Here is a 144,179-nt window from a genome sequence, read left to right on the forward strand (position 1 = left end):
GGGAGAACTTTATAGCGCGGAACGAGCCAAGCTTGATGTACAAAGTGTACAGACATTTGCTGTGATCATACTCATGAGAATGATCTATGCTTTGATATATGAACTGGACCTGATTCAATGTCCATGTTTTCGCGTATTCAGTAATTCTAATTCTAATCTAATTTGGACAAAACTATGTAGCTGTAATTATAATTTTAATCAAATTTTGAAAACAATGTGTAGTTATAATTTGGAAAGCTGAAACTTTTCTAGCTGTCCAATTCTGTCAGAAACTACTAGAGAATTGGAATGAATGACTTTAGAACTATGTGTTAGGAACCCATCAAACAGTATATTCATATTGAAATATATTCAATTGTATATTGAAGTTCTGTACCTCCAAGAAACTCTATAAACCCATTAATGAACTGACCATACAGGAAGTTCCGTGCTTCTAATCTAACATCAGCAAAGCGACGCCTTTCATCAAAGTCGGCAAATTACAGCAAGAAGGAGGGCGTGAAATTATCCGCGACCAGCGACAGCACGGAACCCCGAAATTCGCACTAAACGCCGGGAGCGTACCCTAGTAATAATCTCAAATTCAATAATGACTCATCGTAATGCGCAGTGCAATATCGAAGCTATATATTATCGAGTCTTCAGCAATTCGCTTCGCAGCGTGAATAAGGATCGGTCCCGCTGTGCCGGTGTTATGAAAACCGTGGACTCCCGCCGGTATCACGGACGGTCACATTTGGGTTAATCGCCGCTGCATCCGTAATGAGGTATTTTTCATAGTCGTGAACGCTGGTTGGGGCGTTCACACGGAGTTAAGTCACACATTGGAACACCAACGTTACATTATAATTTTTAAGTATATACGATTGAAGAATATATTGAAATAAACCCTAATCTTTTCGACTGTCAGGGATAATCGTCAGCAACTAGTATAGAATTGAAAATAACTTTGTATATTAAGTGGCAATATGGATTAATTTCTGGTTTATTCGGTATTTTAGGGTATATTTGCATCTATTTTTCAAGTCATCTAAATCGACATGTTACCATAACCAACCTGATAAAATGATATTCCTGTGTAGAGCGATTGTAACTATGACACCTTTGATATACAATTGAATAATATATTCATATTCATATTGAAATTACCCAGTATATTTTCGGCTGACACTCGTCAAGGGTAGTCATCAGCAGCAATAGTATGTATAGGAAAGAAAATTGCATATCAACAATCGTATCACCAAATTTAGTTTGATTCTTACTTGTAAGGCATTATTTATACTGCTGTTACTTGAGTAGGAATGATTTTTGCTTGTAATCTACGGACACTTAGATCTGAATTTAACTTTTGACCGAAACTTGCAATGGTCAGCGACTACCGTAATTACCGATATATTTACGAAACCGCGTATGTCAACACCTCCCGGCCCAGCACTCCCTACGGGATGCCTATTTGAAACAAACGGTCGATCGTCCATTGATTCTCCACAGCAGTAAACTGGGAGAAGATGCGAAGAATGCGGATAGTTCGGGTCATGAAACTACCTCTGAGAGTTTTCCACGATTTTTCCATGAAGTCTGTCAATAGTTATTCATGAGTTCGAAAATAAGTAATCTATTGGGATCGCATATCAATCTTCGATTGGGTGATTACGTCATTAATTGCATGCATTCAAGTCTGTCATCGACCAGGCAAGGGCTTTTGGAAGGACGAATTTATTATCACCGTGACTTGTGGGTCAAAACCATATTTCTATTGCAAATTCGTACTTAAACACCTTCATACTTGTATTTTATAGAGTAATAATAAACTGCAAAGTCAATAGCAATGTCACAAGGCTCAAGGGATATCAATGCTCTATCAAAGATCAGTGATATCGTCTGCTACCACGTTGTGAAGTCACATAACAACTGACGATTAGATCCATTGAGTACGATACTTTATATCAGGGCCGGCCAACCCGTGGCCCGCGAGAAGGTTTTGAGTGGCCCGCGAGGTAAGTTCCGAAATTAGTAATATTATCAAAAATGGACTGCACAGATTGTGGTGTGAACTTACAAGGCCAACCAAAACTCTGATTAGTCTGGCTGCAACACTTGAGATGTGATGACTAAAATATCAGATCCAACGCATTGGCAGATCCATGAGCCAGTCACATTTTGGTTTATCTTCGTACACTACAATAAAGCAGAATAATTTGCGATAGATTTATCAAAAGTAAAAATTTTCTACACACTTCGCGCAACATGTTGTCACTCGATTTCTTGCTTTTAATATTGTTACCCCTTTGTGAAGATGAAAGAACGCCTAATGTATCAAATTGAGTCTTACTTTATTCCCGATTACGACACAAAGTGTCGTTTAGCATATGCGACCTGCGTTTGCGCTCGCAGAAAGACCGTCGACTATATGAAACCTAGGCACAAAATGATTGACCCGTGTTGGTCGAAGCTTTCGATATCGATATGTCCAGGCGCCGAATAGTCCTTCCCTTGCAAGCCTAGCGATATACAGCAGACCCACATTATATTCAAGTGACGATATTATTGACCTATGGACTTCGAAAAATTTTCGCGCTTGGTGCGGCTTGTGGCCCGCGCAGTAATTTGTCAATCAAATGTGGCCCTTTGGCTGAAAAGGTTGGCCACCCCTGCTTTATATATTTGCAAGGTTAGCCGCCAAATTTTCCTAGCAGTAGTCTTCAGCTAACGGATGCAAACACTACGCTATTTATGAGCAAATATTGATTGAAGAGTCATTAGGAAGTGTCCATAGCCTACTCCGGAGATCAAACTGTGCCATAAATAAAAAGTCAGTCATATTGCGACCAACGTCCGTTTGCCAATGAATAATAGTTTTATTTGCACGGACATGCCGGAATATTAAACAGTCACACGTAAGTGCAGCACTTCGCGTTTCGTATCCTACACTCAACTGGCATTCTCACTAGGCGTGGACTTGTGAATCACTAGTCCTGTAGAAACTACGCTGGAGGTACGTCCTACATTCCGACATGTTGATTTTGACCGCACTTGACTCTTCCGCTATTCCGGAATTGGTTTTGATTCTATAGAAGTTCGGTCGTAGAAATATAAATGGCGCCAGCACGATTAACAAATTGTAGACTGTATTGTGACACTATCCCGACGATTTTCACAAAATATATAATAGCTCCGCTGTATATGTACGATTATTTGAGCTTATTTGGGATTAGAAGCTTTGTCAATGACACTTGACTATGTTATGGGACACATACTAGTGTAACGACATGCCGGTGTCCTTCTGTTACAAAAGTAACGTAACGGCCACACACGCCGGTAGTTGCCCCCTGCACTGCTCATAACTTGTTTAAGCTTATGCTAAGCGAAATACCGTACGATATTATTGAAGTCACTGATAAATCCAACGCATGGTGGATAGAACAAGCTAAAAGTACTCATATTAATGTGACAATCCCTCGTCACTAAATAATAAATGTCTCCGAACATACATCTCTCATAGTGACATTTATCCTTAGGTAAACATACATGCGAATAGATACATAAATATGTATAACTTATACAAAACGTCACTCTTTAGTTATGCAACTGGCACAAAGTTTCTATCAAGTCTGAATTACAGTCTTCACCAAGATGTCAGTTCTTGTGAGAGTTTCGGAAAATAGTTACCGTTCGCTAGGATTTTATCTCTCCAGTAGCGAACGGTAACAGGACTAAATAGGATCCAACCCGTTACGATTAAAAAGCTTCAGCCGCGGAATTCCATTTACACTCACTTGCGAATCAGCGTAACATCATTTATGCACCGCATTTTCGATATACAGTAAACCGCAAAACGTAGAACGCATATGCGAGGTTATTCGACATTCGATGTTAAAATATTTACCAGTATAGAGTGCAACAAATTTATGTAAATGATATGGGGTGAGGCATTAGCGGGCAATGGGCATTGTGCGTATATGGAGATTCATTGGTAGAGCATCTTCTGAATATCCACACTTTTTTACATGTTGGTGTCAAAATCGCAACTTGTTGATGGGACTTAATTACTTGATGGAAATCCTTCTCAGCGGACGAAGCGTTTCACGGGTTTCAGCACATCCTTTCTGGTCTCATCATGCATTAAAATATTTTTTGTATTTCGGCAATATGGTTGACTATTCAATGTGCAACAGATTATGTAATGTATGGATATAAAAATTATCTACAAGCAGGTTCGCACACGCATAATCAAGAAGGGTCTGTTCAAGTGTGGGGTGTCCAACAGAAATACATCCTAATCTAAATATAACAAAGATTACCTTTACACTCCATCGATAAGTCTGCGGTAAACTATGTAATTATAATCTAACTGCCTTCACATAATCCATTGGCATGCTTGAAGTTTTTTTTTCATGCTGCACTGTCGAGATATCCCTCAGTTGCCTGCCTGTACCCGGGCTTTGTACCTCCGCTTTCACAAGCCGAAATGTCGACCTTACACAATGATACTTTTGCGCCTACTGAATAACTCGTCATTTTGCCCGAGTAACGTGAAACCAGTGCGAGAGTTGGATACATTTACATTGCGAGAGAATGATACGAGACACCGACCCACGTACTATTGACTGAGATGCTTTGGCATCAACAACAAAATTGATACAATACAAGACGTACCGCTGCTGTTTCATCGCGACACGCTCGTAACAAATCAATCAAATACAGTACACCAGCCTGACCAACGAAACAGTAGTCATATCTGACGAATACAACATACAATCATAAAATTTTTTAATTATATTATGTACATTGCACATGCTCCAATCTAATAATATACTGTACAAGTTCCGTATGAGACTGGACACTGGACAGTGTATTCTAATCCTTAGGTAACGATGTCATGCAATCTATTCGCCAATAACCTGTTCTCGTGGTCAGACAGACAATTCCAGTGGTATATTTAGACTAATTAGAGCGATATGGTTATTATATACGACAATGTATGGTGATGCGATTGTTGGTACACAATGCTTTTTCCAATTCTCTACAAGTTACCGACGATGACCCCTGACGAGTGATAGCCAAAAATAGTCGGTTTTATTTCCATATGACTATATTATCCAATTGTGTATCGAAGTATGGTATCGCCAAGAAGCCCTACAATATTTGTTACCAAATGAAACTTTTATTTCAAAATTCGCAGACGTAGGTATTAACCTGTACTCTCAGTATGCATCTCTGCACTGTGCAGTGTGCATTCGTCGCCAGACACCTCAACACGCATCAGCACTATACATAAAACTACGAATGACATGCTCCATGGCTCCCTGTAGAATTTCACTGCACCCACAACATCGACTGTATACTGAATCAATGTTTGTCTGATTTTATAACAACATATATGAAGCAGGGCGTATCCACTTCCGTCGGCATGGTTATTGGTCACTTTGATTAAATTATAATTCCGCGATGTCACTGTTCTGTGCACGACAAACGCGCCTTTGCTCGGTAAATCTTTCACATTTCACGCGTCTCGCATGTATTTCATGTTATCCCTTTCTGGTCGTTACGCCAGGTTGCAATCAAATGAATCTTACATACCGTGTCTTGTTAGATTTAGGTTTGTGGAAGTGGGCGGAAATCCAACATACTCTTTAGAAAAGCAACGAGTATGTTATACTAGTCGATAATGGTAGCGGAATCATTCTTGTGCGGTATTGATGCCAACTGTTTCATTACCGAATTTGCAGGATGTATATGTTTCTGATGAAAGTCAGCCGTGACCACATTTTCAATTAGCAAACCTATCGAGAACACAGCAAAGCTAGAAATCGTAGCGAGGCGGTTCTTAGATTTTCGGTCACTTCGGTGTCATACCAATTGCCAAGTTCAAGGTGCCATGGTTATATACTAGGGAAGGTGTGAACCCCTGAAAGGTTCAGGTTCGTGTGAACGCGAACCTTTTTGAAATGTTCTGTGTGAACGCGAACGTGACGTCATATTGCTAATTTCAACCCTACATTTCAGTGAAATGACATATTATTGTGCACGATACCTAGCGACGACTCAGGTCACATTATGCCACAATGCTGAAGCACATGCTGACTTCGCCAAATGTATCAACTGGAGCAATCAAATACTATATTAATTCCATAAAATCAATATCTTCCATCCCTTTGCCAACAATTACGACGAGGACTTGTGAGGGAATAAAAGCTATCGCCATAACGGTCTAGGCCAGACCGGACAATGTATTTGCCGTCTGACTATTCCTACATAGATATTGAGCAGAGTGTAAAACTGGTTTCTATAGCAGCTACCGATATTACCCCATTGACAAGTTATACAGTATAGCCAACACCCCAATCGCACGGATTTGATTTCTATGATGCAATCGACATATCAAATCAAGATGGATCCCGTACGCCTTCTAATTTTTTACATTAGACGACGATGTATTATTTATATCAATTCTATTGATTGGTTGAGAGAGAGAGAGAGAGAGATTTATTGATTTGTCCAGCCGTAAAGAAAACAGCATTGGCACATGAAACAACAATAAATGAACTTAACGGTATAGGACAGGGTGTGGCCGATATGACTTTGGGTAGGGTCAACTGGTCTGATCACACCCCGCATTAACAAATACAGATATTGTGTCATAAATTTGGATGCATTTGGTTGGTATCACTCAATTCAGTTCAGCATAATAATAAAATACTAAAGAAACTACTTGGTGTGAGACAAGCGGATCATTGGTAATGGGAGATGAGGTGACTCAATAATTCCTTTCTGAAGGAGTGGTAAGGGAGGTCCCGTATTGATGAAAGTATAGCAATCCATATGACAGGATCGGCATAGTCGATCTATTTCTTTGTGAGAATACTGGTGGGTCGATGAAAATAGATATTGCGCTGGGAAGAAAATCTGGTATTGTGTGAGTGAACAGTTTGAGCAAGGACGAAGAAATCATTTAACACAGGAGGCAATTCATTTGAAAAATATTGATGCATAAATTTAGCTACTTCAAATGTAAGAATAATGTAAAATTTTAGAATTTTGTATTTGCGGTAGTACAGGGATAGTCTTGTTCGATGGGGCACGCCAGCCATCAAACGCATCGCTCGGTTTTGCAGGGTACGAATTTTAGAACAATGTGAAGTACAAGCATTCCCCACACAATTCTGCCATACTGTAGATACGAGTAAAACAGCGAAAAGTAAATTGTCCTAAGCACAGATCTAGGAACTATGTGCTTGAGTTTTGTCATTACACCTACACATTTAGAAAGCTGTGTTGTGGTTCACACCATCCCTATTTTATACAGACGCCGGTGTTTCTATGTGCGTCTTGAAATATAGCTAAATGACCCTGGTTTTAGAAAATGTGTGATTGAAAACATAAGCCCCTATAATTCCGAATCACATTATACACTATGCAATTGATTATTATAATCGTATTGAAATATACACGAATGTTTTCGACTGACTTTTGTCAGGGGTAATCGTCACTCGTCAGCAATTACTATAGATTTCTAGTAGAGATTTCTGCTAGTTGCTGACGATTACCCCTGACGAGTTTCAATCGAAAACAAGCGGTTTAATTTCGATATGATTATTGGAGGTACGGAAGTTCAATCTATGATTGAATAATAGATTCATATTGAAATAACCCTAATATTTTCGGCTCACACTCGCCAGCGATAATCTTCAACAACTATTAAAGAATTCAAGAGAGATTTGTGCATCAACAATCGTATCACCAATTGTATGTTGAAGGTCTGTGTCTCAAAGAGTCTCTTTGTGTAACGCTGGGCAGGCAAATATGTAAGTTGCAAATCTGTAGTGCCCGTGATTTTCATCCACGTAACACGAAATCCACCTATTCATGAGATCTCTTTCCCGGCAACTACTTCCGGAACAAAAAAGGCAGAGGTCCATCCGGTTTAGACAACATTAGAATATATTTCATTTTCAGGAGGTTAATGTAATCACTAATGCAAAATTCATACCTCTAAAAGCGCGACTATACTGTAAAATGGAATGTATGAACTTTGTTTGTATCTGAAACGCCGCCTTCATCACAAGGCATCGTCACAGAGATTAATTCTAATTTAGTGAAATCCAACAACCTCCACCCCCCTACAAAAGCCGAGCGCATTATCTCCGCCGATGGCGGTCTGGCACAAATTTTCGCTTGAGTAACGAAATTATACCGGGTTGACCCGAATGAAAGTGATAAAAAATACGGTCTAATAAGCCACGTAAGAATGACGAATAACGGCGAATTATGCGAGACAGAACAGCTTGATGCAGTAGAACTTTTGTCCAATGTACAGTTATGTAAAGAACTAAAATGACTTCCACGAGAGTCATCGTGTGAATTCCATATGCTTAATGAATTTCCCGTTCAAGTGTATGATCATTGTATTTATGCAATAATTGGAACATGCCGGGTTACTAAAACAGTAGCAGCCTAGTAGAAGAAATGCTTTATTTAGTTTGAAAAACGAAGTTAAACTATGTTGCGTTTTCGAACCTCATTCAACTCGCTGTAGTTTTGAATAATTCATTATTGCTGCAACATCCGTATCACCAGTATTTCTCAAAGACGTCAATTATAGGCTGTGGTGCGCCATGAATAAGTACCCGGTGTTACCAAGAGAAGGCTTCCATTTCCTGCATGATGTTAAAGATTAGCGATGGGGCGCTGGAAAGTCTTACTTTGCTATAGTTTGTCATTTGGAGAGCTTCTTGGAGGTACAGAACTTCAATATACAATTGAATAGTATATTCATATTGAAATGAACCCGGATATTTTCGGCTGACACTCGTCAGGGGTAATCTTCAGTAACTAGGAAAATATGAATATACTATTCAATTTGTCATTTGAAGTCAAAACGCATGAGAAATCAAAATATCCATTGAGCAACCGCATAGTAACCGCTTCTTTGGCCTTACTTCTGTTGGTATATCTTTGCTCGCGTTGCTATATGTGTCTGCAACCTAGTCAAGACTCAAAGGCGTCCATATTTTGTAAAACTAGATTGCAAAACAGCAAGATTATCGTATCGCACATAGATAGATTCTATAATATGCTCCGGACTATAGTATATTCATAGCAGGCCTTGATATTTAACACAACGCGATCGCCTCTGACTAATGTCAATATCAACAACTTAGAAGCACATTAAAACCATCTCGTCACTAAAGCTGTATTTTGTAATTGAAATACACCTACGAATTTCAACAGCACATTAGAATGGAAAACGTGATCATTCCGATTGTGATGTCATCATAGGAATAAGACTTTGTGATTACAAGCAGATAAAGCTCATCCCCCTCCTACACTTCGTCTTCATTACCCATCCATATTCCCATATACAACAAGTTTATAATTTCGGCATCGGTAAAACCTTACAAACAACAACCTAATGAGGCCTATCTGGTTAGAAAAACAAAAAACTTTCCCCAAATTCACCAGTCCGTATAATTGGGGGAATATTACCATTAATTGCCTATGTCGGCATATGTACACGAATGGAATGTCCATTAATCCTTTCTGACACGTTACAACAAAACCTGGCTTTAAAGCTACTCCGGGGCAAATCCATCTGGCTTAAAAGTGGTCTACTTATCTTCATTACACACACATGCTATAAACAGTCTTGGGGTGACTCAGACACACCGCCGTCGACTGCCCCTTCCCTGAATGATAACTCACCAGACGAGATATAAAACCGGCCAAACTTCCCTGCTCGTTGATAATCGTACATCACATTGCAGAGCCTGTAAATACCACCGCACATGCATACACAACGCGATTGCATGTGCATCGCGACGGGACAGTATTGCCAACTACTGGAGCCTGGCGAATGCCTAATCCAGGATAAAATAGTACCAATTTGACTACGATACTTTACATTGTTACAATATGTATATGAAAGAATAAGGTCCAAACGTTCCTATTAAACAATATCGTCTATGAAATGATGATTCATTTTCATCCATTCATTCGTTTATTATTTAAAAAAATCATCTAATCAATATACCACAAGATTGCGATACAATGAAAAGATACTAAAGCGTCGCAACGACTTTGAGTGGTCTTTGAAAACAGACACCCACCTGGGCCTAGGCGATGTAAAGAATAGGCATGCACATTGCACATTGCACGCACATCGAATGAAAGGTATTAGCAGATAGCAATAAACACAAGCGACAAAATGAGGTGACGGAAGAAAACTTTTTTATGTTCAAATTCTGAATATTGCAACGGAAAATACACGCATATTTGTGAATTTAGTCACACTAAGCTTTTCAAATTACTCTCGTCAGGAGCGACCATCCATAAACGCGGTAATCAGATTTCGAAATTGAAGACTGAAACATAGGCATTGTGACGTTGCAGAAAAACAATAATAAGAGTGATTCACAAAACGAGAGTGAGTACTAAGTCAGATACAAATCATGACCAAAATGTACGTAACACCCAAAGACAAAACACTAATGAAGTACTCGGAGACGTGAAGAGTATAGAGGTCGTCCTTTTGTCGATAGAGAATCGATTGTTGAGGTTTTATGATACTAACTATGATATGATACTAACAAACTATGTGAACTCAATCATTCAAACTCCCACGCTAGCCTAAATATACAGGGAAAATGGAAAACGTGTTAACCCACAATGCACATTTACAGTTCACACTTGATGTGAAGTAGCCTAAATAATTATCAAAATTTGGCAGTTGATGTAGAGCAGGGGTGGGCAATTATTTTTCTCCGCGGGCCAAAGGAGAAGCAGAAATTTCGTTGGCGGGCCGAGTCAAAATATTTAGCCGTGTTCTCCAGCACATTAATTTTATTTCTAAATTGAAAGTAGTGAATTACACTGTTAATAAATGCTGCTCAGTGGATGTGTTGATTGATAATAGAGAATAAAAGTCACCCTCCCTTGACCGAGTGTATGTCTTCGTGTTTTTGTCATCCGACCGACTTGAATTATACTCTTTAAACAAGGTGATCAGATCGGCACTAACCACTAAAAAGACCGGATTACCCTTGAATTCAGTAAACAAATATTCAGTGCTCCAAACCTTCACTGAATTTCAGCTTTCGGCTTTCTATTTTGACATGCCTGTTCAGTGTTCACCCTTTATGGGTGACGATGACTCATAGTAATCACGGGCACCGATTGGCTTGTTTTACGAATGAGGGATTTTGAAACGTATCACGCAACAATTAGAAGTACAGACCGTGAAAAAATTGCGCACCCCTTTATCGTCAAATGACAAAATCAAACTAGAATGCTGGCAATCCCAACGGATAGTTTGATGGCAAGGAAGGTTATGACTGTTGATGAGAGAATTCTCAAATATGAAATTCGGACTATACACTGAGCAACAACAACCATGAATTTAAGAAAAATCGCGCCTAGCGCGAAAATTTTTTTCAGCTGACCGCAGCTTCGCGCCCCCTTCAGGTGCTTACACTTCCCCCAAGGCGGGCGCGCACCAACTTTTGACAACCACTGGTGTAATGCGTAATGTGACAATGCCAACGAAGAAGATTGGTGAATTCTTGTGACTTTCATTGTAACAGCATAATTTGCCACATTGCCAAAGCCCCACGGGGGCCTGGATGTGCAACTGATAAATCGCTTCTCGAAAGATTTGGTGTTCTAAATTTAGAAGATATGAGGAAGCTAGAAATTGCCACGTTTATGTATCAGTTCTATTACGGTCAATGTCACTCAAATTTCAACGCCTACTTCACCTCGGAGACAAAAGCGCACAAGTACAGCACACGCGCGACAACGAAGAACAACTACCATATGATCAGAACTGAATACTAGAAAACGCATTGCTCTATCAAGTATGCCGGACCCCAATTGTGGAACAGCATCTCGCCGGCGATCCGACAGTCGTCGAGCATGTCCGCATTCAAGTCGAAATACAAGCAATTTCTTCTAAATCAATACCAGCCAGTCTTCAGAATTACCGGACCACGACCTAACATCGACCTCGCCCCCTGCCACATGCCACCTCATTTTGTCGCTTGCGTCTTATATTCTCTGCATTACTTTTCATTCAGTGTGCATGCCTCTTCTTTACTTCGCCTAGGCTACGGTGGGTGTCTGATCTTAAAGGCTACTCCAAGTTGTTTCGACACCTTCCTATCTTTTCATTGTATCGCAGTCTTGTGATGTTTTGACTCGAAAGACTTGAAAGTATAAACGATTTTTCAGTTCAGTTTATACAGCCCATGGTTTTAGTTTAGGCAGCAACATTAAAAAGTAGGTTTTATGTTTAGAATTCCCAGGAACTTTTCGCGGGCCGCACAGAATAGCTCCGCGGGCCGCACTTTGCCCAGGTCTGGTAGAGGCATGTTACAAAACACGGGTATGTCGAAATCGCTGTCCGGTCAATACCGAGAAAACCATTACCGAGAATGCCATTACCGAGAAAGCTACCGAGAATGGACATATATATTCCAATAACCTAACGTGCATCACGGCGTTGTCACATTCGCTGTCGATTCGCAGGTATAAATTTCTCGATAAAGTCCGTCTCAGTAAGTTAGATACTTGGCGTTAGCCATTCTCGGTAATGTCCATTCTCGGTAATAGTTTTCTCGGTATTCGTACAGAACCATTGTTTCGTTCCATTGATAACCATTTCCGTTTACGCCCTCCATATGGTTGTTTCCATCCGCAATAACATCACAAAACAAAACACCTTCGGCACGTCATTACCTTCAATCATAATGGCTTTGACTGACATTATAATATCATTACTACCGCGCGTAAATATATCCAATCAGTTAGCATCATGGTGCTGGCTTCGCAATTTTTACGAAATTTGGTAACAATCTTCTACAATATACACGTTCAAAGATTATTTCTACTGGGTCTATAGTGTGAGTTGAGTATTGATATTGTTGGATCGATCTTGACGGTTCTATACCAATATCGAGAAAATCATTACCGAGAATGGACATTACCGAGACGGACGTAAACGGAAATGGTTATTATCAATGGAACGAAACAATTTCCATCCTGTGCCTCAAAACACTTTTGTGTCAAATCTAGAAGGCGCAGAGTTCTATTTGCTGTGAGGCAGTTCTTGTCAAATATTCTTTACGCTGGATGAAATAACAAATTCATGATTCGTATTAAGCGTTCATATTGAGCATACTTGTTATTTGTTTTCAAATTTCCAAGTTGACTTCAAATAAAATTACTGCACGAATGAACAGGTCTGCAATCTGCACTGGGGAATTGGGATAGAGGTAATCAGAACTCGCAAGATATTCATTCTAAGCTAATGATAGCGCAAACCAACAATGACCAGAGTCCATGTTATTATTACTATAGTCGCGTAGAAAATACAGCAGCATTCTAGTAAGCAGCGTCAAGTAATGCTTGCTAAATATTCAAAGAACTAAATGTGGTATTGGCAACAGACATATAATACGACGCGATGCGACACAGTTTTGTGAATAATACTTCATGCGAGACCGCCGATAGCCGTTGGTCCCATGGTGTAATGGTTAGCACTCAGGACTCTGAATCCTGCGATCCGAGTTCAAATCTCGGTGGGACCTGGTTTTAATTTTACATATTTATTTCAATGTGAGTAAACTATTGCATACAATACGTATTACGTATAATTGTTGTCGTTCTCCTAATGTTGTTTTTACCCTTTATAATTTGTATGTTCGATTATATCAATCCCTCTGTTGGCTCTGTATATCGTGTATGCTAGACAGAAGGCCTGTATGGAATCGGTGTCCTGTGCTCACACTATGTTCTATTTTTTAATTATTTTTTATTAAATTACTTTAACTTGGAAAATCATCGCTGCTCACCTGATATATCAGGCAAAAAGGCCAGCGATTCCAATCGGGACAGAAGGAAATTCTCTGTCCTCGTATTGCGTGTTTAACTCACCAGATATTTTTAGTTTACGGTTCGCTGTCTAAACAGAATCCAATATTTTTAATCTGGGAATTATAGAGATTGCAGATTTATATAAAATGATATCCTTCGTGTTTTTACTGCCCGCCCTTGCAACTAAGCAAATTCCCGTTCACTGCTACTTATCAAAAAGCAGCGGCCAGCTCCGCATTAACGAAATTGTAGAGTTTGTTAAAGCAAAAGGGAAAGATCATTGGATATTCCCAGTCATATTATCTATAAGCTCCTATTCTGCCATATAAATTCAAAGCAATTTCTTATATTATTGAAACTTAGAGAATTTTATCAATACCAATACCGAGCGTGTCGTATGGCCCCATGGTGTAATGGTCAGCACTCAGGACTTTGAATCCTGCGATCCGAGTTCAAATCTCGGTGGGACCTCGTTTCTTTTATAGTTTTGTTTACTAGTTGACCTAAAATTTACGTCATGACGAATAATATTGAGCAGCATGAATGATTCTATGGTTCGATGACATTTCTAATAAATAGCCGTCTTTATTCTTCCATGTCCGCTTTTCCCATTGTAACAAACTGTAACTGAATGCAAATATCATTTTACACGACGGTTCCATTAGTAACGTCAATTCCGGTGCTACTCCGTGATCAAGATATAGAATTACATCATCAAACCGATTGACTTTAAGTTAGGATCGTTAACGTACGGTAACACATGCTAAGCAAAATGAATGGAGGGGTATTCCGAGTGCCATTTGAGTCACCACTGCTGTGTGACATCGTTATTTATTTTCAGTATCTCGTAGTGCCATCATCCCATTGAAGTACTGATTCGCATCACCTTGAAAGTTCGGTGAGTAGAGTAATTCTGCTCTAACACACGGGTTCATAACGTGGGGTCCGTGGACTAGGCACCAAGTTTGACTCTATTCCAACAGGTAGATGAGAACGCACAGGAGTTTGAAAATTTCTAATCCATTAAAAATATTCATCATGCTTTTCAAATTTTGCTGTCAACCCCATGAAATTGTGAAGTTGTCTAAAAGAACGATGCTAAACAATTTTTGCTCACTTCCAACCGATAGAAATGAAGTTCTGGCACTTGAAATTTTGGATTCGCAAAAGTTGCCTTGGATGGTGGAACTCCAGAATAATCAATGAAAAACTCAAATAACTTTGCTTCTACTGTTTGGAATTGCGTCCGATTTGTTTTGCATCTTTTTTGTAGACAACACAACAAACAATTTTATAGGGTTGACAGTAAAATTTAACATAGTTTTTTACATTTTTTTAAATACAAATTTTTCAAACTTCTGTGCGTTCACATACTTCTACTAGTTGGAATCGAGCAAAATTGGGTGTGAAGCGTTTTTTTGGCAGCCTAATAATTTAATAAGTGAATCCGAGGAATCCGGAACAAAAAGTTATTGTTTGAAAACGATCTGAGGCGGCTGGTCAAAAAATAGGTATAGGCCTACCTTGATATTATTACTATAGGTGTTTTGGAATATTTTTCGACTAGGAATATCAAGGCAATCCAGCGTAAGCTTGATCTGAAAATATCGAATAAAGAATATGCAAGTATCGAATGTAAACATTTACATTTGAAAATGCAAGCATGTAAGTAAATTTCATGTGTAGATTGTCTTTCTCCTCGTTATTTTCCTTGGCATGTGTTTGGTCAGATATGATAGTGGGTTGCACAACAAAACTTGCATTGAAATGGGTCGCGCATTGAAAAGGGTTGGGAAACACTGCTATTCTATAAATATGACACACTTATAATACAGTGACCTGTCCACTGTATGGCAAACAATGACTGTTATGTTTTTGACCTTACGACGAGGTTTCAATATGAAATCAGTATATCATCAGGAGAACAACAACGTAGCAGAGGCGACACGGTCCAGAGTGCAGTTAAACGATAGACGATAAAGAACAGAACACCAGGGTATAAATACGAAGCACGACACACGAGGAAATAATGATTGGCGGTAATTACTAATCCTAGACAAACAGAGACAAACGATAACAACGTAAAATGCACGAACATAACAAAACAATGACATTTGAAGATGAGGCGATAACCCGAATGAAGATTTGGAGACATGTGTTGAATACCATTAGTAATTTTCAACGTGAATCTAGTGAGCATGTGTTATTGATCGTAAACCGCCACGAAAGAAATATGATTCCCAGGACTGCCTTATCGACGGTTGGAGTTGAACGCGACGAAGCGGTCACAGTGTGAATTACGTATAGCTGGCTGCGAAGAAAAGATCGCACGTGTATCGTAAACAACAAGCGAATTCGAGGCACTGCCGTACGCAGATCTGTTTCATTTCGCGGGTCGAATTTCGAACGTAACCATTCCGGGATTTGACGGTATCTTTGTAAACAACAGATTCGTTACTTTGATCCGCATAGGATTACAAGAACACTTCATTGTCTCGCCACATTCCCAAGTAACTACTTGCGCAAAACGAACAGGAAATGATACATTTTCAAAAGAGACATTCAAGAATTATTGTCACGTGGCCCTGTAATTAACTCAAGTGTGTGCTGTGTGATTCGTGTGCGATTGTGATTCACAACTGCTCCCAGGCAGTCGCCTTACGGATCCTAGATCCATTTTTCTTAGCCGGTATTCAATGGAACACTGGGTCTTCAGTGAGCCATCAGTCTCAGGCGTGCCATGGAAGTCAAGACACACAGTCAACTCATACATGACGGTGTTTTAAAACACTTTGTTTATAAATACTTTCCAAAAACATGTTGGGATGGTTGGAAACCTCAAAAAGTCGGTTCAACATCTATAGTACGTACTACGTAGGTATTTCCTCAAAGGAGCTATATTTACCTTATGCCAATGTCAATCCACTATAACGTCACAATTGAATATTTATGACGCCGTGGCTTTAAAAGAAAAACAGTAAAACATGTTTTAAATAAGGTCATTTAAACAAGTTTGTTTTTAATCGATTTTTGTTTTAAATACAACCCTAGATACACCCGTCTAGGTCATCAATGATTGCAGGAATGTAGGTAACAGGCCAGATAAGTAATGGCGTACGCAGGAGAGTTTGATGTTCGAAATCGAAAACCCGACCTTCTGAAATGCCAATTCTATCTCCAATATTTATAAGATCGTTTGTAATTAGGCAATTTGTATCACGCTGTTGCGTTCGGCCGAACAATACGATCACAATTTCCAAAGCGAAGCCTCGCGTTTCTGAACTGATATCTGAAAGGGAGCATCTAAATTCACACTGATTTGAACTAAATATTCATTGGAACGTGTTCGTTTGTGTGAACATTACATTTTAGTGGTTTTGTTAGTTGAATACTCTGTTGATGCGCATTGCGCAGTTCATTTTGTGCGCCAGTCAACTATAGTAATATATTAGATGTGTAGGTGTAGGCCTAGGTCAGGGGGCCTATGGCCATAATTGATATAGACCTCGGATACCCGATATTCTCAGCTATAGCTATACAGTTGCATTTAAATTCCATGGTGCTCGAGAGCTGTTGTCATCCACGCCAAGCCGATTTACGGCCAGCATCCACTGAAACACTGCAGTAGAGCAGTATGTACGGAGAGCAGACCCTCCTTTCGCATCTCATATTATTATCTATCTTTCACCACGGTAAGGTTCGGTCAGGTGCTGGATTTGGCCATGTCTATTATTGCATGTGTGCAAGGATAGACTACATCAAAACTAAGTAATTCTACCGCATGCAGAGACATGGAGATTATCGGGATACGGGACTATTCTAACAAATGCAGAGATTTGATGATGATTGACGCATCTGTACGGAATCATTTTCTTGCTTAGTACACGGATTTTCATGTTCATTTGTTATTATCCTTGAAAAAAGCGCATCATCCAAATAGGGGGGCCCTTCGACCAGGGAGGGGCCCGGGCGACCGCCCACCTCGCCCACCCCAAAAGTCACCGCTGCTGATACCGAATACTGTGCAGGCATATTTTCTGTACCGCCATCATTTCCGTAAGTTTGTTATGTATTTTGATTGAATAAGAAAATAGATACTCTCTCTCCCTCTAGTGATGTATTTCTATTTCTCTCTTACGAGAGCTAGCGGTGATAATGTTTTGATGACCACGAGCACGTCGAGCACGTTGAGCAGTTTGTTCAACGAAGGGTGCAAACTGAACCAGGTAACAAACTTAATATATAGCTCCACATAACGAATATAACTGTGTCTCTATTCTGAGGGATGCAAATGAAATGTGATGAGTACGAATATCATGTCTAAATACGCTTATAGTGTAGCATCATTCCCATTCAATAAATCTGTCACGTCAAAGAAAAGATACAGATACAATACCTGATCAAATCCACAACCAATGAAATTTAATATCAATTTACACGGCATAATAAACCGGAACAATACAATGGTGATGAAACGAATAACAATATTTCATACATTACTTCGTTTCAATAATCTCGAGTATAGTTCCCCTTCCACCAAACCTTTTTTAATCCTGAATTTTCATCTTGACTACTCCCATGCCTTTGTGTGTATATAGCCTATATGGTTCTTGTGTAAGCGGTGTCTTTTACAAAAGCCTAGAAGTGGGCCGTGCTTTAATTCGACAATAACGGAAACATAATAAAGAATATCGACCTGATGTAAATGACCATTGGAATCCAAAAACACCATGAATACCACAAACAGCAACAACAATTGAGCACGCTACACTCCGGCATGTGGTTTGGTGTAGGGTTCGACCAGGTGTCGGGTATCTTTGGGGTTAAAGGTCGCGTGCGGGTTCGTTTTGTAGTATTATTGTCACATGTTCAAGAGTCGCATGCTCAAATGTCGTACAACTATGGGACACATATAGCAAGCACCGAAATAGCTATTCCATATACACCGCGAACATCGTGGCAGCGCAGAATATAGACCCGTTTTGGAAATTAGCCGCGACATAGTTATCAGTGGTTTTATCCCATGCTGATTCGCTGCTGACTGAGATACCCTGATCCTTCATTTCGCCAAGCACCACGTACACGACGCATTTATATCTCGGCGGCAGCAGTCCGGCTTTCTTGATGCGCGTTTTGATGGTCTCCGACATCTCGCACGACAGCTCTCTGCACGTCTCCGGGTCGTATCTGGCGTTGTTCAGCGTTTCCGACAGGTAGCTGTCGATGACTGACTCGCATTTTCTCAGTTGCAGTTTCAGCGGAGGATTCATCCTGTACGTGGGCTCGTATTGAATTTCAGGGATGTCGTTTCCGCTGCGGGACGATGTTGATCTGTCCAGCTGTACGTAGAGAGGGATAAATTTACATGATGTGGCGACGGATATCTTACTGCACCTTGGTTGTCATTGTTGGATAGGGTCTGTTTGGCGATTTTGACACGATGGTTTTGTTCGCCATATTCACTTTAGGTAATTATGGCAGCATTTGTTGACGGAGTGCACTCGACGACACCCGTAATGAGGCATCGGTCTGATAGTAAGACTTCCAGTTTCATTGATCATTTATGGCGCATTATTGGTATATTTGCTAAACAGTTATCGCGATAGACCTGCAAAAACGTGGTCTATCATCATAGGACTTGAGTAGGAAATGTGCTTGAGTACTACAAAACAGTACTTCGTTGCTGACCATCTCTGGCTGTACGAGTGTACGTTAGTATATTTGCTGAACATGCTTCGCAATAGCAATACATAGCTACGAGATGAACAACTGCAAACATCATGATAGAATTTATATGTCGTTTTCAACCGATATACGTTTTACGATGTGTCATACGAACCCAGCAAAAGGTTCTGCGTTCCGCCCGTCTGTCAGCAACTCTCTGTCTCAATGTACGAGCGAATCGCCTGTATATCATGATATCGCCAAGATTCATTCTTCTGTGTTCTGACACCGGAGGTAACGAACTTCGACTGCTGTCGCTTGGCAAACGCTCGGTGCCAACTCTCGTTCCACCTGATGAAAGTTGAAAGCATCAAGTCAAGTGTGGGCTATATTACAGTGTTGTGATGACTCGAGTCATGTTTGAAATGATATGATATGACTTGAATCGAGTCAGTACCCTGAGATGACTTAATTCTGACCGCTGTGCTCTTACCTACATGTAACACAATCTAATGCCTCTACCTACATGCCATACGTCTTAGGCTGCGTTCATAAAAGAGTCTCTGTTGTATATATGCAAGTCATCACGCAAGTTTCATAAAGGAGTAGTGTTGTTGTGGCCAGACATCTTTGCCCCCAGACACACCTCCATTACCTATTGGCGCTATAAATCACGCCCTCGCTCTCTCATTAGTCCCACCAAGACACATTGTCACAAGACACAGCCAACGACCTATATGCATCCTACCAGGGATATCTAGGGATATCTAGATATCAGAGATGAGCGGATTTGAAATTTCTATGTCCTAATCCAATCCAAATCCGAACCTTCAAATCCAAATCCAAATCCTAATCCATAACTTTTTCATATTCAAGTCCATGTCCAATCCTAATCCGATTCCAACTGGAAATTCAGAAAAAAAACTAATTTATGCAATGGTGGGATTCGAAAATTTTCTTTCACAACCAACGATTCACTTAATTCAAGATAACCTAGTAACCATAAGTACATTAATAACTGATCTGAATAAAGTTTGTTGCCATTCGCCACAGGACATTTCAATCTCCCAGAAAAAATATAAATCCAATCCAAATCCTAATCCGTTCTGAAAAAAATGTCTAATCCAAATCCAATCCAAATCCGACAAAATTTCACAAATCCTGTTTTTTCAAAACCTAATCCTAATCCATGCTCATTTCTGCTAGATATCCCTGCATCTTACGAACCAATCGCATCACGCAGTGTACGTACAATTATGGCATCATATTTAAAAAAAAACGATGACTATTTGGAAACACACCGAACGACAATATTTATTTGTCGAAATAAACTCAGTTTCAATTTTTGTTGGAGAGATAGATTATACATCAGTGATAAAAAAAAACTTGCGGAATAAAATTTGTCAGAACATAGCGAAATAATTTTCGAAAATCCGCTGCGCATGAATAATGGCTGTAGTTCGTAAATTTCGAATTCCTCTCTTGGAATATATTTGATGGATTTTCAGTTAGGTATGCCTATTTCCACAACGGCAGACATCAGATTTGGATAAAATGGCTAGTTCAAGATGGAAACTATGCTATCCAAATCACTTTGTTTTTGAATTTGCTATCAGGAATATCGAAATAGACGCGACGATTTGTATCCATGACTGAGTAGTGAGCACAAGGCGTAGTGGGAAGCTTAAATCTTTGCAGTTCTTCATGAATTTATATATTGCAACTTATTATTGTAGGGTTACGTCCTTCTTTACGAGGATTTGTCCTCTATTCTGACTTTTTTGAAAGTGTCCTCGGAGGACGCCCAACTGTCCTCTTTTTTGAGATTTTGTCCTCTTTTTTAAGAATTTTGGTTAAATATAGGGCAAAAATCGACTGAGTTACAGTAAATCAGCACTGAAGTAACGATCCGACTGCAATTTCGGCAGCTGAGCCAGAAAGTTGACCTTTTCATTAGTCAACCGATCACGACGTGCTAAAAATTTACCATTTTTTCAGGACTTTCCTCCGATATTGCAGGTCTGAAAATTTTGAAAAGTGTCCTCTTTTCAGATTTCCAAAATATCATAAATTTCAATGTCCATGGACGTGGGCTTGACGCGGAATGATTAGGATAGCTGGAACTACAAATAAATTTCCCGACATTGCTGCAGGCAGGATCACTGAATTCATATAGCCATGATACATAGCCTAATTGACGTGCGGACGACCGCTGACTGCATAATTTCGTGTGGCGATTGGCACAACTGAAGTTAAACATGTAGCCCTACGTTATATAGGCTACACTTAACAGCATGGTTCTCATCGACATCATTCGTTGTCCATGAAGTTATCGCCCGAAATAAGGGTGGAACTTATTGAATCAACACATCCCTGATGCCGTTTTTATGTGCTTACGGCGCCTCCTTAGCAACGCACCTGCATTATCTTGCATTGCGCTCCTCGTAGTTCGTACACAAGTGCTTTTTGAACAATGAAATGATAGAGTCCTCCTTGAAAATGACACTGACCGCCTCGTTTGAGTAGATAACTTAATACGACGCTGTCGGTCGAGCCAAGCTCGAATATTATTTGTGAAACTGTTTTGATACTAAGATATTCATACTTAGACTCGATCAGGGGGTATCGTATGAAAAGGTTTTCGCTTTTACGTACAATACGGATTGTTTGGATAGATGAACAAAGTCAACTTAAATCCCACAATGAGTTGTGCGTAGCCCAACGTTACTAGGCCTACCTGCGGTTTAAAGTGTACGAGCGATTATTATTCTCGAGGATCATGCGCTGACAACTGACATCCATCACCCGATATTTTTGTTTTCCGAGCAAGGGTTTGCAGTTTGCATCAAACCAAATGACATAGTTGAAGATATAACTATGTGATGAAGTGCATAGCGTGTTCTAGCCAGGGTGGAAATGAATTTCTGAATTGAGTTCTCCTTTAGTCAAGACATAAAAAATCCACATAGTGCTGGAAGGGTTCGATTGCCCTTTCTGCAGCAAAGGTGACGACGGTTATTTGACCGTCACTATTAGTGTAATGAAGTCATAATATGTGGTACTTTACATCTAATTCCTGGGTAATCGATTTTGCCTAGCATATGGTCACTTACAGATAGTGTGACTCCATGAGTGCAGTATAAGATTATAATCAACACACACTAGCGGCCGCTCTGTCGACCTTCGATAGCTCAGTTGGTAGAGCGGTGGACTGTAGAAATCAATCGGCTGTCATCCATAGGTCGCTGGTTCGAATCCGGCTCGAAGGACGTTTTGTAGAATATTGGCAAAAGATAGGCTATATCGCATCAAACTCTTTTGACTATATGCCCTTTCGATTTACATGCATGTATGTCGTACCCCTTACAGAAAATATGAATCCAATTTGTTTGTGAAGTATTGGGATTCCATGATAGTCGACTCTCGGATTGTCGTTCCACAGTTCCGGTCAAGTCAAAGCGTTCTAACGAATCGGTCACTTGTGCATGTGCAATTGGGCATTGTGCATGTATTATTATCGATACGTCCTGACCTGATGATAAAACTATCCAGTATCCACCCACCCGCAAAATGAGAGAAATTTTTCGAAATTCTTCTTTGATTTCCATGATCGCTAGTTGGTGAAGTCAAAGCGTTATTGCTCCCTGTCAAACTCATGCTGGATGAACTCCTGCGAAATCGAAACGACATATGTTATTATTCTAGGTGTCACATGAGATATATTTATTCAAGTCGAACGTAAACGCCATTAGTGAATCGTGAAAGCTAACCTGCTTAGTTTTCTCGACCTCCCGAACGGCATCGCGCCAAAATCAGCGTCCAAGGAGGATTTCCGCGAAGAATGGTCTTTCAGCGCCACTGATGACTTTCTGCGAGACATTACTTCCGCGGACGCCATGTTCGGATTTTGTAAACAGCAAATTAAGACAGTAGATCGTTTAATATTTAAAACTGTAATAGATTTAGTCGCATGTCGATGTCATTGATTCAAGTACAGCTATTGTAACCAGACTTGGTTTATATGGAAATTAATATAGGCCTGCTATGCAAAAGCATAACTACTTGTTTGTTGTTTGTTTATTATTTTCATGGAAAAAAGTGGAGCTTATCACCGTAAATCTGGACTTTTTGCAACACTACTGTTGCAGTTAGGTTTGCGATGAGGAGTCCAGCTAAACCTCCAACAAATAGAAACGTGGCAGAGTCGAGACTCGAGCGAACAAACATTGGTGTCGTGAAGGTTTCGCTTAGCACACTGCGCCACTCGCTTCCCTGTCTAAATATTTCGTAGAATAAATTAGGTGCTATGATAGCAAACATTAAAAAACTCCTTCGAGCCGGATTCGAACCAGCGACCTATGGATGACTGCCCCATAAACACTACAGTCCACCGCTCTACCAACTGAGCTATCGAAGGGGCGCTAGTGGCGTTGAAACAACGATCCTCAGTCACTGAACGATACCTCAGTCCAGACACGAAACAACCAGAGAGCGGAATGCCGGTTATCTGATGCTACTCTGATTTTTACAATGTTTATATGCTCTCATGTTAATTACAATCTAATCTTGGCGCTATTGCAAATACCACAGGAGCACTACATCGTGCGTAAAGAGGAACACCAGGCGTACATATATTTGTCAATCTCGCCCTTATGAGGATGGACTTTGATTTGGTAGGAGCCGAGCTTGATTTTTGTGGTATTTCTTTCAAATTAGGAATTCAATTCAATTTCCAAGTTTTTGTGGATTCAGTAATTCTAATTCTGATCTAATTCTGAAAAGAAACTGTGTAGCTATAATTATAATTGTAAAATTTGTTCATAATGTTCATTGTCCAACCATAATGATCGTAACTATTCTATCCCCAGCTCCGATTTCTCTTGCAACAATATATCGACAACATAAGTGATCATATGGATGTGATGTCCCCTTCCACGCGGAGCCCACGCCACGGGTTTTCAAGGATTGATGCTCATTGCTCATCATTCAGGATATATCTAACTACTCACAAGGAAATCGAAGATACAACGAAAATATGAGTACTTGAGCACGAAGTAAATCACAGAACAAAACAATAACATGAATGTTCCACCATAAATACGTAACAATGAATTTCTTTGGTCCATCCATAGTGTCCTATATGGTGTCGACACAAGCAAATCTCACGGCTCAGTGAAATTGTATCACGTCACAATTTCCATTTGGCTACATGCAATTTGACGGTCATTTTTGACCGGCTTGCCGATAATTAAATTTGGTAAAACGGGTATCAATCGAAAGCTGACTCTGCACTGATGACGAAAATATAAATTTTATTCCGCTTGCGGCCCTGCAGCCCCCACAATCAGCCTCGAATTTTTCATTGTTATGGAGGTTGGCATTGGGACGCAACAATGCTTTTTGGACCTTTTTCTCTTGAGCTACACTCTCGTTTCGCCAGACAGCATTGTTGCGTCATGAGATTCTCTCTCGTTTCGCCAGACAGCATTGTTGCGTCCCAATGCCAATATCCATAACAATGAAAAATTCGAGGCTGATTGTGGGAGTTCCAGGGCCACGAGCGGAGTAAAATTTATATTTTCGTAATCAGTGCAGAGTCAGCTTTCGATTGATACCCGTTTTACCAAATTTAATGCTCGGCAAGCCGGTCAAAAATGACCGTCAAATTGCCTGTAGCCAAATGGAAATTGTGACGTGATACAATTTCACTGAGCCGTGAGATTTGCTTGTGTCGACACCATATAGGACACTATAGTCCATCTACGGTACTATTTGTACGATAGCTTAGGCCTAAAGCTACAGCATGAAATGAATGGGCTGGTAACTAATGTTAGGAAAACTGTTCTGTAGCCTGCATACGATACAATCATACTTTGCGAGCCCTGTCATTCACGGTTAATGGATTTCACCGCCTCGCGAGTGCACAGAAGCGATATTACTTTCCAGCTTCTATGTACCTACCAATACATAGCATGTAGGATGCATTGATGTGAATAAATCACCCTGACAGGCTTGGCTAGATACAATTTATGAGATTTCTCATTATCGAGAAATGATAAATCATAGCAATGTAAATGTTTGATGATGGCCCGCAAGGTGTTAAGCAAATAACTATTGTACTCGAATAGTAACGACTTTAACCGCACGAATCAGATAAATTGATTCGGCGGGGATTTATTCATATAATAGTGGTAGCAATGTCACGTAGTAAACATATATAATATCGCAGGCTCGAAGGAAAAACATTTGACAAACATGTTTTTATGTAGCCGATAAAGCTACGTCTTGCCTAATAAACATTACAAGACAATCATATACTACAGGGTCGGTCGGCAAACCCCGTCACGCGTGCCATTTGTGGCACGCGAGATGATTTTTCATGTTATGCCAAATGATTTCACGCGAACGACATATTGAGAGCATGTTTTTGCAAAAAACAGAAGTTTTCAAAATGTACAAAGCTCCTAGGCGACCCAAAATTATTCCATAAATCAACATAAAATAGAGTTTTTTAGGGCAGATTTTACTTATCTTGGAATTTTTTCCGCGCTTCGCGCGATTTATTGGGACCTGTTGTCTTGATTATAATGTGGGAACCCGCGATGAATAAATAAATATATATGCATAATATACATATAAAACATGCCAATAAAATCCATGCATAATGTACAGAAATGGGTCAACCGTATTAGCAGCTATGAAAGAGGGTCAACCGAATATCGCATGTAACATTTTGGATGCTTCCGTCTAGGAGTGTTCACTGTGCACGTGTGGGGCCTACGAGAGCGCAACTTATGAACCGGCATTCCGGCGCTGGGCATTTTCGCGCTTTAGAAGACTTGAACTAGACATAAATTTTCGGACAACATGCGACCATATGACTTCCGTGCAGTGTATGCGTTGCGAAAATGATTGGTGTCAATAAAACCTAGAAACAAAATAATCGCCGCAGGCTGGCCAAAATGTTCGACATTGATATGTCCACTGTCGAGGCGCCGAAGTAACCAGCGCCGAATAGTACAGTGCCCGCAGCTTGAGCCGCACGTATCAAATGAGACCCGCCGAGGAAAATAATGAGCCCCGTGTCGAAATGGGAATTCGGAATTGTGTTCGTCTCTCGGAAGGAGATATTCTTCTAGTTTCATCTGGTGTGCAAGCGATTCCAATATACCTGGAGCAACGACAATATTTACCGCGTAACTGCAATCTTTGCAGACAAATCTAGTGACACCATGGCGACTTGAATCATACACGGATGGACACATTTTCATCGTCATCCATCATACCATACCATCGTAACAACACTGATTGGCCTGTCACTTATTGGACATGATACCGCACACAGCGGACTTGGAAACGACCAAATCAACCACAGAAGATCGCTCATTGCGCGACTGATGTAATATTACGTACATCAAGCGATAGGTCGGGTGCGGTAGCGACCAAAATTTACTCCCTTCGCGACCAATAATTCAAGATTCACTGGCGTAACGGATGCCATTGACAGCTGCAGAAAAACGTTTGGTTGTATTCCTTGCTTGAAACGTTAAATATTATTAAATCAAACGTTTGGCACGCAAGCTGGTAAAATTTGACATTTTTTACATTTTGGCACGCTGCATACCAAAAGGTTGCCGGCCCCTGTACTACAGCGACAGCCAATTCAATAAAGACAGACACGACTAGCTCTCTGAAAATACTTCAATTGTACTCGTCAATATCAAGTAGGGGAGATGTGGTACCGATGGATCACTGGGACCGAAAATACTTTGAAAATTCTCTATGATAATTCCATGATTACACTCCGTGAACTTGTCTACAATTGCATGCTGGCAAAATCTTTCATCACATACAAATAAATTCTACGAGCGCGAGCTATGGGGTCTCTCACAGATGATTTTTGTTTTGGGGGGTCTAAACTAAATTTAGATCGACATATACATTTTTCTTTGTAACCTTCAACACGAACAAACCAGCAATCATTTTTATTGTGAAGTGTAGGGCTTGTATCAGGCTATATAATGGCACCTATTATTTTTTTCAGTAGTTTCCTTGAGTGGACTTTTTTTCGATTCATGTATAAAATTCGTAGGGTGGGGACCGATGATACAATAGCCAAATCAAGCAAAATAATCAAGCATACTAATCATGAAACAAATGAAACATGCCTACGTACAGAAAATCTTTGTCTAATAATTGCATATGATGTTTTATCGCTATAACGAGGTATTTGGAAGTCACACTGTCGATTTTCGGGCAATATGTATGTACCCACAAATTTATAAGTTCGAGCCTAAATCGAAACGTGATTTTATGACAACATTTGAGTTAATATTCATTCTATTTTTGGACAGTTGCGATCAAACATTCTTCTTTGGCTTGCTGCAGCTTAGATTATAATACTGAGCAAGAAAAGTAGTCACATTTGAGTTTTTTAGGGTATATGTGTCGTAGGTCCCCGGGTCGTGTGCCATTGGACCCACCGGGTGGGGACCGATGACACGTTCGAGCAACAAATTTTGAACGTCCATAAATATTTTTTGAAAAGACGGATATTCATGTATATGTGCGCGATAGGTAGAGCTTGTATCAAAGTGCTGAGCCAGCAAAAGATCTGCTGTTTTCGGCTGAAGATTAGAGGGTCAGAGATCATTTACCAATTTTTGATCCATCGGTACCACATCTCCCCTACTATTGTGTACGCACGTCCCCGGACGACCCTTTTCATATTTCAAGTCTGCGGCAATATCGATGAACAATTTGAACATACAATCGCCGCTAGAAACGGAAACGCGAAATGCCCGTAACCTAATTCTAGTCTAATCTGCGAAATGCTTCCTTGCCCTAATTTTAATTCTAATCTAATTTCGGATTTTACTGAAAATGCTACGGAAGAATTAAATAGCGCGAAACGAGTCTAGCTTGCTGCACAAACATTTGCTAATCTCATGCTTATGAGAATGGACTCTAATTATATACGAACTGAAATTCCTTTAATGCCCAAGCTTTCGCGAATTCAGAAATTCTAATTCTAATCTAATTTGGAAAATATCGTGTAGCTATAATTCAAATTCTAATCTAATTGGAAAGCTGAAAATTATCTAGTTGTCCAAGTCTGCTTGAGAGCCACTTTACGAATAACCTATACTTCCGCGTTGAAGTCCATATTTGCACTATTTATATCAATTCATTCAATTTTAAATCAATTAAGTCCCGCATAACCTATGGTGTCTCGACAGGAAACCGGACTCACCTCAAGAACACAAAACCAGCCCATAAACCTGGCATCATTTGAGTAACTGTAACTGAAATGTGCACCAATCGCCGCTGCATCACCGACAACAACAAATGGCTTAATAACATCGAAACCAGCCTTTTTGTTGAAATCACAAGTCTCTCAGAGGTCGTTTACCCCGCGCGGAGGATCAACTCAGGTGTCGCAAAGAAAACGAAATTTCTATTATCGACGCAAGCAAAGCTGTGCTATCTTCTAAAACACACAAATCAGGAACAAAACGACCCTGGCAAGCTTTTAAGAGGGAATAAGAAGGCGACCAATACAGCTAACATCAGCACGGTGACCACAATACAGGATTAGGCTTCTGTGCCTTTTAAATGCTAATAAATGATATCCATTTCAAGCCTCTCCGTGAATTTGAGACTCAGTATAATCAATCATACCTTCACCTATTTCATATAGCCGTAGCGAACCGGCGAAATCATGTTATCTTCACTTTGTAATCAGTGACATTGAACGACCATGTATGCTCTATTTTCCATACACTCAGCCTGTGTAATAAAGTCAGATCACGTATTGCTACTTCAGTACATCTCAGGTACACGGTGCGGAGGAATAACAAGTGACAATGAAAACAAACTTTTCGCTCAGAGGATGTTTATTCGATCTCTAAAAGTAACAGTCGATTAATCATCCTACATTTTCGCTACGATCAATGTTTGTATGGTAAGAGCCTTCTAAGTTATATAGTAAAGTATAGGATCCGTACGTAAAATGAAACCCAATGGACACTTGATGTATGCACAATTGCACATGCACATTGCACACTGCACAGTGCACACGGCTGCTTCAACACCATATGTGCGAACAGATTATCAGCGCCTGGGTTTACAAGCAAATATGTCGGATGTGGATAATATTGCAACATCTTACTGTAAATTCAATTCAATCGCAAATTACTATTAGGTAAAACATGACTATCACAGTTGAATCAATTTTCCCAATTCCCGTCAATCACATGTACAAAGGCCAATGAAGTCCAATTACGTATATTCAATAGCAAATACTCCAACTCTGATGACTACATACCATTGTTCTCATAAGGCACTCATAAATGTCACTGTTGATGACTTTTGCTACTCATTTTGCGTTGATAATTGTTTTCATTCTCATTATTATTGGGGATTTCTTAAGCATGATGTGATGTTCATTTTTGAACGCAACAACCTGATTGAGAAATGCCCTGATGAAAAAATTGACACAGTTCGGAACTTAGCAGGCCATCCACACGATTCCTGTTTGTAATCTCCTGCTACGTATAAATAATACTATCCAGTGTCGGTATAAAGCTGTTGTCCGGGAGAAGCTGTAATCATTGATATTCTCTTGCGCCTCAAAAAGCATTCATTGAGTTACGAACCATAATATCTAATCTTATCTGTCAACTGACTGTATCTATTCAATATATAAGTGGCCAAGTCGGATATTACTGTAATACCATATCTATAGGAAGAATAGCCTTTTGGTAATGGTTGGCAACGATCGCTATGTATCGTACAGGATGATGGAATTATAGTACGAAAGTATGCTATGCATAGGCCGGTCATCCTCGTTTACTTTAGGATTAAATATAATATAGTTCAATTCATTTGAAGCAAATACAATTTATTACTTTGGGCCTATCTTTTGAGCCTTGCTTTATTACATGGACCAAACATTCGCATGACAGGATAAAGGGAGCAAGTTACGTTTAATATTTGCTGATTTGAATCAGCTTTGACTGATCTGTCATTTCATCAATCATTAGGTTTGCGTTGTTACACATAGCAATGGCATGAACGATTGCCTGGCATTTGAGTTATATACCGTACATCAACATTACAGTACTATCAATATGTCTGTTCGTAGTCGTGTAGTTCCGAGGATTTTTTCCAGAATCATAACGTGGCCTTTTGATAAAACAGGTCAGCATATGTGTAACGGGTAACGCCTCCTAAAATTTATAAGTTAACCAATTTGAGCCTGGCCATCTGAGTTTTATCATTTCTCCTAACGTTTATCCGGAATCGAAGTGAAATATGTGATTCCGCACATACTCCATTTATTTACTATCGTGACCGCTGGACAAGGCCGCCGTAGTTCAAATACGAGAAACAATATTTTACCGGTTCGGTTTCTAACTTTTTGATGACTTGCGAACCGGATCTTCAAACAATGCTAAGATGTTACTTTTGATGGCCATATACCCTTGTTTTTCAGTGGGATGCTTCAGTTTCAAGTATATTCTAGCAACACCTTTCTTTCTAAAATAGTGGAATTGTCCAAAATGCAATGATTAGCATTAGCCGATTGAATACAGCTATTAATCACCACAGCGACCCATAGGGCAACTGTCGTAGTCTTCTACCAGTAATTTTGTACTATAGAATAACAATAATAAGATCAATCTATTATTATTTACAGATGCATAGCATTCGATAATGAGCGAAATTCCGGCGAAAATCAAGCTATTTTCATTTGTATATGCCCAAACCTAGGCATAGTTTGCCTCATGTGTTTGAAAACTTTTTCGTTCGATACCATTCTAAAAATGTCCACTCCCATTACACGAGATCCTCCTAATAAATATCTAGGCTACTTACCCCCACCCAATAGTAACCTAACTAAGAGATCTGTCGACTACTCAGGACTAGGGCTGGTCACAATGATTCGAGTACTCGAATCTGAATCGAGTATAAATTTTAATGATTCGAGTCGAGTAGTAAAAGACGATTTTTTGAGTACTGAAATTATCCGCTTCTCGCCACTGAAAGTTAATTTATCAACAAGAATTATAGTTTCGATACTAATTTTCACTGTTGAAGCCTTGAAACCTTGATTGGCGGTATCGTAGTATACGAAACATATAATACGAAGCTAAGAAGGTTACTGGACGTAGCACATTTCCGAAGTCGGGCTTATCCCCCAACATTGTCACCGAGTGCAATGAAATCGGCAGGGTTGTAACCAAGTCACATGGCTCCGAGTCACAAGTCAATCTCACTTTTATAGTATTGCATTCTGTTATGACGTCATAATGGGAGATACTCGATTATTCGACTCGAAGCATATTACGTGATTCAGAATCGATGAATCACTCAGGTACTCGATTTTGCCCAGCCCTTCAGGACCCATCATCTGGAATGAACTACCACAAAATATCCGTGAATTGCCTTATAATAGATTCAAAAAGACTTACTTAATCACCTCTTGTCGTTATATTAACACTGTTGTCCTACCTACCCCAGACATTGCTTCATTGATCATATGCTACCATCGTTTTTCCTTATTATTTTTCTTTTTCAAACTAACATTTTTTACAGCGAGACTGTATAGAGTCAAGTGTACCTATGTTTGATGCGGGTGTGATCAGACTAGTTGACCCTCAAGTTCGTATCGATCATTCCTATCTAATACTGAATACTGTGGAGTGTACATGCATATCTTCTGTACCACTATTTATTTTATGTATTTTGGTTGGATGAAAATAAAAACTCTCTCTCTCCCTCTCACAGCCTACATATTCCTGCCCGGTTGCTTTAGTTATACATTCTCCCAATGCCGCTCACAATAAACGGCAACGTCTCTGTGTCTATCGGTGCCAAAAGGCCCAGATGAAGGGAGGAATCAATGAATCGAATGAAAGAAGAGCTATCTAAGAAATTTCAGATGCCAAAAAATAGACCGAAAGCAATGTTACATCGGGCATTCGGCAGATGCCAGATTGAGAGTCAATTGTAACTGGTCGTTTTGGCAGTCGACTAGTGTTCGTTACATCGCATTGTACGCGTCTTGATCGGAAGAATATATTGGCCTAATTTGACGATTATTATTATCTTTCTCGGCGAAATTAATGAGACTTCGATCCGCCGCACTGCCACTTCGTAACGATGGTGTCCGCGTCTGAACTCTATAATATTATCTTGAGTGCAGGACCGTAACTGTCGCACCCCAAAAACCCCAATTGGGGGGGGCGAGCTCGAAGGGGGCCCAAAATTATTTCGTGAATTAGCATAAATTATAGAGTATTTTTTGAAAATTCATGCAACTTTTTCAAAAGTTTTTCGCGCTACGCGCGATTTCAAGTTGCCAAATGTGTTGAATTTTGAGTACTCTTCCCCCAAGAAAAAATACGCAAGATTTATAGAAATGGGCATGTCGGCATTGGCCATTACCGCGCCACGATTTACCAAGACATATAAAGTTATAGGCAATGTAGCATGTGACTCCAAGAAGTGGGCCAGGACGATCGGCAGCGAGAAAACCTTGGCCGAAAACGACCGCCCTTATGTTGACCGAAAACTTCGTTATGTATACAAAATACAAATAGGTTTAATTGGAAAAATTACATGCCAGTGAAGAAATACCAATTTGAAATCGTGTGCGTCTTTTAGTTTAGTAGCCTACGTTTGGGCGATTCTATATATTTTAATATAGCAGACAGGAGGTCACTAAATAACATCATGTTACGGAGTCATATCAAAGGGCCCTACAGTTTCCAAGACAGACCTCACCCAAGTCTACCGGTAAATCGGATTACGTGAGCAGAGAGGACATGAAATTGATAGCAATAGATATGAAATTCCCTATCTTTTTGACCGATTTTATCATGATTTATCGAAAATTTTCGCGCTTCGCGCTGCCTCGCTGCACAGTACGGCTAATTTCGTGGCAAAAGCGAACAACGTGATTGGGTGTAGGTTTACCACCCTATGGTAGTCCAAGACTAGGCTTACCATACGTCCTCTTTTAAGAGGATTTGTCCTCTTTTTTGACTTTTTTGAAAGTGTCCTCGGAGGACGCCCTTTTGTCCTCTTATTTGAAAATTTAGGTCAGATTTAGAGGAAATTGCGAGTGATATGCCGCAAATTAGCGCAGAAGTGAAGCTCCGGCGGGTATTTCGGAGGGAAAAGCGGTGATTTTAGCTCTGAGCGAAAAGAAGACCTTTTTTTTTTTTTTAGTCATCCACCTGGCAATGTGGAGAGAAAAACGTTATTTTGAGCTCTGAGCAGAAGTGATGACCTTTTTTTTAGTCAACCGATCACGAAATGGGAAAAATTTACCGGTTTTTGAGAATTCTTCTCCAGTTTTGCATGTTTTGCAGTTTTGCATTCATCATTAAGTGGGGGCCCAAGACCAACCAAAACGGGCCTGACGAAGTGCTGTTACGACCCTGCAAGCAGAATACTGGTGCAACAATTTACTAAATCATGATCAGCGTGACCTCTGCTCGATGCCGATGAGTGCCTTCACCTCCTCCAATACCCCGAGACTGACTCAGCAAACCCTTGTCGCCACCAATATCCTTGAAAACCAGGGTTGTGGAGTCGGTAAATATTACCTACCCCCCCCCCTACCGAGAGAGATAGTGTAATGGTTATGCGTCCGGCTTCTCGAGCGGTAGGTCGTGGGTTCGATCCCCGGTCGGGTCATACCAAAGACTCGAAAATTGGTATCCGCAGCTATCCTGCTAGGCGCTCAGCAATCACGGATAGCGTGGAGGAGAAAAAAACGGGGGCGCAGACTCGATGACCTCATGGGGCCGTATCGCAACTCCGTCGTCAAAGCATCTCGATGGTGCAGGCGAAAAAGAATATCACATCTCTCTCTCTCCAGATATTTTCAATGTACAGACTCCAAATCCCGGAGTCTTTTTAAACGTACCGACTCCGACTATTTTCTTGAGAGAACTCCGACAGTATTACCATAGTGTCCTATATGGTGTCGACACAAGCAAATCGCACGGTTCAATGAAATTGCATCATCATTGTTATGGAGATTGGCATTGGGACGCAACAATGCTGTCTGGCGAAACGACAGACGCAACAATACTGTCTGGCTCCCTTTTTCTCGAGCACCTGTCTCGTTTCGCTAGACAGCATTGTTGCGTCCCAATGCCAATCTCCATAACAATGATGATGCAATTTCATTGAACCGTGCGATTTGCTTGTGTCGACACCATATAGGACACTATGGTATTACCAATTCACTTCAAAATTATACGCCACAGTGACTTTCTTATAACCAATAAACATATGGCATGCAAAATTGTTTCATGGCGGCACAGTTCGAATTATACACTATGTAATTACCACGGAAAAATGCAAAAATATCCTTCCTTTTTGCATGTTTTTATAACACGAACTCTCTCATACAGTAATATGTACGAATCATGCAAACATGACATATATCCAATCATGCAAAATTAGTCTTCGTGTTGTTAACGCTGCGAAATCCGAATTGTTGGCCGTGAACTCCTTTTACAAAACATGACGATGCGTTTAATCTGTCACAGCATCATTCCAAAAATTGCATCAATTGGTGACTCTATCGGGAAGATGAAATTTGCGATTTTTTTTACTCTATGCAACTGATGTCCAATTTAATCAGTATTGTTTTTAACAACAGTGATTGATGGCAGAGAAAAATCGTATTCTAGTCATTCTCAGTAATTTAAAGATGCCTTTGAAAGCAACTGTTTTCATAATAACGAAGTTGGAGTCAGGGTCAATTTTTCAAACTCCAACCCCGACTCCAGTCAGTATTTTTTCCACGACTCCGAATGCATTAAGCGAAAAATTAGCTAAACTCTGACTCCACAGGCCCGTCGAAAACACGCTAATAGAGACTCGTGATATAGTCTTAATCGATTCCCATATGCTGTTCTTCTGGCAATACGTCGACAAGATAGCGTCATGGTGAAGCGTCCGGCCTGTTCAGACCAAGGACCTGATTAGTAACAGTGGTATTCATTACTTCCCTGCTTGGCGCTCATGCATTACTGGGATAGCATGGAGGGGTGGTGCAAGACTTAGAAAGCCGCAAAGGCTATATCTGCACCTTAATGGTACAGCAGCATATGTAGATCATGCTCTCATGGTACGCATATGCACAGATCGTGTGTATGTGCATCACACATGCCGCAAAAACATCAAGGACAAAAATAAAATATGTCCTTCCTTCATCCACAACGTCAAAAACCACACCAGCACAGCTAATCACACGACACAACCTTCATGAACAAGGTTTATTTTACAATGAAAATACTGTCGGGCAACCGATCCCACTCGCCACCAGCATAAGCAACTGGCATTTTCCCTACAACGCACTAGAAACCGACCAGTCGCGCCGAATCCCAGACCAATCCATCCCATATGAAAACTCGGCGCTATATATGCTCTTCGTCACATGATCGCGTCCAACAACTGCACAAATCTGAAACCCTTCCCGCATTTCCACACGTAATAAAGGTCAAATCATTTGTATCGCGCAATCCTGCAGTCGTAAAAAATTGATGTTGGAAAGCAAGTTACTCGGCGGTTTCGCCATTAGCGACCACAGCCTCCGGCTGTTGGCTGGTCCCGTTGGTGCCGGATTCGGGTTTTTGGTCTTCCTTTTCGCCGTTGGCAGTGGGGCTCGGGGACTTGTCCCTTTTTTCGTTTTCAGCTTTCTCAGTCTGGGACAAAAGGACAGTGCAAGTCAGATTATGTAACAGGATAAAGCGGGCTGATATCGTCATCGTTGGTTCTCAGGCAGACGCAGCGCCTTAAATTTATACTCGAGTAAAAGTACAAGTAGCAATTTCGAAGTATGTAAAAAAGAAGTATTCTGAGACTAGTTTTAGCAAAAAATCTTAAAACGGGAAGTAGAAGTAGTCTAAAACACAACCCGAAAGGTGCTCCGAAAAGGTAGAAATACTTCATTACTTCATTACCGACCACCTCCGACACAGTTGGACGAATAGACAATTTTTAACTCTTCCAAATTATAAATAAATACAACGGTAAGCAAGCACACTTCGTATCAAATAATTCAACATAAGCGGCAATGGCAAACGTATGTACAGTACACCAAGTTCCACTGTAGCGATTTCAGTAAAACAATAAATTAAATTTATCATAGGAACGAGTCAACGAGTCAAAAATTCGACGGGAATTAGAACTGCAGCAAAGAAACATTTCATAAATTAGATTTAGAATCAGATTATCAGCGTTTCACTCTGTTTAGTCTAATAAGACCTGTGGTTCACCTCTAACTTGTAGTTATTGCTCCGTGTCTAGCACAGAATTTCATATTCTTAAATTCTCTCATCAACAGTCATATAGGGTTTTTGCAACTTCTTATCACAGCTTCCGGCATCTTTCTAAATATTCAGTAATTATGTAGAATAGTGTTTCAAGCCGTATGGAGGAACCTTTCATAACACCTTCTCTTAATTTTTCGATTTTCCATGAAACTTTTTGCAAGTTTTTCCAATTTTTTATGCAACTAACTTTTTACTGGAAACATTTGGCACTGTATGTAAATAGACAGCTCGATTATTTCACTGCCGTTTAAATTCGAGGTCCTTTCTGATTTGACCTACATTCAGGCTAGACCGCCGAAAATTACATTTTCATTGGGTCAATATGATTTTGTAGAAGTCGCCGACATCCAGTTTTGCTACAGCGCCTTGGATACGGAACGATTTGAGTTTCTAATACCCGAATAATTCCAAGGAACTAGTCCATAAAACTATCGTTAGGATCGCTAGAATTCTTGTTGCATTTTGTGACATGACGATAAGGGGAGCGCGAAATTTTTCACTATCGTAAAGCAGGGGCGCATCTGAAAAAGGTTAAGAACCAACGAATTAGGCCAATAGAATTATCGTAAGGCAAACCTTTTCCTTCTTCTTTGGCTTTTCTCGCGAGCTGCTTCGCGATTTTGACTTCCTCCGCCGTTTCTTGTCGCGGTCTCGATGATCGCGTTTGCGGTCTCGCTTGTGTCGTGAGCTTTACGCAAAAACAGACGCCAACCGTTATTCCGAGTTGCGACCAGAGGCGCTTGGTTAGGGTTACCGTATTCGGGATTCCGGTAAAGAGGACACTTTTACAAATCACTGAAGTCATGACTCGAGACTAGGACGGCCAAGACGGACATTTCATTGTAACCTCGAAGAATAGTAAGTCACCATATTATTGTTATTTCGTCTATCGGTTCTGATGCTTGATAAATCGGGCTAGTAACTGTTAAGACTGAGGAAAATTATTATATTACGAATGCCAGCCATTCTATATCACCCGGGCAGAGTTGGAAAAGTGGGTTGAACGGAATTGAACTCAAAACTGAACGGTGAACAGGACTTGACTCGGTGGTGAATTGAAAGCAGGGTTGTGACCAAGTCACAAGTGAATCTCACTTTTATAGTTTTGACTCGAGTCAAGTCGAGCCATTTTTAACTCACCCCGAGAGCAGAGGGTCGAGTCCGAGTCACGCCGATATGACTCGAGTTCGAGTCCAAGCCACCGTGTTGACTGCTCAATTTCCAGTAAAAGTCTTGTAAACCCACTTTTTATAACTCCGTTTGACGACATCGAATGGTTCGCATTTATAATATACTGATTTTCTCAAATTTTAGCAGTTTCTGGTGGCATTTTCAAGTGCCAGTACCAATATGGATGAAATCCCAATCGTATGGTCAAGTCATCAGAAAATCGTGACTCGTGTCATTACAACGCTGATTGAAAGTAACTTAACACGAGTCAAAAATATAAAAGCGGGATTGATTTGTGACTCGGTTACAACCCTGGTACAACCACACCAAAAACAACAAACCTTTTCCCATGCGGCGACTTCGACCTGGACCTGGACCTCGACTTTGACTTCTTCTTCCTCGAAGCCGACCTCTCTCTCTTCCGGCTGCGACTTCTCTTCCGGCTCCTGCTGCGTTTGCGGCTGCGGCTCCTCGACTTCCTGCGCCGCCTCGATTTCGAACGCGACCTGGACCGCCGCGAACGGGACCTCCGCGGAGACCTGGACTTGGACCGACGGCGCCGGCGTTCGCGGGACCGGCTTCGTCTCCGTCGGCTGCCGCTGCCCGAACGGCGCCTGCGGTGACGCGACCTGGACCGTGACCTTTTCCGGTCTAAAAACGAGAGACGCTCGAGTCAGAGGTTTCAGACCGACAAGCGTCTGAATCTAGTAAAATTTCAAATCAAGTAAAAAAGCAAGCATTTTACAGTTCATTTTGTCATAGTGTCGAAAGTACAATTATGACCGACAAACCAATGATAGTATCAATGGGGGATGAAATTTCAGTGCTGGACGAACTCCTATTTTACCACCATTAAAATTAATGCTCGATTTATATTCGAGCACTCAAATCATAGTGATTAGCGGAGGGGAGCAAACTCAAATTGCATCGCCTGCCGGATTCAGGCCCTCAAATCATCCGCGGGCTGGACCAGTCAACCGATTTCAAAATGCTGCCTCCTGCCCTTGCTTTACACGGCTTAAAGAGACTTGTTAAGCTGACTTCAAAGACGATGCAAAACAAATTTGAGTCAATTCCAACCAGTAGAAGCAGAGTTATTCGACAATTTCGTTGATAATCCTCAGATTATCCTCGATCGTTGGATTATCAACGAAAAACTCAAAATAACTTCGCTTCTACTAGCTGGAATTGACTCAAATTTGTTTTGCATCGTCTTTGAAGACAGCTCAACAATTTCGTGGGGTCAAAAGAAAAATTTGAAATTTTTTTTCAAAATTTTTCCTAATAAATTAAAAATTTTAATTGGATCTGCGGAGTCGTACACTTGTTATGCTCGACATTTGCTGTCTTGAGGGAATATTAAATTAGAGTATTTCCAGCAAAAATCTTAACACTTGTTACAAACGTGCTAGATAATAACAAGAATTTTTCAATCTATTAAGAATTGCATCGCGGGCCGGATTTAATCGTCTGGCGGGCCGGAAGCGGCCCGTATGTTTGACACCCCTGGTTTAGCCATAGTCACGACTGCATTAGAATTGACAATTACCAATTCATCCGGTTCTGTTAGCTTCATAAACAATGTATTGATTAACGATCAACGCATTATCGACAGACAATGGTAATGGTAGCTCTACAATGTAAAAAACCCGGCGATAGAACAGTCCCGATCGAGTCGAAGACATTCTGCGAATGGTTTCAAATCAATGTCGCACATTTGATATTCTTCCCCCACATCGCCGCACGGTAAGGCAGGAACGTGGTCTGCTGATGTGCAAAATCATATAATTGAACAGCTGATGTAAAACAAACGGGTCAGTGAGAGCCAAGTTTGAATCCGAGGGAAATTTGTAGTTATCAATTACTGCCAAGTACCGTAATTTTCCATGTATAATGCGCAAAATTTTACCGATTTTTTGCCCTAAAATAGGGGGGGGTGCGTATTATGCATGGGTACAGCTACTCAGCTAGCCTTGAAAAAAATATCCCTCGATCAAAAACTTGAAATCACACCCTTCTTCGTGTTTATTTCCAATCGCGCATCACCTATAGCCTTCGTGCCCGTAATTTGTATTATAGAGTGTAACTCGTGCCAAATAGAGAAGGGTGTTGCCAATTAACGAAAAGCATTTTGCCAATTAACGAGAGTCGTCTGCACAGCACGCGATCTCTTGCTGAGTTAGTTTGCCATTTGTACTCGAGCGAAATTAGGTCGCTGATTGCTACAAGCGTGGGCGGCAATCCTTGCTGATCCATCGCGTCAACGACATGCCGTAACAATCGCATACACAAGAGGCCATGTGCGCAAGATATAATCGCTTGCGCAATCAGTCGCATCTCAAACAGGACTGGTGCGCCCGACATAACCGTTGGCCTGAGCAATCGCATCTATAATTGTAATAGGGCTCGTGCGCAAGATGTCGTGTGTCACTAGCCTGAACTATCGCGTCGCCGACCTCGCAGGCTCTGGCTACTATCTATTCTCGTTTAGAGACAATGCCGTTAATTGTATTTTGATTAGCGATCGTCATGTTATGATTGTTCGACAGTGACATCGCAGAACAGATCAACATGTACTAAAACACACATTTATGTACTGCGAACGCAGGGTGCGTACTGTACATGGGTATAGGCTTTTTCCCAGAATTTACACGCCATTTTAAAGGTGCGTATTATACATGGGGCCGCACTATATTCGGAAAATTACGGTATATACTTCTGTTCTCGTATCTAATAGAGTCGGGGTGCGGAATTTCTTTTTCCCAGCGGGCCAAATATGAAGCAATAAAAAACGTTGGCTGAGACTGAAGTTCAGACTATATTCTGCAACTAATTTCTGAATTGAAAGCTGTGAACTACATTGTTAACACATGCTGCCAAGCGGGTGTGTTTATATTTGGTTGCGCCCCGAGCTCTGCGAGGCTTAGTAAGATAGCCTAGCCTGGCTGCTTTAATAGCTTCTCTGGCAGGTCTGATGCGTACGTATTCCACTGCGTGATTTTTCTCATAACGCCGACTCAAATTATATCGATGCAGGCCTGCTCGGTGCTCAAGACAGGTTCACGGCTGACTTCAATAAACAAATATTTAGTGCCCGAAATCTTGTTGACATGTCGGCCTTCAGCCGCCCTTTCATTGCTCGACATAACGTTGTTTGCGAGTGAGGACGACCGCTAATCACGTGCATTGATTGCATTATTTTACGAATTAGGATTTGGAAACGTATGACACAACAGTTTGAAGCAGAGACATTGTTATTCCTGATGTAAAAATGGCAAAAAGCGCGATTTGAACTCGAATATGAAAACATTAACTTGTAACTTAAATTTTCAAGGCATACTCTGCTCTGCTGTATTGGTTTTATTTTGAACCTGTATGACACATAGGACGTAAACAAACAAACTTGACTTCAAAGTACCAGAATACGGAATTCCGGTTCAGTTTACACATCCTATAGCTTTAGTCCACGGATTAACATTACGAATAGATTCTATAGTCTGAATTCCAAGGAACTTTCGGTGGGCCAATTTCAGACAACAAATCAGACAACAGCGAATTAGCCACGAAAACCTTACCTCTCGGGTCAGGTTCTAACGCTTTGGAAATGAGCGACTGGGCTTCCCGGACTCTCCGCATAGCCTCCTCGATTTCTTTCGCCGTGGTCTCTTGAGTCTTGTTTTGCGGCTTGACGATCGCGTTGTTCGAATGATTGACCCTGCAACGCGGTCGAAAGGTTGAAAATACTGATACGGAAGGCCCACCGGCAAGTAAGGGTGGTCAATAGGGATCTTCAAAAGAATTGAACTAAATTTGATGTGTAGGCTTAAATTATGTAACCAGTGGCGTATCCAGGGGGGGGTTTTAGGGGGTCGGAACCCCCCCCTTTTCAAAATCCCAAAAATTGATGTCAAATATAGCCTCTAATATTTGCTAATTTATCAGTTCAACATATTCGTTTTCTCGTATGATAAGGCAAATATGGTGTCTTAATGTTATTTAGGGGGTCTAAAACCCCTACAAAATATTGGAATTATGCGCCGAATCAGTCGCAGGGATGAAAAAAGGTCATTATATATCACTAATTCCGTACGAATTCTGCGCTTGTTCAGCTACATTTTAGCTATGGCAGTTGCCGACGTTCTCAACTTTCTTCCCTCGATTTCTCTCTCGCCTTGCTAAAACGAGAGACGCATTTTAGGAAAATCTAATCTATTGGTCGACGCGATACGTAATTGCAAAGACGACGTTGTCGGCAATCAACATCGCCCGCGAATTCGTTGCACCTGCTCGCCTTGAAATCCTAATTAGGAATTGCACGGCGGCGTGTTGATTGATCAGCCAGACGTAGACAAGGCGGCACCAGTACGACAATGCTGTTCTCAAATCCACATTGTCTTCGTGGTTATCGGCGAGCAATGGCCTGCGATTGAATTCACTTTTCAAAATACAAGCCTAGCAATCCGCGTTCTCGATTGTTAGGTGGCTTGCTGTCGTTGAAATACAGGCCTATGTTGCCGGTGAACGGGAGAATTGCGTAGGCCTAGTAGTAAAGTTAACCTAATTATATCGACTGACAAGTTTCTCTGCCGCTCAAGTTATTATCCCAGTGTGTACTCAGTATTAATTGACTGACTTGCGTGCTTGCAATTAAGGTCTAATTATCTTCGCGCGTACTACGCGCTCAGCCGTACGGCTAGTAAAGCCATCGAAAAGCACATATTCGTGTACACTTTTCACACCACACCTCTGTGTGGTGATCGCGATCGCCCTCGTTTATGCAATCGCCCTATTCCGCGATTGTTCGTCCGCTGCGATACTACCGGCCGTGCGCATAATATCGTCAAAACCTAACAAAATCGCGCATCTCTGGCCGGAACTAGGCGCTTGGAGACGGGCGGCGTTTGCCGGCTCATGACTAAATGTGAGCATTTACGAATGTCTTTCAATCATACCATGAAAAAGCGCAATTTCAGGCATCGTCTGTATCGTATTCGTACATCTCCCACTCACCGCAAATCTCTTTTTATTATTAAACTATAATTTATCGTAAATAGTCGTTTTGGCGATTAGACGAGTGATCGTATTGATGACGTCATAATAGCCAATTTCGGAACGCCAAAACCCCCCCTTTTTTCGCGCTCTGGATACGCCCCTGTATGTAACCTAACAATTTTATCAACTAGCCAGTACGATTTGAGAAAAAAAAATCATTTTTGAAGAGCCCTAGTGGTCTGAAAGTAGCCAGCTTTGATGCCAAGTAGACGTAACACCGTAAATTTCTGCTGAATTATATGTACAATTAGGAATTATAAGTAGCCAAGTATCAATACAAGAATTACATGTACTACATTACTTATCGCTAGGGTTGTTCAACTTTTCCCTTCAAATTTTGCTGGCTGTTCGATAAAATTGGAAGGTTGGCTGAAAAAATGCTTGCGCGCCAAATTCGGCTCAATTCCAACCTGTAGAAGTGAGGCTACTAGAATTTTATTCAAATTTTACTGGAAACTCCGTGAAACTTGGCTTCTATCGGTCGGTTTAATTTGAAGATTAATGCAACAACCCTACTGATCACATCTACCGATAAGAGACAAATCTCCGGCATCAGTACTCACTTGATAGGCCTGTCTCCGAAAAGCATCCCGTTTAACTGCAAGGCGTTGTGGACCGACGCGGTGTCGGCGAATTCCACAAAAGCAAACCTGGTCGGCTGCGTTTCGTCGCCCGCCATTCGAACGAACCTCACTTCTCCGCAGGTGGAGAAAAACTGCAAGAGCTGCTCTGCGGTGGCAGTCTGGAACAACGGCAAGTAAAGTCATCGCTCCGTGTTATAAATGTCTGAGATCGGAGAACCTACCTTCGAATCGAGATTACCGACGTATATCGTTCTCTTGATCTCTTCGACCTTGGTGGGATCGACGTTCCCGGGAATTTGCTGTAAAAATTACGACGCCACATTTAGTTTATCCGTGTTAAATATCACAACAACCATATTGCAAAATTTCAGTAAAAAGAAAGCTTCAGAAAGAATAAATTTGGCAATATGAGCATATCGCTTGACGCGATATTGGAGTTCTGTACGTTTAGAAGCCTATGTTACACAGAATCCAAGGTTGTAATGACTCGAGTCATTGCGTGTGACTCGAACCAAGTCGTATGATACCAGACGGCCAAGACCGACAGTTCATTGTAATTTCGAAGAATAGTAACGTAACCACACTATTGGGATTTCTTCTATTGCGACAAGAAACTGCTATAAGTGAGGAAAATCAGTATATTATAAATGTGAACCATTCGATATCACCCAACAGAGTTGCAGAAAGTGGGTTTAACAAGACTTTATCTGGAAACTGAGCAATCAACGCAATGACTTGGACTCGAGTCATAATACCACGACTCGGACTCGAACCTCTGCTTGCTGACTTGATCTCAACTCGAGTTTAAACTATAAAAGCGAGATTGACTTGTGACCTGGTCACAACCCTGCATTCAAGTACTCTATTACTGTAACACCAAGCACTAGTTATCGAAAGTTCAAAAGATTCGCGGCTACTCACGGAGCTCTCATCTGCTTCAGTTGTAGCGGGAGCGACATATTGCATGGCAGTAGTTTCATCCGGAATTCTTCCTGAAATGCAACCAAAATTAATGCGGGGAAACGGCACATGCCGGCTCGGCAACTTATCTATCCAATTACACACGAGGAGATAATTCATTTACGCTACATTTGACCAGAACCGTCTCGCTACACGTTAAGAGCTTACACTTGCTAAAAAGTCGCTATGGCGACCAAGAGACATCCAGCTCGATGAATTGTTTCACGTGATGACTTTTTCGTTGTGAAGCGACTGAATCGTGCACAGATAAAAGCATAGCATGAAGCCATGTATCTTAAAAGCTACTCGATACAAAGAGGGGGGGGGGGCATGAATGTAAGCGAAAATTCACTTCAAGTAAATATGAAGGTAACAAAGGTGATCGCGTTTGGGATATGAAACTAGAGCTGGGCACATCGACTCCAACGATCAAATCTGAACCCAGCAGGCCTACTCGTGATTGGGGTCTACTAGTAACGGATGATTTTTCAAGTCTTAAAATTACACGAATCTTGCCACTAGAACACAATTAATCCACGAGAATTGTAGTTTCGATATCATTTTTCACTGTAGAAGGCTGTAAACCTTGTTGGGTCATATCACGGTGTACGAAACATGTAGTACACGTGTTAGTAGAAATGAAATGTCTGTAAGTCAATTTATTCTGTTCTGTTTACTTCATGAACAATGTACTGATGGCAATCAATGCATTATCGACAGACAATGGTAATGGTAACTCTACAATGTATGAAACCCGGGCGATAGAACAGTCACGATCGAGTCAAAGTTATTCTGCGAATGTTTTCAAAACAATATCGCACATTCGGTATTCTTCCCCCACATTGCCGCACGGTAAGGCAGGAACGTGGTCTGCTGATGTGCGGAATCATGTGATTGAACAGTTTACGCCCAGCAACAGATCGCAAGCTGGCTAATTGACACGATTCTTACGAGTAGCCTATCCAATTCACTTCCTGAAGACGTTTGTCGCATATCGTCAATGTGCGATAAAACTAGTTTATGTGCAATTTAGAGCTGTTAATAAATAACGTAGAAGCGAAATTATTGGAGTGCAAAATTTTGGATTCGAAAAATGTAGTATTTATGGTGGAAAATTCTGTAATTATTTATTACAGATCCACCCACAGTAAACACTATTAGAAATCCTACAGTTTAAACATGAATAACTTCGCTTCTACAGATTGGAATCGAGCCGAATTTGTCGTGCATCGTTTTTCGGACAACTCAACAATTTCATAGAGGGCACTGTATTTGAATTTTCCATATCATTCATACTAGTACGACGTGATACGTTTACGCGAGTATGCGACATATTGTGTTATACCCCAATAATCGATTCGGAATCAAATGACCAGGTACTCGCTTTGCCCAACACTAATCTTAACACTTCAAGCGCAATATCCAAGCAAAAATGACTATGTCCACAATGAATAATGTGTAAGGATCATAGGATTTGTAGAGCCTCAATGTATGAGCCGGAACACATCCTGAAAAGACAATAAGGGATGTCGTTACACCGGCGTAGTGTCGCGTTCATAATCGCAAACTATGAAGGAATATCTGAAAAACAGAACATCGCCATCGCCGTGTTCTTCGACAGATCTCCGTCGCGACTGAAACGCTGCGTCTTGCAGGACCTCCGGTGGTTGTTGGGTATTAACAATGCACACAAACAAAAAAGATTTCGTGACTTGATGACGAGACAAGCTACAGGTTGTAATTACGCGTGGCATGATTCGGGCCAGATCAGTATATGATAAAATGGTAATGCGGCTAACAACGATATCTACTACCATCGGAAAAGCTGCTTCGAAAAGGAGTATCTATACAATCTTAGATTGCATGGTCACCCTCAGACATTTTAAATAAGTTTTTATCGGAAGCAGCTTTATACTGGAATATTATATTCATATCGAAAGAATCCAGAATACTTTCAGCAACTAGTATAGAATCGGAAATGTATTCAAATTATCAACATTACCACTGAAAAATATATTCATATCGAAATAAACATGATTATTCTCGGACGACACACGCCAGGGCTAACTTTCAGCAACTAGTAGAGAATTGGAAAGAACATTGTAGATTTAATCAGAAGTAGTAAGTACAATGATTTACAAGGAAGTACAAAAGTAAGTATTCTAGGTCTAAAATAGAAGTACTAGTTGCTGACAACGTCTGGATTTAACCCGATTTGAATAAATATGAGGGTGGCCACACAATTTGATTGCCAGCATCTATCAAAGATCGAGGGTATCGGGTATATTCATGTAATTTCAATACAGTTGGACCATTCCGTCAACCTCAACCGCTATCAAACTTACCATTTCTAATAACATCACTTTGCTGACTTCTTTCAAAACTATCCAGTACAACAATAAGAGGATATAAAGTATATTATGGGCGCATGCCCATGTCAAAGCTATAGGTAAAGGATCTCACCTTCGGCATACGCTACACAGACCAAAGCTTTGTCGATGAAAACCGTATTACTTAAATGTTGTCCCGTTTCCACTGGCGATTTGCTTTGGTATCTTACGAAAGCAACCTTCGAGCTTACCGGGACCGTGTTTCTGTGTAAATAAATATTTCCATTCAATTATATCATACTGCACCACTCACCAATATACAAGCTAGACCTGTGTGGGCTCAGGCTATATTACTAAGTAAGTACATACAGTCATAACATTGCAGAAGAGTCTAGCAACAGCAAGATTGCATTTCTTTCAAAAGAAACGGCAAATAAAACTATACTTAGTAGGCTTAATTTTCAACAGTACTCGAGTACTTCACCTTGCAAAAACATCAATAGAACCACTATAACACGGCAAATATCGAAAGGCAGCATTGAATGAAGTCTTCAATATTTACTTTTTAGGTGCATACCTTTGACTATTGACGTTACTTGCAATTTGGGTTATCAGAAATTCCATATATGGATTGTTATTTAATGTTCACATTTATTAAGACGTTTTACCGGTTCACAAGGTCCAAGCGGTAGGAACCGCTGAGCTATAGAAAACAGTAGGATGTATTAGTAGCAGGCCTAGTCAATGTCATTAATACTCAGAAAATGTGTTTCGAATTCAAATTTTGCATCATCAGATCAGATTAACACAAATTTGTGGTCTCGTGATCATGCTGATCGGTCAATATGCAAGCTATAATAGTTCATTCCAAAGGCAGAACATACCTTGCGTAAGATTGTCTAAATTACTTACGTCTTGGGGAAGACTTGCATCTCGTCTATGGTTCCGAGAAAGCCGAACAAAGTCTCGAGCTGATCCATCGTGACAGATGGCGATATATTCGTCACCTGCAGAACTTTTGAATCAGAGGCCGTCATTGCTGCACGTCTGCGAGTAAACCGCGCAACTGTACCAAATACCGACAGCGAAACTCGCAACTACCTGATCCGTAACTATATATAATTATATTTTATGATCGCGATTACAACCACGGCCCGAGAAACGGCGAGGGATATCTAGACTGCGCAGAACTGCGCATGCGCAAAATTACTTCGTGAGCTTTCTTCGGGAAAGAAAAACGTCAAGTGGGTCCTTACCACTGAGTTATATAAATAGAAGATCTGAAACTTATTTGATCGACTGGTTTCAAAATGAAATAGTTTTCGCTTACCGGTCCACGAGAAATAGCAATGTTTAGTATTGAAAATTTATTTCAGCCCATTCACTATAGGAGCGTAGCAATTTACAACGTTTGTGGTCATATGTATGAAGATCTACGAAAATGTGACTGGCCCCTAAGCTGATGCGTCGGAACTTATGTTAGCCATCAACATCCCAAATTTCACGGTAAGGCTAATCAAACTTTTGGTTGGCCTTGGAAGTTCACAATTAATTACCTGGGCAATTATTTTTTTGATAATAGAACTATGCTGTTTCACAATTGGGGTCCGGCATCAGGGCTTTGGAGCCGGAGCCGGAGCCCGGAGCCGGAGCCCCGGAGCCGTGCATTTTCACCGGAGCTGGAGCCGGAGCCGGAGCTCTACATAAAATTCAGCCGGAGCCGGAGCCGGAGCTGGAGCCCGTTATTTGAGGAGTAGCTCCGGCTCCGACCTATTTCATAAGATGCCATTATATATATGCAACAACCACATCTGCTGATTTCTCATAATTGAACAGCAGGCCTGAATTTTAATGCTGTGCACAGCAATGGCATGGAGTAAAGTGCGTTCTAGTGCAACTACGATGTTGTCGACGATTGACAAGTATGCAGTATAACGTCACAAACCGGCACGGTGGCACCTATATGTCTTCGTTGCTACATCGGATGTTACTGATGGCTGACAGACTCTAGATGACTATAGATAACTAACATATGGGTAGATTAGTGATCTATATAGACCAGGAATGGCCAACCTTTTCGGCTAAAGGGACACATGCAATTGACGAACGAGTGTGCGGTCCACTAGCTGCGCCAAGCGGGTAAAATTTCGTAAGTTTATTAATGAACTAGGTCAATAATAATATTACTTGAGTATTGCGGTCTATTGTATACCGCCCGCTAGGCTCAGTTTGCAAGGACACGACTATTCGGCGTCTGGTCACATCGATATCGAAGGTATCCGATAATATGCGACAATCATGTTGCGCCTACATTTCACGTCGACGATCTTTATGCGAGCGCAAACGCGAAAAGACTTTCTCCCGTAATTGCGAATACAGTTAGACTGAATCGGGTTAATTAGGCGTTTTTTTTTTCATTTTCAGTAGGGGGTAGGCTACCAAGCAAGAAAGCGTGCGACAATTAAACATGCGAAGCGTGAAGAAAAATTTCGCTACTATTTTAGTTTATTGTAATGTACGACGATTTACTGAAAATGTGACTGGACCCTGGTTCTGCCAATGCGTCGGAACTGATATTTTAGTCATCAACACCCCAAGGGTCGCAGCCAGAATTGTAATTTTTGGTTGGCATTGTAAGTTCACAATCTGAGCAATTCATTTTCGATAACATAATAGGAAATTACCTCGCGGGTCACGCAAAACCCTCTCGCGGGCCACATTTGACCCGCGGGTTGGGTACCCCTGATATAGACATGACCATTCGACGATAATTTCAGAGCCGGAGCCGGAGCTGGAGCCGGAGCAGTGGTAATAATGCAGCTCCGGAGCTGGAGCCGGAGCTAATGTATGATAAAAGAGAGCTCCGGAGCCGGAGCCGGAGCAGTTTAAATTTACGGCTGCTCCAAAGCCCTGTCCGGCATACGTGATAGAGCAATCATGCGTTTTCTAGTATTCCGTTCTGACATCATATTACAGTTGTTCTTCGTTGACGCGCATCTTCATCGCATAAATTGTTGTTTTGTGCTGTCTTCTGTTGCCTATGTCCCACCTCAAGTGTAGAACAGCATCTCGTCGGCTATCCGACAGTCGTCATGCATGTCCAATGTCCATTTGTCCAATGTGCATGTCCATTGTCCATGTCTGAGGGCTATCAAAAAAAAAATTTTCCTGAATCTTGCTGACTAGGTGATTAAATCATTAGGTTGCCTTAAAAAATCACGCACACCAAATTTCAACTCATTCCAACCGGTAATTGCGGATTTCTTACAGTTTGAAAATTTTGAATTGAATAAAAAATGCCCGATTGTTTTTCAATTTTTTCTGTCAACCCCATGAAATTGTTGAGCTGTATTCAAACACGACGCAAAACAAATTTGAATCAATTCCAACCCGTAGAAGCGGAGGTATTTGAGTTTTCGATGATAATTCATGGATTATCCACCGATCAAGGATAATCCCAGAATTATCAAATAAAAACTATACAATCCACGATTACCGGTTGGAAATGAAATTTGGTGTGCGTCGTTTTTTAAGGCAACCTAACGATTTAATCAACTAATCAGCAAGATTTACGAAAAAAAGTTTTTTTTTGAACAGCCCTTTATTGTCCAATGTCCAGTGTTCACATTCAAACCATTTCTACTTAGCCTAATGAATACTAGTCACGGCTATGTCCCCCGCCGTACTTGTCTGATCACACCATGCAGCATCAAACAGCAGGTACGCTCTATACAGTCTGGCTGTAAAAAATGGTAGTTTAAACAGGAAAAGAAAAAAGAAAAAGTAAACGATGGTAGCATAGATGATTAATGAAGCAATGCCTGGGCCAGATAGGACATTAGTGTTAATATAACGACAAGAGGTAATGAGAAATATAAAAATATAACTCAACGATTATTATATAACTCAACGATTATTATTAAGCAGGTATTTTTTGAATCTATTGCAAGGCAATTCACGGATATCTTGTGGTGATGCATTCCAGATTATAGGTCCTGAGTAGTCGATAGATATATTAGTTAGGTTGCTATTGGATGGGGGCAAGTAGATATTTCCATTTGATTTGATGAGGATGTCGTGTAATGGGAGTGGACATATTTAGCAGGTACGAAAAAGTCATCAAACATATGAGGCAAACTATTGGAAAAATATTTTTGTATAACTTTTGATACTTCGATGCATAAAGTTTGTCAATACTTTCATATTAGAGCTTCACAATTTCACTTTCAGAGTAGAAGCTCTCTGCGGGCCCGATCCGGCCCGCGGGCCGTATGCTGCCCGCCCCTGGCTTTGGCCTGGTGGGTAACTAATTTCAAGGACGATACTGTTGGCCCGCAAGGAGCAGACAGAGAGCTTATCCGGCCGGTTTTCCTTCCCGGAGAGTTGCTTGGTTACGAGCGTTGGCGTACTGTTTGGCGAATTGCGGGTATTTGAAACGACATATATTACGTAGATTAGTGGTACAGTGCAGCAAGAATTTTTGAAATATGTTACTTTGAGATTTTAGTACAAATATGCTACGGAATGCAAAGCGATTATAAAACCTGTAATGCTAACGATGGTCACGGTACCCTGCTAAGGCAACAGTCAGGCTGAAGCTGTTGTGCATTATTTAGATCAATCACCAAGGCAAAGGAATGAAGGTGAATAAGAAATGAATGCACCAAAACTGAAGTGGTTCATCAAATATTCAAATATGGCCCCACGACCCCCTTCTGCGAGATAGCGGATAGTGTCCAGCTCCCAGCTGGGTTCGTGAGTTCACTTCCCTGCAGCGGCTGCAGGGTCCAACCAGAGACTTTGATGCCTTTTCATGGCAAAATGAATATATGCCGCTTCCCCAGTAGGCGCTCAGTACGCCCAACCCTAAACATGCCCTAATGTCCCTAACACAACTCTAATATTCCTTTCGCAAACCCTAATGTCGCCAATCCCAACCTTACCCTAATCAATGTCTCGAACCCCCCAACCGAGGCCCACCCTAATGTCCGTCACCCCAGCCTAACCCTAATCCCGAGAGCAACCTTACCCTGATGTCCCTAATTTCTCGCGCTTACACCCAGCATGGCCACATGATATATGCATCCTCTGATCTCCGTACAATGATTGACACTTTGCTTCATAAAAATACCACCTAATACATTTATAATAAGCATAGTTAATATATTTGTACTGCCGAGTTCACTGGCAACCGTTCAGAACACTAAAAAAACTAGTTGTAACATAATTTATGGAAAAACAACTATTTTGTGATACGATTGTTGATATGCAATGTTCCTTCCAGTTGTTGGCGATTACCCCTGACAAGTTTCAGCCAAAAATATTCAGGTTTATTTCAGTATGAATATACTATTCAATTGCATATTGAAGTTCTGTACCTCCAAGAAGCTCTTCAATCAACTACCATATTCTTTTGTGTATAGAGTGTTAAAGAACTATTTCTTGTGTGATGTAATGGTTTTGTTATAGTTCTACAATTGCATGCCACAGTTGAACGAAAATGCGGACTTTGCTGCAGTATGATGCAAAATGAAATGAGAATTCCGCAACATGTCGGGATGTACGAATCGTCGCCTAACAAAGACAAGCCTTTCGGAACGTTAAGAATGAGCACGTGCGTCTCCAATCCTCGCGTGAACTCCGGACATATTTCAAGGAGTCCTATCAAAAAGAATACAGATACGAAAACGGTGATGAGACCGACCGGATCGCCGTCTACAAAGAATAACTCAAACGGTGTTTCAGCCGGAAACGCAAATCTTGACGCTTTAGAACTTCTATCGCGAAAAGTCTCAGATAAGAGCGTTTTTCAAAGATTCCAAAGCGCCGACACTGCTTTTATGTTAGCTACGGGTGATATTTTCATGAAATCAAGTGACGTACTGCATAACGGGACATCTGATGTAAATGATCTGTCAAATTTGGCAAAATCTTACACAACATCGGAGACAAGGTTGCATGATTCGTTGATAGGGTCACCGCAACGCGGCGTGAATTTATCTAACGTTTTGCAAGATATCGCAGTTACAAATGGGCTTCCGCGAGCGAAACAACTTGTCACCACCGAAATCAATGCTCTCGATTCTACAGACAAAGTTCAGTATCGCGGCACTCTTGTCCGAAATTACCCGTCCCAAAAGAGTAATTTTACACGGCCGCTTTTGTCGAGCCGCGAAGACGAACACACAAGTAAGGCGTATTTCCCGAGTCAAAGAACATCGCCGCCTTCAAAACAACCAGTCGCTTTCAAAAACAGATCGAAACTGATGTACCCTGATGATGCAGGGTACGGTAGATTTAAAGGATCTTTACGCAGGCCGCCTTCAAGAAACCGTAACACCACATCCGTTTTCGGCAAAACACAAACAAACGATCTACACGAACGCACCAGACCTGTGTTTGATAACCAAAGCGAAAATGACCACAAATCATCGATCGCTTCCAAGTCTAGTTCTAAATTAGTCGGTAACCCGATGTTGGGAGTGTCGAGAGCGATACAGCAATTGGCTCTCGCTGAAAAAAGGGCAGTCGATAATGACCCGATGGTTAAAATGCGAGGGGCGGAAGTCACGGGCGTTTCGTATCAAAATATGTCTAAAAAGGAATCATTGGACAACTTCATCGCCCATGACAGACGAGCTGAGGACGTGTCGCAATATTATGGAGGGTGAGCGATGTTACGTTTCTATATTAGTGTGAATCTAAATACAGTTGAATCTGGTTAATTCGGACACCGGATAACTCGGAGTCTCGGACGACTGCTTCATTTGGCTCGGAATGGAGGAAAAACTCGCGTTAATTTGAAGGAATATCCGCTAAATTCGGAGAAAGTTTAGCAATTCCTGGCGTTGGGTTATGATGCGATATACAGTAGCCTAGGCTACTTTGCAAACTTGGACAACTAGAAAATTCTCAGCCGTAACGGTATCAGTTTAATAGTAGGCCTATATTCATAACGAAATGAACCCGAATATTTTCGGCTGACACTCGTCAGGGGTAATCTTCAACAACTAATAGAGAATAAGAAAGAACATTGTATATCAACAATCGTATCACGAAATATGAGTTGTTCTTTCCAATTCTCTACTGGTTGCTGACGATTGCCCCTGACGAGTGTCAGCCGAAAATATTCGGGTTCATTTCAATACGAATATACTATTCAATTGTGTATTGAAGTTCTGTACCTCTAAGAAGCTCTTCAGTATCAGTTTATTAATATTTTCATCATTTCAAAACACTGCAAAACTGCGATACAATGAACAGATAGGAAGGTGTCGAAAATTTCCAAATTTCATTAGAGTTAGAATTATAGCTACACATTTTTTCCAAGTTAGTTTAGAATTAGAATTAAACTGAATTCGTGAAAATGTGGGCATTGCATGAACTTCAATTTCTATCAAATCTGAGGTTATCCTCATTAGTACAAGAATGACAAATGTCTGCGCGGCAAGCTTGGCTCTTTTTGCATTGTATAATTCACCTGTATAGCATTTACAGGAAATCCAGAAATTACATCAGAATTAAAATGAGACCTTAGAGACATTTCGTAAACTAGATTAGAATTAGAACGAAGGAACATTTCACAAATTAGATTACGGTATCAGCATTTCAGTGAAGTTATTCTAATCACACAAAACTAGAATTACCGTATCTAGTTGTCCAGGTCCGTTGCTTTGCTCGTTTCAACACAAGATGGGTGATTTGGGTGAAACAGCGCACATCCACGCAATAACAATGGAAATTCCACTCATCCAACGCCATGTTAGATTCATAGACACTCAACTTTGACTTTGGTATGATGGCATCCATCTTGTAGAACAAAATGGTAAGTTAAGCAGAATAAATCAAATTGTTGAGGTAAAAATGCTTCCTTGCCAATTACTGCAGTATAGCACATCTGCAATTCATTTATTGCACTAAAATACAGTCTTTTTAATGCGCTGCACACCAAATTTGGCTCAATTCCAACTAGTAGAAGTGAAGATATTAGAGCTTGGAAATTTCTAATTTATAGAAAAAATTTGAAAAATGTTTAAAAATTATTTATTGGCTAACCCATGAAATTGGTAAGTTGTCTACACGAACTCTGCAAAGCAAATTTGACTCAATTCCAGTTTCCCATTAATAATACTTGGGCTACCCACAGTAAATATATAGTCCTACTATTTTTTCAAATCCACGATTTTTAACCCCGATAACTTAGCTTCTAAACAATTCCATGGGGGTAGGCAGTAAAATTAAAAAAAAACAAATTTATGATAAATTCAAAGTTTTACAACTCTGATAGCTTCATTTCTGCCAGTCGGAATTGAGTGTGATTTGGTGTGCAACGTTTTTTAACCAACCGAACGATTTTAGCTAATATCCGCGAAAATCTGAATAAAAAAGTTAATTTTGAACAACCCTACTGCTCACATATGATACCTCAATCTTCATAAATTTCAAAATCATCGTGAGTTGTGGTCCGAGTCGAGGCCTGAAATCTCCTCAACATGCAAAGTAAATATACCCGCCCCTCTTGTCAGCTAGATTTGAACTTCTTCATTGGGAGAAATCATGTCTTGAAGTAGAATTTTCAACAATAGACTTTATTGTTGGGAGAGGTTTAGATTATTTTGCTTACGTGCACCTACATTTCCCATCCCAGACAGAGCAGACAGGGTGCCAGCACAGTGTGGTGGTTAAGTAATAGTGTATGTTTTTTGGATCTGAATTCTCTGAAGTTTTTTGTAACGTTGATGTCAAATAGTTTGATTGCTGATTGTTGATATGATCGTTACCGCCATTTCTACGCTCCAACCACAATAGTCTCGGTATGAGACTCTGCCAGTGATAAGATGTAGGCCATAGGCCAATTTGGTACTAGATTTCGGAAAAACTTGTAACGTAAGAATAGCTTCTTTTAGGTACACAACTTCAATATACAAATGTAAGAATATTTTGGAAAACAAAAAGTAAATTATTGAGACGGCAAGTTTCATGTCGTCACGAGAGTTTGTGTACCATCTAAAAATAGTAGGCCTACTTCGAGCTCAAGCGATCTTCTCGCTTCGATTAATCGAAATGTCATGCCAGTGACGTCATAATTGATGATGCGATTGTTGATATGCAGTGTTGTTTCCAATCCTCTACTAGCTCCTGACGATTGTCAGCCGAAAATATTCGGGTTTATTTCAGTGTGAATATGATTTTAAATTGTATATATATTGAAGTTCTGTAGAAGCAATTCTGTGTTTGTGTGATTAAAATGTGTCGTATTAAGAAATTGATGTGACACAGGGGAAATGCATCCTATATTTTATCAAATTTCTAGGTCTCGTTTTTCTGAGATGGATCGTTCCACCGGTACCTCCGATACATGTCAGGATGACGAGAGCGTCTCCGTACTTACGCAAGACACGGGAGTCTACGACGATGAATTAGAGGCATGCGCGGAAGGTGAAATGGTATGTCACCGAATCAGGAACTTAACCTTTAATTAACATCCTCATAACGCGCTATTGTTCCCACCGGATACCTTACTTCGATGTTATTGTGTTGAAATATGATTATCTAACAAAGGTCCCTCGCCTTCAATACTTCGTGAAACCTTATCCAATCAAAGATTTGTTTTAGACCTTTGTCTGCTCTCGCCGGTACGGATTAGTATCAGATTGCCAGCAGTTATCCGGCGTTTGTTACCAAACAGAGTAACTCAAGCGTTTTAACAATCGCAATAACTTTCTGTTCCCTACAGATTGATAAATGACATGTTATTAACATTGTAGCATTGGTTTCATCATTTATCACATTCACAGTGTGACTTTTAGTAAACATGATTAAATAATACTGGTAACGTCAACTCTTCTACTAGATTTGCCACAATCGTCAATAAACATGATGGTATTTACTATAATTTTACTATGACAGCCTTGCTCTCTGATATCATATATTTTCAAACTTATTTCTAAGACTTTAAGGACTCATTTCGTGACTTGCTGTAAATAACTCAATAACTGTTTATGCTATCGCCCCTTTCTGCAATGATTGGCCAATTTTCATTTGTAAAAATTGAATATGTGAGTCATCAGGCCTATGTTGAGGGAGCATTTACATTCGCGCGAAAATTAACAGGATCGAATGGACAAATTCAGCACTATTATCGATTAGTTGGTTAGTAGATTACATTGAGATGTAGGCTACCACATTATTACTAGGGCACTCACTCCTAATTACATATTATTGGATTAGGCCTACTCTTAGCCTGTGTCTAGTACTTACTATAATGATAGTCGATTTGTACTGTATTATCAATTTGTATTGTATTAGCAAATAGCAACAGACAATACTTCTTCCAAGTCTCGTCGCCTGCTTTATAGATATTTATGGAACCTTCAATTTACTTTCCCATCTCCGGCATCAATAAATCTCAAACTTCAAACAGCAAGAGCTTATTCAGCCGGCAACGATATGAAGCATTAAACTCCGGTGTATTTGCTTTGCTTATGCCTATTCGATGTAATGATAAGTTTCAGGCAGTATTGGACAACTACATAATTCTAGCTCTCTGGTTAGACCAACTAGAGTGAAATGCCATTTATCTAATTATAATTTAATTGCTGCTTTTTTAAATGATACAGCAGAGCTGTATCGTGCGCAACGAGCCAGGCTCACTGTACATTTGGGGTATTCAAAAATGACTTTTTTTCTCAAATCGTACTGGCTACTTGATAAAATTGTTAGGTTACCTAATTTAAGCCTACGCAACAAATTTGGTTCAATTCCAACCAGTAGCCGCATTGCTACAGGAGAAGAAAGTTTCTATTTATTATATAAAAATAAATAACAAAAAAATTTGAAAATTTTCTGTTCACCCCATGAAAGTTTATATGGAAACGATGTTCACTAAATTTGGTTGAATTTCAACCAGTACAAGCGAAGTTATCGCCTTCGAAAAATTTGGATTTGAATAAATAATTAAAGAATTGGTCACCGTAAATACTATTTTATTTATAATGGTAATTTTTCGACGGCGATAACTCCACTTCCACTGGTTGGAATTGAGCCAAATTTGGTGTGTAGGCTTAAACTAGGTAACCTAACAATTTTATCAAGTAGCCAGTGCGATTTAAGGAAAAAAGTCATTTTTGAAGAGCCCTAATGTACATACATTTACCATCCTCATTTCGTGTGGTTCTTAACATTCTTGTGTTGTGTGGGCATCTTTTTTTCCCTTTACTATACTTTCTTGAAGGATCATTAAGTACGATAGGCTACTGTATCCATGTTTCATCCACCATGATTAATCAGACTGGCCGTATTTTCCAATTAACATCAGATCATTGCTCATCGCTTTTTGAAGGGCCATTGAGAACGCGTAGTCCGCTTCAAGGATGTTGATGACCGCCTATCGGCCTTTGTAATTGAGACCTTCTGAATGGTTCTTATTTGGGCTTAGCCGGTATTATGTAGGATTTTCTACTGTACAGGGAGCAGTATAGCAAAGCTGATCATTAATTGGACTATCGAACACAATGTCAACTTGAATTTTGTTCAACGGAAATTTACGGAAATTGAAAAAATACATAGGCTAGATCAGATTTTGAGAATGATTTCAGACCGGTATTCCTAGTTCGTTTTTTTCAAAACTTTATACATATATCACCATCACCAAATATCTCAAAAATTTGATAATACGGTTGTTGATATACGGCACAATGTTCTTTTCAATTCGCTACTAGTTGCTGACGATTATCCCTGACGAGTGTCAGCCGAAAATATTCGGGTTTATCTCAATGTAAATATATTATTCAGTCGTATATTGAAGTTCTGTACCTCCAAGAAGCTCTGCAAAAAGAATCTAGTAGATATTGTCGAATTTTCGTAATGGAGTGTTTTAAAACCGGCATTTACCATGAATAATAACAAACAACGAACACAGAAGCATAATGATAAGGCGTAGCGGCCGATCATAAACAAATTACAAAGGTAGTCCCTAGAATTCAAAGCTTTTCACACTAATGCGGAGAAGTTCTTTCACACTAAAGAATTGAATTGACTCACAATAAATATACTGCCTTTGGTGATGCTTTATGGGCGAGACCGGCGGCTTTATAGTCTGTAGTGTCCACTGCCACGGTTTTATTGTTATTGCAAACTATTGATAGATGTAGTATGTATAGTGTCCTCTAAACTTAACCCAGCCTGTCATCACCCCAAAGGTTTTATAGTTGATCGACACACCTTGTGTATAATACACTAATACAGTAACATCCCTTAACGCCTCCCGTGAGTCTGTCAGTAGGTATTGTGTAGTTGTCTTACTAGGACCGCCTTGAGTTTGTTGACATAGTTAAGAGTGAGCCTTTGTTGCTAGCACGAAGACATTGGCGGCAGTCAAGGTGACTTTTGTCTGGACGATAATGACATTGATTGCGTGGACGACACGGCCATCGCTAATTTGGAAGATGATGACAATTTACTGGAGTCGGAAGGTTTGTTCATATGCTGTTGAACTTTGTTAATTGACTGAGCTTGGCTTGTTCAAAAATACATTTTTAGATTCCAGGGATTCACTGCTTAAATTGTTAGGTTGCCAACGCTGCAGACCAAATTTGGCTTGATTCCAACTGGTAGATATAAAGGCACAGCGGTTTGAAAATTTTTAATTTATTTTGAAAAAATATTTCAAATATTACTGTCAACCCAATGAATTTGTTGAGCTGTTTACAAAAACAATGCAAAACAAATTTGACACAATTGCAACCCATAGAAGCGAAGTTATTTGAGTTTTTCATTAATAATTCTGGAATTACCCACCTTCCAGGCTATTTTTGCTCATCCAAAATTGTCAACTGCAGTAACTTCGCTTCTATCGGTTTGAAGTGAGAAAAAATTGTTCCCGCATCGTTCTTTTAAACAACTTAACCATTTCATAGGTTATATATTATATTATATAAATAAATTCAAAATTTTCAAACTCAAGTGCGTTTACATCTACCAGTTGGAATCGAGCCAAATTTGGTATGCAGGGAATCAGCGAATCCCCAGAATCCGGAAAAAAAGTCATTGCAGTCACTGAAACAAATAACACCTACAATCTACATATTTCAAGGTCGTGAATTTTTGGAATTTGTTCTTAAAGTGTTAATATGCATAAAAAAAACTTGGGAACGTCACTACAACTGATTTTTACATGTCATAAACAGAAGTAAGTCATTTAAGAAAGAGAATTTATGATAAAAATAAACATTTATGTTGATTACCACAATTCGTCACAGTGGTATTAAAGTGACTTATGTCCCATTTACAAATCTTGAGTAAATTAACTTTATGTAAAGTTTTCATTCTCGTTCGAACATATATTGGCCTTGTAAGATTTTTTCTTAGTTTTAGCAGTTTTCAGTGGCATTGAGGTAACTTTGTTATGTTGACTGCAATGTGTGAAGCTGATTTTAATATCGAAGAGCCACTATACCCAAAAAATTATCCCTACTGGGAATACACCTAGAAGTGAATAATAGTCAATAAATTTTAAAAGTTTTAAAGTCTCAACTTTGGATCAGGGTAAATATCCGTGTGACCCTTGTTTAATTTTGAAAATTTGATTCAATTTTTGACGTTTTAACTTGTTTTTTTAGAAATGTCAGAGTCGGCCAGGACGTCTGTTATCGGAGACAGTCACCGGGGCTCTCTCGACGACACTACTGTCAAGCCGGGTCTGACCAAAAGTATTTTCAGCAACTGTCCGCCGGTCATCAACTTTGGCACGAAACATGAGAAAGGTACTTGTTGAAATGGGATTTCTAACTGCTATAACAATATGTGTTACCCTGGCTGCATATGAAACTTGATGAGAATGCTCCATTTAGTGTAGTGTGGGATTATAATTCAACGTGAGCGACGTATATTGATTGAAATTCTTCACGACAGCTATAAAGGCAGTGTCTATAAAAGGGAGATTGATTTGTGACTGGGGACCTTGTGACTTGGTTGCAGCTCTGGTTCGGTGGTTCGCGTCGAGTCAAGTCTTTAGAAAGCACTGGACTCGAGTCATATTAGCGCAGTACGTTTCGTGTGGCCGGTTGGCCGAAAAGGTTGAAATTTCAGAAAAGTACTTTGCAAATCAATAGTCGTATCGTCAAATGTGTTGACAGTGGCATACAAAGTCGAGGCAAACAGATGGCTTAGGACAGTGGTTCCCAACCTTTTTCGTCTCGTGCCCCCCTTGACCGATATTTGAGCTAAAAATCCCCCCCCTATGAAAAAGTCGCCTGTGACTAGAAAAATGTGCTTTTTAACGCGTAACCATTTGTTGACTGAGCAATTAATGGCCAAACATATTCAGATATGTCCGAACTATGGCGAATGCGCACTAAACTTTGGTAAAGTACAGTCAAATTTGACCTGTTTTTGACCGGTCGGGTAGCCGCTGACGAATAATAAATCACCAAGTCCGCTTGCTATGGACTTGGGTTGAATCAATGAATTGGGTACGGTATGCTTTTCACGTTAGCTCATATGTTGGCTTAAAAAGTTAAACAATTTCACTAGCGGCCTTGTGCCGAATTCGGCTTGACGTTTTCCTGCCTAGCAATTTGGTTGAGATGCTGTCGCAGAGCTAGCAAAATCGTCTCGTGAGCCTCACTTTACCAGGGGTGCAATATCTACGGAAGACACCTAGCTTGAAATCCGCCAAAGAAACATACAGTTGTAAAGAACTAATTTCTACTAGACAGTTCTATACCATAAAAATCAATAAACCTTGTGAACCCAGTGTATCTACCGATGCAATGCCAAAGCCAGATTTCCCCTAAAAAACTTGAGACAGATTCCCCCCTGAAAATTTCAACATTCCATCCATGGTGGAATTCCCCCCGGTTGGGAACCACTGGCTTAGGATGAGTGTGCTATTTTTTCACTGGAACCACTTCCTTTACAGTGGAACCGTTGCCGTCCCATATCAGAAAGCTTTTAAAGTGGAAAATGAGCCCGATCACTCCCATCGTCGTTAGGAACACTGTCGCCAGATCTGGGTTCAAGCCTTCCAAAAGTATGTACAAAATTTTGTGGTGAATTTGCATTCTTGTACCTTAGAGCAGAGGTTATTAACCTTTACTGTATAAGTATAAGTATTTACCTTACTAACCCGGTGAACCCGTACACTAATTTGCGAGTCTTCGGCGAACCCCGAATTTTCTAATAGTCACAAAAACATTACTATAGAACACTGGTGCACAAATGAACCGTGCATCAACAACAGCGTGAAAATTACAAAACCATTAAAACGCGGTTTTCACACAAAAAAAAGACATCGAAATCAAAATTAGTTCAAATCAGTGTGATTTCTACTGCGTGAGTTGGATGTGCGTATCGACCCTGACTGAACCCCTGAGACTGGCACAGCGAACTCCTGGGGCCTGGGGCTCGTTCGCACCTCGTTTGAGAACCACTGCTTCAGAGATTTGAACACTTTGCTGAATGCTATTCTCGGTATTATATATATATTATGTGTTAGTATACAATTGAATTAGACCCTATATATTCAAAATTGAAATAAACTTGAATATTTTCGCCTGATGCTCGTCAGGGTTGATCATCAGCAACTAGTAGAGAATGGGAATGAACATTGTATATTAACAAATATATGAAGTCGCCGGCACGATAGTATTTCTGTTTTAAGAAAACTATGATTGGATCGGATATTTCGGGAAGCACATGAAAGCCAGCGGTTTCAGATCATTGAAGGAGTATCAAAAGGTAGGCGAAATAAATTGATTGAAAAAAAACTGGTAACCGATTTTTTTCCGTTTTTGTCTTCAGATTAATCATTTTCCGGGCTCGTTCCAGCTCGGCAGAAAAGACAGATTGTGGCGAAATTTGTCGAGGATGCAGGTATGACATTGATATGTGTGTTGATTGCCGGAGATTTGAAGATGTAACACAATGAAAAAAGACAGTTGGGCATGCAACACTTCACCATGCGTCACTTGAGCATGTGACTTTATAACCCCGAAACTAACCCTAGCCCTAACCCTGCTGCAGGCTATTTTTTATGGGAGAATTCTGACCATAGGTCAGTTGCTTTGGTATTGTGATGTCCAATTGGTATTAGTGATATGCCCATTGCAGTAAGTTGCAAGGCGGTAAGGGTGCTAAAATGGCTAAATACTTTCCTTCGATCATTATCAGGCAAAATTCGGGAAAAAAGAATTTGCTTTTGTGCCGCAATCGTACATTTTGCCTTGGGACAAAAAGTTGCTGAAAACGGCATTTGAGGAAGGCGGCTCAAAGCAAAAATTCATCATCAAACCGGTAACTAAAATCTCAAGAATTTGATATCGGAATATATTTTTGCATTTGTTTTATCCATGTCTTATGTTTATTCAGCCGGCGTCCGCTCGTGGGATTGGCATCAAGCTCATCCACAAATGGAATCAAATACCAACCAGGAAACCCGTTCTTGTGCAGAAGTAAGTAATACGGTACTGTACTGAGTTGATAAATCTGTTTTCAAATTTTAGGCTGCGGTGTTTGAGAGACTTGCAATTTTCAGGTATTTATCGAAGCCTCTGCTACTCAACGGATTCAAGTTTGATATTCGACTTTATGTTTATGTCTCGTCTTTCGATCCATTACGCATCTACCTCTTCGACGATGGGCTCGTGCGTTTCGCTACCACAAAGTGAGTAACGCGTACTTCCGGCATTTATTTTTACCAAAGTTGCATGTGACTGTATCTTGTTGCTATGACTATTTCACATCTAGACCTGATAGAAAGATATCTCAAAGCTACTGTCTTTTTTACAACATCGAACGTGTCACAATTAAGTAGTTTTGCTTAAAAAACTATTAATTTCGTCAAAAACTATAACCGCTTGCGTGAATAGTACTTTTATCAAAATCCGCGGACTTAGTTTGTATCAACACAAGAAGTTTGTGTGTAATCTAAAAGTAGTGCAATGTGCTCAAATATTCGAATTTTAACGCAGGTGACGTCATATTAGTTAATACGACTTTTAATATATAAGTTCTTTTGAATTCTCTGACGATTACCCCTGACGAGTGTCAACGGAAATATGTGTGTGTACTGTGTATTTCAATATGAATATATTTATCAGTTGCATACAGGGTCGTAATGACTCGAGTCATGACTCGACTTGAGTCGCGATTTTTTGATGATTCATCTCGGCTCGAGTCGAGTCAATTTTTGTATTGACTCGACTTGTGCTCGGGTCAATGTGCATGACTCGAACCAAGTCATATGACTCGAGACTAGGACGGCCAAGACAGACGTTTCGTCGTAACTTTGAAGAGTAAAGTTACCACATGATTGGTATTTCGTCTATCAGTCCTGGTACTCGGAAAATAGGGCCAGAAACTGTTAGGACTGAGAAAAATGGCTATATTATAAATGCGAGCCATTCTATATCACTCGAGCGGAGTTGAAAAAAAGGGGTTGGACCAGATTGAACTGAAAACTGAACAGTGAACATAATGGCTTGGACTCGGACTCGACCCTCTATTAGCTGTCTCGGACTTACTTGAGTCTGTGGTGAATTGAAAATGAATCGACTTGACTCGAGTCAAAACTATAAAACTGAGATTGACTTGTGACTCGGGGCCTTGTGACTTTGTCGCAACCCTTTTTGCGAATGAAGTAGTACAAATATTCAAAACTCAGTTAAAAACTCAAGCAATGCCTGTACAGTACTTACCACTGACCAACTCTGCTTATAACATCCAGCCCTGAATTCCATCTTCAGGTACTCAACCTCGTCGAAACACTTGAGCAACCGATATATGCATCTCACAAACTATAGCATCAACAAGCACTCTGGCGATTTTCAGCAAAACGACGACATTAATCTCTGTCAAGGACACAAATGGTGGGAGATTCTATAGCCGCACGCGGCCAGACAGTATGTTATGTTTCTCTGTTGTACTATTCAGGGGCCTGAAAGCGCTGTGGGGGCAATTGCAGGAACGTGGTGTCAATACCGATAAGATTTGGGCGCAGATGAAAGATATTGTCATTAAAACGATAATAAGGTGAGATCTACTGCTTAAGAACGCCAGTAATTTCATTACCCATTTCATAACACCATGTCAACCCCGTTTGTTTCATTTGACAGTTGATGATTCACAATTAGCAGGTAATAGGCCGTCTGCAACTATAGGCCTATAAAGTAAGCTACAAGATGTTAAATGATAAGTTCACCGACAGTGCAACCTCTACGATACAAACAAAATGCGGGTTGCCAAAAATATTGACTTTGTAAACAATTCTGACAATTTTTGACCAATTTTGACAAAATTTTGACATACATAAACACTATATATAAACACTATGACTTGGACTCGGACTCGAGTCTTAACACTATGAACACTATATATAAACACTATATATAAACACTATAGATAAACACTATATATAAACACTATATATAAACACTATATATAAACACTATAGATAAACACTATATATAAACACTATATATGAACACTATGACTTGGACTCGGACTCGAGTCTTAACACTATGAACACTATATATAAACACTATATGTAAACACTATAGATAAACACTATATATAAACACTATGACTTGGACTCGGACTCGAGTCTTAGCACTATGAACACTATATATAAACACTATAGATAAACACTATATACAAACACTATATATAAACACTATGACTTGGACTCGAGTCTTAACATTCTTGAACTGAATTGAAAATGACTCGACTTCACTCGAGTCGAAACTATAAAAGTCAATTGACTTTTGACTCAGAACCTTGTGACTTGATTACAATCCTGCTTGCTACGGCCTTTGCGTATTTCTTCCAGCGTGGAGCATTTCACAAACAGCCTTATCAAAGCGAACTGCCGTCGGAAAAGTTGTTGTCATGAGCTTTTTGGCTTTGACATCATGCTGGACGATCGCTATCATCCTTGGATTTTGGAAGTGAACATATCGCCGAGGTTGGTACGCTGTATACCCGCTTTAAGAAACGGAGATTGTTCAAAATTTTGTGCCTGTGACGTCATGATTGCTGATACGATTGTTCTTTTCAATTCTCTACTAGCTGCTGACGAGTGTCAGCCGAATGTATTTGGGTATATTTCGATATGAATATACTATTGTATATATAGACTAAACTATTGTAAAAGGATTGTTCAATAACATATTTTTCGGATTCCGGGGATTCATTGATTAATTTGTTAGACTTCCTAAAATAACGCTCCACGCCTAATTTGGCTCAATTCCAACTGGTAGATGTGAACGCACAGGAGTTATACACATTTTGAATATAAAAAAGCTTTTTGGAGGTACATAAATTCAAAATACAATTGAATATTATATTCATATCGAAATGAACTCGAATATTTTCGGCGGACACTCGTCAGGGGTAATCGTCAGCAATCTGTGGAGAATTGGAAGGAACACACAAAATATGATGTTACCAGCATGAAATTTCGGGTTCATTTCAATATGAACATATCATTCAATTTTGTATTTATCGCATAAGAATTGAGAATTTTTTTCAAATTTTACTGTACCCCCGTGAAATTGCCGAATTTTCCACAAAGATGACGCGAAACAAATTTGAAACGATTCCAACCCGCAGAAAGGGAAGTTATTTTAGTTTTTCGTTAATAATTCTGGGGCCACCCGCCGTCCAGGCTGTTTTCGCAAATCCGAAATTTTTGACTGCAGAAAGTCTTATGCACCATACTTTTAGACGAATTAACAATTTCATTGACAGTAAAGTTTGAAACTCTAAAAAAGTTTGCTTCTACATTTTTGTTTTTGTATTTCTCTCACACAGTCTGCATTCGAATTCTCCCCTCGACGTGGAGATCAAAGGACAAATGGTCGCCGACATGTTTAATCTCGCGGGATTCCCGGTTCCCGATAAAAAAGTGATCGCGTCCAATTCTCCTACTCCCTCAAGTAGCAGGTGAGTTGAATGTTGCATATAGGCCGTAGATTCTTAAACTGTTATAGCTTAATATAGTTGTAGTTACAACATTGACCTTTTATGCACCCTTAAGACTATTCCGCAAACCCACAAGGAGTCCACGGACCCCATGTTAATAACTTTATCCACATGGTATGAGCTTCGATACGTACTGCTCGGGTATCTAATTATGCGGGAGGTTTGTGCCTTTTTAAATATTGTTACCATATTTTGGGACCCAGAAAGGAACACAGTTTTTAGAAATCACAAAAGACATATTCCTGGACAGGAAAATTGCAGATTTTAGAATTTTTACAGGAAATCACAATACTGCTCTGGTGTTGACCAAAAAAAGGTCATTATTGCCTACCTGTTCATTAGCCTGAGGTCGACGCTATAAAGGAGGACGTTTTCGATTATCTGAAAAAGGAGGACAAATCCTACTTAAGGAGTACGTATGGTAACCAGGGTTGTAACCAAGTCACAAGGCTCCGAGTCACAAGTCAATTCACCACCGAGTCAAGTCCGAGTCCAAGTCATTGAGCAGAAGGTCGAGTCCGAGTCATGGTATTATGACTCGAGTCCGAGTCCAAGTCATTGTGTTGACTGCTTAGTTTCCAGTTAAAGTCTTGTTACACCCACTTTTTATAACACTGTTTGGTGATATCAAATGGTTCGCATTTATAATATACCAATTTCCCTAACTTTTAACAGTTTCTGGTCTAATTTTCAAGCACCAGTACCGATACACGAAATCCCAAGAGTGTGGTTACTTTGCTATTCTTCAAATTACAATGAATTGTCGGTCTTGGCCTGAGTCTCGAGTCATATGACTTGGATCGTGTCAGGCGCGATGACTCGAGTCCAAGTCGAGTCAATACACAGATTGACTCGAGTCATCTGAAAATCTTGACTCGAGTCATTACAACCCTGATGGTAACCCTAATTTTAAAGAGACCAGTGGTTCTCAAGCATTTTCAAGGTATCCGCAAAATCTCTAAACTCTCTAAATGATTGATAACCTGAGTTTTCTTAAAGTAGGGAAATCACAAGGCAGTTTTACTTCATAACTGCTAAAACTTCAGGACTCACATCAACAGCATGGCCGCGTGGGATGAAATATCCTACCATGCAAGTTCATTTCAATTGCCAATTTGCCAGTAGCCTACCGATACAAACATAGTGCTGTTTGGAGTTGATTTTTGGGGGTTTGTGGAATAATAAAAAGTTGGAGTGGTAAGGTCATTTTGTTGATGTTTATCACTCGCCTACAGTCGAGTGTCACTGAAATAGACCATTCTTAGTTTGATACCGCTGATTTTAGATTAAATATTGGGATTATAACTCAGATAGAATAAGGTAGAAAGCCCCGAAATAATTAGGTTGTATGGCGATCGTTGATTTCAACTTTTTCGCAGCGCAACTGCGGTTCAAAGCTCGACGTTCAGTCAAGACAAGAGAAAAGAAAGCTTGGAGATCACCTGCGACACAAGGGCGAAACACACATATTTCGCTCGCCATTATAAGCAGTTTACAGAGGTATTGCATTTTTCGGTGAAGAGATTTTGTCTCCTGTATGTCTTGAATTGTGGTTTTGCAATCTCTTTCAGTCTGAGGTGATGACAATGATGCTGGACACGCTGACGGTGAACGACATTCAGATGCTGGTCGAGAGTGAAGACGAATTTAGCAGACGAGGACATTTTCAAAGAATCTTTCCAGGCGGAGAGGGGACCAGGTGAGTTTTCGCGAACGGACCAGTCCAAGATACATGCGTTGTTAAAATTAGAAAAAATCAACTTGTGAAGAAAATTAAGTTTTTTTACAATCTCGCGTTCAACGTTTGACGAAACTTCATTCACGAAAAAAAAAAATCTCGTGTTGAAAATTTGAAAATATTCCTTCTTGGAAAAATTGTTTTCTCATAAAATCTCTCGTTCAAAAATTTGAAACAATCAACGAAAGGTCAAAGTTTTGTTCTTATGAAATCTCGTGCCTGAAGAAATTGATTAAGGGAAAAAAATTAATCTGCGTCAAAATCTTGTTTTATAAGGTCTCTCGTATAAAATTTGGGAAAAAAATTGATTACCGAAAAATTGTGTTTTTTATAAAATATCGCGTTTAGCGTTTGAAAAAGTAATTATGTGAAGATTATGTTTATAAAATATCACGTTCAAAATTTGAAAAAATTAATTTATCGAAATTATGATTTATAAAATGGTTACAATTTGAAGAAAATGATTATCTGAAAAATAATCGCGTCAAAATCTTGTTTTGGTAAAGTCTCTCGTCTAAAATTTGAACAAATAATGACTGGAAAAATAGCTCTCGTATTTGACATTTCATGCTGGTGCCTATTTTGTGCTACGATTGTAGATATGCGATGTTCTTTTGAATTCTCTACTAGTCATTGACGATTACCCCTGACGAGTGTCAGCCGAAAATATTCGGGTTCATTTCAATATCAATATACTATTCAATTGTTCCATTTCAGGAAATACTTCAGCTACTTTGAACAACCACGTTACTACAACACGCTCCTCCACACGTGGGAGTTGAAATATGCAAGCCACCGGCAGAAAGGCAAATGCAACTCTAACTCAGGCAACAGATCGATTTCACAGCAAATTTTTCTTGTGCGCAGGTAACCTGATACTGGAATCTTTCTGCCGGCGCGGGATTCATCTGCTGAGCAGCGTCACGTCAGGCGGCAGGGCTATTCCTATGGAACACGTTTGGACTATCGCGAGACAGAGCAAAGTGTTTGCGTCTCCGCGGTATGGTCTCATCTTGTTGTCTATAGTTGAATCAATGGATGTAACCGAGTCACAAGTCAATTTGACTCGAGTCTAGTCCAAGTCATAGTATTTACTTCGAGCATGTGGGTTAAATTACGGTTTAGGGATGGATTAGGGTTCGATTTATGGTTGGGTTAGGGTTAGGTTTGGGATTAGGATATATACAAGGGTTAATTTCAGGGCTATGTTTCGGGTTAGGGTAAGTTTTTGGGTTATTTAGTCACATGATGAAGCGTCCCGCGCTGAACTGCCGTTTTCCATTATGTCGGATGCTCATATGTCGGGCGACCATGCAGAATGTGTTGAGTCCAGGGTTGTAATGTCTCGAGTCACGATTTTCTGATGACTCAACTTAACAAGAGTCATTTTCTCAAAACCCGAAAATGACTCGACTCGAGTCAATCTGCGTATTGACTCGACTTGGACTCCAGTCATTGCGCATGACTCGAACCAAGTCATATGACTCGAGACTCAGACGGCCAAGACCGACATTTTATTGTAATTTCAAAGAATAGTAAAGTAACCGCCCTATTGGGATTTTGTCTATTGGCACTGGTACTTTAAAATGCGACCGGAAACTGTTAAAAGTGAGGAAAATTAGTATTCTATAAATGCGATATCACCAAACAGAGTTATAAAAGAGGGTTTAACAAGACATTAACTGGAAACTGAGCAGTCAACGCAATGACTTGGGACTCGGACTCGAGTCATAATACCATGACTCGGACTTGAACCTCTGCATGATGACTTGGACTCGGACTTGACTCGGTGGTGAATTGAAAATGACTCGACTCGAGTCAAAACTATAAAAGCGAGATTGACTTGTGACTCGGAACCTTGTGACTTGGTTACAACCCTGTATTACACTGATTATCCCTATTTATTGTAGCTATGCGAGTGAATTTAGAATATCAGCTTATCACTGCGTTTAATGCCGCTGTCCATGAGGATTTCCTAGGCGGGGCATCTGACTTTGATTTTTATTCAGAACCGATCCCAAGTATCTGCCGATCGTGGTCAAGTCTTCCGCGTCGCTTTCAGCCTTATGCTCTCCCTCGTCGCAATTGCATGTACCTCTCCCCAGGTAAGTGTCCGTAACGTAACCCTTTTCAAATTATGAACATCGTCATCTTATAAAATGCAATTTTTCCGTCATTTCTCAAATTTTATATATAAAATAGCGATGTTCCCAAAAATCAATATATCAAAATTTGCATGCCACATTTTATGAAACTGCAATTTTTTCGTGAATCCAATTTTTAAATTTTGAACGCGACACTTTATAAAACACAATTTTCAATCATTTTTCAAATTTTCAACGCAAGACCGTATAAAAATGCAATTTTTGCAAAAATCAATGTCTCAAATTATGCGCGCTAAATTTTGAAAGATTGCAATTTTCCGGTAGGAAATTTTTCAAATTTGACATGCGACGTATATGAAAATGCAATTTGTCCACAAATCATTTTTTCAAATTTCGAACGTGACATTTTATAAAATACGATTTTCAATAAATTTTTCAATTTTTAAGGCAAGACTGTATAAGAATGCAGTTTTTCCGAAAAGCAATATTTCAAATTGGGCACGCGACATTTTATAAGATTGCAATGTTTCTATTGGTAAATTTTTCAAATTTTATTGAAATTTTATTTGAAATTTTATTTGAAATTTTATGAAAATGCAATTTTTCCGCAAATCATTTTTTCAAATTTTGAACGCGACATTTTATGACATATTTCTTTCTTAATTTATTCTGTTGTAATTTTCAACGCGAAATGTGTGTCTTGACCTCCAACGTCAATATTATTGAAAATTGGCAAGGCCGTTCTTGAAATTTTGCTGTTCTATTCGTTTTTGTCAAGATTCGGATTTGCTTTTTCAGCCGAATATCTTCAGCGGGACGATGGGACCAGTCGACCGGTAAAACGCATCATTCCGTCTCAAACGGCGAATTCAAGTTGAACTCTAGCCGAAGCGTGAAATAAATATTTGCTCGCTCGTGGTGGTACGGTTTTTAATTACTCGGAAAAGGCCGTTATCGATTCCAGTAAAAAACTGGACACGTAGGTTGATAAATTTCGAATTCTCCTTTCGGAATGAAAAGCAATTCGTTTTACATATCCAAGTACCCAACCTTTTACTAAACAATGCTCCAATCCACTCTAGCCAATTGACTTTTAGCGGTCGGCCAAACAAGAATCTAAAACATACCAAGGCATTCCTATAAATTCAAGTAACCATTTTCAATTTATGCAGCCCCGATTATTGTTAAATGGTCACCATCACTTGAGCTTTTGCAACTGTGACACTAGCACCGCAACTGCAACAGTGATGGTATTCCCTACATTTTATAGTTAGACACACACCCAGGGGAGATAAAATAATCCTACATTACAAGGGTTTTTAATATTTTACCAATGTGAGGCAGAGGCTATAACACTCTGTAGCATAAATCAAGCTGTTAATCCTCTGGTAATGCATTAACAATTGCCGACTGCTGGTTTCTTTCGCATTACTGCATACGTCAGGGTTGTAACCAAATCGCAAGGCTACGAGTCACGAGTCAATCTCACTTTTATAGTTTTGCCTCGAGTCAAGTCGAGTCATTTTCAATTCACCGCCGAGTCAAGTAAGCGAGCAGAGGGTCGAGTCCGAGTCATGGTATTATGACTCGAGTCTAAGTTGTTGTGTTGACTGCTCAGTTTCCAGTTAAAGTCTTGGTAAACCCACTTTTGATAACTATGTTTCGAGATATCGAATGGTTCGCATTGATAATATACTAATTTCCCTCACTTTTAGCACTTTCTGGTCGCATTTTGAAGTACCAGTACCAATAGACGAAATCCCAATAGGGTGGTTGCTTCACTATTCTTCGAATTTACAATGAAATGTCGGTCTTGGCCGTCTGAGTCTCGAGTCATGTGACTTGGTTAGAGTCATGCGCAATGACTCGAGTCCAAGTCGAGTCAATACACAGATTGACTCGAGTTGAGTCATTTCCGTATTTTGAGAAAATGACTCGAGTCATCAGAAAATCGTGAGTCGAGTCATTACAACCCTGGTATACATGCATATTTACTGTGTAAAGATGCATTATGCTTTAGTTTAACACAAGAATTGGTGTTTTTGTTGGGATGAAAGTTACATATCTGTCGACATAAGTGTTAATCTGCCCTGGATATTGCAAGACGACTTTGCTATTGTGGCCCTATGCATAGATTGACATGGCAGTTGCATACACATAATGCGACTGTGAATATTTTACCAGTACACTACTATACAAACACTGTAGATTAGGGCTGTTAAAATTTTTTTTTTCTTCAAATTGTACTGGCTGCTTGATAATATTGTTAGGTCGCCTAAAAAAAACACTGCACACCTATTTTGGATCAATTCCAACCAATAGAAGCATTGCTATGTAAGAAAAACGTTTCAGATTTATTTAAAAGAAATCTGATGTTTTATCAAATTTTTCGTGAAATTGTTAGGTTGTCTGAAAAAACGATTCACTACAAATTTGACTCAATTCCAACACGTAGATGCGAAGTTATTGATGTTCAAAATTTGAGATTTCAAATCATAGTATTTACGTTGGATAGATCTATACAAAATAAACAACTCTCCGCCCTAAACACTATTTTTTCAAATCCAAAATTTTATCAAGCAGCCATTGAAATTTGAAGAAAAAAAGTTGTTTTTGAACAGCCCTACTGCAGATTGCCTACAGGACTAGGTAACCGTTTATCTATTTATCATAAACACATTGTTACTGCCGCAAAACCGCAATTTACATATCGCTTTTGTGCCAAAGTGAATTTTGTGTTAATAAACCACATTTTCAACTATTTTTTGGAAATAGAACAAACTGTGCGAATTCAATAGCGACGTGCACACACGGATGTCACGTTCTAAATATAATTTACCATCATTTTTTATCACCACAGCATGAGTTTAAGCAATTTATGTGTTTTATCAACAAAATTTTCACGTGGACCTGCCGGTTTCATCACGTTCGACTTTATATCTCAGTTAAAGGTAACCAATTATCGAAACATAATTAAAAAGCTGTTTCAATGTCCTGGGCTCAGTAGAAAGAACTGCCATCAATACAGATTTTGTCAGATTTAACTGAGTGATTAGTGTGTTTTTCTTATCTTTGTGGTCCGTCATGATTACTGGTGTAACCTTTTGGTCACTAGTGGGCCTAAAATTGACTCTGCTCAGACTACTTTTTATTGTATTACATTGTCGTCTCGATACCGCAAGATAAGACAAATATATTATGTGCCTTGCATTTTAAATACAGCAGTTACGGTGGTTATTTGTATTGAAGATAAACGTAGATACTACAGCGCTTTTTTAGCATATAAATCTAAGATGCCTCTATTTTGTGATTTAGGTTGGTCATCCAAGGATACTATTTATTATACACCATCTAATTTATGAATTGGATTGTTTTGAATGATAGTTTTTGATGTTTCGTGGTGTAATTTGATGTTGTTTTGTGGCGTAGATATTAGGCAATTTTTGTATACAATGTAAAGCTTGTGAATTGGGATTGACTTTTGTCGTATTGGTATGCTCGCGATAAAGATTCAAAGGCAATTTCGGAGTCGGCTTTTTGAGGAAAGATCAGATCATGGATAGATATGCAAAGGTATCTGGCTTGGTATGAAGTTATAATTGAGGTGGAAATACATGAAAAAGCTGATGGGTTCTACATATATGTGCGTTATGAGTATTTTGATTTTATGCAATTGTGGCACCGCCACTGGTCACTTGATGCTTGAAATAGGAAAGTGCCAGTGCGTGATCGATTACCAACAGAGATTTCAGGCAGTTTGTTGAGTACGTTAGTAGGCTTTTGGTGGGGATAGTGAGATTGCTGTCAAAAGAATGTTCTGCATTCCATCTCTGACTTCACCGTATATTTAAAAGGCTGAACCTTACTGGCAACTGCATTTACATTATATTTATTGCACTATCTTTAAACGACAAACAGGAACTTAGCTGGTGTGGTGGTTACTCGTGAATCATTAAACAGAAACCGCAAGCTCACACATTGTAACTCCACCCTGTTCTACTGCAAAATGAACCATTACGAATGGTGATCAAGAGAAATATTTGGTCACAAGATCACAAATTGTATGATATATTGTACATTCGGTTTGAAGCATAAAGCTGCCTATGATAGCTAGTAATCGGACAATGGTAATGCAGTATCTGGTACACCCTATCAAGTACACTCTTAAATATTATGCTGTAGACGTGCAAACCATACTATGAAATGACTTCGTTTCAGTATATGCTAAGATGGTGTGGAGTGTGGTATTTTGTGGTTTTTGCCAGGGTTGTAATAAACTAATAATGTAATGTAAAACCGGGAAATGACTTGACTCGAGTCAATTTGTGTATTGACTTGACTTGTACTCGAGTCAATGCGCATTACTCGGGACTCGGAGGACCAATAGAGGCATTTCATTGTAACTTGAGAGAATAGTTAAGTTACCACACTTAGCATTTCATTTATCAGTAGTGGTACTTGAAGAATAAGGCCAATACAGCTAAAAGTGCGGAAATTATGAATGAGAGACATTCGATATCACATAAGCAGAGTTGTAAGAGTAGGTAGAACATGACCTCAACTGGAAACTGAACAGTCAACACAATGTCTCGGATATTTTTTGGTGTCATCAGTTGACGAAATAAATCTCTGTCTGTCTCTCTCTATCTCTCTAAACCAGGGGTCACCAACACGCGGCCCGCAAGGTCCTATTTTGCGGCCCGCGACCTGATTTGGAAAAATTCAAGAAAAACGCTTAGTAAATCATTTTGAAACGCTGAAATTGATTTCAGTTGAAACATCATGTTGTTGTTGTTCAAAGTAATTTTACTGTGCCCAATATCACTATTCCTCACTAGTTGATACGGCTTCGGCATGGTAATATCATTACATGGATGAAGAATTTGCTGGTACGAATAGGCATATTGCCTCGACGTGCAATGGCCCACCACTGCCAAGACCGAGACGCTTGAAAAACGACTTCGGGCTCTCCAAAAGACCATGCGTTACGAGTAGATAGTTGTCTAGCAAGTAGGCCTACCGCTTCTAGCTAACCCCAATATTGATTCTTTAATCCAGGGGTGGCCAATCTGCAGCAGTAGAAGGGAAATTATGCGGCTGTCGACAGTCGACACTTTTAATAACTACCCTAAGTTTTCGAAGATACCCCCTGCATCAGCTCTATCGGTGAATCTGATCACATTAGCCGAGGAAGGATAAATATTTTATAGCAATATGTGAAACTATACTAATATTTATTGACGAAAATCACTCATGAACATGAAAAATTTTTCGCGCTTGGCGCGAGTACAGACCGTTTCCTGAGGCACTTTAAAACATAACTACTAACGATTTTGGTGCGCATAGTAAGCCGATATGCGAAATAAATTAGTTCGGAGTGTACCGGCAATGGACATGAACAGTTTAACGTGGGTATTTGGCCCCAGCTAGTTTATCACGACTAACCATCGGCTTGCGGCCGCAGGCTACATGGGTAATTGAAATGCGGCCGTGAATAGCAAAAATGTTGGCCACCCCTGTTTTAGCGGCTACAGAGTGTTGTCAGGTATTGTGTACAGCTCATAGTTCAAAATATAAAGAAATTGATGATCATGATACTTTGTTGTATTTGTGTTTGTTCAATAAAATATTATTTCTTTTGTGGTGACTATAACCGTCGCCCATGTAATAGACCACAGCATTGTAATAACATAGAATTATCAGACGTGGTTGTTGAACTGCGTTGCCTACTTTTATCTCGATATTGATGTCATGCGGCCCGCGGCCTCTAGGAATTTGGAAAAGTGGCCCGCGACCCATTTTGAGTTGGCGACCCCTGCTCTAAACCTAACGATTTCTCTTAAAAGTTGAACTTCATCCCTCTGATGACAGCAAAACGATAACATCATATTATCAAAATTAGATCTTCTATTAAAAACTCCCAAAAGGAGCTGATAACGTATCATTCTAGCGTAGAATACATGAAACGGAACTTGCCTATTAACAAATCACAGTCACAGACCATACGAGCTAAACATAGTTATGCGACATACTAGGTTAACGCGAAAATGACAGTAAAAACAAAGAATACGAAGCGGTCCTTCAAACTTCTCTCGTAGTTGCCTGCAGAGAATTGAGTGCGTTTAGGATTTGTTCTTCTGGGACGTTTTGTTCGATGAGAGCTTCTACGAGACGGAACGTTTTGACGCTGTCGGTCAATTGTGCGCTTCTTCGTACCGGTGCCGACGAGGGGTGCCTGTTTTTCATCGTAGGAACAGTCCCTCGAACCTGGCAATAAATCGATTTTATGAAATAAAACCAAGGATGGTAGTTGAGAAATGAATGTCAGTTAGGGTTGTTCAAATATAATTTTTCTTCCGGATTCAAGCTATTCACTGATTAAATTGTCAGGTTGCCCTAAAAAACGCCGCACACCAAATTTGGTCAAATTCTAACGAGTATAAGCCGCCGCATAGCCAATTTTGATTTTATTACGGAAAATTTAAAAAAAAATCAAATTTTTCTGTAAACCCCATGAGATTGTCAAGTAGTCTTCAAGAACGATGCAAAAGAAATTTAACTCAATTCCAGCCGGTAGAAGCAAAATTATTGCAGTCGAAAGTTCTGGATTTGCAAAAATAGCATTGATGGTGGACTGGGTAATCCCAGAATTATTAACGAAAAACTCAAATAACTTTGTTTCTACGGGTTGGAATTGATGTCTTCAAGCGCGGAAAGGGTTGACCTAAAATATTTGTGTCTAAAAGTACTGCACCCTCGCATTGCACACCCCTAGACCCCCAGACTCAAGTCAAGTTTCCATCAGCGGTTGGTAGTACGAGATGTTCTCAAGTATCCGAATACAGAAAGATTCATTTCAGTAAATTATGTGTATTAAAAAAGTAGCGATAATTACGCCCGCTCTTTTCCTCCCTCGATCCTGCCTGAGTAATGCCTGCGCTAGATAGAGTTTTCCATAGAAAACAATGTCGGACAAATCTTATCATGGCGTCAAACCAATTTGTGTAATTCAAAGGTCGGTAAATTTTCACGATCAAGTCATATTGTCGTAATCATTTTTCTGCACATCTCGCTTATTGGCTACAGTACCCAACACAGTGACCCTATACAAATTAACCACAGGAGACTACCGCAGACCACAGAAAATTTTCTGTTTCAAAGAATGTGCAGTAGCGACCCAAATTTATACCCTTCGCAGCCCATACTATAAGAACCCCTGTGTTACGATATAATTGCCAAACCAATTGTCAACGTCTAGCATTGAAACAAGGTTACCTTTTCTCTAGCTTGGGATTGCATTCCCGATCCATGATACCCATACTCTTGAGTCGGTACGGTCGGTGAATATGCCAGTTTCCGACTGTGAGAGTAAACAAATTATTTCAAGTGCGAAACCTGGGAATAGGTTACAAATAGAATGTAGTATATTTTTGTCCTTGATGGTTTTGCGGCGCATACACCGACTCATGATATACATACACACGATTTGCGTATATGCATACGATGAGTGCATGATGTGAATATCCCTCTGGACCAGGAAGGTACAGATATAGCCTTGTGAGGCTCTCTAAGTCTTGCACCACCCCTCCATGCTATCCTGGAAATGCTGAACACCAAGCCGGAAGTCACGAATACCAGGTATTTGGTCTGACCCGGTTGAGGATTGTACCCGTACGCTTCACCATTCCACTAGGTCGGTTTTATGTATCACATAGTGCTTCTGCCCCATTTGTGTGTGGCTTACCTCTTTCCAATTCCGTAACGTTCGTACTGAAGAGGTAGCTGCTGAGTTTTGAATGCGTTCTGACTATTGTTCTCTTCAACCGCCGGTTGTTTGCTGAATATGCCGCCATCGATGGATATGATGTTGGCAGACAATTGCTTCGTTGGTTCCGCGGGAGTAGTCCAGGCGACTTTTCTGTAACATTTTGAGAGCTGGTCAGTAACAAAGTAATTAATTAAGTAGCGTTTTATATTATTTCTAATTCTACTTGACAGAGGTATAGAACTTCAATATACAATTAGATGATATATTCATAATGAAGTAAACGCGACTATTTTCGGCTTAAGCTCGTCAGCGGTGATTGTCAGCAACTAGCAGTGAATCGGAAAGAACATTGTATATCAACAATTGAAATTCGATAGAATTTATGCCATCTCTTCCACTTGTACTCGAGCACCAACGCTGATTACTTTGACCACGGCTGAAAACAACCAACCTTTCCGGGGTGCTTCTAGATTTCTTTCCTGGCGTGGAGCCACTGCCCTTGCTCCTGCTCCAAGCAAGATAGGCTCGTACCTGTAAAGAATATGTTTTTAAATAAATACATCACAGTCTTGCCGCTAACATGTCAGGTCGTAGGACAGTCTGTGTTTGAAAACAGCGGTGATCATATTGAATGATTTTGAATATATACTGATTATTTTCTATCATCAGAACATCCATTGCAAGGACACATTCAATAAACGCAATGACTTTTCGGGTGTCTCTTATCAAGCAACTGTATCTCGCCGGCTATCCGAAAGTCGTCGAGCATGTCCATTGTCCAGTGTCCAAATTCAAGTCGAAATGAATGCAATTTCGACTGAATACTGAACTAGTAAGCCCTCAAGTTTACCAGATCACGACCTGACATATCGATTGCGCCTTTCGTCACATGCCACCTCATTTTGTCGCTTGTTTTTTTTATATTATCGTCTTTTACTTTTCATTCAGTATGCACGCCTCCTCTTTACATCGCCTAGGCCCAGGTGGGCGTCTAATTTCAAAGACTACCCCAAGTCTTTTCGACATTTTCCTGTCTCTTTTCATTGTATCGCAGTCATGTGGTGTTTTGAAATGGTGAAATTGTGAAGTCATCAGCTAAACGGATTCAAACATATTCAAATTTGAAATGAATATCGCAAAGTACGTCAACCCTCATTACAGACCACGAAATTTACATTGTATCAATTCGAAAAGAAACTTCGAAGTAATGAGTTTAAGAATGGAAATTCTAAGATAACAATAAAGCAAAGTAAGCATTATATGTATGATAACATCTAGAAAACGGAATATAAATTATTTAGGTCTATTGGTCTGACGCAAATTCGTTACATAACTTCACTCTAAGATGATAGTTTCGACAGCCTTCCAAATTCATTGCTGAGCACTGGAAACAGTATGTGCTTAATCACAATATCTCAAACTGCTTCACAATTCAGTAAATCATCAATAATTTGATTATTTCAAAACACGACAAGACTGCGATAAAATGGAATGAAACTTTCTTCGTTCGGTGTGAATGCATCTTATGCCACTGAGGTATTAATCTTGTATATTCAATAATCTTGTGTGGTCACAATAGATAATAATCATCAATGAAGGCAGACGGTGAACTCAAACATACCTTGTCCCATAGCATTTCAATTTCCTGATCAGTAGGTGTGCCGTTCAAGGGGATCCGGCCATCTGCGGTATTTCTTCTCGTAGATGCCGGCACGTTAATGATTGGTTTTGTACTCGATACCTTGATTGTAACCTGTGAAAATTTGTTTGAATAAACATATTCAGAGTAGGAAAAATGAGTATATTCTAAATACGAGTCCTTTGATGTCACCCAAGAGTTTCACAGACTCGAGTCAAAACTATATTGACTTGTGACTCAGAACCTTATGACTTGGTTGCCTGCAACCCAGGTTATATAACATTGATGCAGTGGTTAAACAAGACACCAGATGCAAAATTGTGTCAACCAATTATTCCTTGCAAACATTACGGCAATGCTTTGAAATTTACTTCAAATTTACACCATTATATTGTTTCAGTGTCTCATCCGAAGATGTTTGTGCTTAAATAAGAACATATTCATATTACCAAACTCAATTATTCAACCTCATTTATAATTGTGAGGAATTCATAAGTAAATCAAACATTGTTGCAAAATCTACCATCTACTCAAAGCTCCATAATACCCGCACTAGGGGTCTTAGGGGACTTTTTTCACAAATTGTACGGGCTACTTGATAAAATGGTTAGGTTCAAATCTACATTTTTCGACGGCAATAACTCCGCTTCCACTGGTTGGAATTGAGCCAAATTTGGTGAACATCGTTTCTATAGACAACCTAACACTTTCATGGGCTGATCAGAAAATTTTGAAATTTTTGGTAATTTATTTTTACGTAATAAATAGAAACCTTGTTCTCCTGTAGCAAGGCGGCTACTGGCTGGAATTGAACCAAATCTGGTGCGTAGGCTTAAATTAGGTGACCTTTCAATTTTATCAAGTAGCCTATCAATTTTTGAAGACCCCTAACCCGCACGCTGCCATAGTTTCATTAAAATTAATGGCAGTACCAGTCAATACCGATACCGAAGCACTGTTTGTCTGTTGCATATTTATAATTTCATTTTGCCGCCATCGGTTGACGAAATAAATCTCTCTCTCTCTCTAGAAAGCAAACCATTATTGGTAGGTCGAAAATATAATTTCAGTTTCACATGTATCATGTAATGTATATATAACTAATAAAGAGCTTGACAATGGATTGCAAGCTGTCATATTTCCGTCACATTGAAGTGAAGAGTATCAGCGCAGTTCTTTTGTGTTGAGCGACATTTAGGCTACAGTTCAAAGTATTGACAATTTCATTTCTATTGTAAATTATCGCCGCCATTGATGTCAAAGTTTTGTTGCTCATGCCAATAATACTTATTTGTACAAGGGGTAAGTTGAGGGATTTAGCGCGGAAGATCTCTTTAAATAGCTATGTACACATGAGATGAGCACAAAGAAGCCAAGAATCGTGATCAATTAATCCCACTCAATATTTGCGATATAACAATGCTGATTCCGGGGTTCTTTCGAGCGAAAGCTGTAAATCAGTGTCCGTAAGAGGGGTCATATTGTCATAAATAAATAAAAGATGAAATGTATAATCTTTGATTCAACCCACTTTGAGATTATTATATATGTTACATGCTATAATCGCTGCGTTACAAGAAACATATGAAAATTCTTAAGGCTACTGATTGAATGTCGCAACTTTTTATTCTTCAGTTACACAATAATCATGTAATTCAGTATGAGAATGTGATAATTATTCTGCTTGAAGCTGTGTGAGATATCTTTCACTGCAACTGGTATAGTTTTTGTTCGGCACAATAGCCAATAAAATTAGGATGCTTCCAATTGATCCAGTAGCACGTTATAAAAGAATTTTTCATGGAATAGGATTTGTAAGGATACGTACAAAACTCATCAAATTGTTTGTGAAAACAGCGTTTTAAACGAATCAAAGACTTTCTTTGAGAAATAAGCCCAACTGTGATCGGGAAATTATTCTACTCATCGACAATGCCATGATTGGTTTCCTGGTCATGGTCATGCGTGCTTATTTATCAGCTATCGATGAAGTTAGACCGCTTTCAAGTGGGATATGCTTCTCTTCACGCCTTATCTTCAATATTATGCAGTTATTTTCCAAAATCTGTGAAGGCATACGGTTTGTGAATCCAAGGTTGTAACCAAGTCACAAGGTTCCGAGTCACAAGTTAATCTCAGTTTCATAGTTTTGACTCGAGTCAAGTCGAGTCAATATCAATTCACCACCGAGTCAAGCCCGAGTCCAAGTCAGTGAGTCGAGGGTCGAATCCAAGTCATAGTGTTGTGATTCGAGTCGAAGTCTCTGTTCACTGTTTAGTTTTGAGTAACATAGAATGGCTAACATTCATAATATCGTAATTTTCCTCAGTCCTAACAGTGTCTGGCCCTATTTTCCAAGTATTACGACTGATAAACGATATACAAATAATGTGGTAACTTTATTAGTCTTCGAAGTTAAAATGAAACGTCTGTCTTGGCCGTCCTAGTCTCGAGTCATATGACTTGGTTCGAGTCATGCCCAATGCCCAATGACTCAAGTACAAGTCGAGTCATTTTACGCATTTGAAAAAATGATTCGCGCCGTCGTGACGCGAGTCATTACAACCTCGTGGGAATCACTGGAGTGTAGCATTAGAGTATATTCAGCATGTACTGCCCTTATTTTTGTGTGAGAATCTTTAAAAGAGATTGTACATGTATTAGAGACATTTAGCATGACCTGAAACCCGAAAGTAAGGCTTACATTATTTGCAAAATCATCACCTGATTGCCATGTTTTGAGATGATGCCATCTTCCAGTTGCTTGTTGGATTCGTTTCCGCTGCTCTTGAGCGTGCTCATGGTAACTGCTTCTCCGTTGCTGCTATCTGCGTTGCCTTTCCGCGAAAAGAGTAATTTGTTTCGCGACATCAGCGCCACGCGTTTACTGCTGTTTGGAGACGCCCGATGCCTGAGTGAGCCTTGAAAACAGGAAAGAATAGCAATCAGAGAGATTGGGTTAGTGTTGCCAGTAAACATGTGATAAAAATCAGGGTTGTAATGACTCGAGTCAATCTATGTATGGACTCGACTTGGACTCGAGCGACCGACATTTAATTGTAATTTCAAAGAATAGTAAAGTAACCACACCATTGCGATTTCATCTATTGGTACTGCTACTTGAAAATGCGACCAGAAACTGCTAAAAGTAAGGAAAATTATTATCATATAAATGCGAACCATTAAATATCACCAAACAGAGTTATAAAAAGTGGGTTTAACAAGACTTTAACTGGAAATTAAGCAGTCAACACAATGATTTGGACTCGAGTCATATTATCATGACTCGGACTCGACCCTCTGCTCGCTGACTTGGACTCGGACTTGACTCGGCTGTGAATTGAAAATGACTCGACTTGACTCGAGTCAAAACTATAAAAGTGAGATTGACTTGTGACTCGGAGCCGTGTAACTTGGTTACAACCCTAATAAAAATTGACTCACCCGAATTAACTCTTGGCGATTTAAACTCTTTGACCGGTAACGCGCTATCGGATGGATCGACACTGTAATTAATCACGGTGGACATGGACAGCTGCGGCGTTTGGCGGGTCGGTGGCGGGTGGGGCACGATATTAATCTGCGCCTCCTTAGCCGGACGCAATTTCCTACCCCCTTTTTTTGCGCCACCCTTACCGGCCCGGGCCGGCGAAGACTTGGGCCGGGCTTGGGGTGGTTTTTTCGCGGCTCTACCACGGGGGGCTGGTTTCGGATTGGGCTGTGGTTTAATTACAGGTGGAGGTTTGGGGGTTACACCTTCGCGGGTGTCCAACGTGGACGAAGTCCCGTCATTATACTGAACCTCATGCCACCTTACACTTTTAACTTCGGCCGAACGTGCCCGGGGCTCTTTGCCGGGGCTGTCATTTTCAGAGGTGATCCCGTTCAGCCATTTTTGCCGGGCCAGTCCCGCCGATTGGTATGAAGGCTGGCGCGAATAGCTTTGATAATTTGGCGGGGCACTCTCGTATTTTGAGTGTCGACGTAAAATTCCTTTCAAAATTTTTGTGTCGCCCATTTTTTCACCCGAATTTTCGCTGTCGCCTAAAAAGGAATTATCAATTGTGCGCGAGAATGACGATAATCTAGAATTATCTGAAGTCGAAGGTCTGAGGTGCAGTTGAGTCTGTCCCAAATTACTGTACCCTGTCCCGGGTACAAAAGTCACGGTGGATGTAGCGTATGTGGGTTCGGTGGTTGAACTCTGGGATGAACTCTGTTCGAAAAAGGTGGTCACTTTGGTAGCCGTAGTTGAACGTGGGGGCGCGCTTGACACCCTATATCCGTGTCCCGGCGGGGTGATTTCAGCCTGGGACATTTGTGCCACCTCTGATTTGGGATGGTCCAAAGCTGGTTCGGATTTGCGCGAGTTTTGATGCGTGGAATTTTCAGCTGCGTGGTCCGGTGTTGAAGTCCAAGTGTCCTGGTACCGCGGTTTTGGCGGGGCAGGTTCGTTCGTGGGCCGGTGTTTTCGGGACGTTTCGAACGAAGAGCTGGGACGGAGCGGCACGGACGCATTGGCGGACTGGCCGAAAGTGCTTTGGAATGTTTTGTTGGACACGTTGGCGCTCCAGGGCCGGTAAGCTTTGACGTAATACGTTATCCGGCCCGTTTGGTTGTCCCTGTAAAATTCAACGTCGAATTACCATATGTTCGACACTAATTACATAAAAACATATTGCTCGATGATAGCGGTCATCAACCTCTTTATCTTTGCAGAAACCGTTTGGTTTGTCATGGCATTCCGGGACCCCACAAAGTTTTAGTACAAATTTAGCTTAATTATCCTGTAACTGTCATCTGTCTTGTATAAATAATAACCGAAGTCTACTATAAATTGCTAAAAAATCACTTTTCTCAAGTCAAAAATAATATCATGCTGTGCGGAGTTTGTGAAGACTTCAATAGTTTCAAACGGCCATTCATTTTGATGTGGACCGTGAAGTTTTAGCAGTTATCAAGCAAAACTCTTTCATATGATCTAACCTCTGAGCTCAGAAAATCATAAATTATGTTATGAATCATGCTATGAATCTAGACATGGACCCCCGGTTGAGAATGACTGCCCTAGATCAAGATGGGCGTCTTATTCACGCTTTCCTTTGGGTGCCTTGCGGTTGACTTTTATCGATAAACACCAACCAAGACTGTGCATATAGGAGTTCGTGTACCAACTAAAAATAGGATATGATTAAGCGCTCTCTTTGCCTCAATTGTTCGAAATTTCATGTCAGTGACGTCATATTTTGTGACACGATTGTTTACATACAATGTTATTTCCAATTCTCTACTAGTTGCTTTTTTTTACCCCTGACGAGTGTCAACTGAAAATATTCAGGTTTATTTCAATATGAATATACTATTCAAGTGCATATTGAAGTTATGTACCTCCAAGAAGCTTTTCAAATAATACTTCCAGTCGCGCGGTATTTTTGAATCATTAAAAATATCAACAAATGACTGACTGACCTTTTACATAAAACCCCGGAGTCCGCGCCAACGCTGATCGGAGTTTGGCTCGGTGAGAAGTTACTCTGCTGTTTTGAAGCCGAATTCTGGGCGTGAGTATAGCTCTGGTAGCCGTGATTACTGCCTGGTGCATCTCGCCAAGTCGGTAATCCCGTGTTCCACTGCGTTCGCTGCGGTTGAGCTACTTCTTTTTGACCTTTAACCTCCAAGCTGTCATCAGAGTTTTGCTTTGCGGCCGTCAAGGATGAATAGGAAGGTTGTGACGATGTTGATATGCTGCTTCCGTGCAAAGAATCTTGCCCGTCGTTTTCTGAAAATATGGGCCACGTTATTGCCACGGAATACTACTGGCGCAGGATTAATACAAAGTACTGGACTTCAAATTGCAGTCACATTTCAAAACTCACTACCACAGCTAGAGCTACAACTAGTCAGTTTTCAAAACTTGCAACTAGAACTAGAACTAGTCATATTTCTAAACTCGCTACTAGAACTAGAACTAGTCAGTTTTCAAAACTCGCTACTAGAAATAGAACTAGAACTAGTCAATTTTCGAAACTCGCTACTAGAGCTAGAACTAGTCACTTTTCAAAACTTACAACTAGAACCAGAACTAGAACTAGAACTAGAACTAGTCAATTTTCAAAACTCGCTACTAGAACTAGAACTAGTCAATATTCAAAACTCGCTACTAGAACTAGAACTAGTCAATTTTCAAAACTCGCTACTAGAACTAGAACTTGTCAATTTTCAAAATTTACAACTAGAAATAGAACTAGAACTACCGGTAGTCATTTTACCGAAACTCGCTACTAGAACCAGAGCTAGAACTAGTCAGTTCTCAAAACTCGCTACTAGAACTAGAACTAGAACTAGAACTAGTCAGTTTTCAAAATTTACAACTAGAACTAGTCAGTTTTCAAAACTCGCTATTGGAACTAGAACTAGTCAATTTTCAAAACTCGCTACTAGAACTAGTCAGTTTTCAAAATTTACAATTATAACTAGAACTAGTCAGTTTTCAAAACTCGCCACTAGTATTAGAACTAAAACTAGTTGCTTTTCAAAACACGCAACCAGAACTAGAGCTAGAACCCATCAAAAATCCGCAATTAACCAACTAAAACACAACTACCTAGATTCAATTCAGAATCGAACAATACAAATCCCTGAATTGCAATTTAGCAAAGAAATATTCAATATAGAAAAAGCATTTCACAAGGATCGGGTTTCCGAGTTTGAAATGACAGGAGTTTCAACCCGCAAAACCCAGCCCCTTGACCCGCCACTGTCGGCTTATCCATCGTCAAAGCACCTCGATGGACGGAGATCAAAATAAAATATATCTCTTTCTCTCCCGCTATATTGTGATGAAAGACAGCTTTTGCAGCTTACCGTCTGGCAGATTCTCGTCTTGGTCGTGGCCGTGTTTCGGGGGGAGGTCGTAATCGAGACGCTGAACGCTTAAAATCTGTCTGCGAACATCTTCGGCGTACTCCTGGAAACCGAATTGGGTAACGTTGAAAATAAGACTTACATTACTACGCTTTAAAATTGATACAATTATGTCATGAAAAATCTGTGTGCAACTGTGCGAAAATCTTTCAAAGGTAATGATTGAATTCGATCAATGAATATGTTACTTGCATATATTCGGGATTTGTGGGTCGCCTCTGTATACCACTGGGCTCAGTTGGCAATGACAGGATTATTCGGCGATTAGACATAGCAATATCGAAGGTTCCGGCGAACATGGCTCTATCATTTTGTGCAACTGTTTCATCGCCAACGATCTCGATGCAAAGTCGCATGCTGGACGACACGTTATCTCCTAATTGTGAATATAGTTAGACTCGATTCTGTAAATTGCACGTATTTATAATTTTCAGGAGGGGATCCAATACTAAACGCAAGAAATCGAGTGACAAAGAATCATGCGAAGTGCCGAGAAAAATTTCAAGTCGAATAAATCTGCTGTGAAATATTATACTTCATGGTCATATACAAAGATCTGTGATAAATGTGGCTGGCTGCTAACTACGCCAATGCGTCGGAAGTGATCTTTTAGTAATCATCAAAATTCGCATTCAGGGCCTTGCAATTTTACCTGATGTTATGACTAATTTTGAGAATTAACTTGCGGGCCACACAAAACCTTCTCGCGGGACACGGGTTGGCTGCCTCTTGGCTTAAGCTCTCTTTGCTTCGATTATTCGAAATTTCGTGCTGGTGACGTCATATTTTGTGACACGATTGTTGATATACAATGTTCTTTTCAATTCATTACTGCTGACGATCACCCCGAACGAGTGTCAGCCGAAAATATTCGGGTTTATTTAAATACGGAGCTCTTAAAATAATATATAATAGTATAAATAGCTGATGTCATGGCGAATAGTGTACCGTACGTAGGTCTAAAGAGACTGACAGCATAAGGTAAGCTACAGGGAGCAGTATTCCGACATGTGCGGGCGTGTTGGTTCAGTTAAGGTTTAGCGTTAAGGTTAAGATTATGAAGTCATGTGCTCACTCAATTATCGGCAGTCACAGAAAGTGTAAAATTTGAGCAACTTGTGAATCACTGCAAACCTGTCAGTTCATTCGTATAGTAATGTTATAACTACGGTATTTCAAAACAACGCAAGACCAAAGGACAGCAAGGCGTCGTTTTGACCTGATCAAGTACATCGATATGGGGAGTATGCGTTTGAAGACACCAACAAGTTTTACCTTGTTTTGCTTATGCTTTGTAGCATTCGATTTCGTAGGACCTTACAAAATTTTCGACGCCAACACAAGATTGCGATAAAATGAAAAGATAGGAAGGTGCCGAGACGACATGGATTAGTCTTTGAAATCAGACACCCGCCTCGGCCTAAGCGATATAAATAAGAGGCATGCACACCAAATTAGAAATAATAATAGAAGATAACATAAAGGGAATGAACTGTGCTGAATAGATGTGATAAAAGTAGTCTGAAGTGGACTGTTAGTGTTATATACATACCATAGATTGCTAAGCTACGGATAGATATAAGCAGCATAATTGGCAGTGCTATAGCTGGCGACCCGAGTGCTGAAATTTAATATAACTGGTGTTAAGCGGTAGCTAGTGTCGCACTGAGTCCGTAAATACAAATTAAAATCGTATCAGGCAATGGAACAACCCCTAAACATCTCTCAAATTCTGAAAATAGGCATTGTTCGTACAATGGCAGCGCCGCAACACCATGAACATAACAATGGCCAATTTCGTCGAGCGATTATTCGGAACAATGCCTATTTCAAGACTTTGAGGCTGTTTTGAGGCGGTTCCATTGCCCTGATAAGATTTTAATTTGTATTTTCGGAATGAGTGCAACACTAGCTTTCGATCAAGACCAGTTTTATTAAATTTCAGCGCTCGGGTAGCGAGAAATAAGCACTACTAATTATGCTGCTTTGAGATTGATCAGCAATAAGAGACACTTCTTGCCCAAGAGTAACTACATCCGTAGGCTAGCAATCTGTAGACAAACAGTACTTGGTTGTTTCGGCCTCCTATCCGTTCTGGACATTGTGTCTTGCGTATTGCATTGTACGTTGTGTGTCTTGAGACGAAGAAAATAACACAACCGCTGATTATGATAGCGAGTAAGTCACCTTCATATTTTGCCACTGGGTTCTTTCCAATGCTGGATGTCGACCTTGACTCGTGCTCGCGATATTTTGCGACTGGTCAGAAACGCTCGCGGACAGCCTGGCAGAAAAGATCGCAGTTCACAAAGATTCCAAAAAAGAAGCATGCGCGGTAAGGACCGTAAAGCGTGGTTACTTTGGACAATTCTTCACAATTTCGGTTTACATCTTCAAAATGCTAGAGTGTTGGGTGGTAAGTGTTGGGTTTTCCTGTGGTTATGGAGCAAGGATTAGAATTAACTTATCCTAAATCATCACGGTCATGAATAAGTATCGCCACACGGCAGTGAACTGATGTACCACAGAGTCTGTCAAAATTACACAGACAGCTTTCTTGTTTGTTTTGTCTCCAAGACTTATAAATTTATCGAGCCAATCGTGCAAAATGTCGAATGAGCATACAGTTTTTACATTGTATCACACATATATATATATGTATTCCATCCTATCGATATTACACACCATACACATATTATATCACATCACATGTTCTGTCGGGTTGTAATTTCCTATATAACATTACAAGATACTATATGTCATAACCATAACAGTGTTGCCATTACATATCTCATTTCCTGTATCATGTTTCAATATAATCTATGGACTGTACTCTGTGTTAATCATGAAATTACCAAGATATATTCTGTTATAGAGGCTTATTTGGTCAGTGTTGATGAAAGAAGTGTAATTAATTCATCAATGATGGGTCAAGTTTATCTGGTAGTGAAATGAATCCACCTTTTATTGAGACTACTTGTGGTACTGTTGCCTCATGAAAAAGAATTGGACATTCAGCGGCAACCCTATTCCATCAATAACCATTTAAATGTGTTACTGCTTAGCGTTCAAAGTTGCCCCCACGTCCAAAGTAACCACGCTTTACGGTACTAACAAACTGCTAAAGTAAGCACTGGAGCACTACATAGTCAAGTGGTTATGATTTTAGAATATTTTAACTTGCACTTCACAGTTTCCAGGTTTTTAGGCTAAACTAGGCCTAGAATACTTACTTACTAGGATATCGCTAGTTTTACATGTGCTTGAGCAGCAATTTTCAAGACGTGTCAAAACTTCTTCAATTGGAAGCACAAAGTGAAATGTTATGATGACAATTTCACTCACGAATGTCATACAAGTATATTCCGAAACTAATTTTTGCTTAACAAAATGCAATGAGCAAAGAGTGAGTAGTTTTGTCTACAAAACTCATAAGTAAAAGTGGTAGCAGCCAAAACACATGATCACTCAAGAAATGAATGTAGAGTAGCCCAAACCCTATTGATTACTCCTAAATGGGAGATGTTTTTCATTACTGATCATCTCTGAATAGGAGACGTGCGACAGGGTTGTTCGAAAATAACTTTTTTCAGGATTCCGGGGATTCACTGATTAAATTGTTAGGTTGTCTAAAAAAAACGCCTCACGCCAAATTTGGCTCGATTCCGACCAGTAGAAGTCGCCACAGAGCCAATTTAAATTGAAAAAAAAAAAAATTAATGTCCCAATGTATGTGTACAGTACTTACTGGTCCCTGGACTGCGAGTTTGAAGATACGGTCGAGGATTGCTTTGATACCCCGTCACCGTAGCCACCTCTCAATTTCTGTAGCACGTCCTCCAAATACGGCTGAGTGGAGCTTTGCTCTGAAATTGAGCACTCATTAAAAATTCATTGCCGCTTCGAGATATATAGCTGATGGTATAATAGGCCTATGAAAATACCAATCGACTGTAATGCTAAGATACTGCACCAAGCCCTTAAATTGCATTAGAATTCTAGAAGAAAGGTTTAGTCGCATTTGTTGATTTACAATATTCTTTCCAATTCTCTACTAGTTGTTGACGATTACCCGTGAAAACTATCGGCCAAAAATATTTCAATATGAATATATTACTCAATTGTATATCGAAGTTATGTACCTCCGAGAGTCCGTCTAACTATTAGTAAACCAACAAAATATACATCTCTTCAACATGCGTGATCAGGATTACTGTTTGAGCTAGTACAAGGGTTGCGATGAAGTTTAGTAGCTATTGAAGCAGTGCAAAATCAACATGTTTCTAATACACAGACAAATCTTATAATACAGGAGCAAATAATGTCATGAAATATCCATTAACAAAGATACATTGGCATCTATGGGAAAGCTTACCACAGGATTTAGATCTACCTGTGGCAGGGTTCCTTTTGTCTTTGGCGCCGATGTGAAATCTTTGATATCTTTCAGTAGCTTCGATTTGCCTTTGACGTCTTTTGTATAATTCCAGCTCTCTTTTCCTGTTTTCGCGGGCCTCGGCGACCCTTTTTCTGTCGTCCAACGCTCTAAATGAAGAGGGTAATTGGTCGGACTCTATCTTAATGAAATGACGGACCTCCTACCAACGCTGCGATGAACAATACGTCATTGTCCTGTATCTAATAACAGTTACACAATACTAGAGATAAGATGTCTACACGATGATTATTAGCGAAATCTCATTCAATGGCGAATCGTAAAGAGGCTGAGTGATTCATTGTTCCAAAAGGCTTACCCTCAGAGCTTACTTTGATTCGTGGGCCTTAATTATGGCTTTTACTACTACTATGGTCTTGCGTAATGTAACTGAAATGCTTTAACATACGTAGCCATGTGGGAATGATATTAAGCGCAATCAACACAATAGCTTCAATCCTATTATATCTCAAGAATAATGTCAACAAGTCTACGAGTGCTTCCATTTTTGATGAGGATCTTAAGTTTGTTGTATTATGCAAAGCGTTATTCCACTTGATAATGATAACTTCATACTTAGAGTATCTGGATAATATTTTCCTCAATTAAAATCTACCAAATACATACATAGGCTGTCAGTTAACATATGCATATGAACAAAATTAATCATGCACAATTTATAGTTTGGTTAACATTAAAACGTATCATTACAGTGACACAATTGATTTGATCAGTAAGTAACCATTCAACTACTTGGGTTAAGCCGTTAAGCCATAAGCAATATCGTTGGCATGAAATTAAGTTGGTCAATATATAGCCCAGTCTTGGGCATTGAGCACCCCGGGAAAAGTTACTCGGATTATAGATTGTAAAATATATTAATTAATGTTAATGAGTGGAGAAAAACTACTGAATAAACTGATCCAGAAATGTGTTTACGTTGAAGTCTAGTTTATTTATTTACAGTGATTATGTAGCCTACATACAATGTGAGTAATCCAGGTTCAGAGTGAAGACAATATAGCAAATTACACGGTAACAATTAAAATTATAAGCCGCTGCTTCCATATTCAAGTTCAAATCTAGTTTCTTGCCTGGTCTGTGCTTTAAAGTGTCGCGTGATACGTTTCGAAATCCTAATTTGTAAAATAATGCAATCAATGCACGTGATTAGCTGTCGTCCTCACCCACAAACGATGTTGTGTCAAGCAATGACAGATGCAGCTGACGGGCCGACATATCAACAAGATTTGGAGCACTACATATTTGTTTACTGAAGTCAGCCGTAAACTGTTTTTTTTTAGTTTATGATAAGCAACAAACATGTCTCCGTGTATTAGGAATATAATTTTAGTCGGCGTTATGAGAAAAATCATGCATTGAATAGATACATTCGTACTTGGTAAATAATAAAACTGTAGGATATGGTATTGAATTCCAGTTATAACTGAAGATATAAACCAAATTATTGATTCAAATTTGGATTGAAGATTAGATTTGAATTCCAATCTGGATATATTCGTGAAATCTAGATAAATGAGTCTTGTAGGATGGTCGAATGACTATTGTATACAAATATTAACGTGGCATATTTTACTCAAAACTTGGTGCTCACATAATCATTGTACTATAATATTCTGCAATATAAACTTTGAACTATATTGAGTTTGGGATAAGAATATGAATATTAAATGAAACAAGTTGAGAAATTGCACGCACTTCGAATAACTTATCCGAGTGCAGAGTTCAAATTCAATTTTTCAAAATTTCAAGATTTTCGTCAACCCAACAATTTTATCAAGTAGCAAGTAAACTGAATAAAAAAATTTATGAACAGCCTCACTGTACGGTGGATGCTAATTAGGGGTCTTCAAAAAATGACTTTTTTCTCAAATCGTACTGGCTACTTGATAAAATTGTTAGGTTACCTAACTTAAGCCTACACACCAAATTTGGTTCAATTCCAACCAGTAGCCGCATTGCTACAGGAGAAGAAAGTTTCTATTTATTATGTAAAAATAAATAATAAAAAATTTGAAAATTTTCTGTTCACCCCATGAAAGTGTTACGTTGTCTATAGAAACGATGTTCACCAAATTTGGTTCAATTCCAACCAGTGGAAGCGGAGTTATTGCCGTCGAAAAATTTGGATTGTGAATGAAATAGTATTTACGGTGACCAATTCTTTAATTATTTATTATAGTGGTGCCCACCGTAAATACTATTTTATTCAAATTCAAATTTTTTGATGACAATAACTCCGCTTCCACTGGTTGGAATTGAACCAAATTTGGTGTTTAGGCTTAAATTAAGTAGTCAAATAATTTTATCAAGTAGCCAGTACGATTTGAGAAAAGAAGTCATTTTTGAAGACCCCTAATCCTAATATCTCACTTTCTGCGTTTATTGTTGGCCAAGGATAACTTCTTTGCATTTTCGCGATCTTGTCTTCTCTTTTCCCAGTCTTCAGGAGTTAGAATGAGAGAGTACGTCTCGTTGCCAACCTGGACGCCATATTTTCGCCCCCCACCACCAGACATCAGACTCGTGCTCCGCGCGCGACGAGTCACAAGAAATTCACAAATTACAGGAGTTAATCAAATAGTATATAGTTCTAGCTGGGTGTTACGATAATTTAACCATTCTGACAAAAATGTGATATTAAAATTTGAAATATCTAGCAAAAAACACAATTTTACTATATTACTATATATATACACATTTACACAATATCATTATAAAATGATCTTCTCAATGCTCTACTAGTGGCTGACGATTATCCTTGAGTGTAAGCCAAAAATATTTAAGTTTATTTCAATACGAATTTATTAATCAATATCAAAGTATAAAAATGTAAAATATTCATAAAATTCGAGAATCAATTGCTACAAAGTTTCACAAGATTGCAATGAAGGGTATGGCGGCTAATCTTCAAGCACAGAGATCGCTTCTACGCAGGTGTTGACCGAGTTCAAAGGTGGGTGATTTATTACCAACAAACAACAAAAACCTTTTGAGACATCCCCATTAATCCGTAATGCCTGGAAATTAGATTAATTATATTTCAAATAGTCAAATAGTCATTATTTATATCAATACAAATTAATATAATTCCTATAAAGTCTGTAATCTTTCCGATATTAATTCAAAGGTATAGCATATGTTGGGTAAAACGAAATAACAGCACATCAATCAGTCAAACACATCATTTGTTTGGCACTTCTTCGATGGCAGTCAGAGATCGAAAATTGTTCACCATGATCACTAATGAATGTTTTCCATGAACACGAACAAAAATTTATAAACGTCAAAATAAATTGTTTTTTGTGCCTTTGGAGAGACGGATATTAGGGTGGGGGGAAAGGGAGATTGGAGGTGGGTTAAACCCCTGTTAGGGGTAATCTAACCCCAACTTTGAACCTAACCCACCTCCAACCCCCTTTCCCCCAACCCTAATATCCCCTCTCCCACAGCCCTAATATTCCCTAACCCTAATATCCCCCCTCCCACAACCCTAATATCCCTCCTCTCACAACCCTAATATCCCCCTCCAGCTACCCTAATATCCCCCCTAACCCCCAGAGTGGAATCGGTGGCAACGGCACGCACAACGTCACACGAGCCTTTATATTTGATCACGCCGATTAATGAATTATGCTGACGTCACAAGGCGATACCATAGTCCAAATCCATAATAAGGCGCTTGCGCTTTACAATGAACGCAAGTAAGCGTGGCATTTGCGGAACAGCGAAAATACGGCGTAACCCTAATCCTGCATATACCAGGTCTATTTTAGCACATTGTGTCGTTTAATAAGTAATTCAGTATTGAATCAGAGGGAAAAATATTTCCGTCACGCGGATGAAATTCTCCAATCACGCGAGAAATTCGTTTGTCACGCACAACATGTTGTTGAAAATAACCACTAATTCCAGTCTGGCCTAACCCCAACTTTGACCCTAACCCACCTCCTATATACCCTAGTATTCACCTCCCCACCCTAATACTTCAACCCTAATCTTGGGATACCCTAAACCCAACTTTGACCCTAACCCTCTCCAAACGCAAAAACAATTTATTTTGACGTTTATAAATTTTTGTTCGTGTTCATGGAGAACATTCATTGGCGATCATGGTAAACACTTTTCGATCTCTGACTGCCATCGAAGAAGTGCCATTTGTTTTAGGGCATTAAAAGGCTGCGATGTCCAATTCAATATAATATTCATTCGTAGGATGTCTTTTGGCTGAGTTTGCATCACAGATTGCAAGTCGCAACCCCAACATTTTCGTCAAGACACATTTTTAACGCAGGGATTACAGGTACAGCGTCAAAGTGTAAACTGGTAACAGGAACAGTGACTAAAAGCTAGTCTTCACAGAACGTTAAATCGGCTAAATTTATACACTCTTAGATCTGGTATATTCAAAGTAACCAACGCAACTGCGTTAAAACCCCTGAAGTCGAAACGGAATCATAATGCAATCTAGTTTCAAAATAATCCGCCTACTATATAACTCTTACCAACTCTGGCGATTTGTTGACGTTCTGCCAATGCGTTGGCTTCTTAGCGACGTTTGTAGCAACAGAAATATTACTGCACTCTAGCGCCAGCTTGCGGAACATGTCAGAGATTTCTACCGGATGGATATTTATAAAAAAGTTGTATGTTTTCTGGTTCAGTCGATTATTGCTAATTTTATCAGTGCAGTTCAAATACTATATTATTGAGATGGAATGAAAGTTGAGGAAATGTCTAGTTCTAGTAAAAGCATGACGGACCTGGGATTGAGCACCGGAAGCGAAGTAGGCTACCACTTTTGAAGTACTCAAGTACAGGATTACCATATTTTGGAATCGGGAAAGGAGGACGAATTGCCAAAAAGGAGGATATTTTCAAAAACCTGAAAAAGGAGGACGTATGGTTGGGTAACTCTACTCAAGTAGGATTCTAACAACTTGCATTACTTACAAAATTTCTTAATGCTTTTAGGCTACATCCACCTCTACTTCAGTTTTCAGGCAAATCTACTAACTTTTTACACTTCGGATTTTGCTAAGTAAAAAGCGGTTTGGATTATGTTTGCATCCTTGTTTCTAGTAAAATTCTGAGCACCCCTTAAAAGCGGAAATAAACGAGAAAAGGGCGGGTCATAGACGTGGACCGCAAAACAGGAACAACGGAAATCCATTATTTCTAAAATGCTGAAATAGCGGAGGATACGGAATGTGGAACGTTTGGTTTTGGTCCTTGACCTTTGTAACATAGCGAAAGTCGTTTCGACACCTTCCTATCTTTTCATTATATCGCAATTATGTGGTGTATTGAACTGATAAAAATTGCTAATAAGCCGAACCTAACTCAAAGTGGTTTCGATACCTTCCTATCTTTTCATTGTATCGCAGATTTGAAATGATGAAAATATTAATAAACTTCTTCTGATTGTTTTTCAATAGTCATTTTGCGTCTGTCCCGAATACGCATGTTGCAATCTCGCAAGCATCCACCCTCCGAGTAACTATACTAAAACCTCGAGACCCGTCGACGTAATTGACTTATTGAAACTCTATACTCCGGTGGAGCCGTTCACAACCTTTTTAGACAGTGGCTCCCTTTGAATAAATCGACGACCTTCTGTTTTCCAAAAGGTAGTTAGAATGATATAAATACACACAATCAACGTGATAGTATAATAATTTGTTATTACAATCACACTCAGTTAACGTGATGGTTTGTTTTGCCCTGACAATGTCTTAATTGCTAGTGGAGGGAAAACAGTAAACTGAAGATGAAGAAGCCGCTTATTGCTGTACAGTGTACATGGTACTACAATACTACTTTTATTAAATTGCAATTTCTTTATTCCGTTATAGCGGAGAAGACTTAGAGACGATTAACCCTGACGAGTGCCAGCCGAAAATATTCTGGTTTATTTCAATATCATTCAATTGTATACCGAATATCTGTACCCCGATGAGTCTCTTCAGACGATAAATTGTAAAAACTTTGTCACGGACTCCCCCCCCCCCCTCCCTTGAAAACTGTTCATGGCCTCCACGTTGCGAAAGCCTGCCCTGGCACATTTCAAATCTTGCATTAAACACGTCTCACAGCCAAGGAGACATCACAGTATTACGCTAACACTCTTGGACAACCTTGCTGGTTTCTAAATATCAGCAGTCCTCGGATGACACCCAAACGCACTCTTTTTCCGGAATTTGTCCTATTTTTTTAGAAAAAGTGTTGAAATACTTGCAAAAATATCACTCCGACGGACTGAACCGCAGGGTTGGCTAAAAAAGAAACTAAAAATACACCCAGACGGGTATTTCGGGAACGAGATCGGAAAACTGAGCTTTTTATGGTCAACTAAATACTACTACTCGAAAAAATTTCCCATCTCCAGTTTTCTCCTCCGGTATTATAGCTCTTAAATCTTTCAAAGTGTCCTCTTTTTGAATCTCAAAATATGGCAACTCAAAAACATTTAAATCACTTTGCAGTAATGAGCCGCCAAGATACGCCAGTTGAACACAATATCGCTTGCACTGTCGAAGAAAAAAACGAACCAAGATCCCGTGATAGAAATTTTATTAAAAAGCAATATCGCATTGAGAAAAGACAAGTTTCTATCTCCGACGGTACGCCCTCGAAATTCTCCACGAATTCGGCTCTTCGTAACGGTTGTAAAGCGGCTCCAGCCTGAGCTGCTTCTTCTGCTTGCTCAACCTGGTCGGGTCGCCCATCCTGAAGAACTTTGGCGCAAATTCGACCAACCACTTCGGATCGATATTGGTCACTTCCCGCATGTACTCCTTGGTGGTCAGCACGAGCTCGTGATATATGACCCTGAAAAGGCGGGATTTCGAATGATTTTCTGACAAAAAATGGTATTTTTTGTTTCTTTTTTAGCCAACGCCGGAGTCCAATACCAAGTATTTTAACACTTTTTCATGAAAAAGAGGACAAATTCCCAAAAAAATAGGATATATGGTAATCCTAAGTGACAGCTGACAAAACCTTCGTTACTGATCAACATTTCACGAGCAAAACACAATGTTGAAACAACTCGCAGCTCACCATTCGGGCTGGCGATTGAATAAAGAGCTGCTCGGGTGAATGTAAACCACTTGCTGGTCCACCAGCGTCCTGTAGCCCTCCTGCGGGTCCTTTTTCGCGGCGTTGCGAAAATAACCGCTGCAGACGGCTTTCTGCACTTTGGCCGTGTTTTTTCCGCAAGTCACAACGTCGAGCTTATGTCTGCAAACAAGATTCGATATGCAATCGGTTAATATTTTCATATCGTAGTCGGACAACCAGAAAATTTTCCGCTTTTCCACGTTAGATCAGAATTAAAGTTACTGCTACTACACAGTTTTTTCCTATTGGATTGGAACTATAATTATGTTTTTTTTTCAAATTGGAATTAGTGAATTCGCCACGCAACCTCCATGACTTAGCTTTTTCGAGCAATTATATATTACACTATGTTCAAGTCACTTCAGCGCATAAAAAACTCATCCCACCTGTCCATGATACCCAACATCTGCTTCCGTACGTCTTGCGCCCTGCGCAAGGTCCGGGCCTGTATGAAATTCTCGTAGCACCACGGGTTACTGAACTTGTTGTTTTTCCACGAGTTGTAAACCGCCAGCAAAGTGAGATGGTCGCCTTCGCTCTGATGAAACTTGGCTTTCTTCTGGTCCGCTATAGCTTGCTTCTCCTGAAATAGGCGTTGAATTGTAATAACATCGTAGAAACTATACCATTATAGTTAGTTGAAAGTCAACTAATGGTTTTTTGAGTAGTTCTAGTTCTAGTTGCAGATTTTGAAAAGAGACTAGTTCCAGATCTTGTTCTAGTTGTGGACATTGAAAGGAGAGAAGTTCTAGTTCTAGTTGCAGATTTTGAAAAGAGAGTAGTTCTAGTAGTTCCAGTAGTTTGTACAAGTCAGCGGCGTTCTTCCAACCTATGTGCAAACGCGAATAAATTGAGATTAAAGTATCACCATACCTTAGGTCGATAGAACACGTTCTGTACGGACAGCATCGATACTATAGTCAGGATTTCGTCGCTGCATCCGAGATGCACGGACATGATCAGCATCTTACACAGCATAGGCTCGAGCGGGAATTCGGCCATCTGAAAGAAAGTGGGCGACGTTAAATGTGAAGAGACTATTTTGAGGAATACAACTTCAATACACGATTGAATAATATAATCATATTGAAATAAAACCAGAGTGCATTCGGACGACACTCGTCAGGGGTCGTCGTCGGCCGATTACCAGCCACATATATATTCTTCAATATGAATATATTGTTCAAATTACGACAGTCACAGAGGCTGGTTAAACGATAGAATTTTTCACCGGGAAATACAATATATTTTCGTATCCAAAACTTCCCGTCTCGTTCACAGGGTCTTCGGTGAAATTTAAACAAGACTTTTTCTTTTTTTCAATAAATCCAAAAACTTCTACTCTTAATAACTTCTACGGGTTGGAATTGAGCAAAACTTGTTTAGCAGCGTGTTATCAAGTAACATAACATTTTCATTGGCTCTTCCGTGAATTTAACCAGAGATTTTTTTCAATAAATGCAAAATATTCTACTCCTAATAACTTTGCTTCTACGGGTTGGAATTGAGCAAAATTTGTTTAGCAGCGTGTTTTTAAGCAACGTAACAATTTCATGGGCTCTACCGTGAAATTTAAACAGAAATTTTTATTTTTTCAATAAATGCAAAATATTCTACTCTTAATAACTTTGCTTCTACGGGTTGAAATTGAGCAAAATTTTGTTTAGCAGCATGTTTTCAAGACACCTGACATTTTCATGGCGTGTCAAGTGAAATTTAAACAGAAAGCTTTTCTTATTTTTTTAATAGGTTCAAAAATTTCTACACGCAACAACTTAGCTTTTACGGGTTGCAATTGAGCCAAATTTGACGTGCCGCGTTTTCTTAGGTATCTTAAAAATTTCACGAAATAGCCAAGTGAGATTTGAATAATTTTTTTCATTTCAAACCACAAAATCCAAGTTACCCTCCGTCCCAGCCGGGTTAACAAACCCTCGTCGTCGAGGGCGCTGAGGTGAAAAAGCTGCTCCATGGCCGTGACCAGCGTTTCCATCGGTGGCGGGTCCATGAAGTCAAACGACAGCAGGTCGTTGATGCCCATGGCTTTGAGCGAGAGCACGGTCGACGCGAGATTGGTCCTTTGCAGCTCGGGCACGGCAGTGGTCAGCATCTCGTCCCTGTCGTAAAGCATTATTTGTGTTACGTTCAGTTTGGTCACAGAGTGCAAATACGGAAATGACTCGACTCGACTTGAGTCCGAATCTCGAGTCATATGACTTGGTTCGAGTCACGCACAATACAAAAATTGACTCGAGTCGAGTCATTTTATGCATTTGAAAAAATGACTCGAGTCAAGTCGAGTCACCGAATCATACCTGTAGGCACGTTCGGTGTACAGCCGGTAACATTTCCCCGGACCGGTCCTGCCGGCCCTGCCCGCCCTCTGCTTGGCCTGCGCCTGAGAGATGGGCGTCACCACGAGCTGGTCGATGCCCGTTTTGGAATTGTACACCTTTTGCTTGACGAATCCCGGGTCCACCACGTAGTAGATGCCGTCGATGGTGAGCGACGTCTCGGCAATGTTTGTCGCGATGACGACCTGGAAAAAATACAAGAAACTAAAACCCGATCCAAAATTCTAGTTAACTAATTAGACCAATTATGGCGAAATGCCGGTAATCAAATTCTACTCGAATTTCCGAAACGTTTCTACGCTATAATTTAATCTAATTTCTCGAAGATGCTACTTGATAAAATTGTTAGGTTACCTAATTAAAAACTACACACCAAATTTGGTTCAATTTCAACCAGTAGCCGCATTGCTACAGGAGAAGAGAGTTATATTTGTTATTTTAAAATAAATTTAAAGAAAAAAACATGAAATTGTTAGGATGTTTATAGAAACGATGCTCACCAAATTCGGTTCAATTCCAATCGGTGGAAGCGGAGTTATTGTAGTTGAAAAATTTGGATTCGAATAAAATAGTATTTACGGTGACCAATTCTTTACTTATTTACCGTAAATACTATGATTTGAAATCTCAAATTTTGAACATCAATCACTTCGTTTGAGCTGGTTCGAATCGAGACCAATTCGTTGTGCGTCGTTTTTTCGGAAAATCTAATAATTTCATAGGGCAGCCAGTAAAATTTGAAAAAAAATTACACTTTTATTGAATAAATCAAAATTTTTTTCTCTTATAGCAACGCCACAATAGGTTGGGATTGAGCCAAAAGTGGTGTGTAGTGTGCAATTAAATCAGTTATGCGATACGATTGTTGATATACAATGTTATTTCCAAAAAAAATATAAAATATAAAAATAAAAAAACATCCACACAACACCGAAAATCACTGGTGCCTCACCTTTCTGCTTCCAGGCGGAGCTGGCTCGAAAATTCTGGTCTGCATCTCGGAGGGTAACGCCGAGTACACGGGCAGGATGATCAGCTCGGGCACTTCGGGTCCCAGCGAGCGCATTCTCGCAAACAGTATTTCGCAGGCAGTGTCGATCTCCTCCTGACCTGCGGTCGGCAATGCAAGAGACAGGCGATTATTAGGCTTATTGGAAAATGAGACGGCCCGCTCAATCTTATTGGCGGCGACTGTGATTCCACGACCGACTATACAGTACGGCTGTCCAAAAATAACTTTTTTCCAGATTCCGGTCAAATTGTTAGGTTACCGGGTACCTAGAAAAATGCTGCACACCAAATTTGACTTGATTCCAACTAGTAGATGTGAACGCACAGGAATTCGAAAAATTTGAATTTATTATGAAAAAAATTTCAATTTTTTTTTTCTTCAAATTTTACTGTCAACCCCATGAAATTGTTGAGTTCTCTACAAAAACGACGCCAAACAAATTTGACGCAATTCCAACCCGTAAAAGCGGAGTTATTTGAGTTTTTAGGCTATTATTGCGAATCCAAAATTTTCAACCACAATAACATTGTGCAAGTTGCTTTAACAATTTGATGGGGTTGACAGTAAAACTTGGAAGTTTTTTTTATTTATTTTTTTATATTAAATACAAATTTTTTACAAACTCCCGTGTGATCACATCTACCAGTTGAAATCAAGCCAAATTTGGTGTGCAGCATTTTTTAGCCAACCGAACAATTTAATCAATGAATCCCCGGAATCCGCAAATAGAAAGTTTTTGAACAACCCTACTGTACACGGCTACCGTGAAACAGTAAATCGTTTATTTCGACATGAAAAAACAACGACTACAAGTACCGAGCGCTACCTTACCGGTCAAAAACAACAGAACGTCGCCCGGAGGTTCCGTGAGGTGGATCTGCATGACCGTGATCATGGAGGCGTCCATGTAGTCGCTCTCGGGCTCTTTTGTGTATAAAATTTCCACGGGGAACGTTCGGCCGGGTATCGTAAAGATGGGAGCTTCGAAGAAATACTAAAAACACAAGGTTTCGGCAACTAGGTTGGTGTCAACAATAGGAGTTCGTGTATCATCTGAAAAGATCGAGCTTAAGCGATCTCTTTGACCCGATTATTCGAAAATTCATGCCGGTGACATCATATACGGTGATGCGATTGTTGGTATTTAATGTTCTTTCCAATTCTTTACTAATTACTGACGATATTACCCCTGACGAACTTCAACCGAAAATATTTGGGTTCATTCCAATATGCATATGCTATTCAATTGTATATTGAAGTCATATCACCAGCGAGAATTGTGCTTTTCACCAACGTGGCAGCCTTGAAACCTCGCTTGGTATTACCCCAGCGTCCAAAATGCAGTACAAAGCCAATTACGGCGGCGGATGACATCAATATATAATAGTAATCGACCAACAGCATTGCCTCAAATTGCAATGAAAGTATGTATGGTCGAAATTGTACCAAATTATCTTAACCTGAAGTACAGCTGGCCTTGTTTTCCAGTATCTCATACCCTAATAATTTAAAAAAATTATAAACGCAACATTTCATTGCGACTTTCTTACGATTTTAGCGTAACAAAAACGCACAAGACGAAATAGTACCTGCGAAAATTTGACCGCGTCCAGCGTGGCGGAGGTCACAATGAGTTTCAGGTCTTTACGTTTCTGGACCGTTTTCTTCAACAGGCCAAACAGCACGTCCGTGTGTATCGTGCGTTCGTGGGCTTCGTCCAGCATGAGTACAGCGTACTAAAATACAGGGTGGGGATGTTTTTCTAGTCGTTCGGAAACAATTTTTTTTTACATGTGCAATTAGAACTAGAATTACTCACAGTATAACAATGAAAAGAATGACAGAAAAGGTAAATCAAAGAAAAATAATGATTCCTGGATAGCGGATCACAACATCGTGATATTTTACCTGACTCAAGTCCGAGTCAATGAGACATTCCCTTAACAGCATACCGTCTGTCATGTACTTGATCACAGTCTCTGGACTCGTGCAGTCTTCGAAACGAATTGTGTAACTGTAAGAAAACAATGATTACAAACCGAGACGGTGCATTCTTACATATATGGGGCGAAATAAAATGTATCGTGCTTATTGATGTTCAAATTTACAGTGGGTGGATTTATAATAAATACTCAAAGAATTGGCCACTGTAAATACAATTTTTTCTACTCCAATAACTTTTGTACTCCAGTAACTCCGCCTCTACTGGTTGGAATTGATCAAAATTTGCTGTGCCTCGTTTTTTTCAGACAACCCAACACAATTTCGTGTCGTAGCCAGTAAAATTTGAAAATATTTTATATCGATTTTCATTAAATAAATCCAAAACTTTTTTTATTATATAGCAGTGGTAGGAATTGAGCCAACATTGGCGTACAGCGTTTTTTGAGACAACCTGACAATTTTTCAAGTAGCCAGTAAAATTTGACAAAAAAAAATTATGTTTGAACAGCCCTAGTGTTCACTGACCACCCCCCTGCCCCCAAAAAATCAAATTATTAAAAATTTAAATTCTTTTCAGCACTGCGTCGTCTGTACATCGCAACGACTCACCCCACTTCTTGACCCAGTCTGCACCCAAACTCTTCCGAAACCCTTTTCGCCACAGACATGGCGGCGACACGCCGGGGCTGCGTGCACCCGATCTTACCCCTCAATGTGTAGCCGGCTTCCGCGATATACTGGGTGATCTGTGTGGTCTTTCCAGAGCCTAACAAAAACATTGCATGTGAGCCGGGATTGTAATGACTCGAATTAATCACGATTTTCTGATGACTCGACTTGACTCGAGTCATTTTCTCAACATACTGAAATGAAATGACTCGACTCGAGTAATCAGAGTATTGACTCGACTTGGACTCGAGTCATTGCGCATGACTCGAACCAAGTCGTACGACTCGAGACTCACGGCCAAGACTGACATTGCATTGTAATTTCAGCGAATAGTAAAGTAACCACACTATTGCGATTTCGTCTACTGGTACTGCTACTTGAAAATGCGACCATAAACTGCTAAAAGTGAGGAAAATTAGTGTATTATAAATGTGAACCATTTGTTATCACCAAACAGAGTTATAAAAAGTGGGTTTAACTGGACTTCAACTTCAAAAATCATGATACGTTAGATCAATTAAGGGGTATATCAGCGGCGCCGAGTCCGAAAATGCCGGATTAGCTCTATTTATTGAGATATCCCATGAAAAATAGTATGTTAGTGAGTAACATGGGTTATCTCGCGATTGGGGAGGTGAATAAGGCCTTAGATTAAATTACATCATCTCCCGTTCAACACTAACACACGTGTGGCAGTCCACTGATAAGGCAATAGTTAGTTTTATCCTGAGAACTACGGTACCTATCGTCAGGTACTATCATTTCAAATCCAAAATAAATTGAGCCAAATTTGGTGTGCAGTGTTTTTTCAGCCCACCAAACAATTTTAATGAATAGCCGGTAAGATTTAAAGAAAAAAGTGATTGCTAAGCCACCCTAGTGCATGACTATGATGATTTGAGCTGTTTGGAGGGATTTTATAGTGCAACTTTTGGAACTTTTCTCTGTTTTTCGTGCCAATTTTTACAGCGACTTTTCTCAAATATTGCGTAAAAATGTAAAGGAGTGATTTAAAAACATGCTATAAACTACTTCTAGTATGGTTCTATTCTCTTTGATTTGCATAACAAAGAGCTGTATGATGGGTTAGCTGCATCTCACTGTTGTCTGTGACACAATGGTTGTAAGCAAGAAGTTCAACTACCTCTGCCAAGCACAGGCGTGCCCGAACTATATAACAATAGATCGCTTCATTAATTCTATCGTTTAAATTTGAAATAGTTTCCCATTTCACGAACGCCCAGGCGAGACCGCCAAAAATTACATTTTCAATGGTTCACCTTTTTCGGGCTATTGATTTTGTTAAAGTTGCCCAGAGTGAGTTTTTTTCTAATACTTTGGGTTAAGTTTTCAAACCTATGAGGTTTGGGGGGTGTTATTCGACTTGCTTAAGGGGAGGGGGTTATCGCTATGCTGTTTACGGCTTTTTTGGGGAGCGTTATTCCAGCATTGCGTAATTTTCTGGCTGTGTGTCGGGGAAAAATGTAATTTTAGGCGGTTTCGTCAGACCGTTAAATGACGGAGCAACAAATTTGACAGCTCTGGAGGAACTAGGTTGTACAACGGAGCCTTTCCAGTAGCTCAAACCATAATTCAACAAAATTATAAATGCAACTTTTTACAGCAACTTTTGTTAAAATTGAATGCAACTTTCTCGCGGTTTTTGCGCAACAAAAACTTGCCCCCGCTCGTAACTTGTGGGAATGGGTTCGAAATTTCAGTGCTCTCATTACTCGACTTGAATTATTACAATTAATTAATTATTACCGTATTCAGGTTCGAGTACCAGAGTTGCACAGCTGTGGAGGCAGCGAGAAGCGCCGCAACATACCTGTCTCGCCGATGACGATCAAGATTTGATTGTCGTGGACGGCTTGCACCAGTTGTTCCTTGAGTTTATAGATCGGCAGGCTTTGTCTTTGTTCAAGAATTGATAGTTCCGTCTTGCGACCGTACGACGCCTGAAGTTACACGTTCTCAATCAAAACTGCGGCCAATCGATATCTATTTTGAGCATTTCTGAACATTATCTCCAAAGAGAACTGAACTTCAATATACAATTGAATGGTACATTCATATTGAAATGAACCCGAATATTTTCGGCTGACACTCGTCAGGGGTAATCGTCAGCAACTAGTAGAGAATTCGAAAGAACAGCGTATATCAGCTGTTGTCTCAATAATAATAATTAATAAAGTAGGATTACACTGGTCGACATGATCTACTAGTTGCTGACGATCATCCCTGACGAGAATCGGCAGGAAATATTTGGGTATATTTTGTCTACAATACATTATTCAATTGTGTATTGAAGTTCTGTACCTCAAAGTGCCTTTCCAAATAATATTTCCACATTTTGCTCAATAGAATTCGTCGTAATTCGCGATTTTACATGCAGAATTGCATTCGACAGCAATAAATTACCTTCTTTCCCCCAAAAGCCTGCTTCTTCCATTCCGGTATATCGGTGCCCATGAGTGCCTTCGCGTTGGCCGCGGCTTGCTGGGGGTCGCCGCCCGGCATGGGGTCGATCCAGTTCTTGCCCAGACCGCCCTGGGTCGATTCCATGTCTGCCTCGCGCTGCTGCTGTTTCAATTCCCGCCTTTCCTTGGACAGGGCGCTCTGCATCATGGCCGCTTTCGACAGGGACCCGTCAGGGTTTTTCACTATTCTCACCTGATAATAAGGAAGTTTCATGTCAACATCACGAAAAATCGCAAAAGATTTACAGCTGAAACTCATCAGCAATTAGTAGAGAATTGAAAACATCATGACGTCATATTAGGTGATACGATTGTCGATATACAATGTTCTCTCCAATTCTCTACTAGTTGCTGGCGATTACCCCTGACGAGTATCAGTCGAAAATATTCGGGTTCATTTCTGTATCAATATGTTACCGAATTATATTTGGATTGCAGTTATCTTCAGCGCTAAGAATCTCAAAAAAAAAATTTACCGAAACAAGCAAACAGTCATATTCTATATCACAAAATGCGCTCGTTTTATAGAAAAGCTACTCATCGAGATTGTTCTTCCGCAAATAAATTGAGTAATAGTTGAACCGAAAATGTTTTCTGACAAAGCTACCAACGTATAATCGGTTAGAGCTGACTTTATTTGATTTCTGACATTTTAGTCAAACTTGCCGCCGAAATCCAGATTTCACATCTATTACGACATCTTTAAATTGCGTCTGTACGATCGCCTGACTCTCAAATCTATAAAGGAAGACAAATTGCAAAAAACACTTGGGCGTCCGCGGAGGACATTCTAGCGTTCTTGAAAAAGGAAGACGAATCCACCTAAAGAAGGACATAGGGTAACCCTACATAAATTATATTTGAAGGAAAAATCATCAAAATAAAGGTTGCTAAATGCTATTGAGTATAAGTTGATAAAACAAATACCGGGCTGAGATCGATGCTCTGCTTGGTGTGCCCGCTAAGAAAAGGCGGTTCCTCTTCCACGAGATCAACTTCCAAGTCCTCGTTGTCGCTGTCGTCCTTCTGCAGCACGCCTGGAATAAGAATTCGTTCGCCAATTACGATGCTAATTACAAACTAATATTTCCACCGTTTCAAAGTACTAATATGTTTTTCTTTACTTGCTCTTCCTGAACAATTTCCACTTTAAAAAAACCATTCACTTTCTACGCTTCATATTTTGTACAGTAAAAAGTAGTTTGGGATATGAACAACAACGATTTCGTTCAAATATTTATAAACGAGACTTTTTTCTATGCCAGGCGCGAATTGACACAACAATAAATCACATTTTCTCAAGGTGTGTGTGGAATATCAAACACTATCTGCTCGGAAAGTCATTGAGTACCCCTCTACAAGTAGATTTTAGAAATTTGCCGGACCATCTATTTAAAAAAAACACTATCCGAAATATATCTTAGATAAGTATTGATTTGAGAAGGGGCGGGCAACATACGGCACATGCAATTTTAAGCGGCCCTCAGAGAGTTTCTACCCGAAAAGTGAAGTTATAATAATCTGAATGCATTGACAAATTTTATACGTCTACATATATTTGCGAGCAAACGTTTTCGAACATGAACTTTAATAAGACGAGGCTGCGTCTAACACATAATTAAATTCACGTGCTGTCTTTACTAAGGGTTTCTACATCTGACATGCGGCCAGAGTTCAAAGAACTTCTTGCAAACTTTGAACGACCACAGACGTCTGATCAATGTATCGATTCTGTAATCCGGCCCGCCAAGTACTTCACTTTCCCATGTCAGTCCCGCCGACCGGAGAAGTTGCCCACCCCTGGTTTAGATATTGCAGCTGCCGCCTTGTGTAGTGAAGTACCCAATACCCATATGCATGTACCGCACTCTATCGTCATAGTCCTGTATTGCAGTTTCAAATCTAGGGATATTCAAAACTGACTTTTTTTCTCAAATCATACTGGCTACTTGATAAAATTGTTAGGTTACCTAATTTAAGCCTACACACCAAATTTGGTTCAATTCCAGCCAGTAGCCGCATTGCTATAGACGAAAGTTTCGATTTATTATATAAAAATAAATAACAAAAAATTGGAAAATTTTCTGATCACCCCATGAAAGTGTTAGGTTGTCTATAGAAACGATGTTCACCAAATTTGGTTCAATTCCAACCAGTGGAAGTGGAGTTATTGTCGTCGAAAAATTTGGATTATGAATAAAATAGTATGTTTACGGTGACCAATTCTTCAACTATTTATTATAGTGGTGCCCACCGTAAATACTATTTTATTCATAATCCAAATTTTTCGACGGGAATAACTCCGCTTCCACTTAATACTTTCTTCTCCTGTAGCAATGCGGCTACTGGCTGGAATTGAACCAAATTTGGTGTGTAGGCTTAAGTTAGGTAACCTAACAATTTTATCAATTAGCCAGTACGATTTGAGAGAAAAGTCATTTATGAATACCCCTATGTATATCAGTTGCATATATCTCGTTATTGTATAGCGGTTGAAATGCTGCGGCCCAAAACTAGAAAATCGGCCCGCAAGCACATATGAGTTTGACACCCCTGATAATACAGAACCTACTAACCGGTTTCCTCGTCAAAATCCGGAAGCTCCGTGACGTCCATGCAACCCGCCGATATCATCTGTTTAATTTCCCACCGTTCCATATCCGACATTTTGTTGATGCGAGTAGGCGAAGTGTGCTCGTCGATATCTTTTGTGTCGATCAGAGGTATGTTGGATGGCCGGTCTGGGTTCCTGCCCGATGTCTCGTTGTCTTGTTCCGCTGCGGGTTGAGAGCGACGCGTCCTGCAAGCGAGAAAACAGTGCGCGTCAACGGGCGTATACGGAAAAAGCACATTCAAAAACCCACAAAAACCGAACATCAAGAAGGTGCCGTCATTCTGATTTGATGCTTCAAAAACCGTGCCGAAACTATCATTTTCAAAGCGTGCGTCTACAAATGTATTCAGTTCGACTTACCTAGCTGGATTCAAGTCCTCCCCGGTACGCTGGTCCACGTCTTTCATGGACAGGCCGATTTTCGTGCCTGTAAAACTGAGTACTTTCACTTTCACCTTTTGCCCGCGATTTGCAACGTCCGCCACTGCGGAAACGCGCCCTTCTCTTCTCAGCTCTGAAACATTTCGTACTCGAGTCAAGTCTGGTAAAGTCAGTTTTTGTATTTAACAAGCTTCTTGGAGGTACAGAGCTTCAATAAACAACTCGATAGTATATTCATTATTCATATTGAAATGTATCCGAATATTTATGGCTGACACTCGTCAGGCGTAATCGTCAACTAGTATAGAATTGGACAGAACATTGTGCATCGACAAACTTATCAATAGTTGCGTATTCAAAAATCCGGCAACCTAGTTTCCGCCAACAGGAGTTTGTGTACCATACAACAATAGTACGTTGAGCTTGAGCGATCTCTTCACCCCAATTATTCAAAATTTCATGTCGGCGACGTCATCATTGGTGATACGATTGTTGACATACAATGTTTTCTTTACAATTCTTTACTAGTTGTTGACGATTACCCCTGACGAGTGTCAGTCCGACTTATTTTGGTTTACTTCAATATGAATATACTATACGATTGTACTTTGTATTGAAGAAAATGACTCCCGAGTCAACACAAAAATCACAAACAAATCAACTTATCCACCTTGAGTAGCCACACTAGGTGAATAGCCTAGTGAATACCAGTGATAAAATACCTGAAATATGGACGAGACCTTCCCATCTTTTCAGAAGCCCCTCCAGCTGAACAAAACAGCCAAACTGTTGGATCGACGTCACTTTGCCGTCGTAAATATCCCCGGGCTTGGGTTCTTCAGGTAATTCCTCCCTGAAATACATTATACGAGTAATACAACATCACAAATTTCGGATTTAATACACCGGTTTTTCCAAATTAGACAAGAATAACCAAATTCGCAATGGGTATTATAAGACACCGCTCACACCAGAGGTTCTCATACTTTTTAGACACCCTTTATAATGATGAAAAATTCTGGGCCCCCCTTATCGTCATTTCACAAAATGGAACCAGAATGCTGGCAATTCCAAAGGATAGTTTGATGGCATGGATGGTTACGCCTGTTGACGGGAGAATTCTTAAACATGAAATTCGGACTATACATAGAGGAACTGAAGGAAAATACTGACAAACCTCCTTTGGTGTTTTGTATCCCTTTCCGAGCGTCTCCGCGGTGACCCTCTACGCCGACTGTCCCGCCTCTCTCTAGACCTGGACCTGTCCCGGCGGCGAGGTGGACTCCGGTTTCTGTAATACGGACTGCGCGATCTCGATCTGGACCTGTCCCGTCGGCGAGGCGGGCTTCTGTTTCTGTGATGTGGACTACCGGACCTGGACCTCGACCGGCGCCTGTTCTTTGACCTAAAGCCAAGCATTTTTTTCATATAAAAACATTCAAAATAATCTGGAAAGACTGTGTCTGAAAATTTGGGTGCAATAATGCAGGTGTGGACAAAGCAGTCACCATTGGTACGCCAGTAAAAAGAGAAGTAATTACATAATTTCCATTATAGATTACAAGTAGAAGTGACGATGATAAAGTAAGAAAAATGTAACTACCCTATTCAAGGTCTAGTTTTGCCTAAAAAATGGAAAATTGTTGAGCATAAGTGAAATAGTCTAAAGCAGGGGAGGGCAAACTTTTTAGCACACAGGCCGCAGCCGCATTCAACATCTTAATCCATTTGCAGGTCGCACTATATAAAATATGGATTATAAACCAAAACGCAATATACATATTTGATTGTATCGAGAGGATTTGGAAATACTAATATATATGTTTATTTATTTAGTCAAACAACTAACGAAAAATGACTAATAAATGCAAGTATTCTAGGCCTAGTTTTGACTGAATAACTGGAAATCTTCATTAGAGGTAGAATATGTATAAAATCATAACTTATCGACACAGTAGTCAAACTAGCTAAAAAACATTTATAGCACTTCAAAAGTAGAAGTACTTAGTCACTAACCACACCGCTGGATACACATACCTTTTAGATGAGCTCGCTCTCGGCGATTTAGACCGACTCCTCCGGGACCTGGGCCTCTCTTTGCGCGGGGCTTCTTTTTTCTGTTTTTCCTGAGATTTTTCCTCGTCGCCCATACCCCCGATGCCGCCGGCCATCAGCGACTCCAGCGCCATCATGGTAGATTCTGCGTCTTTGTTGTCAGCTAAAAATCCAATATTGATTTGATTTCAAATCAAGTATAGGCTTTGAGTCGAGTGTTATCACTCATTACAACGGCATGGTATTGAAAGTTCAAACACATACTTTTCAAAAACTTCTTGGAGGTATATAAATTCAATATACAACTGAATAGTACATTCACATTGAAATGAACCTGTATATTTTTCGACTGACACCCGTCAGGGGTAATTGTCAGCAATTACCCCTGGACATCAGCAATTACCCCTAGACAATTACCCCTGACGTTGATGATTAACCCTGATGAGTGTCAGCCGAAAATATTCGGGTTCACTTCAATATGAATATACTATTCAATCGTATACACCTTTTATGCGAACACAAAGAAAATAATACCGGTTTTACGCCATATTCAAGATTATACTCGGAACAATTGAATAGCATATTCATGTGGAAACAATCCCAAATATTATCGGCTGACACTCATCGGTGGGGTAAGCTCTGAATCAAGTCAGAGGTGAGCTGATCTCCAAGCACTACTACTACTACTCCTCACTACTCGAACGGAATCATCATAATCGATATTCGATTCAGGTTAAGTACTCAAATTATTGTGGCTAAATAACAATATCGATATCGTGACAATAGCTTCAATCTTGACAGAGTAACGTACCGGCACCTAAATTTTTCACGTAATCCGGGTCGTCTGCTCGGCACAGGGCTGGGAACATGGCTTTGCGTCTCACGAGATTCTCGTCTTCCTCCGCCGCTTCCGCATTTTCGTTTGAACCCGTTTCTTTCTTTTTCGCTGTTGTAGCAATGGGTCATTAGGCTATTGTTTTGCACAATTGGTGGTATATTTATATGAAATTAACCCGAGTATTTTCTGCTGACACTCGTCAGGGGGAATCGTCAGCAACTAGCAGAGAATTTGAAAGAACATTGTACATATATCAACAATCGTATCAGCAAATACTTGAAATTATTTTGTACTGAGAGTTGCTGGACACAACTTATGAACCTTCAACATCACAGATACGCTTTTGAGTTTAATGAATCCACTTTTACTTTCAAGTAGTTTATCTGCTTGTAATACTTACTCAAGCAGTTACTTAACAGTTTCCAGTTTTTAGGCAGAACTAGACCTATAATACTTCAACTTCTATGGCAATCGCTACTTCTACTTGTAATTCATTACTTTACTTCCAATGGAGTACCGAATCAACCATGATAGACTTGTTGTAATGACTAGAGTCGCAATTTTTTGGTGACTCGACTTCACTCGAGTCAATCTGTGTATTGACTAGACTTGTACTCATGTCATTGCACATGACTCGGACCAAGTCATATGACTTGAGAATCGGACGGCCAAGACCAACATTTCATGGTAGTTTCGAAGAAAAGTAAGGTTATCACTAGGGCAATTTTTTTTGACCTAAAAACGGAAGATTTTGACCTAAGAAATCTAAATTTTGACCTTTTTTGACCTAAATAAACTGAAATTTGACTAAATTTTGACCTCACGTATGCAAATTAGGTGTTTTCGCATGTAATGTTAAAATAGTACTACTTATCTTCATTTCTGGTTGGAACTGTCTGTCCTTACAAAGTAGATTGGCCTGAAAAAACGTTTTTGGCTCAAAAACTGACATATTTTTACATGAAAAACTAGTATTTTAACGAAATCTGGCCCTATGAAGAATTCCAGTAGTTACATCACGTATTCTGGTAGAAATAATTAAAATTTGTTGTAGTACAACGAAAGATCCTTTCCTACATTCTCGGGTAGAAAGTGTCTGTCCTTACTACGTAGCTTGCCAAGAACGGAGAAAGAACGTTCAACAGCAGCATTTGTTGGCTGACAACACTCAAGTTGTGTGCACACTGCTGGTGACAAACCGTGTTGCTTCATTCTGACAATGTTTTCTATATCACAATTTTTCAGCTTGCGCTTCTTGATATAAAAACCATGCAATGTCCAAGCAGTCTTGCTTCAGTTAGGATATTGCGGTACGTTGACCATAAAACCATGTCACTATTTGTTTCATTTGACCATTTATGATTCACAATGAGCAGACGATGGTCCGTTTACAACGGTAGACCTATAAAGTAGGCTACAAGCTGTAAAATATCAAATGATAAGTTCACCGACAGCGCAAAATCTACGATACAAACGAAATGCTGAGGTCAAAAAATGTTTGACTTTGTAAACAATTTTGACAAATTTTGACCTAACGCTACAATTTTGACCTAATTTTGACTTTTTTTGACATGTCAAAAAAAATTGCCCTAGTTATCACACTAGTGGTATTTCGTCAGGTAGGCCTACTTGAACATGCGATCAGAAACCAAGAAGCGTATATTATAAATGCGGAGCATTCGATATCACCAAGAACTGTTGTAAAAAGTATAGGTTTAACAAGACATTAATTCTAAACTGAACAGTCAACACAACACAATGACTTGAATTCGGACTCGAGTCATAGTACTATGACTCGAGTCATAGTACTATGACTCGGTCTCGACCCCTGTTAGCCGGCTTGACTCGGTGGTGAATTGAAAATGACTCGACTTGAGTCAAAACTATATAAGTCCCCATAGATGCAAGAATCATAATGAGGTGGGAGGAGCCTATGAAATGGCTGAACATGCAAGACACCATATACGGTATATATACATATATGATTCGATCAGGGCTTATATTGGTAAAGTTGTATGCATATACAATATATAGGCAATCTTAGTATAAGTTATAACTCGAATAAAGTCAATAAAAAAATGACTTGAGTCGAGTCATTCCTATACTGATATACTCCTCAACCGAGGTCATAGGATAGGCCTGCACTGTGGAAGTGTTGAACAGTGGTCATGTAGAACACTTCCCGGTCGCGTGCGTGAATCGAAAACTACCGAAAACTGCACCTTTCTTAGATTTCTTTACTTTCGGCGGTCTCATTCTGTGTATAAGTGCAAGTAGATTCCTTGTAAACGATTCCGGGAATTCCGCGCCATTTTTCGCGAGGGCGCTTGAAAATTTGTCGACGGTTGTGTGCTTCCCGGCAAGATTGATGATAAATTCCGCTGCAAACAGACTAGAATTATACTTCGACTCGACAATGTGCCATGCAATAATATATGACCGATGGTTGCTCCATAAGATCATATCCACGTACCTAGATCTTTGTCATTCATCCCTAAATGGTTGTCCAGTTCCGTACATACTTTGGAGACAAGCGATAAGTATTCGAGCTTCTCTAAATCATCCATTTCGGCGAAATTTAAGGACGATACAGCGAAACTAATCTAAATCGAGTCGTAAATAATACGAAATACGCACGAACAGCAGACAGGTTTGGAGCACGAAGTGTACTGTGGGAACGTAAAAGGTATCTCCGATCGCGAAGCTACACCGGACAGGTCTGCGTCAGCGCAGAACCCAAATCGTCGAACGCCAAAAATGGCTGACGTCAAAAAGTACGTATGAAACCATCATTATTATAAATGAAGCATCTATAATGGTATGTAGGATGCATGTAAGTAAGTTGAGCATGCCTCAATTTTTAAATCGCTTAGGTTAGTTTTTCACAAGTACAACACACGCGCGTCCACGTCGTCCAAATATCATATTATCGACCGAAAAGATCATCGCTCTATCAAATATGCCGGACCTGATGTGTGGAACAGTATCCCGCCGGCCATCCGACAGTCGACGAGCATGTCCACATTCAAGTCGAAATACAAGCAACTACTACCAATGATATATATACATTGACTACTACTAAATAAATAGCCTACAGTCCATCCTCAAGATTACCGGACCACGACTGACCTATCGATCTCGCTTCCCATGACATATTCCGCCCTATTTCTTGTCGCTTTCTTTTTCTATACTATCTTCTTTACTTTCATTCAGTGTGCATGCCTCCTCTTTACATCGCCTAGGCCAAGGTGGGTGTCAGATTCCATAGACTACTCCTTGTCGCTTCGACATCTTCCTGTCTCTTCATTGTATCGCATTTTTTGTGGTGTATTGAACTGATAAAATTGCTAATAAACCAATGATGATGATGATGATGATTCTTAATCCAAGCTTAGGCCGTCCTCAAGATTACCGGGCCTGACCTATCTATATACTATCTTCCTTTACTTTTCATTCGGAGTCTCCTCTTTACGTCACCTAGGCCACTGGTTCTCAACCTTTTTGTAGACACCCCCCCCCTTTTTGAAGGTGAAAATTTTCGCACCCCCCTTATCGTCATTTCACAAGATCCCACTGGGATGCTAGCAACCTCAACAGATTGTTTGGTGGTATGGAAGGTTATGAATGTTTATGAGAGAATAAAAAATATGAAATTGGGTCTATATAGGGAGAAACATGCGTGTATTGAAGGTAAATCGCGCGAAGCGCGATATATTTTTTCAGATGACCGCTTCTTCGCGCCCCCTTTCAGATGTTTCACGCCCCCTAGGTTGAGAAACCCTGGCCTAGGCCAAGGTGGGTGCCTTATTACAAAGACTACTCCAAGTCGCTTCGGCACCTTCCTATCTTTTCATTGTATCGCAATCTTGTGGTTTATTGATCGGATATAATTGTTAATTAAAAATTGAACCGAATCAAACTGACTTTATTGTTAATCAATGATCATTTTATGCTTTATAAACAGTACAAGATTGCGATATAATAATAATAGACTACTCCAAGTCGCTTCGACACCTTCCTATCTTTTCATTCTATCGCATTTTGTAGTGTATTGAACTGATAAAAAATGATGATGATGAAAAGACCTGGATCTTCATGATGTAAAGATGGGCCACGCACACTGAACGAAAAGTAATAATAGAAGATAAAATAAAATGGACAAGCGATAAAAGTTACTAATTCAATAATTCTCGTCAACAACTCGCAAAAACGTAAATGTATCTATCATGCTTCGCCATTGGAGAGTTCAACACACTGGTATCGCATCGCTAATCGTGTTGTATCAATCCATTCGTTTGTAGTCGTTGATCTCGTTTTTACCGCAGTTTTCGATAGAATCGGATAATGGAATCGATAAGCCGGGACAAATAGAGACACGGCAAGTGGCCGCGCAGACAAGCCATCGTTTGTTTGGTGACTCTTTGTTGGGATGTGTTGGAAAAAACCTCGAATCTCAGTCCCCGGTAATTTCAGGTAGCCACACAGGGTACATATAGATTGTAAGGCATATATTCGATGATTCCGCGTATTAGCACACTCGTATGATACATCAAGTTCGGCAATTAGTATGGCATTCAAATGGCAGGGAGTGTAAGTGTAATGTAAAGATATGATCAACTTACAACTAAAATATTCCAGAAAAGGTTGCCTGGCTACCTCGCTACCTCCCAGTTTCGTCTTACTATAGAGACTGTCTCTATAGTCTTACTTTGTCGAGTAGATTTGTTCAGTGCTAGAGCTAGTGTTCATCTCCCCATCAAAATATGTAGGATATCTGGGGCTGGTCAATGTTGGCAATTGGCATTGATGAGGCTGGTTTGTTGAAGGAATTTTATGCAGGTCATTAATTCTGAGTTGAATTGAATCGTAGCCCATAATTGTATAACGCAGAAAACAGTATATGCTAATTGGATGACTTTTTGTAGGCCGCTCATTTATGAAGTTACGGTATAGGCCCTATATGGAATCTCTGTCCATTTTTTGAAATAAATTAGGCGTGATGAGAGCTTTTCTATAAAGAATAATTAAGGAATTAAACAGAAAATCCTGCGTGACGTTGCCACCAATTCCAACCAGGGTATAGGCTATTATATAAGCGGAGTTCATATTTATTTCTTAATTCTAGTGAAACTAATTGATTATAGGCTCATAGCCTCGCGTAACCGTTTTATATTTCTCTATTATGGAAATGGGATTATTGTTGTAGCCTTATTCGTGAGAGCAAGCACAAACCGGAATCAATACACATTCTTATAAGGCTAGAATTTGAAGAAATGCAAATGGCCAGCACAAGCAGAGGCGCTGGAAATCCAAGGCCTACTAGTAAGTAGATTTTATGTAACAAATAATCACTGCAATGCAGTAGGCCTATAGTGAGGTTTGAATTTATAGCCTATGATGATGATAAAATGATGTTAAAATTCACAACCTGTATACTTGTATGGTAAAGTTTTGTGTGTATAGGATTGTATAGATCAGTGGTTCCCGACATTTTTCGACTAATCGCTCCCTTATCAGCCTCGACAAAAATTTTGGCCCCCCCATATTTACGGATCCGAAAAAAAGACCATATAACCAGGAAAATTACTCACCCAAGTCTGATTGCGGGTGAATTTACCTAAAAAAGGCCACACTACGAAAAATAATGAGACAAATTTGGTCTTACCGGTATGGTCTTAAAGTGATTGAAAACTATCTCGAAGACCAATCGGTCTGAACAAGAATTTTTTGTCTCAAAATTTGGACCAAAATTGCTTGAAAATGCTGGTCTTTAGGACTATTTTTGATAAAAAGTCACTTTAAGAATTTTTCGTCTCAAAATTAAGACCGAAATTGATTGAAAATAAGACCATTGTCGGAACCATTGTGGAACTCCCTTCCGACCCATATTAAGGATAAACCTCTCCATGTCTTTAACAAATGTTTCACAAACATCTTGTAGGAAAGTATGAAAATTCTTCATAAATTTGGTAATCAGTATCTCTTTGCCTAGTTTGTGTTCCTGTTACCAGTGCCAAAGTGTTATTTTGACCATTCTTCAGGTTACCTGCCGTGAATGTTCCCGCTTATTTTTCATCAGTTTTGATACATTACGAACATATCATATTTTGCTTTGCGAACGTGATGTATTTTGTTTCAATTTTCATATTACAACCGTCCTTTCAGGCTGTAGCTGATTTGAAGATCTCCCCATCCCTTCGCTACAGCCTGGCTCTGAATTGAATCATATGTAGGCTACTTTGCTTTGTCATATATCTATGTTTTCTCAATGTTCACGGAATTCTCTCTCTCGGTACTAAAGTTAATGACTTGAATCAAGTCAACCTAGAATATGCGTTAAGCCAAAAGTATCCCGCTTTATTTCGATATCAGTATATTATTTGTATTCTGAAGTTATGTAGCTTCAAGACTCTGATGATTTATCGTCGGGCATTTGAAATTTTACCTGGGGACCATAAACATGGCTCCTGTGTCACACATAATGTGATCATATAAACACCATAGTTTTCGTATACAAATTATGACGTTTTTCAGGCAGCGGACGCCGGCCGAGGAAAGGAGTCCCCAAGATTCCCATAACACAAACCACGAGTGTAAGTATTCATGCTCTGTATTTCTTCTGGATATAGAAACGCTGTTGCCCTTTTTCACCTCATAGCTCCCTACTGCTTTAACGCTTAAATGTTGGTGATTTCAATTCATGTTGTTGGTAAAAGCAATGTATGAGAGTTATTCTCTGTTGTCAGTTCCGTAGGCGTGACTGATCCGTTATTACCATAGGCCATTGTTTTTCATACTGTGGTATGGGGAATATGTTTTACTGTTGTCCTCAAACTAATAATGTTAATCCACTCTTGCCATGTCTATTAGCAAGATGGAGTTGATCATTAATAAATTTGTCGCACCATAAGTATGGTACCGGTAGTAGATATGTTGTCTAATTATTGATCCCTGTGTAACATTTTTCGTCTTGAATGGGTCTCAGCACTGCCAATAATTAGGTTAATAAACTCTACAAGTTGCGTTTCCTCAAATACTGTCTAATACACGCCCTTTAGGATGGTAATGCTATATTTTGCCGATCAAGATAGCGTAATGGTTAAGCGTCCGGCTTCTTGATCGGTAGGTCGTGGGTTCGATTCCCGGCCGGGTCAGACCAAAGACCTGATTAGTAACACTGGTATCCATGGCTTCCCTGCTTGGCGCTCATGCATTACTGGGATAGCATGGAGGGGTGGTGCATGACTTAGAAAGTCGTAAAGGCTATATCTGCACTTCCTTGTCCAGCGGCATATGCACATCATGCACTCATGGATGCATATGCGCAGATCGTGTGTATGTATATCATGAGTCGGTGTATATGCCGCAAAAACATCAAGGACAAAAATAAACTACGTCCTTTCCTTTCCTTTTGATGCAGTTTTATTGGAAGTTAATGTGATGTATTTTTCAAATTAATATCACCAATCAGACGTTCTACTTGAAATATGTCACATTCCGATATGTTGAATAGTATATTCATATTGAAATGAACCCGAATATTTTCGGCTGACACTACGATAGTTGATATTCAATGGTCTTTTCAATTATCTACTAGTTGCTGACGTTTACCCCTGACGAGTGTCAACCGAAAATATTGGGGTTCGTTTCAATATGAATATACTACTCAGTTGTATTGTATATACAAGTTCTGTAGCTCCAAGAAGCTATTCTGATATTTCTTTTTTGTTATATAGGTATAGAGACAAAATTCTTAGCTAAGACTCATCCCTAACATCATTGGTTTCACTTCTCCCAATACCATTACCTATCATTGTCTTGTCCATATAATAGTAACTGTATCCTTATCTCTCCATTGAAGGCAACTGAAGAGTAATTTTTTAGAACCTTTTCAATCGAAAACCTGAATTGATACGTTTCATTTTGTTATATTGTGTGCAGCACACCATGTACATATGGGCTGGACAATCCTATAGGAAGGATTCTGAGAAAACTCCCACCACATTTAAAGATAGGCCTATATAATTGAATGTAATCTAACTGTGTGGTTTTATGGAATGTAATGACATTCCTGAAATGGTTTCGGTCACTTGCAGAAATACAGCGTCTTTATTCTGCTGAGTATGTGCATCAATGCAATGTCCATGTTGAAAATCAATGTCATTTTGTTGGCAAGAGAATGTCTCACTTCACCTGAGTTACAATCAGTCATTTATTGAAGGTGCTGAATTTGGAACAGTCATAATTTCGAGTTCTGATTTTCTTTGTGTTCTTATTTGTCTATAGAGCTGGTATTGTATAACGCCTGTCGAGTAGGTCAAGCATGTCATAATATTGTTCTTTCTATAAAATGATTGTGATAGATATTTTGCATATATTGTAGACTAATGATGGTGGATATGTCATGCGTAATTCTTTTCTTTGCCGTGCACAGCTGGTAGGCTGTGTAAGCAGAAACACAACACATTCATGCCTCATAATACATGATATATTAGTCACATTACCTACATGTGATCTTTCTTGTCTGGTTGTGTTCTAATCCATGCTGGTAACTATCAAAATACGCCAAATTTTAGGGACATGTCATTGACCTATTCTTTCGATTTCCATAGTGTTTTATTTTGTATAAGGTTGTGCATTTGATGTAGGAAAGTCACACTCTTGTTGTAATTCAGAATTCTGATTTCCTTGTCTTGAATCATTTGCTATACTCACTTGATATGGCATTGAATGTTTTTGAAAGGGATCTAGTGCCGGTATCTGAAAGTAAAATTCAATCTTTTAGCAGGAATTTACTTATTCTGGAGACGTGCACCGCTCCACCACGTAATTCTGAGTGGATTATGAATTCGAGTTGTAGGCCTATTATATTTTATGTAGTGGTAATAACTTTGTTTTCGTAGTCGACTTTCTGTGATCATTAGTATGCTATAAAACAGTGGTTCTCAACCTTTTTGTCTTCGCGGACCCCTTTCGGTCCGTGACGGACCCCCACGGACCCCCCCCCCTCAATTCTAGCTCAATTATCGTGCAATCGTTATCTGTCCTGTGCAAATGATAACTGTAGACTTTAGACAAAATGACTTTTCTTGAAAATAAGGTCATATACTATTCACGTAGAAATTGGGTCGACTATTATTTCAAAGCCAATTCTGCAACTGCATTTCTTGAAATACGTCATAAGTGGCCGTGGTCGTGTCTTCGATTTGATATCATATGGACAGGTGCTGGTGGTAGTGGTGGAGAATGCGATTATAACGCTTAACGCCTCCTACGACACATTTGGGGTATGATCGCAACAAACATGACACCAAAATTCATTTAATGAGCATAATATAACGTCAAGCCTGGTTATCTAGCTGCTTATCATGAAGTTATTATGGAAATAGTGGTTGTGCATATCACGGGAGAAAATGGATTTTTTTCAAAGTCACCGTGATTGACCTTACTCATCCAACTTTTCTTCCGCAATCCCCACCAAAACATCTCTAAACAGCAAAATGTTTGTATCAGTAGGTCATTGGCAATTTAGCAATTAAGATGAGTCTGCGCTGTAGGATATGTCATCTCAAATGAGTATTCCGTTGATCTGAGCTCTGGAGTTTTACTAGTAACGAATAGGGCAAGTTTTTTTTACAGATAATCCGTGGAAAGTTGCATTTATTCATTTATTTTCGAAAAAAGTTGCAGAAGTTGCATTTTGACCACATTTTTCTCGGTTGACTAAAATAAAAGGTCAATTTTCCGGCTCAGCTCCCGAAATACCCGTAAAAGCGTTACTTCGGTGCTGATTTACATTGTTTCAGTCTAATTCGGCTGTGTTATGTCACCAAAATCGAAAATACTTTCATGAAAAATCGAAAAAGTTGCATGAAAAATATGGACAAAAGTTGCACTATAAGATTCCTTCAAACAGCTTAAAACAGCATTCTACATATCTTACGAGTATTTAGGAAGCTGCCGGAAGCTGTAAAAAAAGTTGCAAAAGTTTGATTTGATTTGCCGAATTTAAAAAAATACAAATTAGGTTAATAACTATTTTGAGGCTTCGCGTACCCCCCTCCCGGTTGAGAACCGAAATCATCAATTCTAAAATCATAAGGGTCCTTCGAACTGGTTAGAATTCAATTCATTGCTCAACATCTGCAATGTTCTAGAAGCATTGCCTACGTATTTTACTGATTTTGAGTTGAAGTACTTTGCATATTTCAAATATGTCTGCGTACACTCTTATTCAATTTCATATTTTGTCTTCCAGGATCCGCCTAAAGTAACACCGCGCATCAGCAGAATCGAAGCTCAGACAACCATGACAATAGATGGACAACAAATCGGTATCCGTGCAGATGACCTGATTAGCATCGAGGAACTTGGCCGGGGTGCATACGGGGTGGTTGAAAAAGTAAACTTGCTAATTTTATATCTGACACATCAATTCTAGTAAACAATACACAGAGAGGACATATATATAATATACGCACAGGCCTATCTGAATTTCTGCGTTATGGATTGATTTCAACATGTTCTGGCGCCAGTGTCTTATATTGCGGTGATCCCAGTATGTGCATTACGCATCTTAATCTGTAACTAAAATATACTTTTCAAATCAATTTATAAAACAAAATTATAGTTTCGAATCTGCTATTTGACATGTACGTCACACAATGCATAATGAGTCGATTGATTTATCTCTTTGTTGATTGTTTGGCAAAAGTAGGAATAACAAAGGCGGCACGTGTTGGCCTGTGCCTGAAGCGAGAACTTAGCATAAGTAGGCATATAACATTTAAATTACAATGAAGTATTATACGGGAAAAAATAATGATCTAAATATGTAAAGGTCGTTAAATTTATGAAATTACCTTACAAGTTGTGCTGTGGTATCCGAATGTAGAGTGAATGAAGCACAAGAAAGAGTTGAACTACCGTAGATGAGAATTAGAATTACTTAATCTGCAAAAATTTGGAAATTGAATGAAATTGCGAATTAGAAGAAATGCATCAAAATGAAGTTCACTTCATATTTAATCAGTAGAGCGATTTTTTTAACCTAAAAAACGGGTAGAAAGTGTGTGTCCTTACTAAGAAGCTTGGGACAAGAATGGAGAAAGAACTTTCAACAGCAGCAGTTGTTGGCTGACAACACTGAAGTTGTGCTTACACTGCTGGTGACAAACCGTGTTGCTTCATTCTGACAATGTTGTCTACGTCACAATTTTTCATCATGCGCTTCTTGATATAAGAACCACGCAATGCCCACGCAGTCTTGCTCCAGTTAGGATATTGCGGCACGTTGACCATAACACCACGTCAACCTATTAGTTTCATTTGACCGCTTATGATTCGCAATTGGCCGTCTACAACGGCAGGCCTATAAAGCAGGCTACAAGCTGTAAAATATCAAATGATAAGTTCACCGACAGCGCAAAATCTACCAAACAAACGAAATGGAGGGGTCAAAAAAGTTTTGACTTTGTAAACAATTTTGACAATTTTTGACCTAACGTTTCTGTTTTGACAAAATGTTGACTTATTTTGACATGCCAAAAAAACATTGCCCTACAAATCAAAGCTCATTCCCGTGAGCACAAGAAAAAAAATGTCCGCACGATAAGGTTGTTCAAAATAAGCAGTCGATTTCATATTTGAGAATTCTATGACTCGATATGAATATGTTTTGATTTAGATGCAGCATCGTGATTCTAATGTGATCTTGGCTGTGAAACGAATACGCGCGACCGTAAATAACAGGGAACAAGAGAGGTTACTTATGGACCTGGAAGTCGCAATGAAGACCGTCGATTGTCCTTATACTGTGAGCGGGCGGATTCTTTTCAAGTCGGAAACTACAGTTTTCAGTGTGACGTCGAATTTTGCAGGTCACATTTTACGGTGCGCTTTTCCGAGAAGGCGACGTTTGGATCTGTATGGAAGTCATGGACACGTCGTTAGATCAATTTTATAAAAAGGTAATTACTGTCTTATCTAAAGTTATAGTTGACACTTGTAGACACTTTTTGCCTCTACCTCAATTGGTTACGATACATAATCCCCCATCCTTCAAGCAGACTTGAACAACTCATTAGACGATTTACAGCAAAATGTTGATAATCTAATTCTAATCTGATTTTTTGAAATGTTTCTGTGCTCAAATTTTAATTATGATTTCTGGTTTTCCTGTAAAGGCTGTAGTCATAGAACTGTGCAGTTTGAAACGTTCCAAGCTTGGTGTACATACGTTTGTCACTGTCACGCTTATGATAATGCACTCTTGTTTGATACATGAAATAATCTTGATGTTGCAGTGTCAAATACTTATTCTAATCTAATTCGGAAAAACTGTTGGGCTATAATTGTGATCATATTTGGAATTGCCGAAAATTTCCTGATTTCAACATGTCGAAGGTTATCAACAAAAATAGATCAAAGGCACATTGCCTTAAAGTAAGCTACTTTTAAGCTGCTTTGGTCACTGTTTTTCAAATCATTTGTTTTCTGCTTTAAATGCAGATCAGAACAGATGACTTGCGCACCAAGAAAGTTTTATAGAGGGGCTAGCGTTTTTTGTGGCGTAATTGTGTATTCTGGGATTTAGACGGAACTGTTTAGTTTGGCGGTTAGGTTTTATAGGACCTAAGAGGCAAGATAACAGCTATGTCTTTCAGAAATATTATTGTGACAAAATTGAATCAGTAGGCTTGTTTGTAACGTTGTTGTTTTTGGAAATTTTCAGTGTATAGTATACGCTGGACAGCGTACACCTCCTTTGTTCTGATCGTTTCAAAAAACTGGGGTATTTGTGTGGGGAAAAACCTAGTACACACCAAGTACCTATGGCCCTGAGTTTTCGGAAACTTTAAACCAGCGGTACTCAATCGGTGTTCCATGGAACTCTTGGAGTTTACTGAACCAGTTCCAGGGGTTTCCCTTCAGGTCAAGAAACACACTTGTACGCATAATTTGTGATGATTCACTAGTCTGAACCAGTGACCGTCATTGGTTGCTGGTAGTTAGGATTGCTCAGCAGTTGAATTGTAACTGTTGCGGTGGAATATCTGCGTAGGGGAGGTTTTGGGTTCGAAATCGAATTTTGCCAATTATATCTCCAATATTTATAAGCTCTTTGTAGTTGAGCAATTGGTGTCACACTGTTTAGTTTCGGCCGAACAACACAATGTCACTTTCCAATTCGAAGCCACGAATTTCTGAGCTGGAATCCGAAAGGGAACGCCAGAAGTCTCACTGATTGGCGATAAATATACATTATCATCCGGGTTGTAACCAAGTCACGAGGCTCCAAGTCCTAAGTCAGTGTCACTTTTCTAGTTCTGACTCGAGTCATGGTATTATGACTCGAGTCCAAGTCATTGCGTTGACTGCTCAGTGTCCAGTTGAAGCCTTTTAAACTCACTTTTTGTAACTCTGTTTGGTGATATCGAATGGTTCGCATTTATAATGGACTAATTTTCCTCACTTGTAGTAGTTTCTGGTCGCATTTTCAAGTAGCAGTACCGATGGACGAAATCCCAGTAGTGTGGTTACTTGACTATTCCTCGAAATTACAATGAAATGTCGGTCTTTGCTGTCTGAGTCTCGAGTCTTATGACTTGGTTCGAGTCATGCGCAATGACTCGAGTCCTAGTCGAGTCCATACACAGATTGAGTCGAGTCGTTTTCGTATTTTGAGAAAATGACTCTAGTAGAGTCATCAAAAAATCGTGACTCAAGTCGAGTCATGACTCGAGTCATTACAACCCTGGTTGATGACTTGAGGTTCTGCGAAGGCTTGCAGATTAGCGCAAGAGTTAGCGAGGTTAAAAGCCACTGCTTTATACAGTAATATGTTGACCGTTGTATCTGTATGTGCGCTTTGCTTGTGGGTGTTTGGCCAACTGGCTCGGTCTATTTTCCTTCTACGCGATCTCTCTTTGTTGCAGGTCAAGAACAGAGGCTTAATCATCAGCGAGAACCTGCTCGGAATTATCGCCGTGTCTATCGTGAAGGCGTTGCGGTACCTGCAGGAAACGCTGAGGGTGATTCACAGAGACGTGAAGCCGTCCAACGTTCTTTTAAGTAAAGAAGGTGGGTGTCTGTGATAGTGTGGAACTCGGGCAAGTAGACAGAAATAGAAATAATCCAGGCTTAATCAAATGTTTGGTTTTCCCATTAATGCATCAGGGGAACTGTACAATCTGAAACGTGCCAGGCTTGGTGCGCACCTGTACATAGGGGTGTTCAAAAATGAATTTTTTTCTCAAATTGTACTGGCTACTTGATAAAATTGTTAGGTTACCTAATTAAAGGCTGCACGCCAAATTTGGTTCAATTCCAACCAGTAGCCGCATTGCTACAGGAGAGGAAAGTTTCTGTTTATTGTATGAAAATTAATAATAAAAAAATGTATAATTTTTTGTTCACCCCATCAAAGTGTTCTGTTGTCTATAGAAACGATGTTCACCAAATTTGACTCAATTCCAACCAGTGGAAGCGGAGTTATTGCCGTCGAAAAATTTGGATTCGAATAAAATAGTATTTACGGTGGCCAATTCTTTAATTATTAATACTATTTTATTCGAATCCAAATTTTTCGACGTCGATAACTCCGCTTCCACTGGTAGGAATTGAGTCAAATTTGGTGAACATCGTTTCTATATACAACCTAACACTTTCATGGCGTGAATAGAAAATTTTGAAATTTTTGTTCGTTTGTTTTTATATAATATATAGAAACTTTCTTCTCCTGTAGCAATGCGGCTACTGGATGGAATTGAACCAAATTTGGTGTGTGGGCTTAAATTAGGTAACCTAACAATTTTATCAAGTATCCAGTAAAATTTGAGAAAAAAAAATCATTTTTGAACACCCCTACTGTACATCGCCTACATTTACTATTCTTGTGCCTGTGGGAATGAAATCTGATTTAATATGAAGTGAGATTGATTTTGGTTGTTCGGAATTTCGTTCTATTTTCAAGTTTTTGCGAATTCAGTACTTCCATCTCTTATCTATTTTGGAAATTATGAAAATATTATAGTTGTTCAACTTTGGTGTGGCCCAGGGTTGTAATGACTTGAGTCGTGACTCGACTCGAACCGGGTCAATTTGTGTATATTGACTCGACTTGCTCATGCGATTGTGCATGACTCGAACCATGTCATATGACTCGAGACTAGGACAGTCAAGACAAACATTTCATTGTAACTTCAATGAATAGGAAGGTCACCACATTATTGGTAAATCGTCTATTAGTCCTGATACTAGGAAAATAAGGCAGAAACTGTTAAGACTGAGGAAATCGACCCTCTACTAGCTGACTTGACTCGAGTCAAAACTATGATAGTGAGATTGACTTGTGTTGTGACTCGGTTACGACCCTGCTCACTGGCACAGGGAGGTGTTGATGGCAGTTTGAAATCAAACTATGGCAGCTAACCAAAACTATCTTTGGCATCTTCGTAATTGCACTGCTTGTTTGGTTACGGGAATGCAACATAGCGTTACACTATTGATGTGGTCAAGGTGGTCATCGTCTGTGCTCGATTAGAAGTAGAAGTATTGTAAATTTATACTCCAGTAGAAGTGTCATTTGCTACCATATTTCCTAGTAAGTAAAAAAGTAAGTATTATAGGCCAAGTTTTTCCTAAAACCCTAAAGTTGTTAATAAGAAGCTTGGTCTAAACTCCTAGCCACTTGAGTATATGAGTAAGTATTGTAAGGAGGGAAATATAGTATGTTGCCTTTTTAGGTGAAGTCAAGCTATGCGATTTTGGCATCAGTGGTCAGCTGGTCGATTCATTAGCCAAGACGATGGATGCCGGGTGCAAGCCGTACATGGGCCCCGAACGGATTAAACCAGACGAAAACAATAAAGGTACGCTTTGTCTCTATGCCGCAAGCTGCTGCCGCTGCTGTCGTCCCCGAAACCCCACCCCCCTCCCCGGCTACGGTGACCGTTTCTTCAATTATTTATTATAGTGGTGCCCAACGTAAATACTATTTTATTAGAATCCAAATTATTCGACGGCAATAAGTCACTGGTTGGAATTGAACCAAATTTGGTGAACATCGTTTCTGTAGATAACCTAACACTTTCATGGGGTGAACAGAAAATTCTCAAATTTTTTGTTATTCATTTTTAAATACTAAATAGAAACTTTCTTCTCCTGTAGCAATGCGGCTATAGGTTGGAATTGAACCAAATTTGGTGTGTAGGCTTAAATTAGGTAACCTAACAATTTTATCAAGTAGCCAGTACGATTTGAGAAAAAAGTCATTTTTGAAGACCCCTACTGTACAAATCAACAGTCCATGGTCCGCATTCAAGTCATTCTGCGTCACAATGCTGCGAGCGCTGCGCCAAACTGCGACCAGTGAGAATATTTTTCGAACAAAATTTGACGAAATTCGGCAGTACAATTTAACGGCTTTTGACAGTATTTAGCGTACAGCATAGTTGCATTCGAGTGAAAAGAAATTCAATTGTTGAAATTGAGTTCGCGATTTCAACAGGACTTTGTGTTACTGAAACTTTATTATAACCGCGCGTAACAGGTGTAACATCGAAAATACCGCCACGAAATTCTCAACAAAATATAGTTTCAAGTCTTTGTTTTTAGTTTCACACTTTGAACGCGATTGCATTCTAAGTTGATTTTGATTTATCGAAAGTTCTCCTGGTTGTAAAAATTGGTTTTGAGGTCAAAAAGCTTGAGAACCACTGCTGTATGAGACCAATGATTGATTGTGTAATTTCGTAAAAAGCATGTTATTCGACGATTTTGCGTGAGAAGATATAATAAATGTTGTTGTAATAATCATATGATTTCAGACAAGGTGTATTGTTTTTATTTACTTTGGTTTAAAAATATTATTGGCACCCGCACCGCTCTGGATTTATAATCCACTACTCATTTCTGGCGTGTACACGCTTTGTTGAGATTTATCCACCAAATTGCGACTACATATTCGCCTTATCAACTTTGTCGCCGTCGCACTATAACCTCAGGTCATTTGCTGGCGAAAATCAGCGTAGCGCGCGATTTGAGCGACCATGTAACCGCTACAATATTTGTTAGTCATAAAATAACAGAACTGAGCACCCGGTAGTATGTTTCTGAGTCAATTTTTTGGGTCTTTCAGAGGCGTTAAGGCTAATATTTTTTGTTTTATAGTGACTTTGATTGATTTTTTTTTAGATTTGTTACTGATTGAAGTACTATGCTAAATCTCAGCCAGTCTCAATTAATCGGTGTAATGGGTATACTGTTGATTTTTCTTCGAAAACACAATCTACTGCACCAGTGTAGAGACTTGTGCCAACTAATCATTATTTCGCAACTAGAACTAGAATTCGAAATACTCAACTTTCAAAAAGCCGCAACCTGAGCTAACTAACTAAAACACAGCTAACTAGATTCCATTCCAAAGCAACCTTGTCGTTTTTACTTTATCGAAATGGGATCTACTTTCCGCATGAACATCATTACAAGTTTGAAATTGGGGGGGATTTTCACCCCCAGAATCCACTCCCTGGCCACGCCGCTGTTAGTTTAGTAGTGATGACTCTGAGCTAGCAATCGCTGCAAGAATCCGCCCCCAGAACTGGAACTACCCTACCCGCCTTTCAAAATATGCAAATAGAACTGTAATTACTCACATTTCAAAATAAGCTACTAGAACTACTCAGTTTTAGAATCCGCAACTTAAACTAGAACTAGAACTGCTCAAAACCGGTAGTTAGTTGCCCATCAACCTACTTGTTTGGTAGTTTGTTTTCCTTCAATTAAGACTCGATTTGGATTTTGAGTACTCGAAATAGTGGGCCTAGCTCCACTCGTAGGCAATGGCGTATGTGGCGATGTGACTGGCATATTGGAAGCCATGCTTCATTCGTCGATACGGGGTTGTTTTCAGGTTATGATGTCAAATCCGACGTTTGGAGCCTTGGAATTACCATGATCGAAGTAGCCACGGGTGAATTTCCTTACGATACTTGGAGGAATCCATTTCAACAATTGAAGCAGGTAAGCTCCTAGTTTCTTGTAACACCCGATTAGTTACAGCCTACTTACTAGGATGGTGTGAACGCGAGGTTCACGCAGGGCCGTAACAGCACTTCGTCAGGCCCCCCCCAAAACGTTGGTCTCAAGCCCCCCATAGGGTGGTAATCCTAACTTCTGGGGGGCTTCGCCCCCCAGACCCCCCTCAGACTATACGCTGTTTGCATATACGGTGTACGCTGTTTCTTCAGTGGTTATCCGTTTAGTGAGTCTGTTTTGCTTGACTAATCGCGCGAAGCGCGAGAAAATTTTGTAATTCACGACTGAATACGTCAATATGACGCTGTTTATATACATGGGGTGTCCGCTTAGTGAGTCAGCTTTGCTTGCTTAATCGCGCGAAGCGCGAGAAATTTCTGTAATTCATGACTGAATCTGTCAATATGGTCAGTATTACTTATATATTGCTATCAATTTTTATCCTCTCTCTGCTCCCGTAATCTGATTTACCGGTAGAGCTGAGTAAAGTGTACTTGAAAAGGCAGGACCCCTCAATAATAATTGAACATCTCCGGGTGTATACCCGTTGGCAGGAACGAAACAACACTTCGTCAGGCCCCTAAAAAACTTGAGTCTTGGGCTCTCATAGGGTGATAAACCGACCCCCCCCCCCCAATCACGTTGTTCGCGTTTGTCACGTAATTACAGTTGTACAGTTTAGTTAGCCAGCGCCACGCGCGAAAATTTTTGATAATTGATGATAAAATCGGTCAATAAGATCGGGAATTGCATATATATTGCTATCAATTTCTTGTCCTCTCTACTCACGAAATCAGATTGACAGGTAGAGCTGAGTGAGATGTGTTTGAAACTGTAGAGCCCGTAAATAATAATTAAACATCTTCTAACGGGCGGACTCATTGGTATGACTTCGTTACATGATGTTATTTCGTGACCTCCTGTCTGCTATATCAAAAAATATAGAATCGCCCAAACGTAGCCTACTATACTAAAAGATCACACGATTTCAAATTGGTATTTCTTCACTGGCGTCTAATTTTTCGCTGCGGGATGGTATCTGTCCTATGAGGTTCAGATTAATAAGACAGGAACATTCGGCGCCAGTCATTTAGGAGACTGTGGACAAATAAACCTATAGGTAGTTCGTAGCCTATAGCCTATATAACGAAGTTTTCGGTCACCATAAGGGCAGTCCTTTTCTGCCAAGGTTTCTTGCTGCCGATCGTTCTGGCACACTTCTTGGAGTCGCGTGTTACGTGGCCTAAAACTGTATATGTCTTCGTGCGTCGCGGCACGGTAATGGCCAACGCCGATATGCTTATTTCTATAAATCTTGTGTATTTTTCACTGGGGTAAGAGTACCCAATAATCATAACATTTGGCAACTTGAAATCGCGCGCAGCGCGAAAAATTTGTGAAAATGTTGCATAAAGTTTCAAAAAATACTCTATAATTTATGCTAATTCACCAAAAAATTTGGGGCCCCCTTCGAGCTCGGGCCCCCCCAATTGGGGGGTTTGGGGTGCGGCAGTTACGGCCCTGGGTTCACGTTCTTGTTCTGTGTGTGAACCTCAGAAATTTAGAGGTTCACGTTCACAAACGAACCTTGGTAGGTTCTGCACTGTGAACGTTTTACATGTATTACAATTTTTCATGTCATTATAACATCTTTATTGAAATTCTTTGCATTTCAACTTCGGGCCACTCAATGCATGGCTATGGCACTGACAGCATAGACAAAATCGACAGTAAACTAGCATGCACCTTGCTAATCTCAAAAATTTCACTTGCTTTGTTACAAAAGTTTGCTCGAAATGTCCAGCTTTCCGTTCGTTAATATTTATTGACTCTCTGCTGTGAACTTGACCAGCAATCACACAACACGTAGAGCGAAATACGCTACATGTACGTAGTCAGCGAATGATGATCATTAGGGCAAGTTTTTGTTGCAGTTAAATCTGTGGAAAGTTGCATTTATTTTTCCCAAAAGTTGCAGTAAAAATTGCATTTACTGTTTCACAAAAGTTGCAATAAAAGACCACATTTTGGTCGCATGACTGAAAAAAAGGTCCAACTTCACAGTTCCGCTCCCGATATACAGTTTTCCATCCAGAATCTCCATTGGTTGACTAAAAAAAAAGGTCAACTTTCCGGCTCAGCTCCTGAAATACCCGTAAGAGCGTTACTTCAGTGCTGATTTACGGTATTTCAGTCGAATTTGGCCGTGTATTTCACCAAAATTCTCAAAAAACAGTGACATAATTACCAAATATTTCCAGTAAAAAGTTGGTTGCATGCAAAATCGAAAAAACTTTCATGAAAAATCGAAAAAGTTGCAAAAACTTGCACTATAAGATTCCTTCAGACAGCTTAAAACAGCATTCTACATAACTTCCGAGTATTTAGGAAGCTGCCGGAAGCTGTAAAAAAAGTTGCAAAAGTTGAAAAAACTTGCCCTAATGAATATTTAACCAATCAATGGAATTGATATAAAGAATACTTCATTGTTTAACTTAAAAATTCTAGTAGGCGTACCGGATCCATCTTAATTTCATGTGTTTATTGTAATTTGTGTCATAAAAACCAAATTCGTTTGATCGGGGTGTCAGCTACTTATAATTTGTTAATGAAATAATAGCCGTATAAGTGTTATAGTACCCCGTTTTACACTCTGCTCAATATCAATGATAGCAATAGTCAGACGCCGAATACATTGTCTGGTCTGGCCTAGACCGTTATGGCTAAAGCTTATACTCCCTTGCTAGTCCTCGTTGAAATTGTTCGCAAACCGAGGGAAGATATTGATTTTATGGGGTTATTATATCATTTCATTGCTCCAGTTGATGCATTTGGTGAAAAGTACGGCCTGAGTCGTCGTTTAGTATCGTGTTACATTAATATATCACTTCACCGAAATGTAGGGTTGGAGTTAGCAATATTTACACACAGAACCTTTCATAAAGGTTCACGTTCAGACGAACCTGAACCTTTCAGAGGTTCACGCCAGCCCTACTGCTACTACCTACCCTGGTGGTTACGATACATATTGATTTACTTACTCGGATATCTCTACTTCCATTGAGTAGAAATTTATGACGTTACTCACTACTTTGGCAAATTACGCTACTTACTCAAAGCGGTTATGACTTAAGAACACTTCTAGTTTTTAGTTTCTTAGGCAAAGAATACATATTTTTTTACTTGAGAATCTCCAATACATTTACTTTTCAAATTAGAATAGAATTAGAATTACTGAATTTGCGAAAACTTGTACATTCAACCAAGTTCAGTTCGTATGAAATCAGGGTGCAATCTCGCAAGCATGAGGATAGCAAATGTCTGTCCAGCAAGCTTGGCTCGTTTCGCACTATACATGTAGGCTAGGGCTGTTCAAATTCCTGAATTTTGCTGTCTACGTGATTAAATCGTCAGGTTGCCTTAATAAACGACGCGCACCAAATTTGAATTCATTCCAACCGGTAATCGTGGATTTCGTACAATTTGAAAATTTGGAATATACCCAAAAATTTTGAGTTTTTCGATGATTCTTTGATTATCCACCGATCAAGGATAATCCCAGAATTATCAAAGAAAAACTCAAATAACTCCGCTTCTACCGGTTGGAATTGAGTCAAATTTGTTTTGCATCGTTTTCGAAGACGGCGCAACAATTTCATGGGGTTGACAGAAAAATTTGAAAAAAATTTTTTTGGGTAAATTCAACATTTTCAAACTGTACGAAATCCGCGATTACCGGTTGGAATGATTTTAAATTTGGTGCGCGTCATTTTTAAGGCAACCTGACGATTTAATCACGTACCGGTAGCCAGGAAATAAGTTTTTTTTAACAGCCCTAATGTAGGTGTAGGCCTACAGGAAAACCAGAAATTAGATTAGAATTAGAATTAGGGTATAGTAACACTTCACAAATTAGATTAGAATTGGATTACCGCTTATGCTAATCCAAGGCTGTAACTACTCGAGTTGCGATTTTTCGATGACTCGACTTGACTCGAGTCCTTTTTTCAAATACGTAAAGTGACTCGAGTCATCGCGCATGGCTCGACCCAAGTCATACGACTCGAGGCTTGATCCACCAAGACATGCGTTTCATTGTAACTCCGAAGAATAGCAAAGTCACCGCATGATTTGTATTTCGTATATCAGTCCCGATACTTGGAAATAGGGCCAGAAACTGTTAAAACTGAGGAATATTACTATATTATGAATGCGAGACATTCTATATCACTCGAGCAGAGTTGAAAAAAGTGGGTTGGACCAGATTGAACTCAAAACTGAACAGTCAAGATAATAACTTTGACTCGAGTCAAAACACTATGACTCGGGCTCGACCCTCTGCTAGCTGACTTGGACTCTGACTTGACTCGGTGGTGAATTGAAAATGATTCGACTTGACTCAAGTCAAAACTATAAAGTGAGATTAACTTGTGACTCGGAACCTTGGGACTTGGTTACAACCCTGCCTAAATCGGACAGATCGAACTATCTCGGTAACCGTGTCTGATCAAGATGATGTTCGTGTGACATTGTTCTCTTTTATTCTGCAGGTGGTGGACGACCCGTCGCCATCTTTGCCGGAAGGCAATTTTTCCCCGGAACTGTGCGATTTTTGCCGATGTTGCTTGCAGAAGAACCCCTCCGACCGCCCTAGCTACCCTGAACTGGAGGGCCACCCCTTCATCAAGAAATACTCGCAAGAACCGACCACTAATATTTCCTCTTTTATCAAACTTATTCTGGATTGACTCTGCCGTGGCGTCGCTGGAACCTGATATGCATTTTAAAAGTGCCCTTTTGAGTGTACGAGAATTGTAGTTAAGTGCTAACATCCACTGATGCCGCGAGTTTTGAGCACAGCCCCAAATTATGACCAGGGTCGTGGGTTCGGGGTCTCGTCAATTGTTTAGGGCTGGCCGTAATAATTCGAGTAGTTACATATGATCTCTTTGAGTCCTGAAATTATTACGCTCTTTACTACCAAAAGTTGATTTACCGACAAGAATCCTAAGTGTTGTACTAATTTCCACTGTGGAAGTCATTATATCTCGGTTAGCTGCATGGCAGCTTACAAAATATGTGGCCTAGTATAAACCTCAGCACGTTAGTGAATATGACACATCTGTGAAGACGTGATCGGCCAACAGCAATGTCACAAAGCTCAGTGAAATTATGGTCGAAAAAATGCCATATAGTTTTAAATTTGAAACAGGTCTGGCGTTATACTCTTCGTGGTCGCATAAAAGGTGCATAGTTGACATTTTCCTCTTGATACTTACTGTTGTGACGTCATCACCGGAGATGTCGATGTCTGTCTGCGTCACTACTTCGCAGTGTTTGTTTCCAACTCGGTGCAACATCCTCTGGTATGGCTTTTTCTCCATTTCCAACTAGGATTGAGGGTTGTTGTGCTCGCCAAAAACGTCAGCACTGTGCCACAGATATCGACTTTAGCCGATGAGACTGCTCGAAGCTGTGTAGCGTAAAAGTGTGGCGAAAATTGCATAATTTTAGGAAAATTTATTTAGCACCGTGTCCATGATTACCACTCTACTGGGTAAAGTGGTTGAAAATACATCTACACTTTACGGCGTTGATTTTACGTCACTTTTTTCATCTAAACTTGAATTTCTCTGATATAAATTGTTCGTTGCCTGATACGATGGAGTTGAGGCTTGCAATGATTTTGTAGGCTATTGTTAGGCAATAATTACTTTGAATTGTACTCACCCCCCCTCCCCCCCCCAATCCCCGACCTCATTGATGACCTTGTCTTTTTATTGTCGTACAGAAGTTATGAATTTTGCCTAGCCCCCGGTTTTAATTCCGATGCCCGGCCTTCGAGTTGCCTTTTGAAAAGCAGCTTTTTATAATCAGATGTGGTCAGTGGCTTTGGGATAATTTCACGTCGCGTTTTTGAGTGAAATAGCCCCTGTATCGATGTAACTGGATATAAAAATTGCACCTATTGTAGTGTCGTCAGTCATTTTGGGCTAGTCGCTAAGATGCTTCTTGCAAATTTGAGAGCAGCCGGTTCTGATTCACTGCTAAAAGTATAGGACTATAGATTACTAACATACGGATGGGTACGCTGGGCAACTCCCGCAAGACCCTTCGTTACGCTTGGGCAAGCAGTCTCCTTTATTGCTGAGCAATTCAAATGTAGCATAATTGGTCGTGCAATAGCTTGCGACGAGATGAAACTTGAACTGGTCTTAACCGAAAGCCAGTGTCGCGCTGATTCCGGCGCTACAAATTAAAATCTTGTCGGGCAATGAAATCGCCTCAAAGTCTGAAAATCGGCATTGTACCGAACAATCGCTTGACGACATTGGTCATTGTTATGTTCATTTTGTTGCGGTGTTCCCCTTGTTGGAATACTGCCGATTTTCAGACTGTAAGGGCTGTTTCGGGGTGGTTCCATTGCCCTGCCAAGATATTAATTTGTATTTTCGGAATCGGGCCGACACTAGCTTTCGATTAAGACCACTTATATTAAATTTGAGCGCTTATGTCGCCAGCTATGCCGCTACCAATTATGCTGTTTTTAGATTGCTTAATAGTAAAATACACTGTTTGCCCAGTTTGGGCCAAGGTTGTGATGACTCGACTGCTTGAGCACTAAAGCCGACTGATTTGACCGCTTCTGTTTATAATAAGCTCGCGTGCCTCAGGTCTATATGATAGGCTTGAAATTTAGGCTGTGTTGCATACTTTTTCCGCTGGTGGACGACTGGCTTCAAAGACTGAAGTCAAAGAGAAATGCGGCAGCCGCTACAGCCTAGCTCTTGCCCGGCTAATGAAACCCGACGCTCATTCGATGGCTGTGGCTGGCGCGGTTTGATTTGTGGCTCGTCTTAGCTTGATTTTGTTGTGTCTTGTCGCAATATTATAATTTTACCGACATCTAGTCTACTGTCGTGAGTATTAAAACTATTGTTGTATTGTTGTATGCCCTGTCGAGCGCGTTGAAGCCTCTTTTATGGATAGGTAATATGCTTGAGGTGCAAATGGCGGCTGGAAAACTTATTTCTGTCCGACCTGTTTAATCATGCCGTTTATACTGAATACATTGCGAACAGCGATCGTTGGAGTTGTCATTTTCCGTGTAGATGGAACGAAGCTGGCCAGTTTAGGAATGGGAATAGCAGGCCAAAGACGACTCGACTGTTGACGTGCAGTTTAAACGTTTTGTGCAACACAAATCCATAGTTCAATTCAATTTATTGCTAAAAATTTCATCATTCGAATACACCACAAGACTGCGATACAATGAAAGATAGGAAGGTATCGAAACGACTTGGAGTTGTCTGCGAAATCAGACACCCACCTGGCCTATGCGATGTAAAAAAAGAGGTATGCACGTGCACACTGAATTATAGGTAAAATAAGATTAGCTACAACAAGGAGCTGGCATTTGTCGGAAACCGAGGTCGATATGTCAGGTCGTGGTCCGGTAAACTAGAGGGCTGACTAGTATTTTTTCAGTAGACATGCTCGATGACTGTCGGATAGCCGGCGAAATACTGTTCCACACTGCAGGTTCGGCATATTAGATGGAGCGATATGTTTTTAGTCGACCATTTGGTAGCAGAGATGCCACTCCTGGGTTTTTCCACCCAGATCTGGGTTTTTTGAGCATCACCTGGGTTTCTGGGTTTTTATTCTTGAAATCTGTTTTTTTTTCAACATCCAGTTCGCCAGGTCAGTTTTACGCTCAAAAATTAATTATTTGATTAGTATGGTCGCAATATAGTAAAATCCACGCACTTCAGTTTGCCATTGTCGATTGATTTTGCTGTTATTGTAACGACAAAGTGTTGATAATCTATTTCACTACTAAAATAAGAGGCTTCCGCTTGATGCGATGAAGCTTTATTGAATGGTAACTTCCAGGTCGCAGAAAGTCATGTGCATAGGGCCTATAGGACGATTGCCAGTAGCGAACTCGGCACTTGGTGAACAATTCGGCATGTATCGATAAATATCATGTAATGTAACTGTATGGTATGCACAAGCACATGAGCAGACCAGGTGATGATCCGACTAATATAATCCTATTGTTATCTGAGTATATATTTATAGTTCCAACAGGGACACTCAAAGAAAGAGAGAAAGAGTTAGTTAGTTGGACACCCCTAGCAAGTTAATCAGAGGCATTGGTTATCAGCACATTCGAACCCTAACCCTAATCCTGAATTTCATGATTTGGCAGTTACGGTATTTATTTTCACTATACATTCGTCTGTGATTATTCCAAATAAAAGTGATTGTCGTAGGATTTATCGATCGGAAGCTACTTTCAATCTGTTCAGGTCGCTGAAAATACATGAAATCATCCTTAGTAATAGGGAATGGACGGCATTGCATTGAACTTTCGCAGCGCGATGATATAATTAGTACCGGTACACTATCAAGTATTCACGCTGCGCCCCAATTGTTTCATTCCGATGTGTCGAGAGGAAAACAACATATTTTTTGTGCGATTCGCAGTGTTAACCAAGCAAAATGTGTATTATGAACTGTTGTAAATTCAATATCAAAGGCTTCAATGACTGTATGAGTGTATTCGACGACTATCAGGCTCTACTTTCACATCTATCTCGTGTCTTTTGAGTGAAATATAGGATCTAGGTTTTTTTGGGTTTATTTCGCCTCCACATCTGGGTTTTTCCGAAATATCCCAGTGGCATCTCTGCTTGGTAAATGGTAGTTGAGCGACGTGGACGCGCGTGTGTTGTAGGCCTACCTATGCACTTTCAGTGACGTGCGGTCACCGGTCAGGGGAAGCAAGTGAGGCAGTGCCTCACATGTCGCCTGAGGATGAGTTACGGGAGAAAACCGTCAATGAATATTGATATTTACCGTCGATGTTCATGAATAACTAAATTAGAACATTTTTTCATCTAACGTCAGCAATTTTCATATGTTCATAGATATAGCGCGAATCGAGAGGTGATGCTCCGGCGACGCACGGGCGGGTCGTGCCTCACCTGCGGCAATGCAATTCATCATAAGCTAGGCTTACCATACGTCCTCTTTTAAGAGGATTTGTCCTCTTTTTTGCCTTTTTTGAAAGTGTCCTCGGAGTACGCCCTTTTGTCCTCTTTTTTGAAAATTTAGGTCAGATTTAGAGCAAATTGCGAGCGATATGCCGCAAATTAACACAAACGTGACGCTCCGGCGGGAATTTCGGAGTGAAAAACGGTGATTTTAGCTCTGAGCGAAAAGAAGACCTTTTTTTTAGTCTTCCACCTGACAATGTGGGAAAAATTCACCGGTTTTGCAAGTCTGAAGTTTCTGAAAAAGTGTCCTCTTTTCAGATTTCCAAAATATGGTAAGCCTATCATAAGCAGCTCAGAATTTATAATAATCGGTATCAACCGAATGCTATTGTCACACCGATTCAGAATATTGATAATTTCACAGCACTAGAACCCCCTCAAAATGGCCAAGGAATGTAAAATTCGACTTTATTACGTGCAATGACGCAGGTCAGAGAAGCAATGGCCATTGGCCAGTTAGGGCACAGATAAATTTGCCTCACTCTCTATTCGCTAACAATCGGACAACCGCAGCACGGAGAAACGCGCTAAGTGCTATCGATTTCAGTTTTGTATTTATCGTGTCGTGGAGTTGCGACGGCCAGTACGCAATGCGGAGCAAACACACTACCCTTGCTGATGCAGCTGTTATGTATTTTCCATCCATACCTGGCCATAACCCATCATTAATTGTGGTATGTAATAGCTACTTATATAGCCTGTGTTGTTATTGTTGTTCGTGGCATTTATGATGTTTTTCGACGGCAATGGCCATTTACCAGGCTCAAATGCGGATCAGATGGCGAAAAGGAGCCCAGATAACCAGTGTTCGTGTAGTGTGTACTGTACAATGTACGGTACGTGCCGTGTAGTGCAGAAGGCTAATGTGATGAGAAACAGGTAGGCAACTGAATGATCATGATCATCTATCATTTCGCGTGCCGCGCAAAAACAATTTACAACAGCTGCAATTTACAACGTTTGCTTCAATTACAAGCAAGACAAAGTAATCCGCTTGGTACTATTCAACGGAGATTCGGTTTGTTTCATCGTCAGTGTGCTTTCGATTGGGCCATTTCAGCAATCACTATAGTCTGACGACTGCTCTGAAGACGACCGATTATTTATCATAATGCAGCTCGATTAGCTCCTTCGTTCAAGTCGGTCGCAAATACGACTGTTGAAGAGATACGCGTCGAACTTGCTGCTCTCGACTTGCTGACTACTGGAAACAAAGCCACGCTATCAGGAAGACTGAAGTAAGCTCGTGAGTGTAAGCCCGAAAATTTGGAGACATCTAGAACACAACCGCCATATTCACCGTTGCTACAGCAATCTGGGGCTTTGCCCGGTTCATTTTCTCTTCAGACCGCGCGAGAAGTCCAACGATCTTATGACGATGTGTACGCCGATGAAACAACATCAAGAAGCCGCATAGAAAAGATTCCTTCTCAAGATTGAAGCGATGCGCCAGGACGCGAAATAAGAGATGCACTGCACAATTCAAATCCAATTCTTCGCCCACGTATACGCAAGGAAGTAGAGAAATCCTAATTGTAGCGGGGACTCCAATTTGCACTGAGTCATCGGTGAGAGACTCGGAGATTAATACCTTGCTTCCCACCGCACTTGCGCAAATTACGAACGAGGGTAAGACTAGGCGCGTTCGCTTAGCTTTCTATTCATTGTCTGAAAAGACATTCATCACCCGCAGCGTAGCTAATTACTTGCAGCTACCGGGTATTCGAAGCCAACAAATGAACATTAGTGGATTTAGCTGTACTTCAACCGCTAGTTCAATGGAACCGTTATACATTCGTCTGGAACTATTACATTCCGAATCGAGAGGCTGTACTGTAGTCCAAGCGTTCGTTCAAGACGTTGATATTTGCACGCCCGTCGCCCATAGATAACGTCACTACGACGGATTTCCGCTGGCTGACCCTCTTCCATAGGACAACGGTACGGTAGATTCTATTGGGTGGACGTTATCATTTCTCGCTGATGCAGGGATCGGTTATTTGTCCTGTAATCCCCGAATCTGGACCATTTGCAATTGAAACCATTTTCGGTTGGATATGGGCTGGACCATGTAGTCGTAATTTCTCAGTTGCTTACCATAGAAGCTCGTTAGATGCGCAGCGCTCAGACTTCCATCCTTGGCAACTATCAGACAAAAAGCTCGAACGATTTCAGATATGTAAACGCGATGCAAAAGAGTTGCAGCCCAATTTCGGCAAGCAATACTCGTTGGCTAACAACAAAAACGGTTGAAAGGAAAAACTCCTACAGATTGGCTAAATACGATCATGCAATAGGCTAATGGATTACGTGGCAATGGTTTCGCTCGAAAATTGTCGCAAGTGGAATTGGAAAATTAGCACCATTCCTCATGTCCCGCATCATCGGATTCTCGAGAAGCGAGTTGCTCCACCAAATTGCGAATTGCTCTCGACGCAAGCGCTAAAAATGGCTGTGGGTGTGGGTATTCGCTAAACGATTGCGTTTTCAAGGGTCCAAATTCCTTACCCGGCGTCGGAGCAACTACGAGTTCGCACTTGTAAAATTGCTTTGAGCGGTGACATTCGTAAAATGATTTGCCAAGCGGCTGTAAATCACGACCATCGTCGGCGTTTCCAATTATACCTTTGGCGAAACTGCGAATCGCGAAGAACGTCAGACGTCTACGTGATGGAAAGAATCATGTGCGAAGTCTCATCAAACCCTTTCCTCGCTATTCAAACAATCCACCATCTTTCTAATACTGCGCCATTCATTGAAAGATCTGGACGCGACTTTGGCAATGAAATCTTTCGCAATGGGTACTAGTACGTCGATGAAATTTCAATGTGGGTGGAATAGCGTTGAAGACGTTTTCTGCAAGCAGCTGAAGTTGGTAGAGTACCATATTCACAAATTAACGACGAGTGCTACAAATGATTGTGCATACCAAATATCGTCTGGTCGGCAAGTGATATAACCGATCGAGGCTACACAAAATAGCTGGCGTGCAGGTGCGTATACTGCAGACATGGGGTGATTACTTCATGAATGTAATCGATTGCGATTACGATTACTTCCGAATGACGCGATTACGATTACGATTACGATTACAGCAAAATCAGCAAGTAGTCGATTACGATTACGATTACATTGGAAAAGTAATCACGATTACTCACGATTACATTTATTTTGCATCTTAGAGATTATATTGGAAGACAATATATGGATTGCGCTGAAAAGGCCTAATGAGATGACAAACTTCCTTGAAAAAGATGCGTCATTTGCTTGTTACGTCATAATGTACATATTGCCTATTTTTATAATGGACGATTAATCGCACCCAGCGATTTGCATTCTTGCCAGGTCCATGACTGCCGTACGCCAAATTTCCCAATAGGGTGGGGAGCGAGCTCGAAAGGGACTGAAAAGTCTTTCGTAAACCAACATAAATTATAGAGTATTTTCGAGAGATTTAATTAACTTGAAAATTGTGTTTTTTCAAGTTGTAAAATTATGCCATATTTGTGTAATGCTTTCGAAAAAACATGTTGTATGAGCCTACGGACAATTGCCGCTCGATTTAGCCGATATACATCGATATAGGTGGGTTGGAACCCCTCAAAATAGTCGGTTCAACAGTTATATTAAAGATATTGCGTCAAAGAAGCTATATTTACCCTATATTTTCAATTGTCAATGTCAATTCACATTCGTGACGTCATTGCTTAAAAAAGAAACAATAAAAAAACATGTTTGAAACAATGGCCGTCTTTTAAACATGTTTGCTTTAAATTGATTATTGTTTTAAAAGCAGCCCTAATTTATAGTAATAGGGATTTAAGTTCCAATCAATAACGTGCCACGACACACCAAAGACATATGCAGTTTCGACCAACACGCGACTTCACGAAGTGTGCTACTAAAGAAAGACCTTGGCCCAAACCTAGGGTATGTGCCGATTGTCACTAGCCGCGCTGGGTGGGCGTGACTTATAGTCTGGTCCTTCCAATCTGAGCCCA

General features: G+C 40.0%; 6 protein-coding genes and 4 non-coding genes across 13 annotated transcripts; 5 read left to right on the plus strand and 5 right to left on the minus strand.

Annotated features, from left to right (window-relative positions):
- Positions 1 to 13,511: 13,511 nt before the first annotated feature.
- Positions 13,512 to 13,583, plus strand: Trnaq-cug (transfer RNA glutamine (anticodon CUG)). Its single transcript has one exon. It is a non-coding gene; the product is annotated as a tRNA-Gln (tRNA).
- Positions 13,584 to 14,268: 685 nt separating this feature from the next.
- On the plus strand, positions 14,269 to 14,340 carry Trnaq-uug (transfer RNA glutamine (anticodon UUG)). The gene has a single exon. It is a non-coding gene; the product is annotated as a tRNA-Gln (tRNA).
- Positions 14,341 to 18,122: 3,782 nt separating this feature from the next.
- LOC145452390 (uncharacterized) lies at positions 18,123 to 23,593 on the minus strand. Its single transcript, XM_080330583.1, has 4 exons — positions 23,304 to 23,593; positions 23,097 to 23,203; positions 19,709 to 19,884; positions 18,123 to 19,208 (listed from the first exon to the last, which is right to left on the minus strand). Exons 1-4 carry the CDS (start codon positions 23,429 to 23,431, stop codon positions 18,801 to 18,803), a joined length of 819 nt encoding a protein of 272 aa, XP_080186709.1. The 5' UTR covers positions 23,432 to 23,593; the 3' UTR covers positions 18,123 to 18,800.
- Positions 22,714 to 22,802, plus strand: Trnay-gua (transfer RNA tyrosine (anticodon GUA)). Its single transcript is given in 2 exon segments — positions 22,714 to 22,750; positions 22,767 to 22,802. It is a non-coding gene; the product is annotated as a tRNA-Tyr (tRNA).
- Positions 23,594 to 23,861: 268 nt separating the features above from the next.
- On the minus strand, positions 23,862 to 23,950 carry Trnay-gua (transfer RNA tyrosine (anticodon GUA)). Its single transcript is given in 2 exon segments — positions 23,862 to 23,897; positions 23,914 to 23,950. It is a non-coding gene; the product is annotated as a tRNA-Tyr (tRNA).
- A 12,079-nt stretch (positions 23,951 to 36,029) lies between these two features.
- LOC145452393 (putative splicing factor, arginine/serine-rich 7) lies at positions 36,030 to 48,181 on the minus strand. Its single transcript, XM_080330586.1, has 9 exons — positions 47,905 to 48,181; positions 47,126 to 47,256; positions 44,624 to 44,694; positions 43,924 to 44,001; positions 43,682 to 43,860; positions 41,642 to 41,781; positions 38,408 to 38,717; positions 37,473 to 37,584; positions 36,030 to 36,266 (listed from the first exon to the last, which is right to left on the minus strand). The coding sequence occupies exons 1-9, from the start codon at positions 48,027 to 48,029 to the stop codon at positions 36,120 to 36,122; spliced, it is 1,293 nt and encodes a 430-aa protein (XP_080186712.1). The 5' UTR covers positions 48,030 to 48,181; the 3' UTR covers positions 36,030 to 36,119.
- A 3,138-nt stretch (positions 48,182 to 51,319) lies between these two features.
- Positions 51,320 to 74,336, plus strand: LOC145451991 (uncharacterized). Of its 2 annotated transcripts, XM_080330207.1 has the most exons (20): positions 52,377 to 53,659; positions 56,306 to 56,438; positions 59,348 to 59,465; positions 60,612 to 60,755; positions 61,913 to 62,023; positions 62,654 to 62,730; positions 62,794 to 62,865; positions 63,163 to 63,285; positions 63,361 to 63,443; positions 63,527 to 63,655; positions 64,737 to 64,859; positions 64,924 to 65,022; positions 65,819 to 65,953; positions 66,802 to 66,933; positions 68,352 to 68,472; positions 68,544 to 68,671; positions 69,428 to 69,516; positions 69,578 to 69,710; positions 70,720 to 70,815; positions 71,614 to 74,336. In XM_080330207.1, exons 1-20 carry the CDS (start codon positions 52,512 to 52,514, stop codon positions 71,714 to 71,716), a joined length of 3,297 nt encoding a protein of 1,098 aa, XP_080186333.1. In that variant the 5' UTR covers positions 52,377 to 52,511; the 3' UTR covers positions 71,717 to 74,336. The 2 variants fall into 2 exon arrangements, with proteins under 2 accessions (XP_080186332.1, XP_080186333.1); XM_080330206.1 differs by lacking the exons at positions 70,720 to 70,815; positions 71,614 to 74,336 and adding an exon at positions 51,320 to 51,635 and having other exon boundaries at positions 52,462 to 53,659; positions 69,428 to 69,704.
- A 2,368-nt stretch (positions 74,337 to 76,704) lies between these two features.
- LOC145452392 (uncharacterized) lies at positions 76,705 to 94,255 on the minus strand. Of its 2 annotated transcripts, none has more exons than XM_080330584.1 (13): positions 93,976 to 94,255; positions 91,522 to 91,691; positions 90,895 to 91,012; positions 89,334 to 89,430; positions 87,087 to 87,189; positions 85,692 to 86,001; positions 83,667 to 84,844; positions 82,947 to 83,143; positions 80,205 to 80,336; positions 79,035 to 79,114; positions 78,560 to 78,733; positions 78,091 to 78,175; positions 76,705 to 77,082 (listed from the first exon to the last, which is right to left on the minus strand). In XM_080330584.1, the coding sequence occupies exons 1-13, from the start codon at positions 94,119 to 94,121 to the stop codon at positions 76,897 to 76,899; spliced, it is 2,976 nt and encodes a 991-aa protein (XP_080186710.1). In that variant the 5' UTR covers positions 94,122 to 94,255; the 3' UTR covers positions 76,705 to 76,896. The 2 variants fall into 2 exon arrangements, with proteins under 2 accessions (XP_080186710.1, XP_080186711.1); XM_080330585.1 differs by having other exon boundaries at positions 91,540 to 91,691; positions 93,976 to 94,254.
- Positions 94,256 to 98,158: 3,903 nt separating this feature from the next.
- On the minus strand, positions 98,159 to 115,725 carry LOC145452174 (ATP-dependent RNA helicase DHX8-like). The gene is made up of 22 exons (XM_080330404.1): positions 115,548 to 115,725; positions 115,297 to 115,455; positions 113,048 to 113,182; positions 112,219 to 112,399; positions 111,359 to 111,586; positions 110,904 to 111,034; positions 110,161 to 110,314; positions 109,763 to 109,986; positions 108,114 to 108,223; positions 107,128 to 107,379; positions 106,535 to 106,664; positions 104,644 to 104,800; positions 103,999 to 104,104; positions 103,680 to 103,826; positions 102,922 to 103,084; positions 102,031 to 102,188; positions 101,040 to 101,263; positions 100,631 to 100,841; positions 99,598 to 99,726; positions 99,111 to 99,307; positions 98,665 to 98,844; positions 98,159 to 98,433 (listed from the first exon to the last, which is right to left on the minus strand). Exons 1-22 carry the CDS (start codon positions 115,639 to 115,641, stop codon positions 98,214 to 98,216), a joined length of 3,690 nt encoding a protein of 1,229 aa, XP_080186530.1. The 5' UTR covers positions 115,642 to 115,725; the 3' UTR covers positions 98,159 to 98,213.
- Positions 115,726 to 117,372: 1,647 nt separating this feature from the next.
- Positions 117,373 to 136,855, plus strand: LOC145452395 (dual specificity mitogen-activated protein kinase kinase 6-like). Of its 2 annotated transcripts, none has more exons than XM_080330587.1 (10): positions 117,373 to 117,547; positions 118,281 to 118,396; positions 119,609 to 119,667; positions 123,333 to 123,476; positions 124,761 to 124,889; positions 124,954 to 125,043; positions 127,012 to 127,156; positions 128,821 to 128,946; positions 130,989 to 131,098; positions 135,664 to 136,855. In XM_080330587.1, exons 1-10 carry the CDS (start codon positions 117,504 to 117,506, stop codon positions 135,859 to 135,861), a joined length of 1,161 nt encoding a protein of 386 aa, XP_080186713.1. In that variant the 5' UTR covers positions 117,373 to 117,503; the 3' UTR covers positions 135,862 to 136,855. The 2 variants fall into 2 exon arrangements, with proteins under 2 accessions (XP_080186713.1, XP_080186714.1); XM_080330588.1 differs by lacking the exon at positions 117,373 to 117,547 and adding an exon at positions 117,627 to 117,664.
- The last annotated feature ends 7,324 nt before the right edge of the window (positions 136,856 to 144,179 follow it).

This window comes from Botryllus schlosseri, chromosome 12, assembly GCF_051294905.1.
Source record: "Botryllus schlosseri isolate E-star chromosome 12, Bs_hap1, whole genome shotgun sequence".
Taxonomy (NCBI): Eukaryota; Metazoa; Chordata; class Ascidiacea; order Stolidobranchia; family Styelidae; genus Botryllus; species Botryllus schlosseri.

Coding starts and splice junctions, on each gene's coding strand:
- LOC145452395 (XM_080330587.1), top strand. CDS start 117,504: ATGTGTTGGAAAAAACCTCGAATCTCAGTCCCCGGTAATTTCAG. Junction 117,548..118,280: donor TCAGTCCCCGGTAATTTCAG/GTAGCCACACAG, acceptor TTATTGTTGTAG/CCTTATTCGTGAGAGCAAGC. Junction 125,044..127,011: donor TAGATCAATTTTATAAAAAG/GTAATTACTGTC, acceptor TCTTTGTTGCAG/GTCAAGAACAGAGGCTTAAT.
- LOC145452392 (XM_080330584.1), bottom strand. CDS start 94,121: ATGTCTGGTGGTGGGGGGCGAAAATATGGCGTCCAGGTTGGCAACGAG. Junction 86,002..87,086: donor AGACGAGAATCTGCCAGACG/GTAAGCTGCAAA, acceptor CCATATTTTCAG/AAAACGACGGGCAAGATTCT. Junction 77,083..78,090: donor AATCCCAAGCTAGAGAAAAG/GTAACCTTGTTT, acceptor ATTTATTGCCAG/GTTCGAGGGACTGTTCCTAC.
- LOC145452390 (XM_080330583.1), bottom strand. CDS start 23,431: ATGGCGTCCGCGGAAGTAATGTCTCGCAGAAAGTCATCAGTGGCGCTG. Junction 19,885..23,096: donor AAATTTCTCTCATTTTGCGG/GTGGGTGGATAC, acceptor AACTTTCATCAG/GTGGAACGAGAGTTGGCACC. Junction 19,209..19,708: donor AACGCAGAACCTTTTGCTGG/GTTCGTATGACA, acceptor CTCTACGTACAG/CTGGACAGATCAACATCGTC.
- LOC145452174 (XM_080330404.1), bottom strand. CDS start 115,641: ATGGATGATTTAGAGAAGCTCGAATACTTATCGCTTGTCTCCAAAGTA. Junction 107,380..108,113: donor AGAGCATCGATCTCAGCCCG/GTATTTGTTTTA, acceptor CCTTATTATCAG/GTGAGAATAGTGAAAAACCC. Junction 104,105..104,643: donor AGACTGGGTCAAGAAGTGGG/GTGAGTCGTTGC, acceptor GTTTTCTTACAG/TTACACAATTCGTTTCGAAG.
- LOC145451991 (XM_080330207.1), top strand. CDS start 52,512: ATGATGCAAAATGAAATGAGAATTCCGCAACATGTCGGGATGTACGAA. Junction 53,660..56,305: donor GTGTCGCAATATTATGGAGG/GTGAGCGATGTT, acceptor TCAAATTTCTAG/GTCTCGTTTTTCTGAGATGG. Junction 69,711..70,719: donor AAAGTGTTTGCGTCTCCGCG/GTATGGTCTCAT, acceptor ATTTTTATTCAG/AACCGATCCCAAGTATCTGC.
- LOC145452393 (XM_080330586.1), bottom strand. CDS start 48,029: ATGACGGCCTCTGATTCAAAAGTTCTGCAGGTGACGAATATATCGCCA. Junction 43,861..43,923: donor TCGGTAATCTCGATTCGAAG/GTAGGTTCTCCG, acceptor CCGTTGTTCCAG/ACTGCCACCGCAGAGCAGCT. Junction 41,782..43,681: donor TTCGGAGACAGGCCTATCAA/GTGAGTACTGAT, acceptor ACCGCGTTGCAG/GGTCAATCATTCGAACAACG.